The 144,179-nt window shown below is 46.3% G+C and overlaps 2 protein-coding genes, 1 long non-coding RNA gene, 6 other non-coding genes and 3 pseudogenes across 9 annotated transcripts in view; 8 read left to right on the top strand and 4 right to left on the bottom strand.

Moving 5' to 3' along the window:
• Positions 1-56,463, bottom strand: part of ppm1e (protein phosphatase, Mg2+/Mn2+ dependent, 1E) — a 261,513-nt gene extending 205,050 nt beyond the window's left edge. The window contains exon 1 of the mRNA XM_041196705.1: positions 56,282-56,463. Within this exon, the coding sequence (XP_041052639.1) occupies positions 56,282-56,463 (182 nt within the window). The remainder of the gene's footprint in view (positions 1-56,281) is intronic.
• Positions 56,464-63,110: 6,647 nt separating this feature from the next.
• On the bottom strand, positions 63,111-85,200 carry rad51c (RAD51 paralog C). The gene is made up of 9 exons (XM_041197747.1): positions 85,027-85,200; positions 80,611-80,869; positions 78,118-78,284; positions 76,262-76,395; positions 70,677-70,808; positions 70,099-70,165; positions 67,455-67,515; positions 65,173-65,233; positions 63,111-63,839 (listed from the first exon to the last, which is right to left on the bottom strand). The coding sequence occupies exons 1-9, from the start codon at positions 85,142-85,144 to the stop codon at positions 63,732-63,734; spliced, it is 1,107 nt and encodes a 368-aa protein (XP_041053681.1). The 5' UTR covers positions 85,145-85,200; the 3' UTR covers positions 63,111-63,731.
• A 7,594-nt stretch (positions 85,201-92,794) lies between these two features.
• LOC121283549 lies at positions 92,795-102,350 on the top strand. The gene is made up of 3 exons (XR_005944283.1): positions 92,795-92,964; positions 99,756-99,892; positions 100,719-102,350. It is a non-coding gene; the product is annotated as an uncharacterized LOC121283549 (long non-coding RNA).
• A 3,323-nt stretch (positions 102,351-105,673) lies between these two features.
• On the top strand, positions 105,674-105,745 carry trnah-gug. The gene has a single exon. It is a non-coding gene; the product is annotated as a tRNA-His (tRNA).
• Positions 105,746-111,753: 6,008 nt separating this feature from the next.
• Positions 111,754-111,825, top strand: trnah-gug. The gene has a single exon. It is a non-coding gene; the product is annotated as a tRNA-His (tRNA).
• A 1,162-nt stretch (positions 111,826-112,987) lies between these two features.
• On the top strand, positions 112,988-113,204 carry LOC121283746. Its single transcript, XR_005944374.1, has one exon. It is a non-coding gene; the product is annotated as a small nucleolar RNA U3 (small nucleolar RNA).
• Positions 113,205-118,570: 5,366 nt separating this feature from the next.
• Positions 118,571-118,787, top strand: LOC121283747. The gene has a single exon (XR_005944375.1). It is a non-coding gene; the product is annotated as a small nucleolar RNA U3 (small nucleolar RNA).
• A 1,059-nt stretch (positions 118,788-119,846) lies between these two features.
• Positions 119,847-120,030, bottom strand: LOC121283752 (annotated as a pseudogene).
• Positions 120,031-127,116: 7,086 nt separating this feature from the next.
• On the top strand, positions 127,117-127,328 carry LOC121283749. The gene has a single exon (XR_005944377.1). It is a non-coding gene; the product is annotated as a small nucleolar RNA U3 (small nucleolar RNA).
• Positions 127,329-133,288: 5,960 nt separating this feature from the next.
• Positions 133,289-133,503, top strand: LOC121283745. Its single transcript, XR_005944373.1, has one exon. It is a non-coding gene; the product is annotated as a small nucleolar RNA U3 (small nucleolar RNA).
• A 4,470-nt stretch (positions 133,504-137,973) lies between these two features.
• On the bottom strand, positions 137,974-138,159 carry LOC121283753 (annotated as a pseudogene).
• Positions 138,160-143,816: 5,657 nt separating this feature from the next.
• On the top strand, positions 143,817-144,012 carry LOC121283751 (annotated as a pseudogene).
• Positions 144,013-144,179: the final 167 nt, after the last annotated feature.

The raw sequence follows: 144,179 nt of genomic DNA, 5'->3' as shown, positions 1-144,179 counted from the left end.
ACCTGCTTTCACCACACTCTCAGGCAACACATTCCACCGAGTGCGTCTTTCCTCACGTCTCCATTGCATTTTGTGCTCAAGCCTCCAGTATAGAACTTGGAGCTCACAACCTTCTGACTTAGAGGTGAGAGTCTACCCACTGAGCCACAGCCGATACAGTCAGGTTTATAGCCCTAAATATTTGTTTAACAAAAACCTAGCAATCTCAGTTTTCAAATTTTTAATTGACCCACCAGCCTCATCAGAGTTTGGGGAAGAGAGAATTCCAGATTTCTACTACCCTCTGTGTGAAAAAGTGTTTCCTGACATCACCCCTGAACAGCCTAGCGCTAATTTTAAGAGTTTGCCCCCTTACTCCCCTACTAGAGGGAAATAGTTTTTATCCATCTGCCCTACCAACTCCTGTAATCATCTTAAACACCTTTCAGTTCACATCTCAGATCACCCCTTATTCTTTGATACTCAAGGGAATACAAGCCTTGTCTACAAAACCCATCCTCATAATTTAACCCTTTTAGCCCTGGTAATATTCTGATGAATCTTTGCTAAACGCCCGCCAAGGTCAATATATCATTCCTAAAGTGCAGTACCCAGAACTGAATAGCTATTCCAGATAGGGTCTATGCACAAGAGCATAAGAATTTGGATCAGGAGCACACCATTCAGCCCCTCCAGCCTGCTTCGCCAGTCAATAAGATCATCTGACTGTGGCCTTATCCCCACTTTCTTGCCTGTTCCCCATAACCTTTGACTCCCTTGTTGATCAAAAGCATATCTAACTCAGCCTTGAGTCTATTAACTGATCCAGCCTCCACTGCTCACTGGAGAAGAGAATTCCAAACACTAACGAACCTTTGAGAGAAGAAATTCCTCCTCATCTTAAATGGGCCCCTCATTTTGAATCTGTTCCCCCTAGTCCTAGATTCCCCCGTGAGGCAAAACATCCTTTCAGCATCTACCTTATTTAGTCCCCTCAGAATCTTAGATGCTTCAATCAGATCACCCCCATTCTTCTCAACTCCAATGGGTATAGGCCCAACCTGCTCAACCTTTCGTCATAAAACAACCAGTAAGCAGAGTGACTTACAACTGTAGCGGAACTTCCAAAGCTTTTATGCCTAACACAACAACTTGCAATTTTATGTTTGTTTCCCTGTTGTTTCCTGAACCCCTCCCCCATCCTCTGCTTTCCTGAATATATTGATTCACACTGGTATAGTAGCAGCTATTCTCCACACCCCACCCACGTGTCTGACTCTCCGATGTGAACCGGTTAAGTTAACCGAAAATTTCAAAACTGAAAATGACAGATATTTGACAGCTAGAGTACTGAGGGTTACAGAACGAAGGTGGGTAAATGGAGCTGTGATACAACCAGGTCATGCATCGTCTAACTGAATGGTGGAACAGGCTCCAGGGCTGAAGGGCCAACTTTGTTGTGTCAGCCAAGCCTCAGTGGATAGCACGCTCACCTCTGAGTCAGAAGGTCATGGGTTAACATCCCAATCCAGGCACTTGAGCACAACAATCCAGGCTGACACTCCAATGCAGTACTGATGGAGTGCTGCACTTCCAGAGTTGCCATTGATGAGATGCTAAACCCAGGCCCCATCTGCCCTCTCAAACAGACATAAAACATTCCAAGCCACTATCGCAAAGAAGAGCAGGGGAGTTGTCCATGATCTTGGTCAATTTTAACCTCTAACCAGTATCACTAAAGACATGGTCATTATCACATAGCAGTTTGTGGGAGCTTGCTGTGTGCAAATTGGCTGCTGCATTTTCTACATCAGAACAGTGGCTCCACTTCAAAATGTACTTCACTGGCTGTGAAGCGCTTTAGGACATCCTGATACGCGCTAAAGAAATACAAGACTTTCTTCTGCACTTACCACGTTTCCCGATTCCATTTTGTGGGGCTTGATTCTCAGGATGTGGGTCAGGTCACAGGATGCAGATTCTCTTGGTTAATGTTAAATGCAAAAAACGTGCACGTTTTGGTTTAATTTATTCGCTGTCAAAGAGGCTGCCAATCCAGTCCCCCGTTCTCCAAGGACATCCTTATTCATAGGCTGCGTTGCCCTGGAGACATCCAGTGTAGCATCAAGACTGGTGATTGGCTAACAACAAGCTGATAGAAAGGGAGCAGCCAACACTGGCATATTGCATATTTGCATAAAATATGAATGCTAATGAGGTATTTGATTATATGCGCATGTGACATACATATATTAACACATCTGGAAGTGCTGATCTATCTATGGAGAGTGTCTCCAAGGGTATCCCTTTAAAGGTGCCTGATCACAGGAGACTACAAGGCAATTATTACTCTACGAGTGACACTTCCCAAGCTGTGAGATTTATTTCATTTATTTGACTTTGTTCTATGAAAATGCTCGTTTTCTAGGCTTGTGTGATCACAACAAGATGTCCTTTTGTGCTGGAATGATGCAGGATTACCATAACTGACTCGATGGTGGGGAGGGGAGGGTGAAGAGAAGAGGCAAAGGGTTGCCAACCTTCCAGGGCTGCCCTGGAGTCTTCGAGAATTGATGATTTGAAATCTCCTGGGCAAAATTCATGCGCACATTCAAAGATAATTCTGTTCATTAATCATAAAACATTGGTGATTGGTAGGGGGTGAAAAAGGCTGTTTTATCCGATGTTTAGAGGAGAAGACATGTGATAAAATCTCCAAGAAAATACCCAAGCAGAGTTGGCAAGCTAAGCCCAGTAGCAGCTGCGGGGAGAGAGAGAGACCATTTCAGATTCAATGTCATCAAGACAAGGAGAAAAAACGCACTCTCTCTGATATCTTCCCATTCTGACAAACAATCACTGACCTGAGACAATAACTCAGTTTCCCTCTCCACAGATGCTGCCAGACCTGCTGAATTTTTCCATCATTTCGTTTTTTCACTCCAGCATCCACAGTATTTTGCTTTTTTTAAATTCATGACTATTACCATCTAGAAGGACAAGGGCAGTAAATAGATGGGAACACCGTCACCTGGAAGTTCCCCTCAAAGTCACTCACCATCCTGACTTAGAAATATATCGCCATCCCTTCACTGTCGCTGGATCGAAATCCTGGAACTCCCTTCCTAACAGCACTGTGGATGTACCTACACCACATGGACTGCACCGGTTCAAGAAGGCAGCTCACCACCACCTTCTCAAGGGCAATTAGGGATGGGCAATAAATGCTGGATTTGGAAAGTGTCTAAGGAGCCTTGGTGAGTTGCTGCAGTGCATCTTGTAGATGATACACACTGCTGCTACTGTGCATCGACAGCGGAGGGAGTGAATGTTTGTGGATGTGGTGCCAATCAAGCGGACTGCTTTGTCCTGGACGATGTCCAGCTTCTTCAGTGTTGTCGGAGCCACACTCATCCAGGCAAGTGGGGAGTATTCTGTCACAGTCCTGACTTGTGCCTTGTACATGGTGGACAGGCTTTCGGGAGTCAGGTGGTTGAGTTACTCGTCACACGATTCCTAGCCTCTGAGCTGCTCTTGTAGCTACAGTATTCATATGGCTGGTCCAGTTCAGTTTCTGGTCACCCCCAGGATGTTGATACTGGGGGATTTAGTGATGGTAATGCCAATGAACATCAAGGGGCGATGGTTGGATTCTCCCTTGTTGGAGATGGTCATTGCCTGACAATTGTGTGGCGCGTATGTTACTTGCCATTTGTCAGCCCAAGCCTGGATACTGTCCAGGTCTTGCTGCATTTGGACATGGACTGCTTCAGTATCTGAGTAGCCACGAATGGTGCTGAACATTGTTCAGCAAACATCCCCATTTCTGACCTTATGATGGAAGGAAGGTCATTGATAAAGCAGCTGAAGATGGTTGGGCCTAGGGCACTACCCTGAGGAACTCCTGCAGTGATGTCCTGAAGCTGAGATGACTGACCTCCAACAACCACAACCATCTTCCTTTGTGCTAGGTATGACTCCAACCAGCGGAGAGTTTTCCCCCTGATTTCCATTGACTCCAGTTTTGCTAGGGCTCCTTGATGCCACACTCGGTCAAATGCTGCCTTGATATCAAGGGCAGTCAATCTCACCTCACCTCTTATGTTCAGCTCTTTTGTTCATGTTTGACCAAAGGCTGTGATGAGGTCAGGAGCTGAGTGGCGCTGGCGGAACCCAAACTGAGCATCAGTGGGCAGGTTATTGCTAAGCAAGTGCCGCTTGATAGCACTGTTGATGACCTCTTCCATTACTTTATTAATGACCGAGAGTCGACTGATGGGGCGGTAATTGACCAGGTTGGATTTGTTCTGCTTTTTGTGTACAGGACATACCTGGGCAATTTTCCACATAGCCGGGTAGATGCCAGTGTTGTAGCTGTACTGGAACAGCTTGGCTAGGGGTGCAGCAAGTTCTGGAGCACAAGTCTTTTGCTGGAATATTGTCAGGGCCTATAGCCTTTGCAGTATCCAGTGCATTTAGCCGTTTATTGATGTCACGTGGAATTAATCGAATTGGCTGAAGACTGGCATCTGTGAGGCTGGGGACCCCTGGAGGGGACCAAGATGGATCATCCACTCGGCACTTCTGGCTGAAGATTGTAGCAAATGCTTCAGCCTTATCTTTTGCTTTGATGTGCTGGGCTCCTCCATTATTGAGGATGGGGATATTTATGGCTCCTCCTCCTCCAGTGAGTTGTTTAATTGTCCACCACTGTTCATGACTGGATGTGGCAGGGCTGCAGAGCTTAGATCTGATCCGTTGGTTGTGGGATCACTTAACTCTGTCTACCACTTGCTGCTTATGCTGTTTGGCACACAAGTAGTCCTGTTTTATAGCTTCACCAGTTGACACCTCATTTTTTTTTTTAGGTATGTCTGGTTCTGCTCCTGGCATGCCCTCCTGCACTCTTCATTGAACCAAGGTTGATCCCCTGCTTGATGGTAATGGTAGAGTGGGGAAATGCCAGGCCATGAGGTTACAGATTGTGTTTGAGTACAATTCTGCTGTTGACATAGTCACCATCTGTGTGATGGCCCACAACGCCTCATGGATGCCCAGTCTTGAGTTGCTAGATCTGTTCGAAATTTATTCCATTTAGCACGGTGATAGTGCCACACAACATGATGGAGGGTATCCTCAATGTGAAGACGGGATTTCGTCTCCACAATGACTGTGCGTTGGTCACTTCTACCGATATTGTCATGGACAGACGCATCTGCGGCAGGCAGGTTGGTGAAGATGAGGTCAAGTATGTTTTTCCCTCTTGTAGGTTCCCTCACCACCTGCCACAGACCCAGTCTAGCAGCTATGTCATTTAGGACTCGGCCAGCTTGGTCAGTAGTGGTGCTACCGAGCCACTCTTGGTGATGGACATTGAAGTCTCCCACCCAGAGTACATTCTGCATCCTTTCCACCCTCAGTACTTCCTCCAAGTGATGTTCAACATGGAGGAGCACTGGTTCAACAGCTGAGGGAGGGTGGTATGTGTTAATCAGCAGGAGGTTTCCTTGCTCATGTTTGACCTGATGCCTTGAGATTTCACGGGGTCCGGAGTTAAGTACTCTCAGGGCAACTGCCTCCCGACTGTATACCACTGTGTCGCTGGGAGGACATACCCAGGGATGGCAGTGGTGGTGTCTGGGACATTATCTGTAAGGTATGATTCCGTGAGGATGACTATGTCTGGCTGCTGCTTGACTAGTCTGTGAGACAGCTGTCCCAATTTTGGCACTAGCCCCCAGATGTTAGTAAGGAGGACTTTGTTGTTGTTTCAGGTACCTAGGTCAATGCTGGGTGGTCCGTCCAGTTTCATTCCTTTTTTGTGTCTTTGTCGCCCTTTGTTACGACTGAGTGATTTGTTAGGGCATTTCAGAGGGCATTTAAGAGTCAATCACATTGTTGTGGGTCTGGAGTCACATGTAGGCCAGACCAGGTAAGGATAGTATATTTCCTTCCCTAAAGGGCATTAATGAACCAGATGGATTTTTACAACAATGGTTTCATGGTCATCATCAGACTTTGAACTCCAGATTTTTATTGAATTCAAATTCCACCATCTGCCGTGGTGGGATTCGAACCAGAGTCCCCAGAGCATTACCCTGGGTTTCTGGATTACTAGTCCAGTGACAATAACATTGCCTCCCCTTTGTTTTGGTAACTGACTCTTGTGGGCAGATGGGGAGGTCACCCCAACCCAACTTCGACGGTTATGCCCGGAAGGTTCCGGGGATCTTCCCAGACGAAGGTTGCAGCAGATGTGGTTGGGGGAACAGCACTCCAACTCGCCCGATGGATTGTGGGGGGGGGGCTTGGGGGGGCAAGGGCCTGAGAGAGGCAAGGGGTCACACTGTTGAGGTTAACGGATGAGATGTTAAGGCCTGCTTGGGTGGATGTACAAGATCCCATGGCACTATTTCAAAAGAATAGCAGCTGAATTATCCCTGTGTTTACTGGCCTAATATTTATCCCTCTATCAAGGTCACAAAAGCCAATTATCTGGCCACGATCACATTGCTGTTAGCGGGAGCTTACTGTGCACAAATCGGCTGCAACATTCCCTACATTACAACAGTGATTACACTTCAATAAGTACTTCGTTGGTGTAAAGCACTCATGCGGCAGGATTTTCCACACCCACCGTGATTTTCCAGTCCCGCCGCAAGTCCACGGAATTCAGGCTGGGGCACCGCCTTATCCACGCTGGGTCCCACCCACAACAGGGCCCGAAAATCCCGGCCATGATATTCGTGAAACATGCAATATAAATGCAAGTCTTCCTTTCTTTATTGCTAATTGGTTAGGGAAATAAACTGTCAACAGCAACAGAAAGGGTTAATTTTATAGGACTGAAGTCGTGAGCAATATAGCTCTCTCGGGATGGCTCACTGTCTTCCAGTTAATAGATGTCTCAGTGTGACTGCAACACAGGGGCTCCCTAATGTTGCTGAGTAGCATTTAAAGTAAAAATCAATAACCTCCCCCTTTTGTTTGCTTCACAACAATTTTCTAAATTGTGTTGCAAGCAGTGAAGAATTCACTTTGATTGTGGCAGTTTAGGCAAAGCAAATTTCTGTAGGACGTGGGCAGCCTGGTGCTTGATTTAGGCCTCCCCCCTAGGACCTGACATCGACCACGAGCAGCTGGCTCACTGACGTCACTCAGCACTCAGTCCAGGATAAAATTAGCCTGAGCCGTGGGTCTGTTCAGCCAGGACCCAATGCGGCATTAACAGGGGAGGAGGAATATTAAATGCACACAGACAGACACAAAGACAGATATGCACACACATATGCACACACAAAGGCACATAAACAGGAACACAGGCTGACAGACGTACATGGAGGCACACTCAGAGATAGAGCCATGCACAGAGAGGAGCACAAAGACATAGGCAGAGCGAGCGAGAGAGAGACATACACAGGCAGAGCGAGAGAGAGAGAGAGACACACACACAAACACAGGCAGAGAGAGAGACACACACAGGCAGAGAGAGAGACAGACAGACAGACACACAGGCAGAGAGAGAGACACACAGGCAGAGAGAGAGGGGGAGGGACAAACAGAGACAGGCAGACTGAAAGAGAGAGACAGAGAAGGAGAGGGAGGGTGAGAGGGTGGTGGTGGGGGTGGGGAGGGAGGTGGAGAGGGAGTAGGCAGAGGGGGAGACAAAGAGGGAGACAGACAGAGGGGGAAACAGGGAGACAGACAGGGTGACAGACAGGGAGACACATGCACACAGACAAGCACAGGTGCACAGAGACAATGGTGCATGGAAACACACACACACGCAGACACAGGAACAGGCTGACACATGCACACAGAGGCACGCACACAGTGACAGACAGAAACAGTGACAGGTACAAGCCCTTAGAAACACACAGAAGCAGACATACACAAGCACAGGCACACAGACATGCACAAAGTTACAGGCACGCACACACAGACATTCAGACACAGGGCAGTGAAGGCCAATCCACAACTCATATTCTGTCTCACGCAGAGAAATCAAAAGGTGCAGCGGGTGAGGGTGGGGGAGGCGTGGGGAGGTAGGAGGGGGAGGGATAAAATATCTCCATTCGGCAAGGACACTTCAAGTGTCTAAAAATAGAAAGTAAGCCTTGGGTAGTTAATGCATTACTGTCAAAGCTTTCAAAACACACACACATTTTCCACCATATCAAAATGATTTCCTGCCATTGCTATTTGATGGAGAGTTCTGGGAATGTAGAATTATGTTTCTTTGAAGAACTCTTGAGTAAACTACAAAAAAGTGACTATGTTGCAATTAACTGTGGAGATGCTCCATGGCCCTCACAGGATCCAGAGAGACCCAAAGCAACCCTCAGGATTTAAATATTTCAATAATTCCCTCGCCACACCCAGAGTTGCCAACTCTTGTTAGTTATATTCCTGGAGGTTTAATCACACAGGCTGTCACCCCACCTGGTCAAACAACCTTTCTTCTCACCACCAATTATTTTTCTAACTAATAAGAGTTCAATGAAAAGAAATACACTTTATTTTAACCATCCAATGGTTTCTTTTCTCCTGGGTGTTGTTCACAGCCAGTGTCCTGGAGATTAATCTTCAATCTCTGGAGACTCCAGGGCAATCCTGGAGGGTTGGCAATTCTGTCTCAAGCTCTGAGATCTTGACTGAGGCCTGAATTTGATATCGTGGACGCACGGAACTTCAGCATTTGCAAAGCAATTGCCACAACCCGTCTCATCAGCCCAGGCCCTTCAAACTCCCACCGTCCCGGGGTGGAGGGAAGGAGAGTGCAGGCTTCACTCAGCAGCCGGTGGTATTAAAGTAGCTCGAAGAAGAGCACTCTCCCCGGCCCCTGGCTCCTCATTAAGGAGACGTGGCTCAGTGGGTAACACTCTCGCCTCTGCGTCAGCAGGTTGTGGGTTCAAATCCCTATCCCAGAGATTTGAGCACAAAACCAGTGCTGACAATCCCCAGTGCAGCAGTGAGGGAGTGCTGCACTGTTGGAGGCGCTGTCTTTCAAGTGAGATGCAAGAACCCCACCTGCCTTCTTGGGCTGGTGGATGTGAAACCTCCCATGGCTCCATGTGAAGAGGAGAAGGGAAGTTCTCCCTGTTGTCCTCATCCATGTTTAATTCCTCAGCTGACATCACTAAATTACAGATTCTAATCGAAAAACAGATCGCTGCAGATACCAGAAATCTGAAATTAAAATGTTGTTAATACTCAGGTCAAGCAACAGCGCTGGAGAGAGAAAACATAGTTAACGTCTCAGGTCTGCAGCCTTTCATCAGATCGGAAATGTCAGCTCTGTTTCTCAGATGCCACCTGACCTGCTGAGTATTTCCAACACTTTCTGTTTTTATTTCACTAAATTACAGATTATCAGATGGCCTCATTATCACATCACTGTTTGTGTGAGTTTGCTGTGTGCAAATTGGTTTCTGTGTTTGCTACATTGCAACAGTGACTAGACTTCAAAATGTACCTCACTGGTTGTGAAGTGCTATGGGTTATCCTGAAAGGCGCTATATAAATGCAAGCCTTTGTTTTTCTTTTCCCCTCAGTGGCCTCTGCCTGTCCTTTTAAGGACTCTGGGATAAGCTGCTATACAGACTGAAAACAAGCAAAGCTGGAGCAGCACAAGCCTTGTCCAACCTTAGCGAAGATGGGCGGAGGGTGCAATATTGCTGTCTTAGAGAGAAGGCCTCAATATATGCAGGAAATATCTCTGAGTCCCTGGCAGAGGCAATTAAGCATAAAGCATAGGATATTGCTGTTATGATCTGGAATACGCTGCCTGGAAATAGATTCAATAGTAACATTCAAAAAGGAATTGGATAAATACTTGAAAAGAAAAAAAAAATGACTTGGCCATGGGGACGAAGCTGGATAATTGGGTAGCTCTTTCAAAGAGAAGGCGCAGATATGATGGACCGAATGGCCTCCCTCCTGCACTGTATCATCCTGTGATAATACAACCTTAAAATTACAGCTAAGCCATTCAGGCGTGAAATCTAGCAACTCCTTTTCACTCAAAGGCTGTGGATGCTGGGGAACAAGTGGAGTTTTCAGGGGTTTTTATTGGGTAGGGATATTGAAGGTGGGTAAATGGAGACAAGACAGAAATCAGCCATGGCCAAACTGAATGGCAGAACAGACCCGAGGGGCTGAATGGCCTACTCTTGTCCCTGTGCTCCCCGGGTGGAAAGTGCACATGTGTCAGGTCGGGTCAGCTGAGAACGTGATCGAGTTTAGCCTGCGATGCCCACCACAGTTGGACTGCCTGGTGACAATCACCACCTGGGCACCAGTGAAACAATATCACAGAACAGGCCACTGCATTTGGGGTATCAAGTCGGAGAAAACTGAAAGGTCTATTTCAGAAGGGATTTATTAACGGATAAAGCACAGGAAACGAGTCCTCAAGAACAGAATGACTGCAGAGCGATGAATGCTGTCCTCATGCCATCCACTCTCAAGTTACCCTAGACTAGCTGAGACCTGCTTTCTTTCTTTGCTGTCCTATATAGATCGGACTTTACAATGTCTGGAAAACGAAAAAAATCAAATCAACCTACAGGGAAAAAAATAACCTTCAATTACTGGAGGCTCCAGAAGCATTAACACAATCCAATATTTTCCCCAGTCAAGAACTGATCCACTTCTCACTTGAGATACAGAGGGTCAGCACACACACGCTGACTTGTCACACACGCTGACGCACTGCGCACACGCTGGCGCACTGCACTCACGCTGGCACATTGCACACACGCTGGCACATTGCGCACACGCTGGCACACTGCGCACACGCTGACACACTGCGCACACGCTGACACACTGCACACACGCTGGCACGTCGCACACACGCTGGTGCACCACACTTACACTGGTGCGCTCACTCACGCTGGTGCACCGCACACACGCTGGTGCACCGCACACATGCTGGTGCGCTCACTCACGCTGGTGCACCACACTCACGCTGGTGCACCACACTCACGCTGGTGCACCACACTCACGCTGGTGCACCACACTCACACTGGTGCACCGCACACACGCTGGTGCGCTCACTCACGCTGGCACACCGCACACACGCTGGCGCACCGCACACACGCTGGCGCACCGCACACACGCTGGCGCACCACACACACGCTGGCGCACCACACACACGCTGGCGCACCACACACACGCTGGCGCACCACACACACGCTGGCGCACCACACACACGCTGGTGTGCTCACTCACGCTGGCGCACCACACACACGCTGGTGCGCGCACACACGCTGCCGCACCGCACTCACGCTGGTGCGCTCACACACGCTGGTGCGCTCACACACGCTGGCACGCCAGTTCAGCAACCCTGAGGCCTAGACCAATGATCTGAGAAACATGAGTCCAAATCCCATCACAATGTCTGGGGAACTTAAAATCAGATAATTCAATAAATCTGGAAGAAAAAGCTAGTGATAATAAATATAAAACTAGCAAAGCCTCACCTGGTTCATATCACTCCCCTCCCCACCCCTCCATCCACCCCTGCCCAGAACCCAACCTTAGGGAAGGTAAACAGCCACTCTGGTCGATATGAGTCTCCAGACACAGAGCAATGTGGTTGGCTCTAAGCTGCCCTCCGAAATGGCCCTCATTTCTCACTACCACCTTGTCAAGGGTGATTAAGGATGGGCATTAAGTGCTGGACTTCCACACACAGCCATGAATAAATAAAGCACCCAGTGCAGCAAAGAAATCTTTGCATTCATTTAGCACCTTTCAAGGCCACTGGATGTCCCAGGATGCTGTACAGCCAATTAAGTACTTATAGCGTAGTCAATTTTGTAATGTTGGAAAAAGGCAGCCAATTTAAGCATAGCAAGATCCCACAAACTGTAATGCAATAATGACCAGATTGTATGTTTCTATGATGATGATTGAGGGATGAATATTGACCAGGCCACTGGGGAGAACACCCCTATTTTTGAAAATAGTGCCAAGGGAACTTATGTCCACCTTAGAGGGCAGACAGGGCCTTGGTTTAACGCCTCATCCGAAAGTCAGCAACTCCAACAGTGCAGCACTCCCTCAGTACCGTCCCGCTAATTGTGCAGCGTTCTCTCAGTACTGCTCCCCCTGCAGTGTGACGCTCCCTCAGCACCGCCCCTCTGACAGGGCGATGCTCCCTCAGCACCGCTCCTCCAACAGGGTGATGCTCCCTCAGCACTGCCCCTCCAACAGTGCAGCACTCCCACAGCACCACCCCTCCAACAGTGCAGCACTCCCTCTCCGGCAGTGCAGCATGTCTCAGCATTGCCCCTCCAACAGTGCAGCGCTCCCTTCCTACTAACCCTCTGACAGTGCAGCACTCCCTCAGTACTGACCTTCAGACAGTGCAGCACTCCCTCAGTACTGACCTTCAGACAGTGCAGCACTCCCTCAGTACTGACCTTCAGACAGTGCAGCACTCCCTCAGTACTGACCTTCAGACAGTGCAGCACTCCCTCAGTACTGACCTTCAGACAGTGCAGCACTCCCTCAGTACTGACCTTCAGACAGTGCAGCACTCCCTCAGTACTGACCTTCAGACAGTGCAGCACTCCCTCAGTACTGACCTTCAGACAGTGCAGCACTCCCTCAGTACTGACCTTCAGACAGTGCAGCACTCCCTCAGTACTGACCTTCAGACAGTACAGCACTCCCTCAGTACTGACCCTCAGACAGTGCAGCACTTCCTCTGTACTGCCCATCCAACATGCAGCACTCCCTCTGTACTAACCCTCCAACAGTGCAGCACTCGCTCAGCGCTGCAATGAGAGTGTCAGACTGGATTGTGAGCTCTAAGTCTCTAGAGTGGGACTTGAACCCATAACCTTCTAACTGAGAGGTGAAAGTGCTACCCACTGATCCGTGGCTGGCAATGTATTCCAGAGCAGACCCCATATCCTCTGGAATAGAGAGCATCCTGTCTAATCCTTGCATGGTCCAAACTCGTTGTCCTCAGTCTGTGAAACTTGAATAGTTTATCAAGTGTGACAATTAGTAATGAAGATCTCACTTGAAAGACTGGAGCCTCCAGTGACTTCAGTCACTCCTGAATTGAACAGGTAATCCAGACCGACAGTACTATCCAGTAATTCACAAATGAGCAGGTTTATTGAACTTAGCTCCCTTCTACAACCTGGTACGGTATTTAAACTGAAGACCCCTAGATTGCCAGCCCAGTACCACCAGCAGCACTCAGCTACTGACAGGACAATCCCCTGTCCCTCTGCCATTACAACACACAATTAACTGAAGATTTACCTCATTAAAAGCTTTCACCAGCTATCCTTATCACAGTCAAATAAAGTATTGTTAATTAATGTCACGGTGACACAGACTGAAATTACATTTGAAAAGCCTTTCATAGCCGTCGAGCTGAGGGTTAGTTTATCAGGGCAGTTACCGAGGCCGAGTCGGAATTAGCCTGGCACTGTGATAGGCGGGTTTTATTTTCCACCCTAATGGTTTCGCCGAGACTGGGATTTTTCCATCTGTCTCTAGGGCGATGTCAAAAGTCCCTACAGCCCGAGCTCAGTCAGATCGCAGTTGGTGATGATTATTTGTCATGTGGGATGGGGGAGTGAAAAAGACAGAGAGTGAGAGAGAAAGAGCGAGAAAGAGAGAGAGGGGAAGGCGGCAAGGAATGGAGGATGGCAAAAGGACAGAGAAAAGTAGCCAGAGAGAGGGATCAGAGGGAGGGCAGAGGGGTCAGAGGGAGGGCAGAGAGAGGGGTCAGAGACTGAACATGTTCTATTCCAGAAAACAGGTTGAAGGAGGAAAGAACTGGAGCCAATCTTTATACACTCTTATATTTATTTACGAAGTTACACATTACACGCATATGTGTGGTTATGAATGTGAGGTTTTATAAGGCTGTTATGTTTTAGACTGTTTAATTTAAGGTAAAATGTAATGAAGGAGGTCATGTGACCTGCTCCAAAATCTGCCCGACAACAAGCCTGGGTGGTTGCTGAGCAAGGTGCAAGGTTCTCAAAACCTGGAAACAAAGGCAAGGGCAGGTGTGCTGACAGTGAATAGACTTTCATCTCCAGGCTTTTGGGCAGAAGAGAAAAGAGAGAGAGAGAGAGAGAGAGAGAGAGAGAGAGAGGGGAAAAGGGCTGAGGAAAAGGACTGCAGTTAGTGTGGTCAGCAGGGAGAAGCAGCTGCAAGTTCTCTGCAAGTTACCGAAGCAGCATTAGCAATAAGAGAAGTCGGTCTCTGATCAAAAATATGCATCCCACAGCCTTCTAAGGAAACCGGGGATTAGTCCTGGCTTGGCCAGATAGGGTGGAGGGAGAATAACCACTGAGGCAGGATTTACACTGGGAGTGGATTTGAAATTCTGAGGGAAAACTGAGGGAAACACCTTTAAGCGGTCACTCAAAGCTACAACCCAGTGAAACATCAACCCATTGGAAGCAGAGAGTATCTGTTAATTCCATGGAGAGTAGGGGGGTGGTGGGGGGGAGCCAAGGTTGGGGGGTGCGGAGGGAGGAGGAGCCGGGGGAAGAGGGGGAGACACAGGGGGGGTGGCAGAGAGATGGGTAGCTGAACAGGGGTGCAGAGAGAGGGGAACAGAGGGAAGGGGAGGCGAGGGCGGACGGACGGGGAGGCAAGGGGGGTGGAGTGAGGGGGAGGTGAGGGGGAGGCGAGGGGGGGCCGGAGACAGGGGGAGGCGAGGGGGGAGCGGTGGGGGGGGAGCCGAGTTAGGAGGGAGAGAGGGGTTACCCAGGGGAGTAGAGGCAGAGGGGGAGCTGAGGAAAAAGAGAAAAGGAGGTACCCAGGGGAGGACGGAGGAAGTACCCGGTGGGGGGGGGGAGGACAGAGAGAGGGGGTGCAGAGGGAGGACAGACAGTTCGCTAGCCAAGGGAGGATAGGGAGAATCGCAGAGGTTGGGAGCACAGCAAGAGATGTTGGAAGAAAAAGAAGTAGCTTTAAGGAGAGAGGGACAAAGGTAGAGTTGTCAGAACAGACAGAATGGAAGGAGAGCAGTAGAGAAAGACAAAAAAGTGGAGGACGAGCTGTAATTAACAAAGTGGTTGTGCTGTGTTACAAATTGCTCAGAGTCTGAGTTGCTATGGTAACAAACACTTTAAACTTGCATGTTGTGATCTGGAGCTATGGACAGTGATGGTTGAGGCTTGGCTGACGAGGACTCTCTCCCACTCCCACGGTCTGCCAGTGGTGGGTGTTGGAAGGCTTTACAGGTTAATACTCAACCTGCTTGGCCACATTCTGAACGCACCTTCTTTGGCATCAAGTCCCGCAGTGGGACTCGAATGTGGAGCTTCTGACTCAGAGGCGACCCCACTGCACCACAAGACTGCCCCAGCTCAATAACAAAGTAGAGCTTTGTAAAAAGCTACCAAAAGCAGCAGCATTCTTCAAACACGAATTTGTTCTAAACAATAATCGTCCACTGTGCATTACACTCTCAGTGAAGGCCAGCATCTGTACAAACTGGGGCAGGCAGGTGAGTAATAGCCTTTCTGCTCCTCGTATGAAATTCCTCCATGGACTGGGGGGTTGGAAGAAACAATCCCAAACTTCAGTTGGGAATGAGGAAACAAGGAGAATCGAAACCTGTTCCACTCAACTGATGCTGACGATTAACACAGCTGATGAACGTGTCTCCTCCACAGGCCCCTCCCTTCCTTCACCCTAAGGTGCTGAGAAGAAGCCAGTCTAACCAACAACATGGTAGCCAGGTTAATAATAGGTGACTTATAAGGGAGGCAGTCACACTAAATGACCAACATCATATTGGCAAGATGAATTTCAACAGGCTGTTGGCAAATGCAAGGTGGATAATTTTGGCAGGAAGAATGACAAGGTCGTACAGAATCTCAGAATGGTTGGAACACAGAAGATGGCTATTCAGCCTGTCGAGTCTGTGCTGGCAAACTGCATACTCCTTATACAATCAGTCTAAATGTGATAGAGGAACAAAGAGGTCTAGAGGTGCAGATTCACATTAAAAGTAGCAATGCAAGTTAACAAGGCCATAAAAAGAGCAAGCCAAACAGCTGGGTTCATTTTGAAAGGAACAAAAATCGAAAGGCAGAGAAGTTACATAAAACCTCTTTAGAACCTCGGTTAGACCACACCTGGCACACAGTGAATACGTAGATGCCCATATTACATAAAGGACATAGAAGCACTGGAGAGGATGCAAACAGGTTACAAGGACCACAACCTAGCAGGAAAGATTTAACAGGCTGTGGCTCTTTTCTCTAACAGAGCTCATTAAAATTATGAAGTGACATGATAGATTGGGCATAAAACAAATGTTTCCATTTGTGAGAAAGACCAAAACAGTAAATAATACCCCCTCTAATTTTTTTCTTTGTGAGCTGCCCATTTATTTGAATGCATGGTCCTCTTCAACTGAATACCTTCCAATTATTTGCCAGGGTCTCTCGCATGGTACCTTAAAGGGGACAACTTGTGAGTGGCCTGCATGGTCCAATTCTAGTTGCTATGCAGCCACATGCACACAGCTTAAAAAAATATTGGAAGAAAGCCAGTTTAACTTTGGTGGTGGAGAAACTTCTGGAAACAATAATTAGGGACAAAATTATGAGTCACATGGACAAATGCAGGTTAATTAAGGATTGCCAGCATGGATTTCTTAAGGGAAAATCGTATTTAACTAACTTGCTAGAGTTTTTTGAAGAGGTAACAGAGAGGGTTGATGAGGGCAATGCTGTTGATGTGGTGTACATGGACTTCCAAAAGGCATTTGATATAGTGCCACAACAGACTTGTGAGCAAAGTTATAGCTCATGGAATAAAAGTGACATTAGCAGCATGGATACAAAATCAGCTGAGTGGTAGGAAAGAGAGAGTAATGGTTAATGGATGTTTTCCAGGCTGGAGGAGGGCTTGTAGCAGAGTTCCCCAGGTGTCAGTATTGAGATCCTTGCTCTTCCTGATATAGGTTAATGGCCTAGACCTTGGTGCACAGGGCACAATTTCAAAATTTGTGAATGATTCAAAACTTGGAAGCATTGTGAACTGTGAGTGTAGAGCTTCAGAAGGACATAGACAAGTTGGTGGAATGGGCAGACCGGTGACAGATGAAGTTTAATGCTGAGAAATGTGAAGTGATTCATTTTGGTTGGAAGAGCATGGAGAGACAATATAAAATAAAGGGTACAATTCTAAAGGGGGTGCAGGCGCAGAAGGACCTGGGTATATATGTGCATAAGTCATTAAAGGTGGTAGGACAGATTGACAGCACAGTTAATAAAGCATACGGTATCCTCAGCTTTATTAATAGGGGCATAGATACAAGTGCAAGGAGGTTATGTTGAGCTAATATAAGACACTAGTTCAGCTTCAGCTGCAGTTTTGAGTCCAGTTCTGGGCATCACACTTTAGGAAAGATGAGTAGGCATCAGAGAGAGTGCAGAAAAGATTCATGAGAATGATTCCTCGGATGAGAAACTTCAGTTACAAAAATAGATTGGAGAAGTTGGGACTGTTTTCCTTGGAGAAGAGAAGGCTGAGAGGAGATTTGATAGAAGCGTTCAAAATCATGAGGGGTCTGGACAGAGCAAATAGGGAGAAACTGTTCCCACTCATGAAAGGATCAAAAACAAGAGAGCACAGATTTCAAGTGATTAGCAAATTAGGAAAAAATTATGAGAAAAAAACATTTTCACACAGCAAGCAGTTAAGGTTTGGAATGCTCTACAGGTCCAACTGAGTCATTCCAAAGGAGATTAGATCATTATCTGAAAAGAACCAGTGTGCAGGGTTACAGGGGAGAAGGTGGGAGAACGGCAGTAGGGGCATTGCTCATTCAGAGAGCCGGTGCAGATACAATGAGCCAAATGGCCCCCTACTGAATCATCAATTCTGTGACTCAGTTGAAACTGAATTGGACTAGCCATATAAATACTGTGGCTACAAGGGCAGGTCAGAGGCTAGGAACCGTGCAACAAGTAACTCACCTCCTTACTCCCCAAGCCTGTCCACCATCTACAAGGCACAAGTCAGGAGCGTAATGGAATACTCTCCACTTACCTGGATGAGTCCAGTTCCTACAACACTCAAGAAGCTTGACACCATCCAGCGCACTAGATTGGCACCTCATCCATAAACATTCACTCCCTTCACCACCGACACACAGTAGCATGTGTATCATCTAAAATATGCACTGCAGAAATTCACCAAGGCTCCTTAGACAATAACTTCCAAACCCACAACCACTGCCATCTAGAAGGACGAGGGCAGCAGATATATGGGAACACTACCACCTGGAAGTTCCCCTCCAAGTCACTCACCATCCTGACTTTGAAATATATCGCCGTTCCTTCACTGTCACTGGGTCAAAATCCTGGAACTCCCTTCCTAACAGTAGTGTGGGTGTACCTACACCACATGGAAAGCAGCAATTCAAGAAAGCAGCTCACCACCGCCTTCTCAAGGGCAACTAGGGATGGGCAATAAAAGCTAGCCTAGCCAGCGAAGCCTACATCCCGTGAATTAAAAAAATAGCCTTGATACACAAGTGTCACTGCGTGCTGAGTTTCTACCTGTCCCGGTGTTGCAAAGGATGGGTCTGACCACATTGCTATGGGACGCTCCTTTCAGTAGGGCCTTGCCATATCACCTGTCCCTCATGGAAAAGTTCATGCAGAAAAACACCTTTGACCACAAGTCCATCAGGCAGTGGTCGGCATGTAACATCCTGAAGCCCTGTGAGAAAAGCAGATACTGGATCCTGTCAGATGGTTCCCCGAGCAGATTGTCAAAGTCATTTGGCAGAATGCCTCATCACCAGAACTTCTAAATAAATACCAAGATGTAGCTTGGCTGGTGGTGAGAAAGGCCCTCCCCGTCAGATCCTGCCTACACGCCCATAATCTCAGCCCCTCCGCATGTTGCCCTCGAGGTGGCTGTGGTGAGGAAGAGACCGTTGCTCACCTTCTGAAATGTGCCATTGCACAGAGGGAATGGAGGGAGATGCAGTGGTTTTTGTCGAGGTTCATTCCGAGCAGTTCTGTGACACAGGGCTCTGTGCTCTACGGGCTGTGCCCAGGGACACACACCGAGACAAACATCAACTGCAGCTGGAGGATCATCAACTCAGTGAACGACGCTCCTTGGCCTGCCCGGAACTTGCTGGTCTTCCAGTGCAAAGAGTTGTCCTTGATCGAGTATTGCAGACTGGCACATTCCAAGGTCCAGGACTACGCATTGAGGGACGCACTAAAGCTTGGGGCAACCACTGCAAAGACCGTAAGACATAGGACCAGAAGTAGGCCATTCAGCCCATCGAGTCTGCTCTGCCATTCAATGAGATCATGGCTGATCTGATAATCCTCAGTTCCACTTCCCTGCCTTTTCCCCATAACCCTCGATTCCCTTATTAATTAAAAATCTGTCTATCTCAGCCTTGAATATACTTAACAATCCAGCCTCTACAGCCCTCTGCAGTAAAGAATTCCACAGGTTCACGACCCTCAAAGAAGAAATTCCTCCTCATCTCTGTTTTAAATGGGTGACCCCTTACTCTCAGATTATGCCTCTGGTCCTGGATTCTCTCAGAAGGGGAAACAACCTCTCAGCTATCAAGTCCCCTAAGAATCTTATATGTTTCAAAAACAATCAATGATAGTTGTCTTGGTAACCATTACTGAGACTAGTTTTATATTCCAGATTTATTATTTGAATTTAAATTCCATCAGCTGCTGTGGTGGGATTTGAACAAAGATGCAGTGGGGAAAGGCTAGTGTCTAAGGCCTTTCAGGCAAAGTTCACCAAGGGGCTGGAAACTGTAGGACCCCTCAAGCTGGACATGTACTGAACATTATATTTTTTAAAAAGTTTATTCATTCACAGGATGTAGGTGTCTTCTCTGGCTCAGTCAGCATTTATTGCCCATCCCAAATTGTCCTTGTTCAGAGGTCACATGTAGGGCAGATAAGGACAGCAGATTTTCTTCCTTAAAGGACATTAGTGAACCAGGTGGGTTTTTATGACAATCAGCAATGGCTTCATGGTCACCATTAGACTTTTTAATTCCAAATTTTTAGTGGATGCAAATTCCACCATCTTCCTTGGTGGGATTTGAACACAGGCCGCCAGAACATTACCCTGGGTCTCTGGATTACCAGCCCAGTGACAATACCACTATACCACCACTACCACTAAGCTTAACTTTAATTGAATAATATACAGTATTGGAAGAGACTAATTTGGTTTGCATCTTATATACTGTCAATTTTGAACAATCTTGTCATGTACTTTTATAAATTTTATGAGTAAAGCATATTTTTGAAAAGGGACAGTCACCAACATAGGCAACAAGGAAATCAGGGGAAACACCTTTACTCAGAGTGGTGAGAACGTGCAACTTGCTACCTGAAGTTATGAGGCAAATAATGTAGGCATTTTTAAGGGGGAGTTTAATAAACACAGGAGGGAGAAAGGAATTGAAGGCGATGCTGATAGGGTTAGAGAGTTTAGGAAGGAGGAGACTCATGTGGAGTATAGGAACCATTATAGCCAGTTGGGCCGAATGGTCTGTTTTTAAGCAATAATTTCAACGTAATGTGTAAAAAGCCACACAGAATGGAATCAGAATGCTGCTCTTGAAGGAGAATTTATTGTGGAGATTCTTGGATCTGAGGTATTTCTCAAAAGGATCCCAAGTCTGTATCATTTTACATCAATGATTTGCAGGACAGTCACTGCACTCAAACTTTCCCCCAAGAGGAGTGAGTCACAGGGAGTTGGGGGGGGCGGGGGTTCAGAAAATGGCCAATGTGCAACCTCCTGACCTGTGACCCCTCCATACCCTTCCAAGGGGACTGCCAATCATCCAATCAGTTCTCTTAGATCCCCATGGGGTGAAGCTTTTGGTTGCTTGCAAAGGCAACAGTGCACCAAGATGTCCTTTGCTTGCTACTTTTAGTGAAATTATGAGCACATTCCACATATCTGGTTTTGACGGAAGTTACAATTAGAGGAAACCTTACCACTGATTTTTACAGTGTTGCTGACATCTAAGAAATCCTCCCCCAATATGATTCAACACCACTCCACATCACAAATACTAATTAAACAGTAACAGCACAGTGCTATGACAGTGCTGCACTGTCAGGGCTGCCATCTTTCCAATGAGGCCTTAGACTGAAGGGTCCTGTCTGCCCCCTCAGGTGGTGTCAATGACCCTACGGCCACTATTTTAAAGAAGAACATGGGGGAGTTCTCCCTGATGTCCATTTATCCCTCATCTAGAAATCAATGAAAACAGGAGCATCTGATCATTTATCAGGTTGCTGATTGTGGGATTTTGTTGTATGCAAATTGGCTGCCACGTTCTCAGTGTTACAACAGTGACTGTGCTCCAAAAATAGGTATGTGATTGGCTGTGAAGCATTTTGGGATGTGAAAGGCACTATATAAATGCAAGTTCTTTTTAACCTCCAAATGGCACCAGCATTTCCTCTGTCTAACCTCACCCACATGCATCCCTATCCCATCTCTCCCCAACTCTAGCAACTGACATTCGATGAGAGGTTTCACTGGAATCCCAGCCCCTTCAAACTGCCACTCTCTGCACCCCCACCGATGCAGTCTGGCCAGGGCTGGGGTACCCAGTCCACTCCCAACATTTATCGAATGATTGGGGCCTGCAGGCTCCCCAGTGTTTCCCAATCTGCACTCCCCATACAGCTGAGGCCTTGAAAGACTTTGCCCAGCGAGTGCCAACGGCTATTCGGCCATGGTGTGGGTGACCTTGTTCTCAATTGGGGCCCATATGCATCTGCACTTCCAGCAGCAGTCACTGAACAGTGATCATGAGCTGAGGACCCAGGCGGATTTCTGCATCCCTCATTTAGGGTCATAGTGGCTAGTACCCAGAACCAGGGACCTTCTTATCTATATGGCCAGTGGCTTCCAATGGTCTAGGATACCACTGAAGGGAATTGCTGCCATCAGTTCAGTAGACCGGTTCCTGGATTGAGAAAAATACAAGAAATAAGAGCAGGAGTAGACCATATGGCCTGTCAAGCTTGCTCTGCCAAACAGGGAGGGATCGAGTAGAACAGGCTTATATTCCCTGCAGCTTAACTGATCTCATTGAAATGTATAAAATTCTGAAGGAGCCTGACCACACAGATGCTGAGAAATTGGTTCCCCCAGCTGGGGAATCTAGAACGTGGTGGCACAGTCTCAGGGTAAGAGGTCGGCCATTTATGACAGAGATGAAGAGAAATTTATTCACTCAAAGGGTTGTAAACCTTTGGAATTCTCTGAAGAGCAGTGAATGCTCAGTCTTTGTTTGTGTTCAAGACAGAGCTCAATAGATTCTTTGCATACTAAGGGATATGGGGGTGGGACAGGAAAGTGGAGTTGAGGTGGAAGATCTGCCATGATCTTGTTGAATGGTGAACAAGCTTGAGGGGCTGAATGGCCTCCTGCTATTTCTTATGTTCTTTTGTTCTAATTAACCAAACGTTCTTGCCCTTCAAGAAACCAAGTCTGGGTTGAGGCACACCTGCTAAAATGAAGACCCTGCTTCAATATCTTTGTGGTTCTGGTATCCGTTAAAACTTTACAGGGTTCTCATGACTAGTCTGCCAGATAATTTTTTTGTCTTAAACTTTATTTCCAAAAGCCACAGGATATTAAACTTGTGGTGAGTTGACAGTGTCTGGTTATCTCCCAGTTACAATCATGTTTGAAACAATCTGTTTATCTGCACGATGTTTTCACCAATGCTCGAGATAGAAAGCACCTTAATTCCATCACACAGTCTGTAGCCTGTTTCTCATGTTTGACATTAAGAAACTGTTGTGCACCATTATCTCCATTGACACATCTTTCCAAAGCTTGGTGCCGGAAGTCTGCTGCATAATTCACATTCATCGAAGATTTTCAATCAAGACAGGCACCAGACCCACCCTGCTGAAGACACTTTTCACCTCCACCCCACCCACCAAAAAGCCTTGCTGAAGATTGCATTTCCAGTCCACTTCAAAGAGCTCTGCTGGCATTATCCAATGTGCTTTAAAGATACTATGTGATGACTATGGATCTGGGCTTCACCCTACCACCTTGGCCAACATTTATCCCCTAACAAACATCATGGAAATGGATTATTTGGGCGTTCAACTCATTGTTGTTTGTGGAAGCTTGCTGTGCACAAATGTGGCTGCTGTGTTTCCTACATTACAACTCTGACTAAAATTTGAAAAGTACTTCATTGCCTGTAAAGCACTTTGGGATGTCCTTGAGGTCATGAAAGGCACTATATGTGAACATCAACTTACGTTTACATTACAGTAAGAACAAAAAGTGCTGGAAAAACGCAGCAGGTCTGACAGCATCTGTGGAGAGACAGAATTAACATTTCAAGTCCAATATGACTCTTCTCAGATGAAGGGTCATACTAGACTGGCAAGATGCTGCCAGACCTGCTGAGGTGTTCCAGCGCTTTTGCTTTTTATTTCAGATCTCCAACATCTGCAGTATTTTGCTTTTAAATTTATCATGCATCTTTACAAGGTGCAAGGCGCTTCATAGGGGTGTTATCGTGCAAAATTTGCCACTGAGTCACACAAGGAAAAGCAAAAAAAAATTAGTCAAAGAGGTAGATTTGAAGGAGCATCTTGAAGGAGGAAAGAATGGTAGAGATGCAGAAAGGTTCAGAGAAGAAATTTCAAAGGTTGGGGCGTGGGCTGCTGAAGGCATGCCTTTCAATGATGGAGTGATCAAAATCGAGGGTGCGCAAGAAGTGAGAATTTGAGGAGTGCAGAGATCTGAGTGGGATGGAAGAGGTTACAGTGCTGGAGGAACACAAGCTCTGTCTTCCTTGCTGATATCAATTAATAAATAATGATGTAAAACTATTAAATTCACACAACTCTTTCACCATTCCTGAGCAAAACCATTTAAAATGACACAGATTACCTTGCATTCAGGAGCAACCTGCTGTGAGCTGAGTGCTTTAAACCACTACCATTTCAGGAAAGGGTCATTCAAAGCTGGGTCAATCCACTCCAAGTTTCCCAGGCAACTGACTAATGAATTCCTTCACCTCAAGGACACTGTTTTGATAACCGCCCCCTCCCTCACTTCCACCAAAACCCCCTCAGGTTGTCTCCCTCGTCCTACCATTTCTAGGTCTGTTGCTTTTTCTTATTCATTGGCCAATTCCAAAGTTATATTCCTCATCCAAATGCTTCCCTTTTAACTGACTGATTGAACAATGGTCCTTACAACACTGTAAAGACCCAGAAGGCTCTCAGGAGAAGGTCACTAAGCATGAATACCTCAGCAAGGCACTAACACTTCAAAATTGTATCAAGTAAAGAGGAAAAAAACAGAAAAGACCTGCATTTACATAGCACCTTTCACTACCACATATCCCAAAGCGCTTTACAGCCAATGAAGTACTTTTGAATTGTTGTCACTATTGTTACATAGGAAATGTGGCAGCCAATTTGCAAACATCAAGCTCCCACAAACATTAATGACCACTTACCCTGTGTTTTTTTTGTGTGATGTTGTACGAAGGATAAATATTGGCCGGCACATCAGTCATAACCTCCCTGCTCTTCTTTTACATAGTACCACAGAATCTTTTACATCCATCCAAGAAATCAAACAGAGCCTCTGTTTAACCTCTCATCTGAAAGACAGCACCTCCAACAATGCAGCACCAACTCAGTACAGCACCGGAGTGTCATCCTTCATTTTTGCACTCAAGACCCTGGAGTGGGACTTGAACCCACAGCCGTCTGACACAGAGGCAAGGGTGCTATGCACTGAGCCAGGGCTGACACATCAGACAGGTCATCAATAAGCACCATCCTGTGCCAGCACCTTGGCATGCTGACAGTGACTAACATCACTTGGTCTTTTTAACCTTTGAATGCTGAGCATATGATGAAAAGGATTTTAATAAAAGATGCGTACACAAAGATAGAGAGAGGCTCAATGACGAAACACATTACAAATCTCCCACCAATCTCTCCCAATTGAGGAAGAGAACAACATTCCATTTAGAAATTATTAGCTCCTCAGGATTCCTAAAGCACTTGTCTTTTTATTCTTTCATAGAATGTGGGTGTCGCTGGCTGGGCCAGCATTTATTGCCCATCCCTAATTGCCCTTGAGAAGGTGGTGGTGAGCTGCCTTCTTGAACTGCTGCAGTCCATGTGGTATAGGTACTCCTACAGTGCTGTTAGGGAGAGAGTTCCAGGATTTTGATTCAGTGATAGTGAAGGAATGCCGATATAGTTCCAAGTCAGGATGGTATGGGGCTTGGAGGGGAACTTGCAGGAGGTGGTATTCCCATGCATCTGCTGCCCTTGTTCTTCTAGGTGGTAGCAGTCATGGGTTTGGAAGGTGCTGTCAAAGGAGCCTTGGTGAATTCCTGCAGTGCATCTTGTAGATGGTACACACTGTTGCTACTGTGTATCAGTGGTGGAGGGAGTGTATGTTTGTAGGTGTGGTGCCAATCAAGGGGTTACTTTGTCCTGGATGATGTCAAGCATCTCAAGTGTTGTTGGAGCTGCACTCACCCAGGCAAGTGGGGAGTATTCCATGACACTCCTGACTTGTGCCTTGTAGATGGTGGCCCACAACCAATCTGGGTTGAAGGGCTGATAAAACGGACTCTGGATTCAGAAGCAAAGGTGCAGGGGGTTGGGATTGTCATGTCTACTGATGGTCTTGTTAATACGGATCCCTCTGATTCCCCATCCTCTCCGTCCTCTTCCCTTTGGAAGTAATTTGAGTGTTTGGGAGGAAATTGTGATGTTCTGCATTTCCCCACGCACGCCCGCACCCCCAGCAAGTGATGAGTGCCTATTCGGATCAGGATATTTTTAGATGTATTTTACACCTTCATTTCCCATTGAAAAAACAGGAGTTTCATTATACACAGAATGAGGCCATTCAGCCCCTCATGCCTATTATGCCTTTCAATTAGATCATGGCTTAACTAACAAAAATCTATCAACTCATTCAAGGAAATTTCAATTGCCACAACCTTTCGTGAAGTGAGTCCCCCCTTTGTGTAGAGAAGTGCTTTCTAGTTTCACTACTGAATGTCCTGGCTCTAAATTAAAGGTTACGCATCCCCCACCCATCCCCCACAACTTGTTCTGGATTCCCACAGCACAAGAAATAGTTTCACAGTATGCCCTCTTCCATCATTTTAACCATCTTTATTAGATCACATCCTGATGGCTCTGGAAGGGTCCCTGCATGGGCAATAATTGAAGACAGAATGATCATTCCCTTCTCATATCTTCCCATTTAGTATGAGTGAATAACCTGCTCAGGTTCACATGCAAATCGTGTATGTAAAGGACTTTCTGCTAGTATACCTATTCAAGGGAGAGCAGGGTAGCAACCTTGGTGTCCTGCCCAACATTTATCTCTTAATAAACATCACAAAAAGAAAATGGTCTGGTCATAATGACATTGCTGTTTGTGGGAGCTTGCTGTGCACAAATTGGCCGTTGTCTTTCCTATATTGCGACAGTGACTACGCTTCAAACATACTTCATTGGGTGATATCACCTGGATTTAGGAGCCAGTGTCTCTTCAGTGTCAGGTATTCCCATTGTGTAACACTTTGAAATGTTCCTTACTTGGAGGACGCAGCAAAGGTTCATTCACGCCTCCTTGGAACTTGTAACTTCAAGAGTTGATATCTTCGGTGGAAGGGGAGTTGGGGGCGGAGTGCAGGGAGGAACTGAGGGGATAGAAAATTGACAGAAAGAGGAGGGGGGCATTTTTTTTTTAAAAAGAAGCCATGTGATGAACGCTTGTGACACAGAAAAGATCCTTTGTCACACAGCTGCCCAGGAAGAGAGATGGGCAGGAAGATGTGCCCTCTAACCTACTCATACCCTTTGCTTATTTATAAAGGAAAACACTCCTGCCCAAATGCCCCCTTCTGACAATGCAGAAACAAAAAGGGGGAAGGAAGATTCAACCTTTCAAGGGAACACAATTGGAACATCTGACACTGAAGAGACACTGGCTCCTAGATCCAGATGATGTCTCCTGTCCTAGACCAGGCAATATATAAAGCCCTAATTATGTTAAATGCACCTTCCACCCCCTTGCTTTCAGAAGGATGTCATTCGATGCAGCCGCTTGCTTTATTCCTCTCCCTGAATCACTAGGTTAGTAATTACTAGCATCCCACACAGACGAGTAATTACCTAACACTTTCAGTGCTGGATCTCTCACAGGCAAGTCACCCGCCCACCACCTATGACAATGACGACTGAGCAACAAGGGAACACAATACCTCAATCAGATTCATGGCCATCCCCTCCCCAACCCCTCTGGACAAATTATTAAAAGGTGCTTCTTGGAAGTGTTTTTTTTTGGAACAGTTAGAGTGGTTGGGGAAGTGGCACAGGCAAAGCTGCTTTGCGAGATCAAGATACGCAGGTAAGCTCGGCAAACCTGACCCCACCTGCAGCATCGGAGTGCCAATTCTCTGACCCACGCTCTCAACGAGGAGCCCAGGGTCACAGAGAGTATCCTGTCAACTCTTGAATTGAGGGAATAAAAAGAATGTGCATTTATTTAGCACCTTTCATAACCTCAGGGCTTTACAGCTAAATGAGTACTTCTGAGATGCAGTCACTGTTGTAAATGTCAGAATGCCAGAAATGTCAAAATCAGATCTTGCTGATTTACGCACAGCAAGATCCCACAAACAACAACGAGAGAATGAACAGTTAGTGATGTTGGTGGAGGTATGAACATTGATCAGGACACCGAGGATAACTCCCCTGCTCTTGTTTGAGTAGGGGGATCTTTTATGTCCACTTGAGCAGGCAGACAGGGCCTCAGTTTAGTGTCTCCTCTGAAAAACATCAGTGTGTGTGAGTATATATGAGCTGCCCATGCAGTTCTGCTGATGTGCTGACACTGGGGTTGACTGGGGGAGGGCGGGAATTGATCTGCGTGGGCTCCACATGAGAAGGCCCAACCACAAAACTCATCACGAAGTTGCTTCATTCCTGTAGAATCTTTAAAATCTGGAATCTGAAGGTTAACCTCTGGCTGCAATTTAACCTACTGGGCATTTCACATCCACCTGTTTTATTACATAGGGAATGAAATAGATTCTTGGTCTTATGACTGCCACTCTCCAGCTGGCCTTCATCACACAGCACTGTGCCCTGTCCATTGAGAGAAAAATAATAGAGAATAACACATTTATATAGCACCTTCCACGACTCCAGGACATCCCAGAGTGCTTTACAGACAAGTAAGACCTTTTGAATTGTAGTCGCTGTTCCAAAGCAGGAAAGGAGACAGCCAATTTGGACACAGCAAGCTCCCACAAAAAGATAATCTGTGCTTTTTTTTTAAAAATGATGTTGATTGAGGGATAAACATTGACCAGGACACTGGGGAGAACTTCCCTGTTCAACTTTGAAGTGGTGAGATCCTATACATGAGGAAGAGCAACCTGCTCCCTAACTGGCAGGAAAATACATTAGACCCAACTAACTGCCATCGCCCCTCCCTCCACTTTGGTCATAAAGTAAATACCCTTCCCTCTGCAGACCCTCCGAGCAACCAGGCTGAGATAGGGCACTGGACAGAATCTCAGGAGCACCATCTTACAACCTTTCTAATCCAAAGTGAAGCAAGTTATCAGGTTAAACTGTTTTCCAATTCTTCAGTTTCAAAATTTCTTTTCAAACCCCTCCATGGCATCGCCCCTCTTTATCTCTGTTACCCCCTTCAGCCCTACAACCCTCTGAGATATCTGGGCTCCTCCAATTTTCTTGAACAGCCCTGATTTTAATCACTCCGCCATTGGCTGCCATGCCTTCAGTTGCAGAGGGCCTAAGATCTGGAATGTCCTCTCTATCATAATGATTTATGGGTGGTGTAGTGGTAACTTCACAGAACTAGTAATCCAGAGGCCCAGGCTAATGGTCTAGGGACATAGGTTCAAATAGCAGCTGGTGCAATATAAACTCAGTTAATTTTTTTTAAATTTGGAATTGAAAGCTAATCTCAGTAATAGTGACCATGAAATTATTATTGGTTATCATAAAAACCTATTTGATTCACTAATGCCCAATAGAGAAGGAAATCTGCCACCCTTACCTGGTCTGGCCTACATATGACTCCAGATCCACAGCAATGTGGTTGACTCTTAACTGCCCTCTGAAATGGCCTAACAAGCCACTCAGTTCAAGGGCAAAGAGGGATAGGCAACAAATGCTGGACTCAGTGCCCATCCAATTTCTTTTTGAAATCACTGATTGCCTCCGCTGCTTCCACCACCCTCATGGACAACAAGTCCCAGGTCATCACTACTCACTGTGTAAAAACGTTCTCCATCACATTCCCCCTGTATCACTTGGCCAAAACCATGAATTTATGTCCCCCAGTCCTTGTACCATCAGCTACTGGGAACAGCTTTTCTTTGTCCACCTTATTCAAACCTGTCATAACTTTGTACACCTCCCTGGTGTCTTGGCCAATACTCACCCCTCAACCAATATCACCAAAACAGACGATTTCAACATTGATCTCACTGATGTTTGTGAGATTGTGCTGTGCGTAAACTAGCTGCCACATTTCCTGAGTTACAACAGTGACTACACTTCAAAAAGTACTTCACTGGCTGGAGTGTGCTTTGGGATGTCCTGCAGTTGTGGAAGGCACTATGCAAATGTAAGTCTTTCTTTCTCTCCATTGTTTCAATTGGGCAAGTCAAAACAAGGAAGTCTGTTCCTCCATCAGCTCAGCAGTGAAGAAACGGATCAGAAACACATTAAACACAGGTTCTCTAACCCCTAAGGAAAGGTGGCCGTACATTTATATAGCGCCTTTCACAACCTCAGCATGTCCCAAAGGTTTTATAGCCAGTGAAGTTGCTTTGTGAAGTGTAGCCGCTGTTGTAATGTAGGAAACGCAACAATCTCCATTTGCACTGATGAGGTAACATTAAATACTGGAAATATGAAACAGGGAGGCTCAATCCACTCCCATCTGCATTCATTTTCTTCTGCAACGTTGAATCAGTTTGCAAAAGAATCACTAATTAATTAACTTCAACAGGTAATTAAAATTGCACTCATTTCTTTATCAAACATATATCTGTAATCACTGCTCTATCCAGTCTTAGCCTCAAGCAGCTGATAGAATAGTTTTCTGGTAAGAGAGCTCAGAGGGATTTTCAGGAATACAATGGAACACCTCAGCACAGCTAGTCTAGCCTCAGCACACAGCACTCGAGCTCAGGAACTGCCAGCTTCTCAATAAGCCCCATTCCTTACTGTGTCAATCTGGTATCTTCCACTTCCCACATCAACTGTTCCTCAGTCTCTCAGAGCGTGACTACCAAATTCCTGCTGAAACATAGGCATCCTCATATGTTCCTGACACGTTCCACTAGGAAGCAGATTGAAGCTGCCAAGAATCACTTCTGTTAGGACTATTACAGATGTCAGAGATAGAGACAGAGAAAAGAAAACAAGGGGAGAGAAACAGAGATAAAGAGACAAAGACAAAGAGAGAGAAACAGCTATAGAGCAATAGAGAGTCAGAGAGTGAGTAAGACAGAGCCAACTAGAGACAGAATAAGTGATGGAGCCAGAAAGACAGCATGAGAGAAAAACGAGGGAATGAGAGAAACAGACAAAGAGACAGAAAGAGAAAGCACACACACAAGAGACAGAGAAAGCATGCACAAAAGGCAGAGAGCATGAGATAGAGAGTGTGCAAGTGTAACAGAGAGAGCATCCGACAGAGTGTGACAAAGAGACAACAACAGAGTGAGATAAAGGGAGAGGTTTCCATCGAATCCATCTGTATGGAAATCCAATCCCAGTTCCTGGGACAGGGAAGGTTCCACCCAGTCTCCCATTGGTTTCATCAACTCCAGATTCCGTCAGATCCCATCCAGAAAGTAAACTCTCACACAACCAGTTCCTAATCTTCGGCCATTTTGCTTGCTTCTCAGTTTTTATCAACATCACGCCAGGCAACGGCCATCTCCAACAAGAGAGAATCTAACCATCACCCCTTGATGTTCAGTGGCATCACCATCACTGAATCCCCCACTATCAACATCCTGGGGGTTATCATTGACCAGAAACTGAACTGGATTAGCCATATAAATGTTGTGGCTACAAGAGCAGGTCAGAGGCTAGGAATCGAGTCACCTTCCGACTCCCCAAAGCCTGTCCACCATCTACAAGGCACAAATCAGGAGTGTGATGTAATACGTTCCGCATTCCTGGATGAGTGCAGCTCCCATAACGTATGAAGCTCAACACCACCCAGGATAAAGGAACCTATTTGATTTGCACCCCATCCACCACCTTCAATATTCACTCCCTCCACCCCTGATGTACAACAGCAGCAGTGTGTACCATCTACAAGATGCAAGGCAACAACTCACCAAGGCTCCCTTGACAGCACCTTCTAAACCTGTGACCTCTACCATCTAGTAGGACAAAGGCAGCAGATGCATGGGAACACCACCACCTGTAAGTTGCCTTCCAAGCCACTCACTATCCTGACCTGGAACTATATCGCTGTTCCTTCAGTCAAACATACAAACATACTAACAAGGAGAAGTAGGCCATTCAGCCCCTCGAGACTGTCCTGCCATTTAATAAGATCATGGCTGATCTGATAGTAACCCGAGATCTGCATCCCACCTACCCCCAATAACCTATCACCCCCTTGCTTACCAAGAATCTATCCACCTCTGGTGGTGGGTCAAAATCCTGGGACTCCGTCCCTAACAGCATGGTGGGTGTACATACACCACATTGACTGTAGCGGTTGAAGGAGGCAGCTCAGCACCACCTTCTCAAGGGCAACTAGGGATGGGCAATAAATATTGGCCTCGCCAGCAACGCCCACGTCCTGTGAACAAAGAAAAAAATGTTTGTCAGGAAACAGCTGACACGCCACTTTGTGCGACCTGTACCAGTGACTAACCCCTGCGGAATGAGGAAGCAGGGATTCCCGGGGGGGTTGGGAGGAATGCAGATGAGGTTTATTAGAATGGGACCAGGATGAAATACTGAAGTTATATAGAGAGACTGGACAAGCTGGGGTGGTTCTCCTCAGGGCAGAAAAGGTAAATAGGAGATTATTTTGGAGGCATTAAAAATCATGAAGGATTTTTATAGACTAAATATGAGGAAACTGTTTCAGGGCAGAAGTGTCAGTAATTGGAAGACAGGGATTTTGAGGTAATTGGCAAAAGGACCAGAGGCGACATGAGGAAACATGGTTTACAAAGAAAGCTGTGATCAGCAATGCATTGGCTGAAAGGACGATGTAGACAAATTTAATATAACTTCAAAAGAGAACTGGATAAAGACTTGGAGGCTAAAATTTTTCCAGCCATGTAGAACAAATGGATTCAATTGGATCGGTCTTTCAAAGAGAAGGCGGTGAACGGCTTTATCATCTTACGATTCTGTGAATGACCAAAAGATCTGTTGAAGTGGAGGAGATCGAGGAATAAATATTGTCATGGACACTGGGAAAAACTCCCCTTGCTATTCTTTCAATAGGAGCTCTGCACTCAACTGAGAGCGCAGCCAGGTTTAACATGTTTTCCAAATGGTAGGAGCAGAGAGAGGGGGCAGGGAGAGAGAGAGGAGGGTGCAGGGAGAGAGAGAGAGAGACAGAGGGGAGGGGGCAGAGAGAGAGAGACAGACAGGGGAAGGGGCAGAGAGAGAGAGACAGGGGAGGGGACAGAGAGAGAGAGAGACAGGGGAGGGGACAGAGAGAGAGAGAGACAGGGGAGGGGACAGAGAGACAGAGAGACAGGGGAGGGGACAGAGAGACAGAGAGACAGGGGAGGGGACAGAGAGACAGAGAGACAGGGGAGGGGACAGAGAGAAAGAGAGAGAGAGAGACAGGGAGGAGGCAGAGAGAGAGAGGAGAGAGAGAGAGACGGGGAGGGGGCAGAGAGAGAGAGAGAGAGGGAGACAGGGGAGGGGGCAGAGAGAGAGAGAGAGGGAGACAGGGGAGGGGGCAGAGAGAGAGAGAGGGAGACAGGGGAGGGGACAGAGAGAGAGAGAGAGAGAGACAGGGGAGGGGACAGAGAGAGAGAGAGAGAGAGGGGGGGGGCGGGAGAGAGAGAGAGGGCGGGAGAGGGGGCGGGCGGGAGAGAGAGAGAGAGGGCGGGAGAGGGGGGGGCGGGAGAGAGAGAGAGGGGGGGGGGAGAGAGAGAGAGGAGGGGGCGGGAGAGAGAGAGGGGGGGCGGGATAGAGGGGGGGGCGGGAGAGAGAGGGGGGGCGGGAGAGAGAGAGGGGGGGAGGGCGAGAGAGAGGGGGGGGGGGGGGAGAGGGAGAGGGGGGGGGGGGAGAGAGGGGGGGGCGGGAGAGAGAGAGGGGGGGGCGGGAGAGAGAGAGGGGGGGGGGGGGAGAGAGAGGGGAGGGGGGGGGGGGGGGAGAGAGAGGGGGGGGGGGGGGAGAGAGAGGGGGGGGGCGGGGGAGAGGGGGGGCGGGAGAGAGGAGAGGGGGGGGGGCGGGAGAGAGAGAGGGGGGGGGGGGGGAGAGAGAGAGGGGGGGGGGGGGAGAGAGAGAGGGGGGGGGCGGGGGAGGAGAGAGAGAGGGGGGGGGCGGGAGAGAGAGGGGGGGGGGTGGGGGGGGGGGGAGAGAGAGGGGGGGGCGGGTGACAGAGAGAGGGGGGGGGCGGGAGAGAGAGGGGGGCAGGAGAGAGTGAGGGGAGCAGGAGAGAGGGGGGGGACGCGAGAGAGAGAGGTGGGCGGGAGAGGGGGGGGGCGGAAGAGAGAGAGGGGGGGCGGGTGACAGAGAGGGGGGGGGGCGAGAGAGAGAGAGAGAGGAAGGGAGAGGGGGTGGGAGTGAGGGGGCGTGGGAGTGAGAGAGGGGCGAGGGTGGGGCAAGAGGGACGGGGGGGTGAGGGGAGGGGGTGGGGTGAGGAGGGGGAGGGGGTGAGGAGGGGAAGGGGGTGGGGGGGAGGGTGGGGCTTAACGGGGGCAGGTGGGGGTTAACAGGGGGCAGGGGGGAGAGGGATAAAAGGGGCAAGGGAGAGCTCTCTCACAGGTTCCTAAATCACCTTTCAATGATAACTCCTCTCTCTCATTCCCCCATTCCCAAGATCAGGCCTCTGGAGGAGCCAGCAGAGCTGGCCCAGTTAATTTAATATCTCACTTGCTGCGAGGCAGTGATATCCTGTGGTTTTCATCGCTGGCTGCCTGATCCCTGAGCAGTATCACTAACCACTCAAACCATATTGCCCGAAACCCAATCCAAACACAGGACAGCAGCATGAACTCCTGCCCAGAGAACGAGCCCCCTCCATCTGCCTCTTTGTACGTGGATGGTGGGGGTGGTGTGACGAGGCAGGATGGGGACGGTTAATGTATCTGTAGAACGACTGTGTGGGAGAGTGGGGCACATTTATTCACTTGGCACTTTTGTGCATGAGACACCTGGTCAGGAAATCTGGTTCAGGCTGCTCGACAAATTGGGGTCAGACCAAACAGTCAGTCGCTCTCAGTATCCACACTGCATCTAAACTGTGTAAACGCACCATCTGTGCAACGCCTTGAGTCTGTCGGCCGGGTGCTTGTCCCACATCCAGCACTGGTGAGTCAAACATTTCCTCCATTAAACATTGGCAAGGCCAAAGCCACTGACTTCAGCCTTCGCTGTTGCCTCTCTACCAATTCCAGCCTGCGCCGCCCCCACCACACCCCCCCGTCCCCCAGCCACCACCTTAAAGCTGAACCAAACTGTCCTCCACACCAACACGTTATCTGACCCCCAGCTGAGCTTCCGACGCCCGATAATCACCTCCACCACCAGGGCTGTGCAGGGTGAAGCCTCCGCCACGTTTATTCTGGCCGATCGTAATCCCGCAGCCGACGCCGCTTAGAAAACAAATCACAATATCTGGCCCTTTAACGGGTTGCTGTTTGTGGGATCTTGCTGTGCGACAAGTAAGTTCCCTGCATGATGACAGTGACTACGCCTCCGTTGACGGTGGGAAGCTTTGGGAAGCCCTGAGGTCAGGAAAGCCGCGATACGAATGGCAAGTCTTTCAATTGGCCAGCTTGGCTGTTGGCAGAGCTTCTGTTCAAACAATAACATAATGCACCACAGCTGCATTAACCTGGCAAGGCTAGCAGCTAATTCTGTGAAAATAAAAAAACACCCTTCTCATGGCTGTAATTAATCTTTAATCAGCCTGACACGTTCATTTAATTCTTTAGCTGAGAGTTTTATTCTTTTGCTGCAGGAGCGCAATGTGACAGAGGAGCTAAGGGGCACAGGCTGAATTTTCTTGAGGCTCTTCCCACGAAGACATCAGACCCCCCCCAAGCCCTTTCTGAGCAGGTCAGGAACATTCGGGACAAGTGTAGACCATTCAGCCCCTCGAGCCTGCACTGCCATTCAATTCCAACCCGGCTGATCTGCACCTCAACTCCATTTATCAGCCCCGCTTTTCATACCGTTAAGTACTCACACCCAAAAAAAATCTACCCATCCAAGATTTGAAAGCACCAGCTGATCCATTGCCTTTTGGGGGAAGGGGGGGTTGGGGGTTAGAGTTCCAGATTTCCACTACCTTTTGTGTGACAAGTGCATCCCGATATTGTTCCTGAATGGCCGCGTTCTAATTTTAGGATTAATACACAACACAGAAACTGGCCTGATATAAAGAGCAGAAAATGCTGGAAAAACTCAGCAGGTCTGGCAGTATCTGTGAAGACAGAAACAGAGTTAACATTTCGAGTCTATATGACTCTTCTTCAGAGCTGAAGGTGGTGGCTTTATTTCGGATTTCCAGCATCCACAGTATTTTGTTTTTTATCTTACAGGAACTGGACTTTCAGCCCAACAAGTCCACACAAGCCTTCACCAACCCTGCTTCATCTCATCCTGTCCCATTATTACAGATATGGGTAGACAAAGAGGAGTTCCTCACATTAGCTGATGGTACAGAGGTTAGGAGACACAGATTTAAGGTTTTGGGGTGAGAGATTCAGAGGGGATTGTGAGGAAGACCTATTTTTACATCGTGCGTGGGGTAATGACCTGGAGCTTGCTGTCCACAGGCTGGTGGAAGCGGAGACTTTCAATTCGATGGACGCTTGAGGGAAATAAACTTGCAAGGCTATGGGGATTTTTTTATTATTATTCATTTATGGGATTTGGGCATCGCTGGCTGGGCCAGCCTTTATTGCTCATCCCCAGTTGCCCTTGAGAAGGGTAATGGTGAGCTGCCTTCTTAAACCGCTGCAGTCCATGTGCTGTAGGTACACCCACAGTGCTGTTAGGAAGGGAGTTCCAGGATTTTGACCCAGCGACAGTGAAGGAACGGCGATATATTTCCAAATCAGAATGGTGAGTGACTTGGAGCTGAACTTCCAGGTGGTGGTGTTCCCATGTGTCTGCTGCCCTTGTCCTTCTAGATGGTAGTGGTCATGGGTTTGGAAGGTGCTGCCTAAGGATCCTTGATGAGTTTCTTCAGTGCATCTTGTAGATGGTACACACTACTGCTACTGTGCGTCAGTGGTGGAGGGAGTGAATGTTTGTGGACGTGGTGCCAATCAAGTGGCTGCTTTGTCCTGGATAGTGTCACGCTTCTTGAGTAATAGAGAAGGAGAATGGGACTGACTGGATTGCTCTACAGAGAGCCAGCATGGATTTGATGGACAGAATAGCCTCCTTCTGGGCTATATGGATTCTATCATTTGATATCCTTTGAATCATGCTCCCTTGCTCCCCCCCACCCCACCAGAGCTAACATCAGCAGAATTCACTGGTCTGGAGACTGAATTCGAGTTTTAAAAGTTGAGAATTCAAATCTTGCTCCAGGACCTGAGTATAAAATCCAGGCTGGCATTTAGGATTGCCAACCCTCCAGGATTGGCCTGGGGTCTCCAGGAATTGAAGATCAATCTCCAGGACACTGCTGTGTGCAACCCTGGAGAAAAATCATCAAGACATTAAAAAAGATTGTTTTTTTTTAAATTTTCTCTGAACATTTCTCTTTACCAGATATAAAAATATTTGATAATGGGGGGAAAAGGCTGTTTGGCTGACTGTGGAGCATCATCCAATCGGCTAATGAATCTTTTGCTTTCCAGTTGGTGTAGGAAGGCAGTACATCACTAGGATGGATGTGCTGGCCGACTAATGGCTGGAGGGGTGGGTGGTGGTGGTGGTGGTGGTTGTTTGATTGGGGGGGCGGGGGTGGTGGTGGTGGTGGTGGTGGTGGTGGTGGTGGTGCGGGGGGGGGGTGCAAGTCATATGTTGAAACCTCCAGGAATACAATTCATCACAGTTGCCAACTCTACACTCTCAGTGCTGTACTCCAGAAATAGGAGCAGGAGTAGACCATTTGACCCCTCGAGCAAGCTCTGCTGTTCAATAAGCTCCACTTTTCTGCCTGCTCCCATAACCCTCGACTCCCTCGGCAATCAAAAATCTTATGTAACTCAGCCTTGAATATATTCAATGACCCAGCCTCCACTCATCTCGGGAGGAGAGAATTCTACAGTCTAACGACCTCTGAGCGGAAAAATTTCTCATCTCCGTCTGAAATTGGAGACACCTAAATTTTAAACTGTGTCCCCCAGTTCCAAACTCCCCCACAAAGGGAAACATCCTCTCTGCATCCATCCCATCAAGTCCCCTCAGGATCTTGTATGTTTTTATAAGATCACCTCTCATTCTTCCGAACTATAGGCCCAACCTGCTCTACTGAGTGAGTGCTACACTGTTGGAGGTGTGTCTTTCATAAGAACCATTAAATCAAAGCCTCCCAGGTGAGTTAAAAATCAAATCCCGCAGTAATTTTTCGAAGAAGAGCAGGGCAGTTATCTTGTGTCCCTCGACAGCAGCCTCTGAACAATCTGGTCAGTCACTGCTCTCGTTGCTGTTTGTGAGGTCTTGCTGTGGACACATTGGCTACTGTGTTTCCTACATTACAACAGTGGCTGTACTGCAGAAGTACTTCATTTGTTGTGCTATGCTCTGGGAAATCCTGAGAGTGTGAAAGGCACAGCATAAAAGCAGCTTCATTTGTACCAAATGCTCTGTCCAAATGAGAAACCAAGAATGTATTTAACAGCCCAGTAGAACCCCAAATGGTTTTGCTGAAAGACTTTTGTTGTGAAAGATCCTGGAACAAAAGAATCCAAACAAATTTTGGTGCATTTAATCACTGGAGGTCCCACAGATTCTGATTAATTGTCCACGTTTGACAAGCAGCCTTGGCACACCAAGAGTTATGGCCTTGAAACAGGCGATATGGCCAACTCAAGCCCAGAACAAAGCGGGTTCTCCTGCAAAGCAGGGGTCAGCTGTGGTTATTTACAGCACAACCCCTACAGCTGGAGCCATGGGCATCACAGTTAATGTGCTGCGATTACCCAGTGAAGGGGCAGAGTTTGGCATCATTTCTATAGCCTGTTTGTCTCTTCACCTGTTGCCAAGGTATCCAGGCAACTGTCTGCCTTTCAAAAAATATCAGTGGTTCACACTGACATTCTTCACATTGATCAACTCCTGGGGAAGTTGGCAGAAGGAACCAGATTTAACAGCAAAAAAAAAACACCAACCCACTGAACCCCCAACCCCAAACACACACACACACACACACACAGACAGAGACACAGACAGAAAGGCACACAGACACAGGCAGACAGACAGGCAGACAGACAGGCAGGCACGCACAGACAAAGACACATGGATTATGATTATTCGGGCTGTGCCTTTACAGCCTCGCTGGCAGAGTCCTGGGCATAGCTAATGTACCTGCGCAGTCCCTCAAGAACACAGCTACTCAAACAGAAGGAATAGACTGGGTGTTGAGTGGTTCCTCTTTGTCCAGAGACTAGTGAGCCTCTGGAATATTCTGACCATGGCTGCAGTGGGCACTGACTCTCCGTCGACTTTCAAAAGGAGCCTGGACAGCTTCTCGGGTGGGGCACAGGTAGAAGGTAGGTGACTTTCTAGAGAACACTTGGTCTCCAGGACCGGTTTTAGTTCTCTGAGGGGGGTCGGAAAGAAATTTTTCAGCGTTTTCTTTTCCCTCACTGGTCTTGAATTTTTCCTTTTTTTCATCTCTTCCCCCAGAGAATAACAGGGCTGTGAGGGAGGGGGTGAGAATGAAGGGGTGCGAGACAAAGGGTGTGGGCAAGGGATGAGGGGGCAAGTGGAGTGTTCAGTCATGATATTCTGGGCATTGGGGGTGGGGCAGGAGGTGGATGCTGGCTAAATGGGCGTTTCCTGCACAGAGCTTTCCCCAGGTTAAATAAACTAAAGAGGCAAAGAAATGTGGGGAGGTGATGGTGAGGGGATCAACATGAAGTCATGAGATACAAAATGGGAGATGATGCCAGACTGTAAGCAACCAGGGAGTGGGGTCTAACCCCAGGTTTGTGAAGGCACTTGGTCAACCCTAGGCACTTTTAATCAGTCTATCAGCTGCTTAAAGGGCTGGAGTCATTGGGGACTGTGCTCCAAAAGAACCAGGTTTCCCAGTACATGGGGGAGGCAGAGTGTAACAATCTGACTGGCTTCATCAGGAGCCCATAGTACATGGGCCAAGAGAATAGATCCTCAAATCGTTAAACCATTCGCAAAGTGGTCTACCACAGTGCGCTCCTGCAGCGTGTGTGTGCACGTCTGTAAAATGAGACCAGGTGTTTATGCAAAAAAATGCACTGGGGTCATTTCAATCTAACTCGCCAAAGGGAAGTCTTCGGGATAAACTGGTAGTCTGGTTTTACATCCTGCACAATATTACTCCCCACGGAAGTTAGTGAGGAGGAGATGGGGCAATGCAGTGTGACATTCAATCGTAGCAGTCCCCACGAAGGGCAATTAAAGTCAAAATTATCCTTTTTTTTAAATGACTCTCAGACTTAGCAAGTCCCCCAGTGGAGCCTTTCCCACTTTCAAACATCAGGTGGCAGCATCGAGCTGTAATTCAAACAAAGATTAGGAGAGAGAGACTTGCATTTAAGTAGTACCTTTTACATCCCAAGGTTCTTCATTGGCTGTAAAGCACATTAGAACAGTGATTAGATCTTCTAAAAGTAAAAAAATGTGGCAACTAATTTATGCACAGCAAGCTCCCACAAACAGCAATGAGATAAAGACAAAATAATCTCTTCTTAGTGGTGTTGTTTGAGGGATAAATATTGGCCCAGGACACAAGGGGGAGAATTCTCCTGCTCCTCTTCAAATAGTGCCGTGGGATCTTTTACATCTACCTGAGGGGGTTGACAGGGGCTCAGGTTGTCATATCCAAAAGATAGTACCCCCCCCAACCCCCACGGAAAGAGCAGCACACCCTCATACTGCACTGTTAGTGTCAGCCTGGGCTCTTGAGCTCAGATCTCCGGAGTGGGACTCAAACCTACAGCCTCCTGACTCAGGGGTAAGAACGCTGTCCACTGAGCTACAGTTGACAGAGAGATGGTGACAACCAGTTCTGGAGTCCTGAGCTTGGGCACCGCACACTATGGTCGATGGTCTTGGTCAACGTTCCGGGACAGAGGATGCAAAGATGCCAAAACTGTGCAACGGCAAAGTATTTATTGTGCTGCTGTGAAAGGTGGTCTTCATCTATAGTGCCAATGTGGGCTGACAGCCCCTGTACCAGCTGTAAGAGGGACAGCCAGTGTGTATGAATGGGAGGTGGGAGGGCTCTGACCAACTGAACCAGCGAGTGACATCACCCCAATCCCTCTCCTGTAATGGAGAGTCTGCTCAGGGATTTCTCTTATGATGGGATAGAGCAGAGGAGGTAGAAACGGGCTCTCTCCAGTGGTTAAGGATTCTAATATTAAACGTTGCTTTAGGATTAAATGTTAGACATTTAGGACAGAGAGCAGGAGAAACTCTGTTTTTTTACAAGCAGGGTTATGATGCTGAGGAATTACATAGTATTTACAGCACAGAAACAGGCCTTTCGGCCCAACAGGTGGTGCTGGTGTTTATGCTCCACACGAGCCTCCTCTCCCTCCATTTTCATCTACCTTTATCACCACATCCTTCTATTCCTTTCTCCATCGTGCATTTATCTAGTTTCCCTGTAAATACATCAATGCTTTTTGCAACTACTCCCTGTGGTAGCAAGTTCTACATTCTCAACACAATCTGGGTAAAGAGGTTTCTTCTGAATTCCCTATTGGATTTATTAGTAACTTTCTTGTATTTATTGCCCATACAAGTGGTAACAGCTTCTCTACGTCTACCCTATCAAACCACTTCATCATTTTAAAGGCCTCTGTTGGATCATCCCATCAGCCTTCTCTATCTCTCGTCCCTTCTCGCTCACGTACATGTGAACACACTCATTATACGAAGCAGATATCATGGCTCATCCACAGCCTGAATGAGCTTGTATCTCACTTCAGGTGCACCCAGGTTCCTTTAAGCAAATTACAGTCTGTTGCTTAGGAACAGGTACTAATGCAAAACGTGCTGGATGAAAGTAACCGAAAAATGCAAAATCTGCTCAGAGGCCAGACATGCAATGACGAAGGGGCTCAGGAAATCATACACCCCTCCTGACCGCGGCAACGGCTCTCCCTCTGTAACCATGGCAAACACCGGGTGCCAGCTCCTCCTCCGTAAACAAGAATCTCCTGCAGATATTTCCACACACCCTAACAGACAGGGCCTCGGTTTAACATCTCGTCCAAGAGGCAGCATCTCACGTTCTCAGGACGTTGTGAACGTCCTACAGCCAAGGGAGCACTTTTCAAAGCGTAGTCACTGTTGCGATGTGGGGAACGCGGCAGCCGATGTGTGCACAGCAAGATCCCACAAACAGCAATGCGATAATGACCAGATCATCTGTTTCCAGTGGTTAAGGGATAAATACCAGCCCCAGGACACACGTGTGAACTCCGTTCATCTTCAAAATGGTGTCATTTAATTCTTATATCTATCTGAGGGGGCAGATGGAGTCAACATCTTACCTGAAAGTCAGCACCTCGAACAGCAGCTCTCCCTCAGTGCTGCACTGGGAGTATCAGATTGGATCTGCTGCCCAAGTCTCTGGAGTAGGATTTGAACCCACACAACCTTCTGACTCAGAGACAAGAGCTGAAACACAACACCTATTCCTGGTTGGAGCTAATCCAGCTAAAATTGAAAGCCATGTTCAGAGAACAATCCAATGCATCCCACACAAATGAAACACTCTCTCATGTCTGGGACTAAAGTGCTGGAGACAGACTAATCTGTTTGGGGTTACCTGTTCCATTGAACCCAGATTAACACTGCATGAGTGAACATTTGTCTGCAACCAGTTAAGTGTCAGATCACGTTGTGCGAGTTGCTGGGAGTGAGCAACTCTGAACTATATGCGTTACAAAGGAGGCGGATTCTGGTCTATCCACGACAGCCTTCACAGTCGAATAGCCTGTCTGTGAGGAATGGTTGCTTGGGTAAGGTAATGAAGGGGGAACCCTCGCTCCCACTCGACCTACCCATCAGGGCGCTTGTCTCAGCAAGAGACAGTCCCAACAGGAGAGGAGATGGGGAAGTAGGGTGGATGAAGAGGCAGTACTGGGGGAGCGGGGTTGGGTGGGTGAGAGGGTCACTTCCCACCAATCTGACATTACTCAGCGTCTGGGGTCCACCAGACTCGTGTCAAGCTGAGGAAGCCACAGCTAAGAATGTGAGGATAGTTTCAGTTCACCTCTCTCTTAGAAATATCTCTTGCGTGTGGTAAATATACTCGATTGTAGTGCTTACGTAAGAAATAGGAGCAGGAGGAAGCCATTCGGTCTCTTGAGCCTGTTCTGCCATTCGTGGCTGACCTTCTATCTCAATTCCACCTTCCTGCACTATCCCCATATCCCTTAACTCCCTTAGTACCAAAAAAATCCATCAATCGCAGTCTTGAATATACCCAACGACTGAGCACCCCCCGCCCTCGGGGCAGAGAATTTCAAAGATTCACGACCCTCTGAGTGAAGAAATTTCTCTTCATCTCAGTCCAAAATGGCTGACCCCTTATCTTGAGGCTGTGACCCCGTGCATTAGATTCCCCAGCCAGGGGAAAACATTTCCTCATCATCTACCCAGTCCAGCCCTTTAATTATTTTATGTTTCAATTAGATCTAAAGTCCAGGGACTGTAGATCTAGTCTACTCAATATCTCCTCACAGGACAATCCCACCATCCAGGAAGCAGTCTACTGACCCTCCACTGCGCTCCCTCTAGGGCAAGTGCATCCTTCCTTAGGTAAGTAGACCAAAACCCCACACACAGTTCTCCAGGTGAGGCCTCGCCAATGCCCTGTTTAAATTTAGTAAGAGTTTGTTACTCTTATAATCCAATCGCTTTGTAGGTAAAGCTAACATACCATTTTCCTCCATAATTGCTTGCTGTGATCTACACGTTAAGAGTGGAAAACTCAGCACCCAACTTGGACGTAGCATGCTCCCATCACAGCTACAATGAATGGCCAGTTAATCAGTTTTTGGGTGGTGTTGGGGGGAGTGGGGAGGCGGGAGGAATGTTGACCTTGTCTCTTCAAAGTGGTGCCGTGGGACTCCCTATCGGAGAAGCTGTTTCTCAGTGTCTCTCACTGCATCGTTTTTCCGGTTGCCCCTGATTCTCCTTTGTTCTTTTGTGACTGTAACACCATCTGTTCCTTTCACACTTCTTGATGCTAAAGCTGTCTCTCTGGCTCCTTTCCAGCCTCAGTGGACTCGGTCTTGGTTCTGTATCTGTCAGTCAGTCAGTCAGGCGGACAGTCAGGCGGACAGTCAGGCGGACAGTCAGGCGGACAGACAGGCGGACAGACAGGCGGACAGACAGGCGGACAGACAGGCGGACAGACAGGCGGACAGACAGGCGGACAGACAGGCGGACAGACAGGCGGACAGACAGGCGGACAGACAGGCGGACAGACAGGCGGACAGACAGGCGGACAGACAGGCGGACAGACAGGCGGACAGACAGGCGGACAGACAGGCGGACAGACAGGCGGACAGACAGGCGGACAGACAGGCGGACAGACAGGCGGACAGACAGGCGGACAGACACACTTACAAAATCACAGAAGGAGGCCATTCTGCCCATCTTGCCTGTGCTGACTCTTTGAAAGAGCTGTCCACTTGGTCCCATTCCCCCTGCTCTTTCCCCATGGCCCTGCAAATGTTTTCCTTTTCAAGCCTTGAAAGGATATAATGAATCCACTTCCCCCACCCTTTCAGCCAGCACATTCCAAGTCACAATAACTCACTGTGTAAAAAAACTCCCAAATCCCCTCTGCTTCTTTTGCCAGTCATCTTAAATGTGTGTTCTCTGGTTACTGACCCTCCTGCCAGTGGAAACAGTTTCTCCCTATCTACTCTCTCAAAACCCCTCATCATTTTGAACACCTCAGTTAAGTCTCCCCTTACCCTTCTCAGCTCTTAGGGGAACAATCCGAGATTCTCCCAGTCACACCACACAACATCATTCAAAGTAAATCCCCCTCTGCACCTTCCCCTGGGCCTTGACGTCTTTCTTAAAGAGTGGGGCCCAGAATTGGACACAATTGCCTATGGGTCTTCCATGACACAATGTGGCTTTAAGCCACGACCATATTTGGTAAAGTTGGCCTTAGCATCTTCTGAGCTTTGGAAGGGTTCCTGCTCCTGACCGCTACCCAGTGATGCCTGGGCGAAGGTGCGGAGGTTAATCTTGGATGGGACCGGGGTCAGTTGTGACACTCCGTGCCTGCCAATGCCCACCATCTTTAAGGCCAATGAAGAACAAGGCTCGACTCTACTTCTAGGCCTCAACATGAGGAAGAGAAAACCTTTTGCTCTTTCTCAAGCTGTCTTCAAATCCTCCCGACAGTGACTAAGAATTTGTGGCATCTGTCAGAGTTAGGAACTTGGGACAACAGCAGCGGAGCGGAGAGCCAAGGAGGACAGGCAGGTAGAACGAGTGCAGATCCTTGATCAAATTGGATGGTGGAGTAAGCGCGAGGGGCTGGGTGGCTTGTTCTTATCAGAGGCTATGAGAGTGACCTTGAGACATTGGACTTTCCAATGCTCCAAAGCAGGGGAACATGCTCCTACAGAAGATGGAGAAACGTGATTTGATTCCATCCAGAGTCTATAGTGAAGACTTTGGATAAGAAAAAATACCTAGGAATGGACCCAGGGATGAGAGATTTTAGCTACAAGGTTAAATGGGGAATCTGGGGTTGTTCTCCTTGGAGTGAGGAAATTGAAAGGAGATCTGATAAAATACAAGATAATGGCAGGATTAGAAAAGATAGACAAAGAAAAGCTGTTCTGTCCCCACCAGCTGATGGTACATAGACTTGGGGACACTGACTTAAGATTTTGGGCAAGAGATGCAGGAAGGATGTGAGGAAGAACATTTTTACACCGCAAGTGGTAATGAGCTGGAACTCGCTGCCTACGGAAGTGGAGGAAGTGGCGTCGATTAATGATTTTGAAAGGAATTTTGATGGACACTTGAGGGAAATAAATTTGCAGGGCCATGGAGGTTGAGCGGGAGAGATGGGACTGGCTGGATTGCTCTAAAAAGAGTCACCACGGACTCGATGGGCCAAATGGCAGCCTCCTGTGCCATAATGAATCCGACTGTTGAACAGGGGAATCAACTCCCCAAGCCTCAGACACACAGTAACTCTCCTGTGGTAAGCCACTATTCCAAATCAAGGTAGCTGTCCCTCATTTACAACAGAGCAAAGACTTCCTCCTCTTCCCTATACCCCTTCCTCTCCTGATCTTCTGCAGGTGCAGTGTTGACAACTCTGGTCAGGCATATTCCAGGAGGTTTCATCACATGACCTCCCACCATTGGTTAGTTGGCATACCCCTCCTTGTGACTCACCCTCACCCCCACCCCACACATACAAACCAATCGGAAGCCTGGCGGAGTCTTCATTACCCAATTGGATAAATTTTAACTGACAATCAAATTTATTTTGCCACCTCCAATAATTTTAGATCTTGTAAGCAAATGTGTTCAAGGGAAACGAAAATATACACACTTTTTTTTTTTAAAAAGCCCCTGTGATTTTCCTCCTGGATTTGGGCAATGTTCTGGAGATTAATCTCCAATTCATGAAGACTCCAGGACAATCCTGGCAAGTTGGCAACACTAGATGGATGCCTTGCACTTCCAACCTCCACCATAAACATTTATTTTTCTATTATGGGGTCTGTTTTACACAACGAGTGGTCAGGATTCGGAATGCATTGTCTGATAGGATGGTGGAAACAGATTCAACTGTTGCCTTCCACAGGGAATTGGAGAAACGCTTGAAGATGAAAATATTGCAGGTTTTTGAGGAACAAGCAGGGATGTGGGACTAACCGCATCCACTGCTCATTAGAAGAGGCAGTACAGACACGATGGGCCTTCCTATTCTCTGATTTTAGAAAGTTGTTTGATTGGCTGAGGCAGAAGGTCATTGTGATGAAACTCCCACAAGCACAACCCCCCCTCCCCCACCCAAGCAGAGTTGGAATCCCAGGCCCGAGGCCTTGCGGGAATTAGGAAGAACCCTTCTTGGCTCTGAGCCAACAGGTCATGGGTTCAAGTCCCACTCCAAACATTTGAGGGCATAATGCTCACACCCAGTTCAGCACTGAAGGAGTGCTGCGCAGCTGGCGGTGCTGTCTTTTGATGAAACTTTAAACCAAAAAGTCTGCCCTCACAGGTGAACGTAAAGATCCCACAGACACTATTTCAGAGGAGAGAGCAGGGAGTTCTCCCTGGTGTCCAGCCCAATACAGACCCAAAATAGATGACTTAGTAATTTATGTCAATGCTGATGTGGTATCTTGCTGTGCACAAATTGGCCACCATTGAATCTCTAATGCAGGAATTCCTACATTTCAACCATGACTATGCTTTAAAAATTCTTCATACTACTATTCCAAGCTTCCTGTCTTTCCCTCAGAGGGTGGGGACTGTGCAGATTATTGCCTATTATCTATCCCAGATAATCTTAAAAGCATGAGATAAGTCTAACAATAGATAGAACATCCCTCTGACATCACCCTAGCAATGGTTGCAGGTTTGTGAACCAACTCGCAATAATTTCATTGATTGCCAGAGTTAGAGTTGCACATTCTTTCATGGGATGTGGGCATCGTTGGCAAGACTGGCATTTGTTATCCATTCCTAATTGCCCTTGCTAGGTCACTTCAGGGTAGTTAAGAGTCAACCACATTGCTGTGTGGGTCTGGAGTCACATGTAGGCCAGACTGAGTAAAGATGACACATTTCCTTCTCTAAAGGAGCCTTAGTGAACCAGATGGGTTTTTGCAACTGGTCACTATTGCTGAGACTAGCTTTATATTCCAGGTTTATTTATTAATATAAGTCAAATTCCACCAGCTGCCAGAGTGGGATTTGAACCCATGCCCCCAGGAATGAGCCTAGGTCTCTGGATTACTAGCCTAGTGGCATTTGCCACTATCTGCCACCATTCTCTTTCTCTCTCTCTCTCTCTCTCTCTCTCTCTCTCTCTCTCTCTCTCTCTCTCTCTCTCTCTCTCTCTCTCTCTCTCTCTCTCTCTCTCTCTCTCTCTCTCTCTCTCTCTCTCTCTCTCTCTCTCTCTCTCTCTCTGAGATGTTAGGCAGGGTGGCTATAAACTTGGTAGAATTTAAGGAGGGTCTTAAAGGAGGAGAGAGAGGCTGAGAGGTTTAGGAAGGGAATTCCAGAGCTTAGGGTTTAGGCAGTTGAAGGTCCAGTGGCAAAAGAGGTGGGGGATGCACAAGAGACCAGAATTAACAGGGTGCAGAGATCTCGGTGAGTTGTTCGGATAGAAGTGGTTACAGAGTTCATGGAGAGATTGGGGGAAAAGGAGGATGAAAATTTAAAAACCCATGTGTTGCCGGAGTGGGAGCCAATGTAGGTCGGCGAGTGCAGGGGTTAAGGCCGAATGAGATTTGATGCGGGTTAGGGTCTGAGCAACCGTGTTTTGGATAAATTCAGATTTAACAGGAAGACGGGAGGGGGGGGAGGGGGGGAGGGGGGGTGCAGTTAGGAAAGCATCAGAATAATCAAGTCTGGAGGTGACAAAGGCACTGATAAGGGTTTCAGCAGCAGATGGACTGAGGCAGGAAGGGAGACGGGTGACATTATGGAGGTAGAAGCAGGTGGTCTTGGTGATGGGGGCGGGGATGTGGGAACAGAAGCTCGGGTTAGGGTCAAATAGAAACCAAGGTTGTGAACCGTCTGCACCCAGTCAGCACCAGGGATGGGGATTGAATCAGTGACTAGGGAAAGGAGTTTGTGGTGAGGACCAAAGGACCTAATAGTTAATTGCAGGAAATTTATTTTTATCCAGGATTGCATGACTTACACCACCACCTGGAAGTTCCCCTCCAAGCCCCACATCATCCTGGCTTGGAAATATATCGCCGTTCCTTCACTGTCGCAGGGTCAAATCCTGGAACTCCCTCCCAAACAGCACTGTGGGTGTACCTACACCACAGGGACAGCAGCGGTTCAAGAAGGCAGCTCACCACCGCCTTCTCAAGGAGCACTTAAGGATGGGCAATAAATGCTGGTCTACCCAGTGACACCCACATCCTGTAGATGAATAAACAAGCAACGTGACTAGTCAGGTGCCGTGGAGGAGTTGAGAGAGGTGGTGGCGAGGTGGGGCCCTCCTCTCAGCTTCCCCACCCACCCCTCCACCGCAAGCATCCCTTTAACTGTTTAAATGACTGAAAACAATTTTCTTTCCAAATTGCAGATTTACTTGGACAAGCCCTACACAAATATTCTCCTCACACTCCCATATCACTCTGTCCCGAGCCTCTGCATTGTAGTCAAGCAGCAGGGGTGGACAAACGACGCAGCCTCAGTGACCTCTACCCAGAAAGGTTGACCTCAGGTGGATTCAGCTCATTGGACTGCAGGTCACAAAACGTGAAGGCAAGGTCAAGAACCACACGGTGCCTACTAATTCCAGCAAGGGTTTCGCAATGGACGTTAATGCTACTGTCAGGAGCCCAGTTGGGGGAGAGGCTCACACATACCATTCTGGATAATTCCAGTCCCCTCAGTATCGATGGCTTGTCGCTAAGCCAGGAGATTTGTGGGTTCGACCTCCAGCCCAGGATCCCAGCTCAGTGCGATGCTGGGGCAGTGCTGAGGGAGCACTGCACTGTCAGAGGTGCAGCACCCACAGGGGAATGTCTGCCCTCTCAGGTGGACGTAAAAGATCCCACAACACTATTTTGAAGGAGAGTTGGGGGATTGTTCTCCCGGTGTCCCAATCAATATTCTTCCTTCAACCAGCAGTGCTAGCACCAATGGAACAGGTGAACACCAATCAGCTATTCAACCCTGCAGACACCACATCTGGGGCTAATTCCTTTACAAGTGTCAACAAGCACTCTCCATGGTTCTTAGCCAACAGGTTGTGGGTTCAAGCCCCACTTCGGACGCTTGAACACATAATCCTAGCTGACACACCCAGTGCAGTACTGAGGAAGAATTGCATTGTCAGAGGTGCAGGCTTTCAGATGAAACCTTAAACCAAGGCCCCATCTACCCTCTTAGGGGAATATATAGATCGCAAAGCCATTATTTTGGAGAAGAAAAGACCTCCCCAGTATCTGGGCCAATATTTATTCCTCCTGATCAAGCAATGTCCTGATTTTAAAATCCTCATCCGTGTTTCCAAATCCCTCCCCGGCCTCAGCCCTTCCCTATCTCTGTAATCTCAAGTTCCACAATCCTCAGATATCCACACACCTCAAATTCTGACCTCTTGTGCATCCCCAATTATAACTGCTGTAACATGGGTGGCTGTGCCTCCAGTTGCCTAGGCCCCAAGCTCTGGACTACCCTCCCTGACTCTGTACCTCGCTTTGCTCCTTTAAGACACTTCTTAAAACCTTCCTGTTTGACCAAGCTTTTGGTCACCTGACCGAATATCACCTTTGTGCCTCGGTATCATACTTTGTTTTGTAATGCTCCAGTGAAGGACCTTGGGACGTATTATTATGTTAAAGGCGCTATATAAATGTAAGTTGTTGTTGTTCAACAACAGATGATCTGGGAATTTATATTATTGCTGAGAGTTTGCTGTGTGGCTTCCTACATTACATGAGTGACTACACCTCACTGTAATACTTAATTGGCAATAAACCACTTTGGGATGTACTGAGGCTGTAAAGCTATAAACACACACACACACACACCATTTTTTTTATTCATTCATGTGATGTGGGTGCTGCTGGCTAGGCCAGCATTTATTGCCCATCCCTAATTGCCCTTGTTTAGAGGGCATTTAAGCATCAGCCACATTGCTGTAGGTCTGGAGTCACACATAGGCCAGGCCACTTAAGGAGAGCAGATTTCCTTCCCTAAAGGGCATTAGTGAACCAGATGGGTTTTTACAGCAATGATCACCATCAGACTTCCATAGAATTCAATTTTCACCATCTGCTGTGGTGGGATTTGAACCTGGAATCCCCAGAGCGTTATCCTGGTGTCCCTAGATTACTAGCCCAGCAGCAGTACTACTGCACCATCACCCTCCCTATGATCCAAGGCTGATTCCTTTACAGGTGTCAGCAAGGTTTGTTTGGATTATTTGTTTGGGTAATGACTAGAGTGGCTCATCTCACAACCAATGAAGGGTCATCATCTGCCAGTTTATGACAACAAGCTCTCACAAACAGCAATGAGAGAATGACCAGGTAATCTGTTTTGCTGATGTTGCCAGGACACTGGGGAGAACTCTCCTATCCTTCTTAGAAATAGTGCCACTGGATCTTTTACGCCCACCTAATGGGGCAGACAGAGCCTCAATTTTATGTCTCATGCGAAAGACAGCACCTCCAACAGCACTCCCCCGGTTTTGCACTGGGAGCATCTTCATGGATTATATGACTTGAAATCAGAGAGGAAAGTGCTACCACCAATCCACGGCTGATTCCTGTAACTAACTTTTAATACTCAGGGCTAAGATGCATCTTATGTACAATACACACACTGGTTACTCTGCGGGTGGAACGTTAAAATAATACGTTCAGCTTCTGACCCTGACAAAAAATTCAACCTACAAGCTGGAAAATCTCATCCACGTACTTAGTTGAGAGACAGCACAGTGGGGTTGGGGAAACATTGCAAATCAGCTACGATGGGACTTTTTGAAGACCAGCTGGGTCAGTCCCCTCATCACAGACGTTCACCTCCTGCTGGACAATCATGGAGCCACATTGCCAGTCAGTGCCCCTAGTCTGGCTCAGCCTCACACTGCCCTCTAGCACAAACAGCGGGAAGTGCAGCAGGATACTGGATGAGACGCTACGAGATATATGGGGAGGGTGGAATGTTCCAAAGGAGGATATACACCGAATTAAAATGAAATTTGTTATTTGAAAAAAGAACATGCTGACAGATAGCTGCAGTAACGTATCTGAAAGAATATCACAGTCCAAATTCACAGAATCCCATCCAACACCAACAAGTGAAGATTAGTCACAGCACTGATAAGAACTGATTACCTGACAGAGTGAACAAGGCAGTGTGTACATGAAGGGGACTTATATGATTAGATAGAATTTACAGCATAGAGACAGGCCGTTCAGTATATCTGGTGTGTACCAGTGTTTATGCTCCACATGAACGTCCTCATCGTCTCAAGCTATCAGCAACTCCTATTCTTTTCTCTGTCCTGAGTTTATCCAACTTCTCCTTAAATCCATCTGTACTATTGGCCTCAACTACTCCTTATACATTCTAACCTCTCCCTGGGCCAAGAGATTTCTCCTGAATACGCTACAGTGTTATATTTATTGATGACCATCTTATAATTATGATGCCTGGCTTTGGTCACCCCACAAGTAGAAAGATCATTTTAAAAATTCATTTACGGGATGTGGGTGTTGCTGGCTAGGCCAGCATTTATTGCCCATCCCTAATTGCCCTTGAGAAGGTGGTGATGAGCTGCCTTCTTGAATCGCTGCAGTCCATGTGGTGTAGGTACACCCACAGTGCTATTAGGGAGGGAGTTCCAGGATTTTGATCCAGTGACAGTGAAGGAACAGCGATATATTTCCAAGTCAGGATGGTGAGTGGCTTGGAGGGGAACTTCCAGGTGGTGGTGTTCCCAGCTATCTGCTGCCCTTGTCCTAAATGGTAGTGGTCATGGGTTTGGAAGGCACTGCCTAAGGAGGCTTGGTGAGTTCCTGCAGTGCATCTTGTAGATGGTACACATTGCTGCTACTGTGTGTCGGTGGCAGAGGGAGTGAATGTCTGTGGACGGGGTGCCAAACAAGGGCTGCTTGTCCTGTATAGTGTCAAGGTTCTTGAGTGTTGTGGGAGCTGCAGTCATCCAGGTACGTGGAGAATATTCCATCACACTCCTGACTTGTGACTTGTAGATGGTGGACAGGCTTTGGGGAGTCGGGAGGCGAGTTACTCATTGCAGGATTCCTCTGACCTGTTTTTGTAGCCACAGTATTTATATGGCTAGTCCAGTTCAGTTTCTGGTCAATGGTAACCCCCAGGACGTGGGGGGTTCAGCAATGGTAATGCCATTGAATGTCGAGGGGTCATGGTTAGTTTCTTGTGTGGTGTAAATGTTACTTGCCACTTGTCAGCCCAAGCCTAGATATTGTCTAGGTCTTGCTGCATTTGGACATGGACTGCTTCAGTATCTGAGGAGTCATGAATGGTGCTGAACATTGTGCAATCATCAGCGAACATCCCCACTTCTGAATTTATGATGGAAGGAAGGTCATTGATCAAGTAGCTGAGGGTGGCTAGACTGAGGACACTACCCTAAGGAACTCCTGCAATGGTGTCCTGAAACTGAGGTGAATGATCATAGAGTTACCACAACACAAAAGCAAAATACTGTGGATGTTGGAAATACTCAGCAGGTCTGGCAGCATCTATGGAGAGAGAAACAAGTGTTAATGTTTCCAGTCTGTGACCTTTGATGAAACATTACTTCTGTTTTTCTCTCCACAACTGCTGCCTGGCCTGCTGAGTATTTCCAGCATTTTGTTTCAATATCATTCTGTTAAGGGAGTCAAGGGTTATGAGGGACATGCAGGAAAGTGGAGTTAAGGGGGAGACAATGGCGTAGTGCTAAGGCCACTAGACTAGTAATCCAGAGGACACAGCAGCTGGTGGAATTTAAATTCAATTAACCAAAGAATCTGGAATTAGAAGCTGGTCTCAGTAATAGTGACTATGAAACCATTGTCAATTGTTGTAAAAAACCATCTAGTTCAGTAATATTCTTTAGGGAAGGAAATCTGCCATCCTTACTTGGCCTACATGTGACTCCAGACACACAGTAATGTGGTTGACTCTTAACTGCCCTCTGAAATGGCCTAGCAAGCCACCAGGACAATAAGGGATGGGCAACAAATGCTGGCCTTGCCAGTGATGCCCACATTCCATGAAAGAATAAATTAGTTAAAGCCATAATCAGACCAGCCATGATCTTACTAAATGGTGTAGCAGGCTTGATGGGCCAAATGGCCAACTTCTGTTTCTATTTCTTACATTCTTATGATTGTTATACTCCCAAAGTGATAAAACAGGACATCCCAGATCTCCACGGCTACTGCCAATGCAATATTCAGTTACAGGGGAGATGTTGGTGTAGTGGTAGTGTCACTAGACCAGTAATCCAGAGGCCTAGGTTAATACACAGGTTCAAATCCCACCATGCCAGCTGATGGAATTTAAATTCAATTAATAAAATCTGAATTGAAAGCTAATTCAGTAATGGTGACCGTGAAACTATCGCTGATTGTTGCAAAAACCCATCTTGGTTCACACTTCAGGAAAGGAAATCTGCTGTCCTTACCCAGTCTGGCCTACATGTGACTCCAGATCCACATTGGTGTGGTTGACTCTTAACTACCCTCTGAAATGGCCTAGCCACTCAGTTCAATGGCAATAGGGATAGGCAACAAATGCTGGCCTTGAAAAAAAAAGTCTCTCCAACTCAAGAGGCTACTCAACTCAGAATGACATTCCCAGGATTCGATTCACTGTTTTTGTTTTAAGTACAGAGTGATATATGATTCCCATATGGAAGAATTGACAGTACGCTCCATGTCACTCCGCAGGTAAAACAGGTGTTAGGAGCTATGTTTGGAACGGAGGCAGAATGGAGAGATGGAAACGGTGGGGGGAGGGCAGGAATAAATATCAGTCGAAACTGGGTCCCAACACGGTGTCCCAAATTCCGACGCTGTAACTATCCGTCCTGGTTCTGCTGTTTATATTAATCAGCACCGTTCTCACCAACACTGTTGTCAAGGTGAAACTAACATGGTCTTAAATCTCCCTCCCGTCACCTTCAGAATAATTTCTACTCCTCACACTTCAAACTTTTTGTGTGCCTTAAAAAAAATGATCCAACAATTTGAATTAAACAAAACAGGAACCCGCAAAGTAGGGGGGGGGGGGGAGAGTTGTGGGTTTGGGGCTGAAAATTCTAATGATCAGATCATTTGAGTGAAGCAATTTGAAGAGTCGAGGGCTGAAACTGTGTATTTTTTTTAATTAAATGCAAAAAAAAGTAACTGAATTTTCATTTTAAAAGCGGCCAGGAATAAAATATAATTCTCGGGGGGGGGGGGGGGGAGAGGGGGATTCTTTTTGTTAAAATATTAAATGAAATCCGCTATCCGGCGGCGTGTTCAGTCCCCCAGAGTGAGGGACAAGGTCTGAGATGAATGATTGGAGGTGGCGCGGGGGCGCGCAGGGAGCAAGTGGGTGGGTGGGTGGGGAGCGCGCCTGTCAGTTTCCCAGGACACAAGATCTACCCTTAACCCGGGAAGGGAAGGGGAGGGGGGCGAAATGGCATCCATCTGCACCCCTCCCTTTGGGAGACATGTCCCGGGAGAAGGCTTCTCTCCCGGACGGGAATAGCTACAATCCTCAGGTAACCAGATCCGGTGACCTGGGAACCAGCGCGTTCTGATTTTCGGGACTGCCCGGCGATCGGGGGGGCGGGGGGCAAGGGCAGGGGTGCAGACCGATTGGGCTGCAACGAAAACGCTTATTAATTCCGCTCCGTGCCTTGTCACAAAAGGAATTTTCCCACTAAATCGAATCGGGGGCAGACCTAAGACACTGCGTGTCAAGCGTGAGCCGGGCACACGGGAAACCTCCAATTCAGAGCGAAATGAACAGTTTAAACCTCTTACACAAGAGAGAAAACACTCCGGCATTAAGCAACAACAAAAAAAAGGCATAACCAAACCAAACCACTATCCACCCCCAGCCGCTGGTTTATTTTGGGTTTTTTTTTAAACAAAATAAACAAATGTCAGCAAAATCTTTTACAGAGCGACTCATTCACTCCAGCACAGACCAGGTGACACTTAACTGCACCCGGACACATTCAGTGCAAAACTCCGAAAAGACAATCGCTTTTTCAAACAGAGAGAAAAAAAAAGAAATCCTGCGATCCAACTTTAATAGTAACCTGTAACTTTTCCTGCATTCTCACATCGTTGCTTTGTAGACTGGGTATTAATAAATAGCCCGGGGTTCCTGTCAGCATACGAAGTCCCTGAGTTTAACAGCTAAAAGCAGATTAACCGGTCATTCCTCCCTCCAACCCCCCACCCCCACACCAAACAGCCTGGGTCAGCCCTGATCCCTTTTGATTTAACACTCAAGATAAGCTAGGGTAAATACAGACATTGTACGGTGCCTTTTTTCATCGCTTTGTTTTTTTCCCCCTTTGCATTTCGCACATGGGAGTTTCAGATTGTTTGTACATTTTACAACCGTCTCCATCTCCAATCCCTTTAATCTCTTATCTCCTTTTTACAGCGTTACTACGACGGGTTTCAATGTCAAACTCCCCATTTCCCCGCACGACATCTAATCCAAAGGAAGACTTCTTTCTCACACTGTACATTACAGTGAATGCTCTCTTTTTTAAAAGAAAAAAAACCTTTTAGGTTAATCTAACAAATGCTCTTTTCTCTCCCAACTGCATCTCACTCTAATACAATCGCCAGTTCGTTCTCTAGTATCAATTTAATGCTCACAGCCATTCTCTACCCCCCTCCCCCGGTTTCCAAAAGGAATAAAGGCTTCATATTGTCACCTTCAGCCCAATTTCACTTATAGTCGCGGATTGAAGTACTTTGAACATTGCAAACGGAGCTGCTCTCTTTCTCTCTCTCTATCCCCCAGTTTGTTTGCATGTTTTGGTATTTTGTGTCGCTCGCATTTGGATTTAATGCACCGGGGGAGGAGTATTGGTTGAATTAAGTCTAATAAGGTCGGTACTTAACTATCTGCAGAGATGCTGGAGGCAGAGGTCCAGGCACTCGCCCTCCACCTCTTCCTCGGTGATGTGGTTGGAGACGGGCCGGAGGGGCAGCGGGTCCTCCTCGCCGAAGGGACCCCGGAATTCCCGCAGCAGCAGCTCCAGGAACCTCCGGAAAGCTTTCTCCTCGCTGGCCGAAGCTGCCATCCCTTCGCATTCCCGGAGCCCGAGCGAATCCGCAGCACGGTCCAGGGTAGGAGGGAGAAGCGCAGCGCCGTCTGCTTCCACCAGGGGGAGGGAGGGAGGGAGGGAGGCGTGCGCGCCCCCCAGCCCGGGTGGCCGGCGCGCGCGCGCCACCCACCGGCCAAGGTGAGCGCGCGACCCATCCCTCCACAGACAATGGGCGCGCGTCACTCCTCCTGAACTCCCCGCGTGCACGCGCACCCCCTCAACAGGAGAGAGCGCGCCCACTACGCCATGCATGCGCGTGCACGATGCCCATTAGGGTGTGTGTGTTCACGTCATCCTTTGGAGGGAGGAGGAGGAGGAGGAGGAAGAGGAGGGGGGGGTTCTCCCCAAAGTAGGCCATTCAGCCCCCTCTGCCATTCTATAAGATCATGGCTGATCTGGTTGGAGTCTCAACTCCACTTTCCTGTCTGCCCCCCCCCCCCCCCCCATAACCCTTGAGTCCCTCATCTATCATAAATCTGTCTAACTCTGCCTTGAATAAATTCAATGACCCAACCTCCATTGCTTTCTAGGGAAGAGAACTGTACATTCTAATGACCCTTCCAGAGAAAAAAGTTTCTCTTGGTCTCCGTCTCAAACAGTGGACCTCTATGAAGACACTCCCACACCCACTCCACAGATGCTGCCTACACCGTGCCCCCCTCCACCCCCATAAAAGGGCAACCTTGACTTCTTATTAATTAAAAAATATCAACTCCTCAATGACCTGGAGTGACAAATTGCATTCACATCAAACCACACAAAGAATCCAGCGCGCTAGAGGGGCAGACTGGCCTATTCCTGCTCCTAATTTATATGTTTGTAATGGGGGGAGGGGGCAGGCGGGAATGTGGAGTTGAGGTTATAGTCAGATCAGCCATGGTCTTATTGAATGACAGAGCAGGCTCAAGGGGCCAAATAGCCTACTCTTGCTCCTAATTCGAATGTTTGTAACCCAGGCTGACATCCTACTGCCAGTACCAATTGAGGAGTGCCACACTGTCAGGGGTACCCTCTTTGGGATGAGATGTTAAAACTGAGCCCATCCCCCGCCTTCACAGATCCTCTGGCACTGTTTTCAAGAAGAATGAGAGAGTTCTCCCCGTGAGCTGTCCAATGTTTATCCCTCAATCAACATCACAAAAAAAATTATCTGGTCATTATTGCTTTGCTGTTTGTGGGAGCTTGCTGTGTGTAAATTGGCTGCCGTGTTTCCAACATTACAATAGTGACTGTACTTTAGAAGTACTTTGTGCACTATAAAGAGCTTTGGGACATCCAGTGGTTGTAAAAGACACTGAAGAAATGCAAGTTTTTCCCAAGGCGCTTCACAGGAGCGATTGTCAAACAAAGTTTGACACCGAGCCACATGAAGACGGATTAGGACAGTTGACCTAGAGGTTGGTCAAAGAAGTAACTTTTAAAGAACAATTTAAATCACATTGAATTTATGGCTTGGAGCCAGGCCATTCAGCCCAACTTATCTACACCGGTGTTTCTGCTCCATGAGTCTGTCCCATCCTACTTCAATTTAACCCTGTCAGTGTGCCCAATTCTTTTCTCCCTCATATACTTGTCTAGTTTCCCCTTAAGTACACCTAGGCTAATTGCCTCAAACTCTGAAAAGGGGGAAGAGAGAAATGGAGAGGTCTAGACAGGGAGTTCCAGAGATTAGCACCTAGGCGGCTGACAGATCAAAATGATGGTCTGTGCATACGTGGAGTACCTAGTGAGGGAAAAGCAGTGAACACACCTTTGTATAGCATTTGGTCACAGCTTTTGAACATCACAATCAATGGGTTACTCTTAATTATACTGAGGTGTCAGCCTTGACACAATTAGTAGCACTCTCATTTCGGACTCAGAAGGTTGTGGATTCACACCCCACTCTGCAGTCTCTAATCTAGGCTGAGACTCCCGTCCAGTACTGAGAGAATGCTGCATTGTTGGAGGTGCTGTCATTTAGCTGGTATATTAGAGAAAGACTTTTGTTCATAAAAGAGCAACCTTCACAACCTCAGGATGTGCAAAAATGCTTTACATCCAATTAATCCCTTTTGGGGAGTAGTCACTGTTGTAATGTAGAAAATGCAGTGACCAATTTGCACACAGCAAGCTCCCACAATTTGCAATAAGCTAATGAGCAAATTAACCCTTTTTCATGATGCGGGTTCAGGGTGCATCTTGGCTGGAACACCAAGGACATCTCTCCTGGTCTTCTTTGTATAGCAGCATGGGATCATTCACATCTAACTGAGGGGGAAGATATTCTAAGTCTCAATCTCAGATTTATAAACACAGATTAATAGAAGTGAGGTTGAAATGGACATTGAAACCTTATCAAAACATATGCAAATATATGTGTTTTATCAGGGCATCGTGAATCAGGTTACACTTTGGATCAGATACTAAACTGAAGATCCCTCTGCCTGTTCCAATGGTTCAGGTGATTGTTAAAGATCCCCTGGTGCTATTGGAACAAGAACACAGAGCTGCCCTGGTGAATTGGCCAACATTCTTCCTTCAAGCACCATCTAGAATAGATTCACTCGGTCTTTCTCACACAGGATATCGCCAACACAGAATAGCTGCCTCATTTGCCTGTGCAGCAACAGCCTCTGCACCTGCAAGGTAACGTGATGCTTTGAGGCCTTACCATGTTGTGGTGAGACGCTGTATAAAAATACTAATCGTTGAAATGTGATTCAGGGTTGCTGGTTTTGGACTCGATCCAGCTATAACCCGTTGAGGTCAAGAGGCAGGTGCCACCACATGGGAAAGTGAGAATTGAATGTAAACATTTTTTGTTCGAAGTGTTGTGACATGTTACAAAATGTTTTCACGCCATTGGCCACAGCTAAATGTAAATTCAAATAATGGTACTTTGATTGCTGTGAGACAGCTTGTGAAATACAAATGATAGCCTGGGGTTGGTGACTGTTAACCTTAAGTTATCAAGGAGCTGCTCACTCAACCATTACTCCCTCATTAGACTAGACAGGTATTTGAATGGCAGATAGCGCAGCCGTTGACACACAAAGTTTATTTATAACAGTAACTACACCACAAAAAGTACTCAATTGGCTGGAAAGTGCTTTGGGAGATCCTGAAAGATGCTGTATAAATGCAATATATTTTGCAATAATCACACAAGTTGCTGGGAATACTTAGCAGATCAGGCAGCATGTGTGGAGAGAGAAATGGAGTTAACGCTTCAGGCCAGGTGATCTCAAATTAGAAACTATTCTGTACCCTTGGCTACACACTTAAGCAACAATAACTATTTGTATCCTTTGCAATGTACAAAAAGAATTAAAGGCATCCCATCATCATCTGCTTCAAGCAAGTCTCAATTCTCCCTTCAGTCCTCCACACAATCTCCCATCCTGCGAGTAGTCCAGGAGTACCCTTCTCTTCCTGGATTTTAAAAAAATTTCCATACATCCCACTTCTCAGCGATTGCATTGAAACGCACAAGATTCTGAAGGGTCTTGAATGGGGTAGACACAGAGATTGTTTCCACTGGTCAGGGAATCTGAAACATGGAGTCACAGTCAGACGACAAGGAGCCAATCATTTAAGACTGAGATGAGGACAAATTTCTTTACTCGAGGGGTTGTGAATCTTTGGATGTCTCCACGCCAGAGGGTTGTGGATGCTCCATCGCTGAAACCATTTAAGGCTGGGATAGACAGATTTTTGCTCTCTCAGAGAATCAAGGGAAATGTGGAGTGGGCAGGAAAGTGGAGTCGAAGCCCAAGGTCACCCTGATTGATGAATGGCGGAGCAGGTTTGATGGGCTGTATTGTCTGCTCCTGGCTCTTATTTCTTGAGTTCTGACAGAGGAGGGGAAGAATCTTTTATAATAACAAAGCAGGCAGATTGGGCCTTCTTTAAAGTCTCATCTGAAAAATTGCACATCCATCAACACGGTACTCCCTCAGTTTCCACTGGAGTGTCAGCCTTGATTTTTGTGCTCACTTCCTAGAGTGGGACCTGAACTCACAACCTTCTAACTCAGAGGCAAGAGGGAAAAATAAATCAAAATGATGAGGCCTAGCTTAGCTGATGCCCTCCATGTTGAATAGTCTACTGCTGCTCTGTCACTGTGGCATTCGTGTAGCACCTTTAACAGAGAAAAATATCCCAGGGAAAATCAGCTGCTGAGCCACATTAAAGATTGTGGGGGAAGGCCAAAGTCTTGGTCAAAGTGGAGGGCTTAAAGCAGGAGAGGGAGGCAGAGAAGTCTAGGGAGGAAATGTCAAATGTGGGGTGAGGCTAGCTGAAAACACAGCCACCAACGGTGGGGCTGAGGGAGGGGGTGGAAGGCAGGAGTCAATGAGTTTGGGGAGGAAGCACTACAGGGCTGGAGGCAATTAGAGAGATGGGGCAGGGGTTGAGGCCATGGTGGGCATTAGGGTGAGAAACTGGTGGGTGTCTGGTGCACACAGAAACTCTAGGAGTCAAAGGGAGGGAAGAACATGGGGAACAGAACAAGTACATTTTTGCAAAATTCAGACGGTTCAAAGGTATTATGAAATGTAATCAATTAAATTAGATTAAAAACATTTCGCCTTTTAATCTTAGTTTAATTAAACGTGATTCAGTTGTTTGATGAAGTAGATGAGAGTAGGGCAATTGATATTCTATATATGGGCTTTCAAAAGACATTTGATAAAGTGTCACATAACTTGTTAGGCATCAGCTGGAGCATTATGTTTAATTTTGGAGGCTACACTTAAGGAAGGGTGTCAAGGCCTTTGTGAGGCTGTGGAGGAGATTCATTAGTTTGTTATCGAGGATGAGGGACTTTGCTGATGTGCAGAGATTAGGGAAGCGTGAGTTGTCCTCCTTATAAATGACATTAAAGGGAAATTTAACAGAGGTGTTACAAAACATTCTCAACGTTTTGAAGAGTAAATAAGGAGAAAGGGGTTCCATTGGCAGTGAGGTCAGGACACGGATTTAAGGAACTGACAAAAGGACCAGTGGGGAGAACTGGAGAATTTATGTTACGCAATGAGCTGCTATGCACTGTCCGAAAAAGCGGTGGAAGCAAAATCACAAGTAACTTTCCAAAGGGAATTGGATAAATACCTGAAAAAGAAAACTTAAGAGCGAGGAGCGTGGAACTAATTGAATAACTTTCTCAGAGAGCTAGCAGAGGCATGATGGACCAAATGGCTTCCATCTGTGCTATAAGATTCTACTACACAGCAGGCAGTACCACATCCCTCGAGTACATTCATTTCAAATAGGTTCAGGTTTATGACACAGCATTCATGACTAAGAAAGAGTGTTGTGTTAGCTATGATTTATTTTTCATGGATTCTTAAATCCAATTTGTTCAGGGCTGCACCACAGGCAAAGCTTCATCGGGTGGCAACAGACTGCTTTCCAGAGCTGCAGCATTTGTCTCTCTGCCTCGTGTCTAACACGAGTCTCATCTCCCTAAGCAAAGTTCATGCTTTTTTCCTTTAAGCCAGCCAGAAACAAAACAAACGTGGAGCGAGCTTCATCATCAGGTCTGCATTCAGCTCCACCAGGTTCGCATTTAATCACTTAACTCCTTGCAATCTCTCGCTGCCAATACAGAGGACGAGGTGGCTTCTGTGGTAGCAGTCTCACCTCTGAGTCATGAAGCTCGTGGGATCAAGCACCACTAGACAGACTGGAGGACATAATTCAATGTGATGTGGAGTGTTATCCTCTCAGAGGCATTAGCCACTTTTAGGTAGGTGTAAAAGATCCCATTGCACTGGTCAATAGAAGAGCGAGGGAGTTCTCCCTGGTGCCCTGAACACTATTGATTCCTCAAACAACAAAAAAAATAGACTATCTAATCATTTATCTCATTGTTGTTCCTGGATGTTCTTTATCAGTTCTCGTTGCAGCATTTCTTACTTTACAACAGAGACCACACTTAGTAAAGTACTTTATTGGCTTTGGGATCTCCTAAGGTTGTGACAGGTGCTTTCTAAATGCACGTTCTTTTTTTAAATACTTACCACATTTGAAGCAGTTGACTCCTTGCTAGTGTACAATTCTTCAAGGACTCTGCTATGGCCTTACATCATGTGCAATGTCCAGACGATGAGTGTTGTCATTTCTTAGGTGATATTTAGACATGGAATAAGGGAAGAGTACCTCAGTTGAAACTGTTCCTCTTCTAGCACAATATTCAATACAAAATACAGTGAGAGTCACTGACAGCACAAGAAAGAACTTGGATTTCACAACCTCACGACATCCCAGATTACTCTAAAGCCAATGAAATACTTTATTAAGTGTAGTCACTGTTGTAATGCAAGAAAAGCAACAACAAGCTCCGTGATAATGAGCCAGATCAGGGGATCTTTTACATCCAGTAACAAGGGCAGCAAGTGCCTTGGTTTAATGCCTCATCTGAAAGACAGCACCTCCTACAGTGCAGCACTCCCCTCAGTACTGCACCGCAGGTTCAGCCTGGATTTTGTCCCCAAATCTCTGGACAAGCAAACAGTGACTAAGATAAGTTTTGTATTGTGAACAATGATGGGGGTTTGTGCAGAAATGGTTCGCACAGACTGTGACAAGTGCTCAGGGGCAGTGGGAGACAAACACCAGGCCGGGTGGGGGGAGTGATGGTTACAAAGTACATTTACTTAATACAAGCCAAGGCAGGAGAGGAACAGGAACATTCATTGCACAGAACATTAACAGTTGGAATCCAGTGAGTAGGTGAAAAGGTTTCAACAAGTGTGAAAATCTCTTCAGATTCGGTGAGGTTCAGAAGTATTAAAGTATTATAGCCAATGATGTCATTGGCCAACTATATCATTGTAATGACAAGTTAGCCTCCTTTTGGTATATAACAAAGGCTGGAAATGGGGTTGGAGACTGAAGCGGTTCATAGTTTAAAGTCTCTGTCTCCGACACTCCGACTAGGAAAGTCTTGGTTTTCTTTGCCGGCCACCATTCTACAACGCTCCACAGTCACATGGCCGAGAAAGGGAACTCAGCGGTGATGGAATGGGGCCAATGACTTGGTGGCTCCCAACTCTTTGTAAAGTCACTTTCAATTTTCTGATCCAACAGGATTCACACGACCTGCTGGCAGATTATCATTAGAGTTCACAAGGCCAGACCCAGTGGGGGACCCAAGTCGAGCTACACAGTTGCACCCAAAATATCCAATCAGCTTGCCACATTTGGTTCAAACTGAGTCTCTTTAATACACTGGTTGAAATGAGACAACGTGGAAGGTGTCACTGTCCATCCTCGTCCTCTGTTCTCAGGCGCTTGCGTGGGTTGTCCCCATTGACGGGTGAGGCTGAAGGTGGGTCTGCTGGTTGGACATCCCGAAAACCAAACGACTGAAAACGAGACAATGGGGAGAAATGAACAGCAATTAAACAAACTCAGCTACAGGATTGGGAACCTTTGAACAACGAAAATTGATTATTTGATAGACAACACCTTCTCGATCACATCTCTATCTCTCTTCCCCTCCCCATTGTAATCTTTTACCCCTCCCTGTTGTGCCATCTCACTGCTTCCCCCATCACCTTTCATCCCCTACCCCCCACATCACAACCTCTCATCCCCTCCCCTCATCGCAAGCCATTTTATCCCCTCCCCCACATTGCAACCCATTTCATCCGTTTACCACTCCCCCAGCCATAAGACATTGGAGCAGAAATTAGGCCATTCGGCCCATCGAGTCTGCTCCACCATTCAATCATGGCTGATAAGTTTCTCAACCCCATTCTCCCGCCTTCTCCCCGTAAACTTTGATCCCCTTACCAATCAAGAACCTATCTATCTTGGTCTTAAATACACTCAATGACCTGGCCTCCACAGTCTTCTATGGCAATGAATTCCATAGATTCACCACTCTCTGGCTATAGAAGTTTCTCCTTATCTCTGTTCTAAAAGGTCTTCCCTTTACTCTGAGGCTGTGCCCTTGGGTCCTAGTCTCTCCTACTAATGGAAACATCTTCCCCATGTCCACTCTATCCAGGCCTTTCAGTATTCTGTAAGTTTCAATCAGATCCCCCCTCATCCTTCTAAACTCCATCGAGTATAGACCCAGAGTCCTCAAATGTTCCTCGTATGTTAAGCCTTTCATTCCTGGGATTATTCTTGTGAACCTCCTCTGGACCCTCTCCAGGGCCAGCACATCCCTTCCTGAGATACGGGGCCCAAAATTGCTCACAATATTCTAAATGTGGTCTGACCAGAGCCTTATAAAGCCTCAGCAGCACATCCCTGCTTTTATATTCTAGTCCTCTCAAAATAAATGCCAACAATGCATTTGCCTTCCTAACTACCGACTCAACCTGCAAGTTAGCCTTAAGAGAATCCTGGACTAGGACTCCCAAGTCCCTTTGCACTCCAGATTTCTGAATTCTCTCCCCATTTAGAATACTACAGCCACCAATATTACCCCAGGAACTGGGAGTACTCAATACTGATATTTGATGGACTGTGCTCCATCTTCCAGCACTGACACCCCTCAGCTAAATGTGCATGGGTGGAATTTTAGGGTCCGTTGCAGCGGGGGCAGAGCTGTAAAACGCAGCGAGCTCTTCAGAAGTCCATTGACTTCGGCGGGACCATAAAATCTGTCTGGCGTACAGTTCCGCCCCATGAAACAAAAATTAGAACCTAACATAGCAATTTTTGGAAATATATTGCAAGACTCACGGTTATCCGGTATGGTACAGTCGCTTCTTTCTGACTTGGGGATTTGTAGAGGGAGGCAAACCTAGAGGAGGGGGGCAAGAGAAAATCTAGGAGAAAGGGCTTTCAAAATGCGGTTTATCACATGTCGGACAGGTTCATGTTACTGGCGAATGAGCAATGCCCACAGTCTTGGCCTCAGTAAGGGGCACTGGATGGGAGAAGCAGAACACTGCAGAGGATTTCATTCCACTTTCCCCTCACTTGCTCAGTCAGCTGCTTTGGAGATCAAAGCCTTTTAAATTTTCAACTTTTATTTTCAGAGTGAGCACTGACACCACCATGTCAGCCAATGAGCTGAAGGCAGGGTGGGACTTACAGTAAACAGAGCCCATTTAAACAGGGTCACTGAGAACTGCAGCATTAAAAAAAAAAGCTCATCATCAGAACTACAGCAACATCTCCCGGTAAAAGCAGGGTGATTTCTCTCTCAAAATGAAGCAGGTGGAGGATAGTTACACGATACAAATTCTGTGCATGAAATCAAACAGTCACTGATAGCAGTGATTGATGAGGGGCTTACCAATCATCATTCTGACTCTAAATAGTGGTGTTCATATACGTAGCCCCTTTATTTTTGCCTGGAATGGATGGAGTTTTTAAGGCCGAGATCAATAGTTTTTTTTAAATTGGGTTAAGGGTATCAAGTGGTATTGGAGCGAAGGCAGGTAAATGGAGTTGAGCTGCAGATCAGCCATGCTCTAACTGAATGCTGAACAGGCTCGAGGGGCTAACCAATTAAATTTGGCCAAGTTGATCTGCTTGGATATAAAGTGGGACCATCAGCCTCTTTGAGTCAGTTCACAACTGTGTGCTCAAAATAATACTCAATGATGGTACCAGTAACATTTGGGAGCCACAGACAACAGCAGGGCACAGGAATTAAGAATGGACATGGTCTGGCTCTCCCAGCCAGGGGCTGAAAGGGATAAATTATGAGGACAGGTTGCATAGACTTGACTGTTAGTTCCTTGTGTACAAGAGACTAAGGTTGATCAATTGAGGTGTTTAAGATGATTACACATGTCGATAGTTTCTCTATCCACCCTATTTCCTCTGGTGTAAGGATAGAGGACAAGGGGAGTATAATCTTAAAATTAGAACTAGGTCATTCAGGGACGATGGCAGCAAACACTTCTTCACTCAGAGGCTAGTGGAAATCTCCATGCCACCCCTGCTTCCCCCCCCCCTCCCCTGCCAAAAAGCTGTTCACGCTGGCAGGGCGGTGAGGGTCAATTGAAAATTGAAAAATTGAGATCGATAGACTTTTGTTGGGTAAGGATATTAAGGGATACAGAATCAAGGTGGCTAGATGGAGTTAAGATGCAAATCGAATTGAATAGCAGTGCAGGCTGAAGGGGCTGAATGGCCACCTCTCGTTCCCACATTGTGACGATAAACTCATTGTTTCAAATGTAACACTTAACTGGGAGATTGGTTTCTGGTGAATAATATCAGATGTTCTTCATTCTTCCATGGGATGTGGACTTCACCGGCAAGGCCAGCATTTGTTGCCCTTGAACTGAGTGGCTTGCTAGGCCACTTCAGAGGGCAGTTAAGAGTCAACCACATTGCTAAGGGCCAGACCAACCAGGTAAGGATGGCAGATTTCCTTCTCTAAAGGACATTAGTGAACCAAATGGGTTTTTGCAACAACCGATGGTAGTTTCATTACTGAAACTAGCTCTACAATCCAGATTATAATCCAGTTGCCATGGTGGGATTTGAACCTGTGTCCCCAGAACATTAGCCTGGTCCTCTGGATTACTAACCCAATGACATTATCACTATGCCAAATTCTCCCCATTGATGTGCCCTGGTTCACTAATGTCCTTTATAGAAGGAAACCTGCCATCCTTACTCAGTCTGGCCTCTATGTGACTCCAGTCTCTGCACCACATGTGGACAATCTCCAAGGCAACCAGGGATGGGTAATAAATATTGGCCTTGAAGTCCATCCAGAGAATGAGTAAAATTAGATTGCCTTATTTTTAGCTAGATTTTACAGCACAGAAACAAGCCATATGGCCTGATTGGTCCATGCCATTATTGAAACCTTACTCTGAGATTTGACACTTAGTTACTGTATGGTGTCCTTGGAAGTTATTGTGTGATATACCAAGAATGATAATTCCTGTCTACGTTGTAGGAAGTGAGTATACTGGGTTGAATCACCTGAAGTTCTAACCAGCTGCCCCATGTATAACTCAAGACCTTTGACCTCTTACCTCCATTTGACTTCTTACCTCAGCTTGCCCTCCCAGCGGAGAATTAAGCGGATGGTGGCTGCATGACCCCAGCTTTCACCTGATCAAAATGACAAACCATTTTAAGCAGCATAAGATAGCCATAAGCATTAAAGAGTTCTGGAGGAAACAGAAGGAGAAGGTCTCCTCTACACCAGAGTCACCAAACTTAGATTGCGTCATCGCTTTATTGAACACCTCCGCAAGTGTGACAGAGCTTCAGGTCACATGTCACTTTAATTCTTTCCCCCACGCCAGCTCTGTCCTTAGCCTCTTACACTGTTCCATTGAAGCTCAACATAAACTCAAGAAACAGCACCTCACCTTTTGATTAGGCACTTTACAGCCTTCCAAACTCAATATTGTGTTTCAGATTATAACCAATGATCCCATCCTTTTTTCCAGACAGCAGTTGTTGGTGATGATGATTCTGCTGTTGCCATTTACACCTTCCCTAGCCCAATTTGTGTCTCTTTACTTGTCCTGTTATCTTTGCCTTGTACCATCATCCCTTTTGTCATTTAATCTCTTTCCAGCCTATCATAGAACTTCCCCTTTTGAACCTTGCTGGAAAGAGAGACATGTTGCCAACGTTTTTCATCTTGCACTCATCAGGACAAGCGCAAGAATGCCAAGTTTCAAATGATCACAACAATTTATACTGCAGGAGAAAAGGGGTGCTGATTGGTTGGCAAGTGGACTCCAATTGGCCAAGGCGTTACCATGGAGAAAGCAATGGGGAACTATAGGCTCCCCATGCTCCCGGCAATTCACAAAAGGTGCAAAGTTTGAACATATTCCTTTGTTTGCAGACAACGGGTCCCAGCGAATGAATGCATTGCGCTTCTAGCAAGCGCAAATGAGCCATAAAAGCTCGACTGATTATCTTAAGTTGGTTGTTACTATAGTTATTAGCACACTCAGGATTGTCCAGCAAGTGCTGTCCAATCATGGAATCACATCCAACAGTAGGCATTTTGTTTTGGGTTTTGCAAGTGCAGGCTGGTTAAGTACGGTCAGTACTCTGCCTATTACGAACAACTGGAGGAACATGCTGTTTGATTTGATAGACCCAAGAAGTCATTCTTGGTAATATAGACAACTAAATGTAACCAGGATTTGGACTGTCAGCTGTCAACAATTGGCTACATCATAGTTTAATAGCGTTAGAAAAAAAATTTGACAGCACGTGCATCAATTATTTTAAAAAGCAGCCATTTCCCACACAGTAAACACGAGTGATATTTATTTTATTTTTAATATGGTGTAGCCAGTTGTTGCTGCAATTTTAAATGGAGACTGACTACGGATGAGTAAAAAAGAAAAAGAGGACTTGCATTTATATAGCTCACAACCACTGAACGTTTCAAAGCGCTTTATAGCCAATTAAGTACTTCACAACAGTGACTATGCTCCAGAGATGTAGGAAGCACAGCAGCCAATTTGCACACAGAAAGCTCCCGCAAGCAGGAATGTTAAAATGACGAGTAGTAATCCGTTTTTGAATGGTTTCCTTGACAGAAGGCTCACTAGCCAGAAGAGACTGATTTAAAGTATTTGGCAAAAGGTTTAAAGACAACACGAGGAAACACTTTTTCACACGGTGATTTGTGGTCTGGAATGCTCTGCCTGAAAGGGAAGCACTTTCAGTAGTAACTGAACAGCAACTCAAAATATGTTGAAGACATGTGGGGGAAACATTTGAGGGGCTTGGGGGGAGTTGGGGGAGGGGGGGAGGAGGGGAGGGGGAGGCAGGGGAGTGAGATCAATTGGATGGCTCTTTCAAAAGAGTTGGCACAGACATGATGGCTGAATGGCCTCTTGTGTTGTATCGTTCTCTGATGAGCAAGGATTCCTCTCCTCATTGCTATCTGATGATTCCTGGTCTACGTGTGTTTGATAGAGGTATTCATGACGGGTCTGGACAAAGTAGGTGGGGAGAAACTGTCCCCACTTGTAAAAGGATTGAGAGTCTGTGGGGGGGTGACGGGGGGTGGATGGGGGCACAAATTTAAAACAATTGGCAAAAGAAGCAAAAGCGATACAAGAAAAAACTTTTTCACACAGCGAGTGGTTGGGGTCTGGAATGTGCTGCCTGAGGTGTGGTGGAGGCAGGTTCAATCGAAGCCTAATCCCCTTTTGAATGCTGTGATTAGAAAAGGAAGAATGTGCAGGGTTACGGGGAGAGAGTGGGAGAATGGCACTAAGTGAATTGCTCATTTGGAGAGCCGGTACTGACGTGATGGGCTGAATGGCCTCTTACTGCACTGTAACAATTCTGTAACTGAAGGATCAATATTGGCCAGGGACCTGGGGAGAGCTCCCTTGCTCTTCTTTGAAATGGTGTCACAGGATCTTGTACATCGGTCCGAGAAGGCAGATTAGGCTTCAGTTTTACATCTCATTCAGTAAAACAGCACCTCTGACAGTGCAGCATTCCCACAATACTGCACTGGAATGTCATCCTGGATTTTTGTCCTCAAGCCCTGGAAACGGGACTTGAACTGAGAACTTTGTGATTTACAGGTGAGAGTGCTACCAACTGAGACAGGGAAGAAGGAAAGATTATTTTCTTAAAGAAAACTACCCCAAGATTCATCGCAACCAGCCCATGTGAAGGAAACAGTAGGTCTCATCCACTCACCTAGTGCAGGGACTAGTGCGGACTGGACTTGTCCAAACCGTGTGGTCATCTGGTTGATCAACACTACCTTAAAGAAGAGAGGCACACTATTAATGCTGAGCAGCGTAAAGGATCCAGAACATCCCAGAAAGTAACAGAGTTTGTATCAGGGAGAAAGAATCGATTTATCATCAGGGGAACTTTAAAGCAGCTAGTCATTGGGATTAACAGGTCAGCTGAACCCTATTATTAGATTATTGTTTATTCTGTCAGACTACTGCTTAAGTGAACACTTTAGTATCAAACAGTTCATTTGTTCTGGAAAAAGGGAAAAGCAGAGTCCAGTCTGGTCCCGAGGCGGGTGTGGTGCAGGGTCCAGCTCAGTTCCAAAAGCAAAGTGGAGTTGGCTGAAACAAGGTCAGGTGTGGAACGACCTAGTTTGCTCTGAAAGTGAAAGAGTTTGGACTCCAGTTGGGTCCAGTCGCTGGGGCAAGGCTGTGTCCAGTCTGTCGGGGGAGAAGGAGCTGGGTGGGGGGGGGGGGTCCTCATTTGTCCAGTCATTCCTACTTCATGACAAGGTGAAGCCAGGTTTCACTTACCGCCACACTGTGGTCATTGGCCATGCTGATGAGCTGCTGGGCCAATCCATTCAGCAGCCGTGTCCGCAGTGACAGATCCTCCAGGTTGTGGCGGAATGGGAAGGCGATGCTGTCAATCACCACAATCTTCACCTGGAAGAACAGGGAATGGACTACAGCCCAACAACATCCAGGAAAACACACATTGCAATTACCAACCCTCCTATCTAAGACACTGAATCATGTTGGGGAATAGCACCATTGTAGGCAGGCAGATGGGACCGCGGTTTAACTTCTCATCCGATAGATGGCACCTCCAACAGTGTAGCACTCCCTCAGCAGGGAAGGTCAGCGTAGATTTATTGTCGCTTTAACATAACTTCCTTGCTTTTTGTGCTGCATGCTTCGATTAAGGAAGCAAGCGATCCTGTGTGCGATTTCAAAAAACAGCCTTTTCTGTTTATAAAATTTTTTGAGGAAGTATAAAAGAGTCATGGTCAACAGAGTGTAACCCACACCTGGCAAAGACTTTCAATACAGAATAGCCAATACCAGGGCCTGGGATTGAAGTGTTGACCGCTGTGTTAGCTCCGGTCAGTGTCGCTCCACTTTTGTTGGGCAGAGGGTAGTGCAATTTTTGTGGGAGAAATTCCCTCAGCATCATCCATCCCCAGCTCTCCAACTCCAACCTGATCTCGGTTGCAGTGCACTGCTCCATCTAGTGGGCTTACTGAGAAATTCAACCCTAAGAGTATTGTGTACATTTTTGGGCTTCTTACTTAAGGAAGGGATACTTGCACTGGAGGCAGTTCAGCGAAGGTTCACTAAGCAGATTCCTGGGATAAAGGGGTTGTCTTATGAGGAAAGGTTGAGCAGGTTGGGCCTGCACTCATTAGAATTTAGAAGAATGAGAGGTGGTCTCTTTGAAACATATAAGATTCTGAGGAGGCTTGACAGGATGGATCCGGAGAGGATGTTTCCGGGAGGGGGGGGGGGATGTAGAACCAGGTGGTACAGTTTAAGAATATGGGATCTCCTGTTTAAGACGGAGATAAGGAGGAATATATTCCCTCAGAGGATTGTTAATCTTTGGAATTCTCTACCCCAGAGAGCAGTGGAGGCTGGGTCATTGAATATATTCAAGGCTGAATTGTGATCAACAAGGGAGATAGATGAGGTTAACAGGCAGGAAAGTGAAGCTAAAGCCACAATCAGATCAGCCATGAATTTACTGAACAGTGGAGCAGACTCAAGGGGTCAAATGGTCCACCTACTTTTTTTTATTTGTTCATGGGAATATGGGCGTCGCTGGCTAGGACAGCATTTTTATTGCCCATCCCTAATTGCCCTTGTTCAGAGGGCATTTAAGAGTCACCTTGCCGTGGGTCTGGAGTCACATGTCCCTAAAGGGCATTAGTGAACCAGATGAGTTTTTACAACAATCGGCAATGGTTTCCTGGTCATCATCAGACTTTTAATTCTAGGTTTTTATTATGTCCCCAGACGCGGGTCTCTGGAATACTAGTCAGTGACAATACCACTATGCCACAGCCTCCCCTCCTCTCCTATTTATTATGTCTTAATCCAGTGCTCCATCCAGGATCTGACTGAGGTCTGACATGTTAACCCAACTTTTCCCTGTTTAGACCCAGACAGAGCTGCTGAGTATTTCCAGCACTTTTTGTATTTATTTCATTTTGGGTTCTTGTTTTCAATTTATACCACTACATAGTGGGACATCTAAACAGTGAGAGTTTAGGGAGAGAAGAGATTTGGGACTCCAAATACACAAACCATTTAAAATCAGTAAACAGGCAGGAAAAGGCTACTGGAATCAAATGAGCTGTATTACAAAGGGGAGGAAGTGATGTTCCAGTTATACAGAGCCTTGGGCCAACCCCATCTGGGGTGTCGAAACATTGAAAGATTTACAACATAAGAGGCCACTCAGTCTCTCCTGTCCAAGCCGGTTGGAAAAGAGTGATCCAGCCTAATCCCACCTCCCAGCACCAGGTCCACAGCACCTCCACCTCTTCCTTTAGGTACCTAGCCCTAAGATGGTGTTGGTGACCGCGGACTTTCAGTGGATTGGTCCATGATTGTGCTTAGCAAAGTACTGCAGTGGTTTGCTATTGCCTTACGCAGTTATGACTGACCAGGAAATTCTCCTGCTCTTACCGCCTGATGGGAGGATTTACAGGCTGAGAATCAACCTGTTTGGCCACATTACAAAGTCCCCAGAGCAGGACTTGAACCGGGGACACTACCACAGCACCACAAGACCTCCTTATTACAGCACCACAAGTGCATGTCAAGATGTATCGAAAGACTCTATTCAGCTTTTGGAACTGCACCTCAGGAAGGCTATACTGGCATTGGAGAGGGTGGAGCACAGATGCACCAGAATGATAACAGATTTTACAAGTGTGGCTGGTATTCCCGCGCATCAATAGAATGATCGCAGCACAGGGGGAGGCCATTCGGCCTGTCATGTCTGTGTCAGCTCTCTGCAAGACAATCCAGCTAATCCCACTCCCCTGCCTTTTACCCCCCGTCTCCTTGCAAATGTTTTTCTCTTCAGATAATTATCCAATTCTCTTTTGAAAGTATCAGCTGAATCTGCCTCCACTGCACTCTCATACACAGCATTCTGGATCCTAGCCACTCACTGTGTAAACAGGGTTTTCCTCATGTCGCCATCGATTTTTGGTGATTGACAAAAGAAGCAATGTCCTATGGTTCTTAACCCTTCCAACAATGGGACAGTTTCTCTCTATCTATTCTGTCCAATTTCTCATGATTTTGAATACCTCCATCAAATCTCCACTTAATCTTCTCAAAGGAGCTCAGTCCCAACTTCTCCAATCCATTTACGTAACTGAATTTCCTCATCCCTGGAACCATTCTCGTGAATCTTTTCTGCACTCTCTCTAAAGCATTCGCATCCTTCTTAAAGCATGATGCCCAGAACTGGACAAAGTACTACAGTTGAAACCCGATCAGTGTTTTATACAGGTCTATCATAACTTGTGCTGGGAGAATGTAAAATACAAGTCCAACTTCTATTGAAGAGTTGTGCCACCCTAAAAAGGAATTTCATCTTTGTTCTCATTTTCCTGAAATGCACTATGAACATACAAACAGGGAATAAGGGTGGGCCTTTTGGCCCCTCAAGCCTGCTCCGCCATTTAATAAGATCATGGCTGATCTGATAGTAACCTCAAACCTGTATCCCACCTACCCCCAATAACCTGTCACCCCCTTGCTTACCAAGAATCTATCCACCTCTGCCTTAAAAATATCCAAAGACTCTGCTTCAACTGCCTTTTCAGGAAGGGAGTTCCATAGATTCACGACCCTCAGAAAAAATTTTTGCCTCATCTCTGTTTTAGGCGGATGGGCCCTTATTTTTAAACAGTGACCCCTAGTTCTAGATTCTCCCACAAGAAGAAACATCCTCTCCACATCCAGCTTGTCAAGTCACCTCTTACTCTTCTAAATTCCAGTGGATACAAGCTTAGCTTGTTCAACCTTTCTCCATAAGACAACCCGCCTATTCCAGATGTTAGTCTGGTAAACCTTCTCTGAGCTGCATCCAACGCATTTACATCCTTCTTTAAATAAAGTGGCCAATACTGTACACAGTACTCCAGATGTGGTGTCACTAGTGTTCTGTATAACTGAAGCATAACCTCCCTACTTTCATATTCAATTCCTCTTGCAATAAATGATAACATTCTATTAGTTTTCCTAATTACCTGCTGTACCTGCATACTAGCCTTTTGTGATTCATGCACAAAGACACCCAGATCCCTCTGCATCTCAGAGCTCTGTAAACTCTCACCATTTAGAGAATATACCTCTTTTATTCTTCCTACCAAAATGGAAAATTTCACATTTTCCCACGTTATATTCCATTTGCCAGATCTTTTCCCACTCACTTAACCTCTCTATATCTTTTAGTAGCCTCATGTACTCTTCACAAATTACTTTCCTATATTTATGTCATCAGCAAATTTGGCAACCATCCCTTCATCCAAGTCATTTATATAAATTATAATAAGTTGAGACCCCAATGCTGATCCCTGTGGCACCCCACTTGTTACATCTTGCAAACCTGAAAAAGACCCATTAATGCCTTTTCTCTGCTTCCTGTTAGCTAGCCAATCTTCTATTCACGCCAATATGTTATCCCTTATACCATGAACTTTTATTTTCCGCAATAACCTTTGATGTGACACTTTACCAAATGCCTTCTGGAAATCTAAGTACAGTACATCCACTGGTTCCCCTTTATCCAAAACACATGATACTTCCTCAAAGAACTCCAATAAGTTGGTTAAACATGATTTCCCTTTCACAAAACCATGTTGACTCTGCCTGATGACCTTGAGCTTATCCAAGTGCCCTGCTATAGCTTCTTTAATAATAGCTTCTAACATTTTCCCTATGACAGATGTTAAGTTAACTGGCCTGTAGTTTCCCACTTTCTGTCTCCCCGCTTTTTGAATAACGGAGTTACATTTGCTATCTTCCAATCTAATGGGACCTTCCCTGAATCTAAGGAGTTTCAGAAAATTAAAACCAATGCATCAACTATCTCACTAGCCACTGCTTTTAAGACACAAGGATGGAGTCCATCAGGACCCGGACACTTGTCAGCCCGCAGCTCCGACAATTTACTCAGTACCACTTCTCTGGTGATTGTAATTTTCTTGAGTTCCTCCTTCCCTTTCATTTCCTGATTTATAGCTGCTTCTGGAATGTTACTTGAATCCTCTATAGTGAAGACTAATGCAAAATACCTGTTCAATTCATCTGCCATTTCCTTGTTTTCCATTATCAGTTCCCCAGACTCACTTTCCTATCAGACCAACGCTCACTTTGTTAACTCGTTTCTTTTTTAAATATTCATAGAAACTCTATCTGTTTTTATATTTCTGGCTAGCTTTCTCTTGTACTCTAATTATTCCCTCCTTATTAATTTTTTAGTCATCCTTTGCTGTTCCTTATATTCTTAAATCGGCCATTGATAGGCTTGCTCAGGAGGTCCAAGGAGGCTGTTCTATGGTTTCCTCTCTTCTTAAGGGCTAACTAGCCTACAACTTTCTGCGTCTTCCCTTCAAAAGATGTCCCTTCCTTGTAGATCCATCCGAAAGTAAAGGTTCATCAAACCTCCGACCTCTACCACCTAGAAGGGCAGCCGACATGTGAGAAGACCACCACCTGCAAGTTCCCTTTCAAACCACCCACCGTCCTGATTTGGAACTATAATCGCCATTCCTTCGCTGTGTCAAAGTCCTAGAATTCCCTTCCTAACAGCACTGTGGGTGTACCTACACCACTGGACTACAGCGATTCAAGATGGTAGCTCACCACCACCTCCTCAAAGGCATTTAGGGATGGGCAATAAATGCTGACATTGCCAGTGATGCTTGAATGCTGGGAATGATTGTAACATGTGGTAATGTCAGGGCCTTAAACTTTCACCCCTCTCCCACCAGCTGAGTCTGCTGTCAGTCTGAGTTGAAAGGTCGGGGAATGGAGGGGAGGGAAAAGTTAAACCACCAGTTCCCCTGATAGCTAAAGCCCAAGCCTGAGCATACCTTACGATGTTCCGCCAGGAAGTCAGGCAGCAGGTGAACCTGGGCCAGCAGCTCCACGTAGTCATGGCAACGGAAGTAGTAGATGTGAGAGAGGATGCTGGAGACAGAGAAGGCCTGTGCTGCTTCGCGCTGAACTGCAAGACAAACGGACACTATCAGCTACAGAGAGAGGCAGCCTCCCAGCTTCATCATGATTTTCACCATGAGAATTGGAAAACTACACATAGGAACAGGGGGAGGCCATTCAGTTCCTCAAGCCTGTTCCGCTGCCCTTTGTGTGAAGAAGTGCTTCCTGTTATCACCCTTGAATGACCTGGCTCCAATTGTTCTGGACTCCTCGCCCCCACCAGAGCAAATAGTTTCTCCGATCGACCCTATCAACACCTACAATCATCTTAAACATCTCGATTAGATCACCCCTTAATATTCTATATGCAGGGGAATACAAATCTGATCTATTCAAATTGACAACTAAATAGCTGAGAAATTGGTCTTTGCGGCACCTGCTTTTCATTAAGGCCCCAAGTTAGTGAGCAGGAAGTGCAGAGGTTGTCCCCAGAAGTTAATCCTTTTAGACCCAGTATGATTCTTGTGACTGCACTGCGCCCACTCCAGGGAGCTAGATGCATGGGATGCTGATTTGAATAAAGCTGCGTCCCTGATGTGAGGCTGTGTCCACCAGGGGAGGAGGGCGCTGGTCAGGAGCTCCGACCCTGCGGATATCCCGCTTATAACACGGACGCACAAGGAAAGGCTCCCCACCTGCGGTGTCACATCGTGAATGTCCCTCCATTGTATTCCAGTTTACGGCCTTAAATGAAGCACAGTGGGCTAGAGGTTCGAGAGTTCTCAGCTTTGTGTGCTCTGGGAAGTGTGTGTGTGCATGCACTCACCCGCTGTCCACCATTTTAGGGCCTTGATAGGCCACATGGTGCTCGAGAAACAGCTGGCATCAGACCCAATTTCTCCGCGATTCAGCTGTTAATTTAAATATGATTTTGAACTTCATTGGCTTCTTATTTTGCTCACGTTTTCCAATAATAGTTTCTTTGTTTGGGTGGGTTACATCACAGCAGTTCGATGCAAGAGTTTTAAAAAAAATAATTAAAACTTGTTTTGTTTTTGTGAATCTTTACGAACAAGCACAAGTCAGTCAGTTTGTTCATAAAAATTAATTTCCTCAATTATTTTCACATTCATTGTGGTAGTTGCTAATTCTTGCTGGATAAGTCCCTCAAATATCAGTCCCCTTCTGGATTCCCTCACTACAACATTGACTATACTTCATGAAGTACTTCACTGACAATGGAGCCCTTTGGGAGTCCTGACATAGCTGTGACTTTCTCTCGCTTTTCATTACAAAAATAGAAGAACTTGCATTTATGAAGCATCTTTCACACCTCCAGAGCATCCCAATAAAGTACTTCATAACCAATGAAGCACATTTTTAAACAGTGTATTCACTTTATGCATAGCAAGATCCCATTGAGATAAATAATCAGAGAGTCTGTTTTTGATGATGTTGCTTGAAAATAGATATTTGCCCAGAACTTCACCGCTCTTCACCATATAGTCCTTTAGGATCTTTGACAGAGGACAGCGGGGTCTCAGTTGGATGCCTCAACCGAAAGGCAGTGCAGTACTCCCCCAATGCTGCAAAGAGAGAGTCGACCTAAATTTCACGTTCAGGCCTCTGATGGGACACTTGAACTCATGACCTCTTGACTCAAGAGGAGAGCCACAATGGACAGTCCCTGAGGACAGTTCAACTCAGGCCTCACCAAGGTTAATGATGACATCCCACAGAATGAAGAGCAAGCACCCCTGGCCCCCACCTCTCAGTTTGACCGGCTTACCTTCATCCTGGCTGGCCTCAGCAATCAGGTGACAATGGTGCACAGCAGCATGAGCGACATCCGTCACTCGGTCCACGATAAAACTGCCCTCAGTGTCGATGTACACAGACTCACCGTCAAGGCCGCCAAAGCATTCGGGGATTTGTGCGTCCACAACCAGCTGGATACTGTGCAACATGGAAAAATAAAACAGGGATCTTGATTGAGCGATTGTAAATACACAGTGTTATGGTCTCCGTAGAGACTGATGATATTTGAAATGAAATTCAAACTCCAGATAATAGGTGAAAGGATGATACATCAAGATATCATATTTTAAAACTTTTACTGCAACATTTGACTAAAATAGCCTATTGATTAAACACTCATTTCTTCTTGTAGGCAATTTATACTTTAATCTACAGAAATAAATATTTATTTTATACTGATCCCACATCACACTCCCCATGGAACTACAGTACTTGTAGCAAACAGTTCACAGTTGCTCCCAGCTTCCAAGGGGTTGCTTATTTTTCACTTTCCCAGCTAGATAGCTTCTAATCGCAGAACTGGCTTTCACTCTGTGTTACACTGTAAATTTCTTCCTCTAGCTCCAAGCTAGGCAAATCTTCCAGCCTCCCTTAACTCCTCACAACCCTGGTCTTTAATCTGAGTGTAAGCTTTCACCTGCATTCTGTGTGTTGAACAATAGAGTCAGCATTTTCTCTGCTTCAGGTGGAGGATTGGCTGTTTTCATCTCTTGCTTTCTACCTCCCAGATGGGTGTAGACCACAAAACACAAAAAACTGCAAGTTGCTGTACACCTGTAATATTCATGGATTTATACGGAAGCCTGTAACCTGATCTCAGAAATGACTTCCATTTCCCCCTCCCCATGTCAACAAGAAACACCATTAGCTTTGCATCCAAGTAGAAATGCTAATTATTTATCCTTGATCCCAATGCTCTTTTATCTTAGAAGTAAATGAATTGCTTACAGCACAACTGTTTACAACCCGAAACCTATAACACCTTTCTGGGGTTTTGGAAGACTCAGGGTCTACTCGTGATATACTCAATCTGCTGCCATTGTCTCCAAGCATAACTATCTTGCACCTTCCTTTCAGTAAAACAATTTGAGCCCTCTGATTTCTAACAATCAAACCACCCCAGGCTTACCATCAGGCCGACTACAAAAGGGTCACATGACCCCTTTCATCTACCTTAAATTTAAAGCTACAGACCCAAAATATAATAATTTTATGAACCAAGAGACACAATCCTAAAACATAATAATCCTATAACCCTTATATTTGTAACAACAGGTTGCCTATGCCTGTGCTACCTTCCTTCATCTCCAATGCTATTTCACTCCCCCCACTCTCAAACCACTCAACATCTCTGCTGCTCCTTAGATAGAATGATTTCACTCTTGCTGTGCACTCTGGGTAAGCCCAACCACCATTATGTTGGGACTGGATGCGGCTTAGTACTAAAGGAAATTTTTGTGCGGCTTGGCAGATTCTGTGGGGCTTACACTGTTCATTACGGCTTTGGAAGACAGTCGCTCAACCCACCTTTGGACTGCAGTAGTCTCACAGGTGCTTTCACTGCTGGATATCTCTCCAGAACTCCAAATAACATTCTTCGTGCTCCAGTCAGGACATTGAAATGGTGGCAGACAATTTGAATGTGAGTGTGGGGTGTGCAGTGATGTAGGGGGTGGTTGATTAGGAATAGAATTTTGGTTAGGCAAGGATATTAAGGATTACAGAACTGAGGTGAGTCAATGGAGTTACAATACAAATCAGCCATGATTGAATTGAATGGCGGAACGGACTTAAATGGCTGAATGGCCTCCTCCTGTTCTTACGGCTTCAAGACCAAGGCTGATCTAGTCACATGCAGATTCAGAGTCTTACAGCAGAGATGGAAGCCATTCAGCCCATCATGCCTGTGCTGGCTCTTTGTAAAATCTATTCTATTAGACCGACCTTCGTTAGTCCTATTCCGACAGCCCTGCAAATGTTTTTGTTTTCAAGTATTTATCTAATTCCCTTTTGGAAGTTACTTTTGAGACAGCCTATCAGGCTGTGCATTCCAGGTCACAGAAACTCACTACATAAAAACAAAGTCTCCTCTTATTCCCCCATCCTGGGTTTATTTGCCACTATCTTAAATGTGAGTTTTTTGGTGTCTGAATTTCCTGCCACTGCAGACACTTTCCAACAGGAGGTACTCAACAATGATCCAGAGCAGGAACACTGACTCCCCCAGCCCAGAGACACTGCAGCTCCTCCAGCCTTCACCCTGACTGGGACTGAGTAACACGGCAAGGACCTGAGGTCAAACCTCAGCTCTTCCAACACAGCTCACAAGATCACTGAGGCAGTCATCACCCACAGCCTGCAAAGAAATGATTATTGATAAACCTAGCAAGCTTTTCAAATTTGTAACGTGCACCTTTTTTAGTTCCAAGTTTGAAACACAGCCACTGTGCAGAGTGGGTCCTACCTTAGCTGAGTTTTCCCAACGCCAGGAGCACCGCAGATCTCCATGATTTTGCCGATGGGCACCCCGCCCCCAAGGATTTCATCCAGAGCGGAGCAGAAGGTGACAATGGAGCCTTGAGAGTGCTCTTGCTCCAGGAGTTCTAGGGCTGTGTACTTCCGAACAGACGGCAACCCCACGCTCTGTTGAGATTCCTCTCCGGAGGCCTCCCGCCTCACGATTTGTAGGATTTCCAACGCCTCCTCCTTGGAGATGCCCAACTCTAAACAGTGATGTAAAGGGATACACGTTCAAACCATTAAAACAGGACCATGTGAGGAAATGCTTCTTCACACAAGGGGTGTTTTGCATTGTGGAACAGCTGCTGCATTGGGAGATGTTAAAACATTTCTGGATGGATGAAGCAGATAGACAGATATCTCCTGATCTCAGAGTTGGTGCAGATTATTGCACACTTACAGGTATTGTTTATTTATGGATGGTACCGGCATTTACTGCCCTAGAGGCAACAATATAATGCGGGACTAGAGCTACATGGAAGCCAGACCAGGTTAGAGACGCAACTCCCCCCTCTCTACATAAATGTAAGCTTCCCTTTTCCTTTTAAAGGAAATCTTCTTAAATTTGATCAGAGCATGGAAGATAATTCCCCTCCTCTCCTTCCCCCTTCTCCTCCTGAGCGTGTAGCTCCTCAGGCACTGGACACCCTCCTGGGCCTGACTCAGTTCCTTACTGCGAATCCATCAGGCTCTGTAACCTGGGAAGGCATCACAGCCAAGCACAATTCCATCTTCACCCAACTTGCCTAAAATCTCCAGTTGGGGGGTGCTGGATTTTCCTTAGTCCAAAGGCCTCAGCTGTGCCTGCACTGTAGGAAGATAATAGCCAACTGTACCCGCTAAATCAACAACTTGTGTGTCTATAGCACTTTGAACAAAGGCACTTTGCAAGAGTGTTATCAAACAAATATGGCACCAAGCCACATAAGGAGATATTGGCCCGGGGGGGGGGGGGGGGGGGGGGGGGGGGGGTCACCAAGAGCATGGTCAGTCCCTTTAAGGAGGAAAGCGAGGTGGAGAGGTATGGGGAGGATATTCCAGAGCTTGGGGCCTGGGCAACTGAAGGTACAGCCACTAATGATGTGGTGTGATTAAAATCAGGAAGCTCAAGAGGTCAGAATTGGAGGAGTACAGATATCACAGAAGATTGTGGGGCTGGAGGAGATTACAGAGATAGGGAGGGGCAAGGCCATTGAGGAATTTGTAAACAAGGATGAGAATTTCAAAAGTGAAGCCAAACTTATAATCAGGTTCAGTAGTTGCGTGCCCAACTTTGGAACAGTGCACCCCTTGTTGCATGCATTACAGTGTGCATCCCCAATGGTATGATATCTTTGGTGAAGGTGCCCCTGTTTTAACCAGGTACATTAGAAATGACCCTGCTTTAAGCATTTCCCAATATAATTTAATTACTGTAGTGCTGGCACCACTCCCCTTGCTTTAGGTGTGATATGGTAGGAGGGTGTCCTCAGTTTATGTACATTACAGTAGGAATGCCCTTACTCTTCCTTTAGGTATATTACAGTAAGAAAATGCACTTGCTTTAGGTATATTACCATAGAAATATGCCTTTGCTTTCGGTATATTACAGTAGGATGATGCCTTTTTTTAATCATGGCATGTGGGCTTCGGTGGCTGGACCAGCATTTATTGCCCATCCCTTGAGAAGATGGTGGTGGTGAGCTGCCTTCTTGAACCTCTGCGGTCGATGTGGTGTAGGTACACCCACAGTGCTGCTAGGGAGGGAGTTCCAGAATTTTGACCCAGCGATAGTGAAGGAACGGCGATATATTTCCAAGTCAGGATCGTGAGTGGCTTGGAGGGGAACTTCCAGGCAGTGGTGTTCCCATGTGTCTGCTGCCCTTGCCCTTCTAGATGGTAGTGGTTGTGGGTTTGGAAGGTGTCGCTGAAGGAGCCTTGGTGAATTCCTGCAGTGCATCTTGTAGATGGGACACACTGATGCTACAGTGCATCAGTGGTTGAGGGAGTGAATATTTGTGGATGTGGTTTGTCCTGGATGGTGTCAAGTTTCTTGAGGGTTGTGGGAGCTGCACTCATCCAGGCAAGTGGGGAGTATTCCATCACACTCCTGACTTGTGCCTTGTAGATGGTGGACAGGCTTTGGGGAATCAGGTGAGTTTCTCATCGCACGATTCCTAGCCTCTGACCTGCCCTTGTAACCACAGTATTTATATGGCTAGTCCAGTTCAGTTTCTGGTCAATGGTAACCCCCAGTTTGCTGATGGTGGGGGATTCAGTGATGGTAATGCCATTGAACATCAAGGGGCGATGATTGGATTCTCTTGTTGGAGATGATCATTGCGTGACACTTGTGTGGCGCGAATGTTACTTGCCACTTGTCAGCCCAATCTTGGATTGCACAATGTTCAGCACCATTTGCAACTCCTCAGATACTGAAGCAGTCCATGTCCAAATGCAGCAAGACCTGGACAAAATCAAACTTGGAACTAAAAAAGGTGCACGTTACAAATTTGAAAAGCTTGCTAGGTTTATCAATAATCATTTCTTTGCAGGCTGTGGGTGATGACTGCCTCAGTGATCTTGTGAGCTGTGTTGGAAGAGCTGAGGTTTGACCTCAGGTCCTTGCCGTGTTACTCAGTCCCAGTCAGGGTGAAGGCTGGAGGAGCTGCAGTGTCTCTGGGCTGGGGGAGTCAGTGTTCCTGCTCTGGATCATTGTTGAGTACCTCCTGTTGGAAAGTGTCTGCAGTGGCAGGAAATTCAGACACCAAAAAACTCACATTTAAGATAGTGGCAAATAAACCCAGGATGGGGGAATAAGAGGAGACTTTGTTTTTATGTAGTGAGTTTCTGTGACCTGGAATGCACAGCCTGATAGGCTGTCTCAAAAGTAACTTCCAAAAGGGAATTAGATAAATACTTGAAAACAAAAACATTTGCAGGGCTGTCGGAATAGGACTAACGAAGGTCGGTCTAATAGAATAGATTTTACAAAGAGCCAGCACAGGCATGATGGGCTGAATGGCTTCCATCTCTGCTGTAAGACTCTGAATCTGCATGTGACTAGATCAGCCTTGGTCTTGAAGCCGTAAGAACAGGAGGAGGCCATTCAGCCATTTAAGTCCGTTCCGCCATTCAATTCAATCATGGCTGATTTGTATTGTAACTCCATTGACTCACCTCAGTTCTGTAATCCTTAATATCCTTGCCTAACCAAAATTCTATTCCTAATCAACCACCCCCTACATCACTGCACACCCCACGCTCACATTCAAATTGTCTGCCACCATTTCAATGTCCTGACTGGAGCACGAAGAATGTTATTTGGAGTTCTGGAGAGATATCCAGCAGTGAAAGCACCTGTGAGACTACTGCAGTCCAAAGGTGGGTTGAGCGACTGTCTTCCAAAGCAGTAATGAACAGTGTAAGCCCCACAGAATCTGCCAAGCCGCACAAAAATTTCCTTTAGTACTAAGCCGCATCCAGTCCCAACATAATGGTGGTTGGGCTTACCCAGAGTGCACAGCAAGAGTGAAATCATTCTACAGGACTACAGAACTTAGATTTGATCTGTTGGTTGTGGGATTGCTTAGCTCTGTCTATAACTTGCTGCTAATGCTGTTTGCCATACAATTAGTCCTTAGTTATAGCTTCACCAGGTTGACACCTCATTTTTAGGTATGCCTGGTTTTGCTCCTGGCATGCCCTGCTGCCCTCTTCACTGAACCAGGGTTGAATCCCTGGCTTGATGGTAATGGTAGAGTGGGGGATATGCCAGGCTATGAGGTTACAGGTTGTGTTCGAGTACAATTCTGCTGCTGCTAATGGCCCACAGCACCTCATGGATACCCAGACTTGAGTTGCTAGATCTGTTCGAAATCTATCCTGTTTAGCAAGGCTGTAGTACCACACAACCTGATGGAGGGTATCCTCCATGTGAAGCTGGGACTTAATCTTCATAACAATTGTGTGGTGGTCACTCCTACCGATACTGCCATGGACAGATGCATCTGTGGCCTTTGCTTTAGGTCAGTTACAGTGGCACTGTGCCCCTGCTTTAGGTCAGTTACGGTGGCACTGTGCCCCTGCTTTAGGTCAGTTACGGTGGCACTGTGCCCCTGCTTAAGGTCAGTTACGGTGGCACTGTGCCCCTGCTTTAGGTCAGTTACGGTGGCACTGTGCCCCTGCTTTAGCTCAGTTACGGTGGCACTGTACCCCTGCTTTAGCTCAGTTACGGTGGCACTGTGCCCCTGCTTTAGGTCAGTTACGGTGGCACTGTGTCCCTGCTTTAGGTCAGTTACGGTGGCACTGTGTCCCTGCTTTAGGTCAGTTACGGTGGCTCTTGCTTTCAGTATATTACGGCCATTCACTATCTTTTTACCTTTGCTCAGTTCGCTGGCTCTCACCCCGCTCAGATCCTCGGCGCTTTGGAAGCCGGAGCCGATCAGTTTGATCCTGATCCCGGGTGGAAGCGGAAAGCTGCCCAGGTCCCTCTGCATCTTCCCCTCCCTCAGCAGCCGGAATGCTGGGGCCTCACTTCAATCCATCTGCCCGCATCCCTCAAACAAGCTGCCGGAGCCCCCTCCTCACCCCTGCGCCTCGCTTCCTGTAAACCCCCCTCCCCCTTGGAAAACAACCCCACAATAACCCTTCAGAGACAGAAATAAACAGCAATCCGCGCTTCACAGCTCGCACCCAAACTCCAGCTTCATTCCCCGCCAACAAGGTTGTTACCAGCTCTTGGAGCCGCCTGCCGGCTTCTTAAAGGCACACCAGTCACTTAAAGGGGCAGCACAGTCCAGGAGTGAAAATACTGCAGATCCCCTGCTGCTCAATTAACATCTGCAAAGCCGGAGTCCTAACTGAAGGACGAGGTGCTGTTCCTCGACACACCATATCACCAGAGTGATGGCCATGCTGACCAACATGGAACAGGCCAGACGTCATTTTGGAGTTAACACTATGTACGGTAGTTTGAATGGGAAAGGAAATATTTCAGAGATAGTGTGAATACAAATCGGCAAGACACAAGCGAAATAATCTTTCCTTGCTGTAAACCCTCAGTGCGCAAACACCATGTGACTACATGTTGAGATCCTATATGTCCCCAGGTGTTGCGAAGGATGGGTCTGACCACATTGCTGCAGAACCGTCCAAATAGTTGGATCATGCCGTACCACCTATCCCTCGTGTAACAGTTTATGCAGAAAAACACCTTTGACCACAAGTCCATCTGGCAGTGTTCTGCATGTAATGTCTTCGAGGTCCTGCAGGAAAAGGAGATGGTAGATCCTGTCGGATGGTTCCCTGAGCAGACTGTCAAAGTCATTTGGCAGAATTCCTTATCGCTAGAACTTTCAAACAAGCACTAAGATGTAGCCTGGCAGGTGGTGAGAAAGGCCCTCCTCATCAGATCCTTCCTACATGCCCAGAGTCTCACCCCCTCCACACGTTACCCTCAAAGTGGCTGTGGTGAGGAAGAGACTGTTGTCCACCTCCTTCTGGAATGTACCTTTACAAAGAAGGAATGGAGAGAGATGCAGTCGTTTTTGTCAAGGTTCACCCTGAGCAGCTCCGTGACAAGGACTTTGTTCTCTACGAGCTGTGCCCAGGGACACATGCTGAGATAAACATCGACTGCGGCTGGAGGATCATCAACTCACTGAAAGTTGCTCTTTGGTCTGCCCGAAACTTGTTGGTTTTCCAGTGCAAAGAGTTGTCCCCAACCGAGTGTTCCAGACTGGCACATTCCAAGGTCCAGGTCTACATGCTGAGGGACGCACTAAAACTTGGGGCAGCCACTGCAGGGGCGCAATGGAGAAAGGTCACTGTCTAAGACCTTTCAGCCATAGTACATCAAGAGGCTGGAAACTGTGTAGGACCCCTCGGGCTGTATGCCTGACATTGCATATACTTTGCAAAAATCAAGAGTATTGAAATTGTATAGAGGCACCTCAGAGTGGAACATGCTTTATGAAGGAAAGTTGAATTCTATTGCACTTTCTGTAATTTTTCAATTTGAAGTGTTTGCCCTCAGGCTGTTTGCTGACATGGAATGTATGTTGTAAAGATCAAGAAAATTACAATTGTATAGAGGCCTCTGGTAGTGGAACATACTATATGGAGACAAGTTGAATTTTATTGCACTTTCTGTCATTTTCAAGTTGAAATGTTTTGTAATGTGGTTTTACAAATTTTTTGGAAAAAAAATTAAATAGCATCTTGCACATTCTCTGAACCTCGCAAAGTATTTCACCAACAAGAAGTTACTTTTTAAGTGAAGTCAATGTTATTTATCAGCTGTAACTTCATGGCCCGGAACACCCCCACTCTACCATTACCATTAAGCCAGGGGGTCAACCCTGGCTCAGTGAAGAGTGCAGGAGGGCATGCCAGGAGCAGCACCAGGCATTTCTAAAAATGAGGTGTCAACCTGGTGAAGATATAACTAAGGACTAATTGTGTGCCAAACAGCATAAGCAGCAAGTGATAGACAGAGCTAAGCGATCCCACAACCAACGGATCAGATCTAAGCTCTGCAGTCCTGCCACAACCAGTCATGGATGGTGGTGGATAATTAAACAACATCCCCAGCATCACAGATACCAGTCTTCAGCCAATTCGATTCACTCCACATGATATCAAGAAACGGCTGAAGACACTGGATACTACAAAGGCTATGGGCCCTGACAATATTCCGGCAATAGTACTGAAGACATGTGCTCCAGGACTTGCTGTGCCCTTAGCCAAGCTGTTCCAGTACAGCTACAACACTGGCATCTACCTGGCTGTGTGGAAAATTGCCCAGATATGTCCTGTATGCAAAAAGCAGGACAAATCCAATGTGGCCAATTACTGCCCCATCAGTCTACTCTCAATCATCTGTAAATTAATGGAAGGGGTCATCAACAGTGCTATTATGTGGCAAATGCTTAGCAATAACCTGCTCACTGATGCCCAGTTTGGGTTCCGCCAGGGTCACTCAGCACCTGACCTCATTACAGCCTTGGCTCAAACATGAACAAAAGAGCTGAACTGCCGAGGTGAGTTAAGAATGACTGCCCTTAACATCAAGGCCACATTTGACTGAGTGTCAAGGAGCCCTAGCAAAACTGAAGTCAATGGGAATCAGGGGGAATGCTCTCCGCTGGTTGGAGTCATACCTAGCACAGAGTAAGATGGTTGTGGTTGTTGGAGGTCAGTCATCTCAGCTCCAGGACATCACTACAGGAGTTCCTCGGGATAGTGTCCTAGGCCCAACCATCTTCAGCTCTTTCATCAATGACCTTCCTTCCAATGTAAGGTCAGAAAAGGGGATGTTCGCTGATGATTGCACAATGTTCAGCACCATTTGCAACTCCTCAGATACTGAAGCAGTCCATGCCCAAATGCAGCAAGACTTGGAGAATATCCAGGCTTGGGCTGACAAGTGGCAAATAACATTCGCACCACACAAGTGTCAGGCAATGACCATCTCCAACAAGAGAGAATCCAACAATCGCCCCTTGATGTTCAATGGCATTACCATCACTATCAACATCAAGGGGGTTACCATTGACCAGAAACTGAACTGGACTAGCCATATAAATACTGTGGCTACAAGAGCAGGTCAGAGGCTAGGAATCGAGTAACTCACCTCTTGATTCCCCAAAGCCTGTCCACCATCCACAAGGCACATGTCAGGATTTGATGGAATACTCCCCACTTGCCTGGATGAGTGCAACTCCTACAACACTGAAGAAGCTAGACACCATCCAGGACAAAGCAGCCCGCTTGATTGGCACCACATCCACAAACATTCACTCCCTCCACCACTGATGTACAGTAGCAGCAGTGTGTACCATCTACAAGATGCACTGCAGGAATTCACCAAGGCTCCTCAGACAGCACCTTCCAAACCCACGACCACTACCACCTAGAAGGAGAAGGACAGCAGATAGATGGGAACATCACCACCTGGAGGTTCCGCTCCAAGCCACTCACCATTCTGCCTTGGAAAGGTATCGCCGTTCCTTCACTGTCGCAGGGTCAAAATCCTGGAACTCCCTCCCTAACAGCACTGTGGGTGTACCTCCTCCACATGGACAGCAGCAGTTCAGGAAGACAGCTCACCACCACCATCACAAGGGCAACTAGGGATGGGCAATAAATGCTGGCCCAGCCAGCGAAGCCCTCATCCCGTGAATGAATTTTTAAAAAATTCAGACAAACCTGGGAGCCTGTTTGCACACAGGAAGGTTGTGTGACGTTAATCATGGGCAGAATTTTACGGCCTCCTTTCGGCGGGGACGGGGCTGTAAAATGCGGCGAGATATTCTAAACCTCATTGGCGTTGGCGGGAACATAAAATCCCACTGCTGTAAAATTTTGCCCCATGAGTTGAATACTGAATACCAAATAGAAATCAATGAAAGATCACATACATTGTAATGGCTAAAGTTAAGTTTGTGTTAACATTTTATTAGTGTTAACATTTACAACTACACTGTGTCTCCAGCCAACGCAAGATGACCATCAACACCCCTCTGCGCCTGTGCACTTGTCCATGCATGTGTAGTAAACCTAAAGCTGAATCTTGTCAACACGTGAAAATAGATGTACAAATTTAAATTGACACAGAATTTGAGGCTAGATAAAATATGATCCATATATTTAGTATTCTCATTGGATTTTTATAAAGATGGAATAGATTTCTTGTGTTCCTAACTTGGGCATGTTGAATCATCCAGGTACAGAGCATCAAGAAAAATCCGGTGAGGAGGATCACATTCCCATAAAGGAGCCAGCTACATTTCCCAACCCACTTTTAATATTTGTGGTTGCGTCCAGGTGATTCAGTAGCTTCAGAATCAGGAGTATGAAAATCTCTATTGCATTGTAAAGGGAATTTGAAATCCCCAGACTCTATGTACATGCCAACTTGCTTGAAGTGGTGCACGCCATAGAAAAAGATAAAGCTAAAGGAAATTACCTAGGGGAAAATGCATATTGTATTTTGTGCTGAATAAAATAGCCCTTTCTGGTTCCAAAATCTGAAAAGAAACAAGAAACTAAATGGAGAGGACAAGTATCACACTGGGGCTGGGGGAATGAATAGAGTTCTGATCTCTATTGCTCGCAGTGACATCATGGAGTGAAATGATACAACTGTGCATGCATCATGTTGGCAGCAAACACAGCCTTACAACTAACAGAATGAATCCAATTTTCACTTATTTTATTAAATTAAGATTATTTTGATTTGTAAGCAGATTAGTTACATAGGAAAATGGAGAGTGAAGCAACCTCTTGAGCCTGCTCTGTCATTCAGTTAGATCATGACTGATCTGTAGATCTTAAAGAGCAATTAATTTTTAAAAGCAATTCAACAGTCACAAAAGAATTACTCCTCTTGGTATTTTAGTGATTTATACAGATGAGAACTTTCTTGGTGAAATTGTCGACAGGTAGAATCTCACTCTCCTCCTCCAGACTTATGACAGGAAATTTTTGGTGTCAGCAAAGCAATGGATTCCTAGACCATGCACAAAGTAAACTGTTCACTGGTATAATTTTCATCAATTATTTGCATGAAGATCACATTTGTGAGATTTCTATCCTGGTTATCGTAGCCTGTGCTCTACACCTATTTGAGAGCTATCTAATCTAACTATGTACAATACTGTCTATTTTCTGTGTATTTAAAATAATGGATCTAATAACCAATGTTCATGGTGTCAGCTTGGCTCAATATTAGCATTCCTGAGCTCAACTCAGAATATCAAGGATTCAATCTCTATTCCATGACTTGGGCACAAATCCTACATTGACACTTCAATGCAATAATGAGGCATTGATGCATTGTCAGAGTGAACATAAGAAATAAGAGTAGGAGTTGACCATTCAGCCCTTCCAATCTGCTCCACCACTCAACACAATCATAGCTGATCTTCTGCTTCAACTCCACTTTTCTGCCTGACCCTCGTATCCTTTGATTCCCTGAGAGACCAAAAATCTGCCTATCCTGGCCTTAAATATACTCAGCAATGGAGCATACAAATTCCAAAGCTTCACAACACTCTAAGTAAAGAAATTTCTCCTCATCTCAGTCCTAAATGTTCAACCCCTTATCCTGAGACGATGCCTCCATGATCTAGATTCCCCAGCCATGGAAAAACAACAAGGTTCAGGGTACCTTGTTACCCAATGTACTCAGCCTCTCATCATAGAACACCCCTCTTATCCCAGGAACCAATCTAGTATGTGGAAGAAATGATAAACTGAGTCCCTTTCTGCATTTCCACGTATATTGCAGATGCTATGACATTGTATGAAGAAGAACAATCAATTTTTTGAATACATCTTTTCCTCAACCACCATGAGATAAACTGATTAATTGGTCATTGTCTAATTGCTGTTTGTGGGACCTTGTTGTGCACAAATTGTCTGCTACGTTTTCCTCTATAGCAACAGTTGAAGCACCCCACATACTGAGAACATGATAGAATTTCACATTCAGTTTGAGGGTGAGAAATTTCGGTCTGAAACTAGTGTCTTAAACTTTAATAAAAGCAATTACAAGGTTATGAAGATAGAGTTGGCTATACTTTAATGGGAAAATAGCTTAAAAGGTAAGATAATAGAGAACGGTGGCAGACATTTAAGGTGACATTTCATAACTTTCAATCGAGATATACTCAAGCCTCCTCTCATATTAATATATCATTGTAACCATATTTCATTGTAACCCTCTATTCCCTTCTCCCTCATATGCTTGCCTAGCTTCCCCTTAAATGCATCTATACAATTCACTTCAACCACTCCCTGTGGTAGCCAGTCCTACAACCTCACAACTCTTTGGCTGAAGAAAGTTTCTTCTGAATTCCATGTTGGATTTCTTGGTGACTACCTTCTATTGATGGTTCCTAGTTGTGCTCTACCCCACAAGAGGAAACATTGTCTCCCTATCCACTCTATCAAAATCTTTCATAGCTTTTGAAGGTCTCTATTAGGTCACCCCTCATCTTTCGTTTTTCAAGAGAAAAGAGACCCAGCAGGTCCATCCTTTCCTGATAATACATACCTACACTTATCTAAAAGCAAGGTAGAAAAGGGATAATTTTCAAACTGGCGTTGTTTCAGTTGAGGTCTGGCTAGAGTTGGCTTCTGAACTATTACAATTCATGAATAACAGCAACAACAAAAGGGAGAGTAAACATGGTTTGCCCCCCGCCCCCCCCCCCCGGCCAGATAACTGAGCAGCTCTCTCCTCACCATCCAAGGGCCCAAACACTCCTTTCAAGTGAAGCAGCATTTCACTTGCATTTCCCCCAACTTAGTCTACTGCATTCGCTGCTCCCAATGTGGTCTCCTCTACATTGGAGAGACCAAACGTAAACTGGGCGACCGCTTTGCAGAACACCTGCGGTCTGTCCGCAAGAATGACCCAAACCTCCCTGTCGCTTGCCATTTTAACACTCCACCCTGCTCTCTTGCCCACATGTCTGCCCTTGGCTTGCTGCATTGTTCCAGTGAAGCCCAACACAAACTGGAGGAACAACACCTCATCTTCCGACTAGGCACTTTACAGCCTTCCGGACTGAATATTGAATTCAACAACTTTAGGTCTTGAGCTCCCTCCTCCATCCCCACCCCCTTTCTGTTTCCCCCTTCCTTTTTATTCCAATAAATGATATAGATTTTTCTTTTCCCACCTATTTCCATTATTTTTAAATATTTTAAAATCTTTTATGCTCTCCCCACCCCCACTAGAGCTATACCTTGAGTGCCCTACCATCCATTCTTAATTAGCACATTCGTTTAGATAATATCACCAATTTTAACACCTATGTGTTCTTTTGTTCTATTGTTGTTGACATCTTTTGATGATCTGCTTCTATCACTGCTTGTTTGTCCCTACAACCACACCCCCCCACCTCTCTCTCTCTCCGCCGCCCCCCCACCCCAAAGCAGCTTATATTTCAACTCTTTCTTGGACACGAACTCAAGTTCTGTCGAAGGGTCATGAGGACTCGAAACGGCAACTCTTTTCTTCTCCGCCGATGCTGCCAGACCTGCTGAGTTTTTCCAGGTAATTTTTTTTTTAAGGAGCAATGCTGGGAGGTACCTACAGGGGGAGCTGAAGCAGGAGGGAGGGTCGCGTTTGGAGCTGGCGCTGGGGGAGGTGCGCGATCTCCGCTCTCCCGACGCCGCCGTCCCGGGACCGCGTGTCCTTTCATGGCCGCGACGCCAAATTTTACACGCGCAACAAAACAAAAAAAATCGTGTTATTGAAATAGAAATTCTGAAACGGTGGCCGGGCGGAAAAGCTAGGAAAGAGGTAAATTCAAACAATCCATCAACATCTAACCGGGACTCTCTAAAAAAACAAACACTTACAAAAAGCCGCGGATCCCCAACCGACGGTTGGAGAGGATCCAAAATGGCGGCGGGACCATGGGTAATGATAGAGAGAGAGAGAGAGACCAGGGGTTAGGGTAGAGAGAGAGAGAGAGACTAGGGGTTAGGGTAGAGAGAGAGAGAGAGACACTGGGGGTTAGGGTGGAGAGAGAGAGAGAGACCAGGGGTTAGGGTAGAGAGAGAGAGAGAGACACTGGGGGTTAGGGTGGAGAGAGAGAGAGAGACCGGGGTTAGGGTAGAGAGAGAGAGAGAGAGAGACACTGGGGGTTAGGGTAGAGAGAGAGAGAGAGACCAGGGGTTAGGGTAGAGAGAGAGAGAGAGACACTGGGGGTTAGGGTAGAGAGAGAGAGAGAGACCAGGGGTTAGGGTAGAGAGAGAGACACTGGGGGTTAGGGTGGAGAGAGAGAGAGAGACCGGGGTTAGGGTAGAGAGAGAGAGAGAGACCACGGCTTAGGGTGGAGAGAGAGAGAGACACGGGGGGTTAGGCTGGAGAGAGAGAGGGACCAGGGGTTAGGGTGGAGAGAGAGAGACCAGGGGTTAGGGTGGAGAGAGAGAGAGACAGACACCAGGCGTTAGGGTAGAGAGAGATAGACACCAGGGGTTATGGTGGAGAGAGAGAGACACCGGGGTTTAGGGTGGAGAGAGAGAGAGAGACCAGGGGTTAGGGTAGAGAGAGAGAGAGAGACACCGAGGGTTAGGGTAGAGAGAGAGAGAGACACCGGGGGTTAGGGTAGAGAAAGCGAGACACCGGGGGTTAGGGTAGAGAGAGAGAGAGACACCAGGGTTTAGGGTAGAGAGAGCAAGACACCGCGGGTTAGGGTAGAGAGAGAGAGAGAGAGACACCAGGGTTTAGGGTAGAGAGAGAGAAAGAGACCCAGGGGTTAGGGTAGAGAGAGAGAGAGAGAGAGACACCGGGGGTTAGGGTAGAGAGAGACACTCGGGGTTAGGGTAGAGAGAGGGACACTGGGGATTAGGGTAGAGAGAGAGAGAGACACCGGGGGTTAGGGTAGAGAGAGAGACACCACGGGTTAGGGTAGAGAGAGAAAGAGACCCAGGGGTTAGGGTAGTGAGAGAGACACTGGGTGTTAGGGTAGAGAGAGAGAGAGAGAGATACTGGGGGTTAGGGTAGAGAGAGAGGGAGAGACACCAGGGGTTAGGGTAGAGAGAGAGACACTGGGGATTAGGGTAGAGAGACATCGAGGGTTAGGTTAGAGAGAGAGAGACACCGGGGGTTAGGGTAGAGAGAGAGAGAGAGACACCAGGTGTTAGGGTAGAGAGAGAGACACCGGGGCTTAGGGTAGAGAGAGAGGGACACTGGGGTTTAGGATAGAGAGAGAGAGAGAGACACCGGGAGTTAGGGTAGAGAGAGAGAGACACTGGGGGGTTAGGGTAGAGAGAAAGAAATTGGGGGTTATGATAGAGAGAGAGAGAGAGACTGGGGTTTAGGGTAGAGAGAGAGAAAGAGACCCAGGGATTAGGGTAGAGAGAGAGAGAGAGAGACACCGGGGGTTAGGGTAGAGAGAGACACTCGGGGTTAGGGTAGAGAGAGGGACACTGGGGGTTAGGGTAGAGAGAGAGAGAGAGACACCGGGGGTTAGGGTAGAGAGAGAGACACCACGGGTTAGGGTAGAGAGAGAAAGAGACCCAGGGGTTAGGGTAGTGAGAGAGACACTGGGTGTTAGGGTAGAGAGAGAGAGAGAGATACTGGGGGTTAGGGTAGAGAGAGAGAGAGAGACACCGGGGGTTAGGGTAGAGAGAGAGACACTGGGGATTAGGGTAGAGAGACACCGAGGGTTAGGGTAGAGAGAGAGAGACACCGCGGGTTAGGGTAGAGAGAGAGAGAGACACACCAGGTGTTAGGGTAGAGAGAGAGACACCGGGGCTTAGGGTAGAGAGAGAGGGACACTGGGGTTTAGGATAGAGAGAGAGAGAGAGAGAGACACCGGGGGTTAGGGTAGAGAGAGAGAGACACTGGGGGGTTAGGGTAGAGAGAAAGACATTGGGGGTTATGATAGAGAGAGAGAGAGAGACTGGGGTTTAGGGTAGAGATAGAGACACTGGGGGTTAGGGTAGAGAGAGACACCGGGGGTTAGGATAGAGTGAGACACACCGGAAGTCAGGGTAGCGAGAGTGAGACACTGGGGGGTTAGGGTAGAGAGAGAGACATTGGGGGTTATGATAGAGAGAGAGACACACACCAGGGGTTAGGGTAGAGAGAGAGAGAGACACCGGGCCTTAGGTAGAGAGAGAGGAACACCGGGATTTAGGATAGAGAGAGAGAGAGACACTGGGGGTTGGGGTAGAGAGAGAGAGAGGCACTGGGGGTTAGGGTAGAGAGAGAGACACCGGGGCTTAGGGTAGAGAGAGAGGGATACTGGGGTTTAGGATAGAGAGAGAGAGAGAGAGAGAGACACCGGGGGTTAGGGTAGCGAGAGTGAGACACTGCGGGGTTAGGGTAGAGAGAGAGACATTGGGGGTTATGATAGAGAGAGACTGGGGGTTAGGGTAGAGATAGAGAGAGACACTGGGGGTTAGGGTAGAGATAGAGAGAGACACCGGGGGTTAGGGTAGAGAGAGAGAGAGAGACACACCAGGGGTTAGGGTAGAGAGAGAGAGAGACACCGGGCCTTAGGTAGAGAGAGAGGAACACCGGGGTTTAGGATAGAGAGAAAGAGAGACACCGGGGGTTAGGGTAGAGAGAGAGAGAGAGAGAGACACGGGGGGTTAGGGTAGAGAGGGAGACACCGGGGCTTAGGGTAGAGAGAGAGGGATACTGGGGTTTAGGATAGAGAGAGAGAGACACCAGGGGTTAGGGTAGAGAGAGAGAGACACTGGGGGGTTAGGGTAGAGAGAGAGACATTGGGGGTTATGATAGAGAGAGAGAGACTGGGGGTTAGGGTAGAGAGAGACACTGGGGGTTAGGATAGAGTGAGAGACACTGGAAGTCAGGGTAGAGAGAGAGAGACACCGGGGGTTAGGGTAGAGAGAGAGAGAGACACTGGGGGTTAGGGTAGAGAGAGAGAGGCACTGGGGGTTAGGGTGGAGAGAGACACCGGAGGTTGGGGTAGAGAGAGGTACACCGGGGGTTAGGGTAGAGAGAGAGAGAGAGACATCGGGGGTTAGGTTAGAGAGAGAGAGACACCGGTGGTTAGGGTAGAGAGAGAGAGAGACACACTGGGGGTTGGGGTAGAGAGAGAGAGACACTGTGGGTTGGGTAGAGAGAGAGAGAGACACCGGAGGTTGCGGTAGAGAGAGGTACACCGGGGGTTAGGGTAGAGAGAGAGAGAGACATCGGGGGTTAGGTTAGAGAGAGAGACACCGTTGGTTAGGGTAGAGAGAGAAAGACACCGGGGTTTAGGGTAGAGAGAGAGAGACACCGGGCGTTAGGGTAGAGAGAGAGAGAGAGAGACACCCGGAGTTAGGGTAGAGAGAGAGAGAGAGACCCCGGGGGGTTAGGGTAGAGAGAGAGACACCGGGGTATTAGGGTAGAGAGAGACACCAGGGGGTTAGGGAGAGAGGGAGACACGGTTGGGGGGGGTTAGGGTAGAGAGGGATAGACACACCGGTGGGGGTTAGGGTAGAGAGAGAGAGAGAGACATCGGGGGTTATGGTAGAGAGAGAGCGACACGGGGGTTAGGGTAAAGAGAGAGAGACACGGGGTTTAGGGTAGAGAGAGCGAGAGACAGCGGGGTTTAGGGTAGAGAGAGAGAGACACCGGGGGTTAGGGTAGCGAGAGATATACCGGAGGATTAGGGTAGAGAGAGAGAGAATCCGGGGGTTAGGGTCAGGGTGACGAAGTAGGAGCGATGCAGTAGATTTTGGAGGGGAGAGGAGATCTCAAAGGTGGCAGAAGGTCCCAGGCAGGGGTGGGGGTAGCATTAAAAATCATTCTCAGTTACCCATTTGCAGGGTTTCAGTACTTTTAGGGTTACAATCAATTTGCACCTGTCTCAGCCTGTTGACATTAAACTAGGTCTGGGTTCTCTGATGATTTGGGATTTCCCCCACATTGAGGTGGTGGTGCCAAGAACAGTAAAAATGCTCGCAGTATTCAAACTAGTAGTATTAACACAGAGCATTGAGTTATCTGGGCTGTGAGCTAGAACTGTGGTTTTTCTAGTCTGCACTGTGCTATTTAAAAAACCCTCAATTTTTAAAATTCATTCACGGGGTGTGGGTGTCGCTGGCTAGGCCAGCATTTATTGTCCATCGCTAATTGCCCTTGAGAAGGTGGTGGTGAGCTGCCATTTTGAACTGCTGCAGTCCATGTGGTGCAGGTGCACCCACAGTGCTATTAGGTAAGGAGTTCCAGGATTTTGAGCCAGCGACAGTGAAGGAACGGCAATATATTTCCAAGTCAGGATTGTGTGTGGCTTGGCGGGGAACTTCCTGGTGATGGTGTTCCCATGCATCTACTGTTCTTGTCCTTATAGATTTCAAGTTCTTCAATTTATCCATGTAACTGTAATCCCTCATCCCTGGAATAATTCTCATGAATCCTTGCTGCACACTTCCCTGAGCCTTCACACCCTTTCCAAAGTGGGGGCCCAGAATTGAACACAATACTCCAGTTGTGATGAAGCAGTGTTTTATACAGGTTCATCATAACTTTCTTGCTTTTGTACACTATGCCTCTATTTATAAAGCCGAGGATCCTGTAAACCTTATTAACCACCTTCTCAACCTGCCTTGCCATTTTCAACCATTTGAGCACATATATCCCCAGGTCCCTCTGCTTCTGCACACCGTTTAGAATTGTATCCTTTATTTTATATTGCCTCTACTTGTTCTTCCAACCAAAATACATCACTTTGCAATTTGCTGCGTTAAATTTGAATTGCCACCAGTCACCCCATTCCTTCAGCCAGTCTATGTCCTCTTGAAGTCAGTCAGTCTCCTCCGCACAGTTCACCACTTGTGCTTGCACACCCAGGTCAAGGTCATTAATATAAATCAAGAAAAGCAGTGGTCCTAATACCTACCTCTGGGGAACACCACTGTTTACCTTCCTCCAAAAAATAACAGTTCGCCTCTCTCTGTTACCTGTCACTCGGTGAATTTTGTATCCATGTTGCTCCTGTCCCTTTTATTCTTTGGGTCGTAGCTCTGCTGACAATCCTGATAACATGGCACTGTATCAAAAGCCTTTTGGAAGTCCATGTACACCACATCAACCACGTTACTCTCATCAACTCTCTCTGTTACCTCAGCAAAAACTCAATTTAGTTAGCTAATTATGATTTGCCCTTAAGAAATCCTTCCTAGCTTTCCTTAATGTATCCACATTTGGCCAAGTGCCTGTTAATTTTGTCCCAGATTATCATTTTTAAATGCTTCCCCACCGCCGAGGTCAAACTGACTCGACTGTAGTTGCTAGGCCTATCCTTACACCCTTATCCTTAACATGGAATGGAAGGAAAGGAAATGAAGAACAAAAAGAAAGCACAAGCTTTTGTTTCTATAGGGTCTCTCACAGCTGCAGGATGTCCCAAAGTGCTTTACAAACAATTAATTACTTTTGAAGTGTAGTCACTGTTGTAAATATAGAGAATATGACAGTCAATTTGTGGACAAGTTCTCACAAACAACAATGTGACAATGACTAGATAATCTTTTTGTGACATTGATTGGGAGATAAGTGTAGGCCAGGGATCTCTCTAAAAGGGCAATCCATTTGAGAGGGCAGATGGAGCCTCAGCTTAATGTATCATTTGAAAGATGGCACCTCCATTTAGAAGCTCCATCAATGTAATGCTTAAATAGAAGGGATTAGAATTCTAATCAGACTGGATTAAATGCCCAAACCTTTAGAGTGGGATTTAACCCATAATTTCCTCACTCAAGCCAATCATGACTAAATGAATATTCATGAGATTCAGTCTCTTTCCAGGATTTTTCCCGCTGAATTGTATGTGGCAGTCTTTGTTCAGTGGTGACACCTCCGAGCCCAACCAAAACCCCCACGTTTCCACCTCTGCCCCAGCTGCTGCTCCATTCTTCCTACTTTTTCTTGCCTTGCTAATGCCTCATTGCCAACCTGTTCCATTTCTCCATCTCTGCAGTCCAAAGCTCCCAAACTGTCGTAGTTCAAACCTCCTTCTTCCTGCTCCTTTGCTCCTGTCAATTACTTTTTCACTGTTTTGGTCTTCTTCCACTCACTTGCCTTCACTTTGATCCCTTGACACCTAATGGTCCTGATTCCATCTTTCTCCTTTGATTTCAACCTCTTCTCACTGCTTTATCGTTTTTCTGGTTCCTGTGTCTGTTTCACTTCCAGGCCCCAGACCTGTTGTTGAGCCTTGGTTCCTTTCTACTTCCTGCTGCTGTGTTAAAATTCTGCTATACATGAAACACGTAGGAACAGGAGTAAGCCACTTAGCCCCTCGAGTCTGTTCCTCCATTCAGTGAGATCATGGCCCATCTGTGACCGAAATCCTCATACCTGCCCCATAACCTTCAATACCTTTGGTTAACAAAAGCTTGTCAGTCAATCTCAGATTTAAATTGACCTAGCATTAACTACTATTTGCGGGTGAGATTCAAATGTCTACATCGCATGAAGATGTGTCGCTGATCTACTTTCAATATCAAAGACATTTATGAAGCAAAATGCAGTGTTTTCTTTACATCTTCATATAAAAATTCAAGATGTCAGGCATTAACTGAATTAATTTTATACTGAGTTCCTACTTTTTATTTGACTTTTCTTAGGATGTCTCACCTGGTACCGCTCCCTGTACCCTGCCCCGTACAACTTGGTACAGTGAAAGCTGATACATCAGAGTCGCAGTTGCATCAATTTGTTAGAGAGGGCAACCACACCAAAGTGAAAAAAGTCCTAAAGAAAGGTGGGAATCTTGTATTTGAGGATTCTGTATTAAGATTAGGCTTGGACTTCAGATTTACTGTATAACTTTAGTGAGTTTATTATTTTTATTAAGAAAGGCATGGACTTAGTATTATGCTGTCTCTGTAAATATCTTTGTAGATCCCCACACCTGACTGCTCAATAATAAGCATATGAAACAATGATCATAGAATCATAAAATATTACATTGCAAAAAAAGGCTGTTTACCCATCAAGTTTGCGCCATTGTTATTCTCCCATTGGGCAACCGGGCCAAAAGTCACATGCCTACTCCCTTGCCATAAACTTTAATTTTTCTCTTGTTTAATCATGAAAACTAGTTCTCTTTTAAAATAAATTATGGACTATGCTTCACCGCAAGTATAGATAATGCAAAATAGAAGTTGATTAATTTTGTCAATTATTAGTCATTTGCAACTGCCATGACCACGGATCCTATCCCCAAATTACTTATGGACATATTAAAATTTTAAGTAAGACATGTGCTTTTTAATAAAAGGACATGCAAGCAAAAGCTGGCTGAAACTAAAGTAACCACTTGCTGGAAAATTCCTATGTGGATTACATGACCAACTAGATCAGAGAAAACAGAATGTCACACCTAAAAGATATGACACAGCCTATTTCAGACAGAGGCTCTTCAAAGGAAAATATACAAACAAACTGAACTGTAATCTTCTGTGGTTGCGGAGATAATGGAAAATTATTACCATCTCAGTGGAAACCACCTCCTGTCGAGTTATATCCCAGACTGAGTTGAAAATAAAACTGATCTGGGTGAAAGACATGTTTGTTTTTCCCTTCAGGAATACACAAGGAAGGGGGTTTAAAAAAGCCAACTGCAATCCTAATTCTGTGTGCTGGCCTTGTGTTCTGTTCTGATGTGTGTGTGCTGTGAAGGTCACAGCTGAAGAACACCGACTTGGCATCCCTGCTCTTGCAGGTAAAAAAACTTTCTCTTGATTGCTGGAAGCAAGCCGCCAGATAGCAAAGCCACAGTCAAAAAGGAAACAGGAGAACTCCTTTCAGCTAACCTGCAGAACCAAGAACCTCCAAACCAACTGCTCAACTGCCAAAGTCAGCACTACCGGAATCACCCCAACTTAATGGCTGCAACATTTCACCGTTTGTTCCCCACAGACAAGCCAAAGGACTGATTCATACATCTTTTGAATTTTTATTTTGGACTCAATTCCTCATTTCTAATCTGTGTGTATGTGTGTTGTGATTTTATTATTTTCTGTCACGTTTAGTAACTAATAGCTCACTCTTTCTTTGACTCAGGACAGCCTGGTTAAATTGGCACCTTTTAAAACATAAATACGTTTGGACCGGGAAAAGGTATCCGTGAGGGAAGGGATCCTTTTCAAATTAACCTTGTTGTGACCAACCGAGGGGGTTGAATAAAGAAAGGGAGGCAGTTCATCCCTCCTCACCCGGGAGCATAACAATTTTGGGTACCTCGTCTGGGATCATAACAAATTGGGGGATTCTCATCTGCGGACCGGTCATAACACAACATTTTAAACAATATAACTTCCCCAATAGTTTTATTGGTAAAGTCAGTGTAACTAAACTATACAGACCCAGAAAATTGTTGATTTAATCCTGGTTGATTCTGAATTAACTCGGCGCAATAGGGATAATGCAATTTTTTGCGGAAAATTAGCCAGGATCCTTGCTGTTGATTCTTATCTTGCTGGGAAGCAACAACTTGTATATATACAGTTCCTTTAAGCTGTTTCTGTTGGCATTATGGACGAACATCCATATTCCACCAACATTTTTTAATGAAAATGGTTAACAATGTAATATTGACCAAGCGATACATTTTTGGGATGTTGAATGAAGGCTAGATATTGGCCAGGCACCTCCCCTCCACTTCTTCGAAATTGTGCCATGGACCTTTTACCTCCACTTGAGCAGGCAGCTGGAACTCAGTTTAATGTCTCATCAAAAGACAGCACTTCCAACATTGCAGTGCTTCCTCAAGTACTGTACTGGATTGGCAGCCTTGATTTTATGTGCTCAATCCCTGGAGTGGGACTTTAACCCAGAACCTTGTGGTTCATATGAACGTACAAACAAGGAGCAGTTAAAGGCCATTCAGCCCCTCGAGCCTGCTCCGCCATTTAATGAGATCATGGCTGATCTGATAGTAGCCTTAAATCTGCATCCTACCTACCTCTGATAGCCTATCACCCCCTTGCATACAAAGAATCTTTCTACCTCTGCCTTAAAAATATTCAAAGACTCTGCTTCCACCACCTTTTCAGGCAGAGAGTTCCAAAGACTTAAGACCCCCTGAGTGAAAAGATTTCGCCTCATCTTTGTTTTAAATGGGTGACCCCTTATTTTTAAACAGTGACTCCTAGTTCTATATTCTCCCACAAGAGGAGACATCCTCTTCACATCCATCCTGTCAAGACCTCTCAAGATCTTATGTGTTTCAATCAAGTCGTCTCCTACTCTTCTAAACTCCAGCGGATAGAAGTCAAATCTCTCCAACCTTTCCTCAAAAGACAATCCACCCATTCCAGATATTAGTCTGGTAAACCTTCCCTGAACTGCTTCCAATGCATTTACACCCTTCCTTAAGCAAGGTGACCAATACTGAACAACAGTAATCCAAATGTGGTCTCACCAATGCCCTGTACATCTGAAGCACCACCTCCCTATTTTTGTATTCAATTCCCCTTGCAATAAATGATAACATTCTATTAGCTTTCCTAATTACTTGCTGTACCTGCATACTAGCCTTTTGTGATTCATGCATTAGGACACTCAGATCCCTCTGCACCTCTGAGCTCTGCAATATCTCACCATTTAGATATCTTTTATTCTTCCTGCCAAAATGGACAATTTCACATTTTCCCACATTATACTCCATTTGCCAGATCTTTGCCCACTCACCTAACCTATCTATATATTTTGTAGCTTCCATATGTCCTACTCACAACTTACTTTCCTACCTTTTTTTGTGTCATCAGCAAATTTGGCAACTATCCCAATCATCCCTTCATTTAAGTCATTTATACAAATTGTAAACAGTCGAGATCCCAGCACTGATCCCTGTGGCACACCACTCATTACATCATGTCAACCTGAAAAAGACCCCTTTGTGCCTACTCTCTGCGTCCTGTTAGCCAGCCAATCTTCTATCCATATCAATATGTTATCCCCATATCATGAACTTTTATTTTGCATAATAACCTTTGACGTGGCAATTTACCAAATACCTTCTGGAAATATAAGTACAGTACATTCACCGTCTTCCCTTTATCCACAGCACATTACTTCCTCAAAGAACTCCAATAAGTTGGTTAAACACGATTTCCCCTTCACAAAACCATGCTGACTCTGCTTGATGACCTTGAGCTTATCCAAGTGCCTTGCTATAACTTCTTTAATAATAGCTTCTAACATTTGCCCTATGACAGATGTTAAACTCACTGGCCTGTAGTTTTCCGCTTTCTGTCTCCCTCCCTTCTTGAATAATAGAGTTCAGAGGCAAGAGTGCTACCAACTGAGCCGCACCTGACAAGGCAGAGGGATTTTGGGAAGCAGTGTGGGGTTTAGGTGGCTGAAGATACAGCTGTAAAAGATTGGAACAAGGGCATGGATGCTTAAAAGGCTGGAGTGAGAGGAACAGAGAGTTCAGGAATGCTGTGGGTGGGGAGTGGGAGGATGTTGATTGTAGTGCAAGAGGAGGAAAGGGAAAGGTGAGGGCACAGAGAATTTAAACATAAAGGTGAGAATTTTAAACTGGTAGCCCTGGAGCCAGTGTTGGAATATGTGACATTGTAGAGGTTGGGAGGTGACAGAATAATTTACGGCTGTAATGACGCCATTTGACTTGATAGTGAGGGTTTATAGGCTATGACTGTGGAGTTATTACAGCCACAAATGATCCTGCCACCTCCCTGCCTCAACAATTGGCGATTGGAGGGTGTGCATTGGCTTTAGTACCTTACCTTAACCGCAGTCAAAAATAAGATCGAACTGTATTCATAAGAAATGGGCTGTGTCCCTTTTGAGTCAGTTTCATGGTCAGTAAAAACACATGGCTTTTGGAATCTGGGTCTAGATTGTGGCTAGTTCAGTTTGTTAATCAGCATCACGTTGCCATGTTACAGGTAATTAACTGACTTTAGTTAATTGCTGGCCTTTCTTGGAATGAAATGTCTGTGTAGATAACCATTTTATTATTACCATTCTTGTAATATATATAACATATATAAATATATATCTAATTAAGCAGTTGTACCATTCTAACAGTTCTAAGCCAAACAGCAGTGAAACAAATTCTTCCAGTAAGAAATACAGCAACATCGTCACTGATGTTAACACAGTACTTGCTTGTATTTGGAGAACTAGAAGCATGGAGCAATTTATTTAGCCCTTCTCACTCTGACTGGTCCAGGATACTCACTTGATTGTTGCAATGTCATGAATTAAGCAATATTGTTAAGTTTGGTACGAATTTTTAAACATACTTAATAACATGCAGCAATACAAGTGCACAGAAATTGTTCATTAAAGTGACAAAGAGGGTGCAGACAACAAGGCCCCTGGTTGGATTCCACATCAGTTCTCTAAAACAAGACTTCCGATTCAACTGCAGCTCGCTATGAGCTCGATGAATTGTACTGACCATGCTGTGTCGTAGGTTGTTATTATGGCGGCTTACAGAGCTGTCAACATATAACAGAGTAGGTGGGTACTTTTGTATAAGTGGATCCTTTCCTTATCCAACTTAACAGCATCGCAAGCATCACATTTTTTCCAAAGCTTGGCTGCCTTATTCCAACGGGCATGGTAAACCCATGATAAATATGCGTCCTTTGGTGCTATATTGTGGCTATGCAAAAGCCCACCCTGTGCCTTTTTCTGGCTGGGGGTCTCTATATGAAGTGCACCCAGTGCACCAGCAGCGACGGGCTTTCTGCTACTGAATGCAAAACTGCGACAACACCACTGGAAAGTCGCGATCTCACCATCCGGATCACAAAAGCACAAATAAATTCTTTCGTGTCTGAGCCAAAAAGAAGGCAAATATATTGATCGGGACACAATGTGTGGAACTGAAAAGAGCAAAGAGAAAATTAGTTACCAAATAGAGATTTTAATAAACGAAGTTTTTAAAGTTTGGTGGTAATTTAAGGATTAAGTAACTTTCGGTGGGTCTAAGATGTTGAAACATCTCAAGACATATTTTAGTTTTATTAAGCTGAACCATTCAAGCTCCTAAAGCTCTGATTGTGTATTTAAATGTTTGCAATAAACTCATAAATGGAATGCTTACATTTATTTTACTGAGGTGCTGTTCCTTCATTATTAATGACGGGAAATAATTGCTTGTTTTTATAAATCTTGCAAGCTAAGCCTATTTTGAGTGTGCAATGTTCTTCTGAACAGCGAGATCAGCGACATCAAATCTAAAATATTTTGTGATGACTGCATTACCCTGGTGAAACTGTATATTAGCCTTTCAAATGTATCTGGCTGCTTCGTTTACCTCCGCGTTCTTCTATTTTGGAGCAGCTCTCTGCAAAATAAATAACTTAATTATTCGGAAAGTGGCCATCTCAAACTAAATGCGAAATCAGGAGATTTCAGATAAGATATTCAGTGAACCCATTCAATTTTACTGATCGTTTGGTCGTGTTTAATCACATCAGCACAATTACTGTTATGAAACTTGCTGTTTGTTGTATTTGAGGCTGATTTTCAGCGATTTGCTCAACCGCCCATGTAGCTCGCCGTGATCGTATAGTGGTTAGTACTCTGCGTTGTGGCCGCAGCAACCTCGGTTCGAATCCGAGTCACGGCATTGCGGATTAGCAATGACACGGCAATGGGCTTTCGTTTTATTCATTAAGCAAGTATGAGAAAAGGTGTTCAATTCGAAAATTTATTTCAAACGTGGCTAATTTATTACAGACATAGCAGTATCCCCAGAGGTGTTCCAGATTGCAGGTTATTCATTCTGCCTTTTCATTTCTGCTCTCCTGCAAGCTGGCGCTGAGGCCTAGTACTGTCCTAGTCATTATTTGTCGGCATCGAACATATGAATTAGTGGGAGTAGGCCATTCGGCCCCTCGAGCCTGCTCTGCAACTTGATAAGATCATGGCTGATCTGATTGTGACCTCAGTTCGACATTCCCACCTACCCCTCTTGTGTTAAAAATATTCAATTACCCTGTCGTCATCACTTTCCCAGGAAGAGTGTTCCAAAGACTCACGACCCTCTGAGAGAAAAATATTTCTCCTCATCTCTGTCTTAAATGGGAGACCTGTTATTTTTAAACTGTGTCCCCTAGTTCTAGTCTTTCCCACAAGGGGCAACATCCTTCCAGCACGCACCCTGAATTCCCCTCAGGATCTTATGTTTTGATAAGATCACCTCTCATTCTTCTAAACCCCAATGGATACAGGCCCAACTGTTCAACCTCTCCTCATAAGATAAACCCTCACCAATTCCAGGCATCAGCATAATGAGACTTCTCTGAACTTAAATCAGCGGACTAAAACTGTACATAGTACTCCAGATGTGGTCTCACCTACGCCCTGTACAACCATAGCAAAACATCCCAACTTTTATATTCCATTCCCCTTGCAATAAATAACAACATTCCATTTACTCCATTTGCCTTCCTGCAACTAGAGAAGCCTTAATAGCCAAGCTTGATGACTTCCTTGCTCAAAATAGACATGTATATTTCCAACAAGGTCAATGTGTATGTTAAAAACAAATGAAAAATTCATTTTATGTGTGTTTTAAAACATAGCAAATGTGGAGATGTTTAAGTCGCTGCAGGCTGAAACTACTGAGACAAAGGAGTTAATTTTCTGATGAGCCAGCCTTGAAGCTGTGTTAACAATTTGGGCAGGTCAATGTGTGGAATATTGCCGATCGCATTCTGTTTCAAGCTGGGATGTTTAGGATCAATGTTCTAACTGCAGGCCCTTTAAATAAGGGATAGCCCACTTTCATAGAATCATAGACTGGTTACAGTCCAGAAGAAGCTCATTTGGCTTACCAGGTCTGTGCTGGCTCTCTGAAGGAACAGTTCACTTAGTGCCACTCTCCCGCCTTCTTCCCATAGCCCTGCACCTTCTTCCTTTTCAGATAATAATCCAATTTCCTCTTGAATCCTGCCTGCCTCCACCACATTTTCAGGCAGTACATTCCAGACTCTAATCATTTGCTGTATGAAAAAGGTTTTCCTCATGTCGCCATTGCTTCTTTTGCCAATTACCTTAAATCTGTGCTTTCTGGTTCTCGATCCTTCCACCATTGGGAAGAAGTTTCTCTCTATCTACTCGATTCAGACCCCTCATGATATTGAATGCCTCCATCAAACCTGCTCTCAACCTTCTCCAAGGAGAACAGTCCCAACTTCTCCATTTTATCTATGTAACTGAATTTCCTCATCCCGGAATCATTCTCGTGAATCACTTCTGCACCTGTCCTAATGTCTTCACACCCTTCTTAAAGTGTGATGCCCAGAACTGAACACAGTACTCCAGTTGATGCTGAATCAGGTTTACCATGATTCCCTTGCTTTAGTATTCAGTGCCTCTATTGATAAAGCCCAGGATATCATATGCTTTACTAACTGCTCCTTCAACCTGTCCTGCCACCTTCAGTAATTCCCCACCTGACATCTGTTACAAACTCCTTTTTTGCTTAATTTAATTTAATTTCTATCTTTCTTACCATCCACAGAGCTCTAGATTTGTTTGCCCTACCTTTCCCTTTCATGGGAATATACCTTGATCACGCCCGAACTATCTCTTCTTTAAAGATAGCCCATTATTCTGTTACAGCCTTGCCTCCCAACTTTTGATTCTAATACATCTGGCTGAGAACCATTCTTACTCCATTGAATTTGTCTTTCCCTCAGTTAATTATTCTTACTCTGGATTGTTCCTTGTGCTTTTGAGAATAACTGGAAATATTTTCTTTAAACCCACACCCCATGGAGAATGAGGGGTTTTTGGTTTTATTGATAGGTCTATGGCAAGTCTCTGAATGGAGAAGTCAAATACTATGTTGGCCTTTATTGCAACAGGATTCAAGTACAGGAGTAAAGATGTCTTGCTGCAATTGTATAGAGTCTTGGTGAGAATGCACCTGTAGCATTGTGCGCAGCTTACCTAAGGAAGGATGCACGTGCCATAGAGGGAGTGCATCAAAGATTTACCAGACTGTTTCCTGGAAAGAATGAGAGATGATCTCATTGATACATACAAAATTCTTATGCTGCTTGATAAGAGAGATGCAAGGTAGAACCAGGAGACAGACTCAGAATAGTTGTTTAGTAGTACAAAACTTGAGTATTGCTGAAAAAAGGGACATGTCAAAGCTTTTTGTCTTGCACTCATCAAGACACCACAAAAATACCAATATAAGGGGAAAACAACAATTTATACTGTATGAGAAGAAAGTGCCCATCATACAAATGGATAATGTGAAATATGAATTTCAGTGCCATTGTGATGCTGGGCTGTACGTCGCAAAGACTGGCGGATCCTATCAAACAGCATGTCCCAGCCACTGTTCGCAACAGGCAAGATACAAACCGTATCCAACTAGCCCGTGCCTGCAAAACTGAAAACATAGTGTATTTAAACAGTGTCCAACATTAGATGTGATTCTGCGATTGGACAACATTTACTAAATAATTCTCAGTGTACTAAAAATTATACTGACAACCAATTTAAGATTGTCTGTTGGGTTCACAGTGTGGCGCATTTGTGTGTACTGGAAGCTACAGGTCTCTGAAGAAGAGTCATACAGATTTGAAACATTAACTCTGCTTCCCTCTCCACAGATGCTGCCAAACCTTCTGAGTTTTTCCAGCATTTATGTTTTTTTTTTCCAGATTTCCACATCTGCATTATATTGCTTTTATTTTAGAGATATGAGATGTATTTTTCGTTACTTTTCTTATTTGCGAGGGGCGTTCTGTAGTTGGTTGAATCAAGGTGAGCTTTGATTACATCAGAAATTCTTTAAAATCATTTGCTGTCCATAAAACAAAGCAGAAATATCAAATTCTATTTAGTCATATCTCACCAAAGGGCTTTAGTCCACCTTCAGAAACGATACTGGAAAGTACTGAAGATCAGAGGGACCTTGGTGTGCACATCCACAGATCCTTGAGGGTAGCAGCACAGGTAGATAAGAAGACAGCCTTTATTAGTTGAGGCACAGAATACAAGAGCAGGGAGGTAATGCTGGTACTGTATAATACGCTCGTTGGGCCACAACTGGAGTACTGTGTGCAGTTCTGGTCAACACATTATAGGAAGGATGTGATTACACAGGAGAGGGTGCAGAGGAGATTTACCAGGATGCTGCCTGGGCTGGAGGGCCTGAGCTATGAGGAAAGATTGGATAGGCTGGGGTTGTTTTTCTTGAAGCAGTGAAGGTTGAGAAGGGACCTGATAGAGGTGTATAAGATTATGAGGGGCATGGATAGGAAGGCCCTTTTTCCATTAGTAGAGGGGTCAATAACCAGGGGACATAGATTTAAGGTAAGAGGTAGAAGGCTAAGAGGGGAGTTGAGGAAAATTTTTTTCACCCAGAGGATGGTGGGAGTTTGGAACTCACTGCCTGAAAATGTGGTTGAGTTAGAAACTCTCATAACATTTAAGTATTTAGATATTCACCTGCATTGTCATAGCTTCCAGGGCTATGGGCCAAGCGCTAGAAAATGGGATTACTGTAATCAGATCTTTGTTGACAAGCACAGACATGATGGGCCAAATAGCCTCCTTCTGTGCTGTAAACATTTATGAGCCTATAAGTCTAATAGAGATGATATCATATCCAACCCAAATCACAAAGGATGTCATAATTTTAACCCTTGACATCTGTGGAGAGAGTGAGGGAGAGAGAGACAGCGTTAACAAGTCAGTGACTCTTATCCAGTTCTGACGAAGGGTCATCGACCTGAAATGTTAACTCTTTCTCTCTCCAAAGATTATCTTATGTGGAGAGACTGGAGATATTGTGATTGTTCTACTGATGGCAGAGAAGGTTATGGGGAGATTTAATAGTGTTCTTCAAAATTAGAAAGAATTTTGAGACATTAAATAAGGCCAAACTATTTGCATTGGCAAGTGGCATGGTAACTAGAGAACATGGATTTAAGAGACTTGGCAAACCTGAGGGGAGATGAGGAGAATTTGTTTCAAGCAGTGAGTTATAATGAGCTGGTATGTAGTCCCTGAAGGGTTGGTGGAAGTAGATTTAATAGTAACTTTCAAAAGGGAATTAGATATCTAAATTAACTTAAGTATTGCTTCAATCAAATGTTTTATTCACAAAATTCAACCATTTCAAGGGTATTACATAAAAGGGTATTCTGAGAGTTAATCAACCTCTAATTAAATCGAACACATTTCTCTGTTTAATGTTGGTTTATTTTATTGAATTAGGTTGCTTTGGTTGTGCGTGACAGCAAATTCAATAATCAAACATAATCTTAATTATATAAAAACAAAATGCTGGAAATCCAAAACAAAAACAGAATTACCTGGAAAAACTCAGCATGTCTGGCAGCATCGACGGAGAAGAAAAGAGTTGACGTTTCGAGTCCTCATGACCCTTCAACAGAACTGAGTGAATCTAAGGAAAGGGGTGAAATATAAACTGGTTTAAGGTGGGGGGGGGTGGTTGGTGTGGTTGTAGGGACAAGCAAGCAGTGATAGGAGCAGATAATCAACAGATATCACAGACAAAAGAACACAGAGGCATTGAAGGTTGTGATATTATCTAAATGAATGTGCTAATTAAGAATGGATGGTAGGGCACTCAAGGTACAGCTCTAGTGGGGGTGGGGTGGAAAGGCTAGCAGGGCATAAAAGATTTAAAGATAATGGAAATAGGTAGGAAAAGAAAAATCCATATAAATTATTGGAAAAAACAAAAGGAAGGGGGAAGAAACAGAAAGGGGGTGGGGATGGAGGAGGGAGTTCAAGATCTAAAGTTGTTGAATTCACTATTCAGTCCGGAAGGCTGTAAAGTGCCTAGTCGGAAGATGAGGTGTTGTTCCTCCAGTTTGCGTTGGGCTTCACTGGAACAATGCAGCAAGCCAAGGACAGATATGTGGGCAAGAGAGCAGGGTGGAGTGTTAAAATGGCAAGCGACAGGGAGGTTTGGGTCATTCTTGCGGACAGACCGCAGGTGTGTCTTAATCTTAATTATACACATTTGTAAATATGGTGTCTAGTAAGTGGGATGTAATATGCCTGGAATATTGAATTTACTTTAGCCAACTACTGTAATGATTTGAAGGAGCTTCAATATTCACCTATATTTCAATGCTTTTCCCAACATCAATTTCTTTCTGTTCTTCTCTCTTCTGTGATAGTGATTGAAATTGATCTGGATGGTTTTGTGATGATCAGCAACCTCCAGTATTGGTCATTATTTATTCATCTGTGATTGCTGAGTGTCTGGAGAGTTTTTTTTTGAAAAGTATACTTTATTCATAAAATATCTGCAAGTGTCTGGAGAGTTCCTGTGATGTAGCCACAGGACAGAGTATTAAGATCGTTAGGATAACTGTGCTGCCTGGAGTTAAGGTTTTGGCTTCCTCTGCACAGAAATGCATGTAGTAATTGGTAATTGAAGGCAAGCAGAGGGAGAACAGATACATGGTAAATTGGATAACATGTTAAGGAAATGGCTATAGTTCAGTAGCGCAAGACATTATATCAATGGCATAGCAATAATGAATGCATATTTCATTAATAATCCAGCTGGACATATCGTTTCACTTGAGACTAATTTTCAGCCCTGGGTATTCATAGCCTATGTAGCACGCCGTGATCGTATAGTGGTTAGTACTCTGCGTTGTGGCCGCAGCAACCTCGGTTCGAATCCGAGTCACGGCATTGCGGATTAGCAATGACACGGCAATGGGCTTCAAACTTTTTCATTAGTATAAATTATTAACGATATGATGTTCGTTTATGCACAATTTTTTGGTAGTTTTTTTTAACTAATTCACTCCCTTTACTTTGTGGATATATTAAATGGGAGATAAATAATCTTTAAAAGCAACAAATGCGAAGTAACCTGAAATGAAAACAAGAAATGCTGGAAACATTCAGCAAGCCAGGCAGCATCTGTGACCTGACATATTTTAACTGCTTTTCTCTTCACAGATGATGCCTGACGTGCTGAGGGTTTCCTGCATCGTATGCTTTTAACCATTCTTAAAATCCAAGTTTCATTTTTCGTGTTTTAGATTTAAAGCAACGATAGTAGAATATGTTTGTGTGTATTTGTGATACACGCTTACCCTACACTGAGCTAAATTCTGTGTTGCCAGAGTAACATGCCAAGACTGACATTCTGCTGTAGATGTTGGATATGTTTGACTCAGCTCTTAAATGTCTCCAGGCAATTTAGTGAAGTAACAATTTACTCATAATAGTTCGTTAAATCTTCTTAATTAATGGAGATATTTGTCATAATTGGAATAAGATTTTTACTGAGATTTTGCCAGGGTAGTCTGTCCTAATTCCTGAATAATAATGCGTGGAAGCAGCTAGCCCCTTGTTGATCTGGCCTCTTAAGAGGTTAGAAAAGGTTGATTAATTTCCTAAATTGTCGTGTTGTTAAAAGCGTTCCAACATAGGAATTTTACATTAGATTCACGTCCTTTAGATGACCGTGTGACCTTTGTGAGCGAGTGGGTACGCGGTGGAGAGAGAGCAGCACCATAATCGGTACCGGGGTTGTATTTAGGCCGCCAACTCTGCCGGTTTCCAACAGGGAAGACTTCAACTATTCGGCTATTGGGCCGTGAATAGTGCAGCTCCGCCCCATTCATATCCTCAATTTTGATTGCACTACCTGAGTGTTATTCAGATTAGGAATTGAATTTGAATATTTTAAGTGTTCGTTTCTTCTCTGTTTTACCTCTTGTTGAAAAATATAAATTTCCAGAACAGATTTCTTGACAATTACTTATAGTATGGAAGTGAATTACATGCGCACTATGATGTGTATCTCTGGCACTGCCAAGCCAGATTGTGGGATTTATAAGCTAAGACTATACTCTTAGGGATCATTTCTATAGTTTTTATCTTGAGAAGTGTGTTTCTAGAGTGTTCGGTCTCACAAACCATGAGGAGGATTTATAGTGTTCTTTTCTGAGCAGGAAGCAGACATTGGGTGTTGCTTTTAGCAGCTGCTCTTTGTCATTGATGAGTGTTCTTTCTCTCTCTTGTAGAGAGCTGGAGTAAGAGAACACAGTCTGAGTGGTTTGTCTATCAATTAATTAAAGAATAGTATTGCTTGTTCTGTGGAGTATTGTGATTCCAGCTAGGAATCAGGCAGCAACAAAAATAGCTGGGAAAAACTTAGCAGGTCTGACAGCATCTGTGGAGAGGAACACAGTTAACATTTTGAGTCTGTTTGACTCTTCATCAGAACTAGAGAATGAGACTATATTGGATCTGGTAATGAGGCAGGTTTCATAAGTTATCTCAGAGGAATGGTAGAATTAAGCATTCAGTTTGAGATTGAGAAATTTGGGTTGGAAACAACGGTGCTGAATTTAAATAAGGATAATTACAAAAGAATGAGGATAGGATTGGCTGGAATGGACTGGGAAAGGAGTTTAGCAGAAAATAGTTGGTGAACAATGCAGACATTTAAGAAAATATTTCATGACTTATGGCAAAAATATTCCCAGTGAGAAAGAAGGATTCTAGGAAGGGCATAAACCAACCATGGTTAACCAAGGAAGTTAAGGATAGTGTCAAATTGAAAGAAAAAACATACAATGTGTGAAAGATTAGTGGTAAACCAGAGGATTGGGAAAGTTTTAAAAACCAACAAAAGATGACCAAAAAATAAAGAGGGAGAAAATAAACTTTGAAGGTAAACTGGCAAGTAATATAAAAATTGACAGTAAAAGATGCTTTAAATATATAAAAAAAGAAGAGAGAGGCCAAAGTGAACATAGGCCCCTTAGCGAAATGTGTTTCTAGAGTCAAAAACAGAAAATGCTGGAAAACCTCAGTAGCTCTGACAGCAACTGTGGAGAGAGAAAAAAACAAAGTTAACGTTTTGAGTCTGAATGACCCTTCTTCAGAGCTGAAGAGGAGTGGAAATGTGATGAAATATGTACTGTTTAAGTGGGGGTGGGGCAGGTGGAGCTGGGTAGAAGGCCAATGACCAATGAAGGTGAACAGGGCAAAAGAGACAAACGGAAATCCTGTCAGATAGAAGAACAGTACTTCTTCAGGGTAGGCATTCCTGGAAGAAGGGTCATACGGAATCGAAACGTTAACTTTGATTTTTTTTTCTCCCCACAGACACTGTCAGACCTGCTGAGTTTTTCCAGCATTTTCTGTTTTTGTTTCACATTTCCAGCACCTGCAGTATTTTGCTTTTATCTTAGTATTTAATTCACTGCTACTTCTCTTCCAGGAATGCTTAACTTGAATAAAAATGAAATAAGTGGGTAAAAAATAAAAATGAATGTACAAGAAAAGGGATTAAAGAAGGGGTGAAGATGGAGGAGAGAGTTCATGGTCCGATGTTGTTGAACTCAGTGTTAAGTCGAAAAGGCTGTAAGGTGCCTAATCGGAAGATGAGTTGCTGTTCCTCCAGTTTGCGTTGGGCTTCACTGGAACATTGCAGCAGGCCACATGTGGGTAGGAGAGCAGGATGGTATGTTGAAATGGCAAGCGACCGGAAGTTCTGGGTTATACTTGCGGACAGACCGGAGGTGTTCCGCAAAGCGGTCACCCAGTCTGCATTTGGTCTCCCTGACGTAGAGGAGATCGCATTGGGAGCAGTGGATGCAGTAGACCAAATTGAAGGAGGTGCAAGTGAAGCGCTGCTTCACCTGAAAGGAGTGTTTGGGCCCTTGGACGGGGAAGAGGTAAAGGGACAAGTGTTCCACCTTCTGCAATTGCTTGGGGAGGTGCCATGGGAAGGGGATGAAATGCTGGGGGTGAATGAGGAGTGGCAACCAGGGTGTTCTGTAGGGAACGGTCCCTGCGGACTGCTGATTGGGGGGGGGGATGGGGGAGAAGATGTGTTTGGTGGTGGCATCATGCTGGAGTTGGTGGAAATGGCGGAGGATGATCCTTTGAATATGGAGGCTGGTGGGGTTAAAAGTGAGGACAAGGGGGACCCTATGTTGGTTATGGGAGGGAGGGAAAGGTGTGAGGGCAGAGCCGGGAGATGGGTTGGACATGACTGAGGGCCCTGTCCACCACATTTTGGGGGAAACCTCGATTAAGGAAAAAGGAAGACATGTCAGAAACGCCGTTTTGGAAAGTGGCGTCATCAGAACAGATGTGTCATAGACAAAGGAACTGAGAGAGCGGGATGGAGCCCTTATAGGAAGCAGGGTGTGCGAAGCTATAGTCAAGGTTGCTGTGGGACTCAGTGAGCTTATAATGAATATTGATGGTCAGTGTGTCACCCAAAATGGAGACAGAGAGGTCAAGAAGGGAAGGGAAGTGTTGGAGATGGACCGTGTGAAGGTGATAGAGGGATGGAAATTGGAAGCAAATTTGGTCAATTTTTCGAGGTCCAGACGAGAGCATGATGTGGCACTGAAACAGTCATCGATGTACCGATAAAATGTTGTGGGAGAGGGCCTGAGTAGGAATGGAACAAGGAATGTTCCACATACCCCATAAAGAGACAGGCATAACTGGGACCCATGCGGGTACCCGTAGCCACAGCTTTTATTTGGAGGAAGTGAGACAAATTTAAGGAAAATTATTCAGTGAGAGAACAAGTTCAGCCAGGCAGAGGAGAGTGGTGGTGAATGGTGATTTTTCGGGCCTTTGTTCAAGGAAGAAGTGGAAAACCCTCAGACTATCCTGGTGAGAGATGGAGGTGTAGAGGGATTAGACGTCCATGGTGAAGAGGAGGTGGTTAGGGCCAGGGAACTGTAAATTCTTGATATGACGTAGGACATCAGAGGAATCATGGATGTAGGTGGAAAGAGACTGGACAAGGGGAGAGACAACAGAGCCAAGATAGGAAGAAGTGAGTTCCATGGGGCAGGAACAGGCTGACACGTTAGGTCTGCTGGGACAGTCCTGTTTGTGGATTTTGGGAAGGAGGTAGAAGCAGGCTGTCCGGGGTTGGGAGACTATGAGGTTGGAAGCTGTGGGTGGAAGATCTCCAGAGAGATGAGGTCAGTGACAGCCCTGGAAACAATGGCTTGATATTTGGTGATGGGGTCATGGTCTAGGGGGAGGTTGGAAGAAGTGCCTGAGAGTTGGCACTCAGCCTCTGTGAGGTAGAGGTCAGTACGCCAGACAACAGACTTTGAATGTTGCTTTTAGCAGCTGCTTTCTGTAATTGATGAGTGTTCCTTACTCTCTCTTGTAGAGAGCTGGAAGAACACTGTCTGAGAGGCCCCTTAGAGAAAGGACCTGTGCAGAGAGGGGTCTGTACAATTCCCAGTCCATTAGTGCACTATGGCTGAAAGGTCTTAGACAGCGACCTTTCCCCATTATGCCTTTGCGGCGGCTGCCCCAAGCTTTAAATTGTCCCTCAACACGTAGTCCTGGACCTTGGAATGTGCCAGTCTGCAACACTCGGTCAGGGACGACACTTTGTACTGGAAGACCAATAGGTTTCGGGCAGATCAAAGAGCACCTTTGACTGAGTTGATGATCCTCCAGCTGCAGCTGATACTTGTCTCAGTGTGTGTCCCAGGGAACAGCCTGTAGAGCACAGAATCCTGTATCACAAAACTGCTTGGGATGAACCGCGACCAAAACCATTGCATCTCTCTCCAGACCTTGTTTGCAAAGACACATTCCACAAGGAGGTGAACAATGGTCTCTTTCCCACCGCAGCTAACTTGAGGGCAACGTGCTGAGGGGGTGAGACAACTGGCTTGTTGGAAGGATCTGACTGGGAGGGCCTTTCTCACCACCAGCCAAGCTACATCTTGGTGCTTGTTGGAAAGATCTGGCTTTGACAAAATAACTTTGACAGTCTGCTAAGCGAACCATTTGACAGGATCCACCATGCCCTTTTCCCTCAGGACCTCCAGAATGTTACCGGCTGCCCACTGCCTGATGGACTTGTGGTCAAAGGTGTTTCTCCGCATAAGTTTTTCCACGAGGGACAGGTAGTGTGGCATGGTCCAACTACTTGGAGTATTCCGTGGCAATGTGGCTAGACCCACCCTTTGCAACACCAGGGACAGGTAGAACCTCAGCATGTAGTGACACTTGATGTTTTTTTTATCAAGGGTCAACAGACAGCTTGATGTATGCAGTGAATACTATATGTATCACAACAGTATTGAAGCACCTCAGAAAGGGTAAAATAAAAGCAAGGGTCCATATTTTATTTCGTTAAGATCTGTCTGGGGACAAAAACAGAATTACCTGGAAAAACTCAGCAGGTCTGGCAGCATCGGCGGAGAAGAAAAGAGTTGACATTTCGAGTCCTCATGACCCTTCGACAGAACTTGAGTTCGAGTCCAGGAAAGAACTGAAATATAAGCTGGTTTAAGGTGTGTGTGTGGGGGGCGGAGAGATAGAGAGACAGAGAGGTGGAGGGGGTTGGTGTGGTTGTAGGGACAAACAAGCAGTGATAGAAGCAGATCATCAAAAGATGTCAACGACAATAGTACAATAGAACACATAGGTGTTAAAGTTAAAGTTGGTGATATTATCTAAACGAATGTGCTAATTAAGAATGGATGGTAGGGCACTCAAGGTATAGCTCTAGTGGGTTTTTTTTTTAAATAATGGAAATAGGTGGGAAAAGGAAAATCTTTATAATTTATTGGAAAAAAAAAGGGGGAAACAGAAAGGGGGTGGGGATGGGGGAGGGAGCTCACGACCTAAAGTTGTTGAATTCAATATTCAGTCCGGAAGGCTGTAAAGTCCCTAGTCGGAAGATGAGGTGTTGTTCCTCCAGTTTGCGTTGGGCTTCACTGGAACAATGCAGCAAGCCAAGGACAGACATGTGGGCAAGAGAGCAGGGTGGAGTGTTAAAATGGCAAGCGACAGGGAGGTTTGGGTCATTCTTGCGGACAGACCGCAGGTGTTCTGCAAAGCAGTCGCCCAGCTTACGTTTGGTCTCTCCAATGTAGAGGAGACCACATTGGGAGCAACGAATGCAGTAGACTAAGTTGGGGGAAATGCAAGTGAAATGCTGCTTCACTTGAAAGGAGTGTTTGGGTCCTTGGACGGTGAGGAGAGAGGAAGTGAAGGGGCAGGTGTTGCATCTTTTGTGTGGGCTTTTTGTTTTTTTTTTGTTTTTAGCAGTTTTTTTGTTTTTATCTCTGTCTGGGGAGCTCAGTGCTGTGATTTGCACATGCTCACTATGTGGAAAATCCTAGACACATCACAACCAATAGGAGTGGCAGGCTGCAGAAATGCAGGTCCGCCTCACTCATATCCTTAGTTCTGATTGGGCTAACGGATGAGAATGTATTCATTAATTTGAATATTGTTAGATTGTTTCCCTTCTGAGTTTCTTGCTTCAAAATGTTAATTCTTTGGTATATTCATTGTTACTGTAACTTTACCCATTGAAAACATTCTAGATAAAGTGTGGCCATGCTTGCCACACATGCACTGTGATGTGTATCTCTTGCATTGTGAAGCCATCTCATGGAATTTAATAGTTAAGACTATCCTCTTAGGGATCATTTCTATAGTTTTTTTCTTGAGAAGTGTGTTTCTAAAGTGTTTGGTCTCACAAACCATGAGGAGGATTTATAGTGTTCTCTTCTGAGCAGGAAGCAGACATTGGGTGTTGCTTTTAGTAGCTGCTCTTTGTCATTGATGAGTGTTCCTTCTCTCTCTTGTGGAGAGCTGGAGGAAGAGAACACAGTCTGAGTGGTTTGTCTATCAGTTAATTAAAGAATAGTGTTGTTTATGCTCTAGAGCAATGTTGTGGATCCAATGAGGAATCAGGCTGTTTTGGATCTGGTAATGAGGCAGGTTTAATAAATTATCTCAGAGGAACAGATGCCCAGCTGTGACAAGCCAGGGACAACTCTTTGTACTGGAAGACCAGAAGATTTAGGCAGACCAAAGAGCGTCTTTCAATGGGTTGATGATCCTCCAGCTGCCGTTGATGTTTGTCTCGGTCTGTGTCCCTGGGAACACCGTAAGAGCACAGAGTCCTTGAGGGTGACCTCCCAGTCAGATTCCTCCTACATGCCAGGAGCCTCATGCCATCCGCATGCTGCCTTCGAGGTGGCTGTGGTGGGGAAGAGACCATTGTTCACCTCCTTGTGTAATGTGCCTCTCCAAAGAAGGGCTGCAGTGAGATGCAGTGGTTTTTGTTGAGGCTCATCCCAAGCAGTGCTGTGTCACAAGACTCTGTGCTCTACGGGCGTTCCCGGGGACACCGACCCAGCGAAACGTGGCTCGGGTGATCGTCACCGCGCAGGAGTGAGGAATGGGCCAGACCTGCGACAAGTACAGCAACACCGAGAGTGCCTCACGCCTGATGAGCAGGTTCTTACCCACAATGGAGAGGGAGTGTCGCTCCCACATGACCAGTTTTCTTTTCACCATAGCCACTCGCTCCTTCCAATTTCTAACGCATGCCCTGGTCTCTCGCAACCATATCCCCAGCACCTTCAGGCAGTCTGACCTTACAGTGAAGGAGATAAAGGATTGGTCAGCCCAGGCACTCTCGCTGTTGCTGTATGTGGCGCAGGTCTGGCCCATTCCTCACTTCTGCGCGATGGCGATCACCTGAGCCATCTTTTGCTTTATCTGGAGGTCGAAAATGGATCGTGTTCGCAGGGACACGATGTACAAGCCTCTAGATAAAGGGGGAAAAATCGTGCCCAACATCGCCCTCATCCTGATGGCCACCGTTGTGTGCAGCTGCATCAAGCTCTGCGTAGTCCCTTGGTACACAAATGCCAAATGTCACTACATGCTGAACTCAGACTGCGTTCTCTTTCCCCAGCTCTCTATAGGAGAGAGAGCAGGAACCTTCATCAATGACAGAGCAGCTGCTAAATGTCCTCTTTCTGCTCAGAAGAGAACACTATAAATCCTCCTCATGGTTTAAGAGGCCAAACATGCTAGAAACAAATTTTTTTTGGAAAAATATACTTTATTCATAAATTACCTGAAAGAACATTACAAAACGTTTCTAAATTGCCATCACAAAAAGTGCAATCAGATTCAACTTTTACACATGGTTCACAAGGTGCATCAATACAATCAATGAACATTACAGTCATTTCAATATGGTCATTGCAGACAGTCAGGCAGTGCAGTGGGATTGGAGTTATTGACATACATCATGTTGCACTCTGAGGTGCTTCAATACAATTTAATATATTTAGTATTCACTAAATACATTTATTGTGAGTCATACACATTCCTGTAAGTGACAATTGGCCAGAAGGAGGCAGTGGTCAGAGAAGAACACCAATGAATGGGTGGGAATCAGAAAGCCTTCCAATTAAATCTGGAGTTAGGCAGGGCTGCCCTCACTCCCCTGTCCTGTTTGTGCATTGCATAGAACCCTTTGCTTAGTCCATCAAGAAGGATTAAAGAGGTGATGGCTGCAACCAGTTGAGCTCCAAACCAGCGGGTGCTTAACACCGTTAGGGTGGCAGTAAAAGACAGCGAAGGAGGTACACCCATTGACCGTGCCTTCTTCATTAAGAGAATCCTTTTGGAGCCCTGTGGATTTGAAGCAGCAGAGATCTACTGCCTGCAAGACTTCCCCAGTGCTGGTGTGACTTTCAAGAATGTTGCTGCCTGCGTCAAGTTCCTGAAGGTGTTCAAGGAGAAGAGAGACCAGCCACAGATGAGAATCCTCATGGTGGAGCCACTCTGCTCTGCTGTTGCAACAGGACTGTGTGGTGACTGTGCAACTCTACATCCCGCATGTCCCTGTCGCCGATGTGCTCACCTTCCTCGCCAGATACGTTTACCAGGTTGGGAACTGCACCGAAGTCAAAGACGTCTTTGGGATTTGGACTAGGAAACGTCAGATCAAGGCCACACTCAACATGGATGGTAAGGGAGCAATCCTCCACCCGCCTTCCAGCTCTGCTATCAGGGGAAGCCGTGGCTACCTTATCTACACTGGACAGGCTATAGTTTGTCGATCATGCAGCAAATCTGGTCATGTGGCGGCCAACTACAGCGCTGTCCTCTGCAATAATTGCAAGCAGGAAGGGTACCGGACAAAGGACTGCAGACAGACTAAGTGCTGCAAACTGTGTGGCAAGGCAGGCCACCTCTAAAAGACCTCCCTGAAAATGCTGCCGCACTTATGCAAAGGCGGCCAAAACCAGCGGGAGGCAAGCTGATGAAATGGTAAGTGTCTCTACCACCAAGGACTCTTGCAAACCTCCACCCACGAAGGCTTCCAATGAGCACAATGGGACAATGGAGGAGGCAGAGAGAGACAAGACGAAGCGAAATATTGAAGCAGCAGACAGCCAAACAACTGCCCTGCCCCCTGAGTCTCCCACTCTTCAGCAGAGTGAATCAATGGAGGAGGAACCAGCGGAGAACTGTGAAACCTCTCTTTGAGTCCCTGACACACTGGTGGGAAGCGAACAAGGAAAACGTCAAGAAGCACTCTATCCTCAAAGACATCCAGAAAGCTAGAAAGGAACAGAGGGAAATGTTCCGACTCCAGAAAAATGGCTCAGTAAAGTCATTGCAGTGCTACATTTTGAGGATCAGCAAACCCTTTCATGCCGGATTGTATGACGTGAAGCCCACAGATGGCACTGCCCCCAGTCCTTCCTGTCTCCTATTGTGGAGGTCATAGACGACTGTACTCGGGAGACCCTGGGCAAATTGCTAACTCCTGATGAACTGACTAAGGCTCTTGAGTCCTTCAAGAAGAGTAAAACTCCCGAAATGATGTGTTCCTTCTCTCTCTTGTAGAGAGCTGGAGGGAGAGAACATAGTCTGAATGGTTTGTCTATCAGTTAATTAAAGAATAGTGAATTAAACACAGAGATTAAAGAATAGTGTTGTTTGTGCTCTAGAGATACTTATCTGGCAGGGAAGAGACCTTGATCACGGTTCTGCCAGGGAAAGGTCGTGAAGCAATGGCTATAATCAATTGAACCCCATACCATGGGGTACCTAACACCATCCGAGTCATGGTGAAAGACAGTGAAGGAGGAGCACCTATGGATCAGGCCCCTTCACCAAGTGGATCCTGTTAAAGGCGTGTGGATTCGAAGCTGCGGAGATCTACTGCTTGCAAGACTTTCCCAGCACTGGATATTTCGACGTGACATTCAAGCAAGTGGCAGCTTGCGTCAAGTTCCTGAAGGTGTTTGAGGGGAAGAGAGACCTGCTGGAGATGAGGATCCTGATGGTGGAGCCGCTCTTTGCTTTGCCGTTGCAACGGGACCAGGTGGTGACAGTGCATCTTTACAACTCCTATGTCCCTTTCGCTGACACACTCACCTTCCTCACCCGATAGTTCGACAAGGTTGGGAGCTGCACCGAGGTTAGAGATGCTTTGGGGATCTGGACATGCAAACACCAGGTTAAGGTCACGCTCAAGACTGATGGTAAGGGAGCCATCTTCCACCCTCCTTCCAGATTCGCTATCGGGGGAAGCCATGGCTACCTTGTCTATGCTGGGCAACCCAAGCTTTGTCGCTCATGCAGCAAGGCTGGTCATGTGGCAGCCAACTGCAACGCCATCCTCTGCAAGAACTGCAAACAGGAAGGGCACCAGACAAAAGACTGCAAACAGGCTAAGTGCTGCAACCTGTGTGGTGAGGCAGGTCACCTCTACAGGACCTGCCCCAGACGCTGCCGTACTTATGCACAGGCAGCCAAAGCCAACGAGGGGGAAGCAGAAGAAATGCTTCGTGTCACTCCAACCACCACGGCCCCCAGGGAGAACAACGGGACAATGGAGGACACAGGGAGAGACAAGTGGAGGAAAAGATTGAGGCAACAGACAGCCAATCAACAGCATTGCCCCCTGAACCTCCCATTCCTCAGGAGAGCGAATCAATGGAGGAGGAGGAGGCAGCAGTAGAAAATCAGCAGGGGGAGTGGCAGCTGGTGAAGAGAGCCAAAAGGAAGAAGGGGCCAAGAAGGGACCAAGCCATTTCCCAGACAAGTGGCAAGAAGCGTCTCCCATCCAACACGGATGACAAGGGCAGCAGTTCTTCGGACAAAGAAGTGCCAGGGCGGCACCGACAGAAGAAGCGGCAAAGCTCTAGGGAGTTGGAGGATGAGACACCTGAGCTCCAGTACATTGGAGACAATGAGGAGACCAGCGCACCCCAACTTTGCCTACAACCCGAAGAGGCCCACACACCACAGCCCCAGGAATCTGGGAGCAGTGAGACGCTCAGCGCATCCCAGCTCCGGGAAGCTGGGAGTAGCAAAGCCCAGAGGGGGAGAGGAGTGGAGAAGCTTCTCCAACAAAGGTCATTTCAAATCCCACTCTCTGCACGAAACCCCAGATGCCACTTGAGCAGAACATTGCCAATGGGAAGTTTCAGGACAGTTTCCTCAGCCTATCCAAAGTGAGGCAATTTGAGCACACCATGGGTATGAAGTAGCAGACTAAAGGTCTGGGACTCTCAGACACAACAGCTTTGGTAAGAGAATAAATGCTTTAAAATAGGTTTAAAGATTGTATCCATAAATGTACGTAGCATTAAATCTACTATGCGATGTGTTGCAACCTTGCCAAGGTTAAAGCTGACTTGTTGTTTCTGCAGGAGTGTGTGATACCGCACCTCAGCTCCTACAGGCAACGGTCACGATGGTGGTCCCATGGGCCATTGATCTGGTCGGGGGGAAACGACACTCGTTCATGCAGCCTGGGGATTCTGCTGCGGGGAGGCAACTTCACCGTCTCCAAGGTTAAGGAAGTGGTGGGCGGGCGCCTCCTTGTAGCAGACGTAATGTACAAGAATGCTCCATTCCGGTTAATTGACGTGTACACCCCTTCACAAAGGGGCCAAGCGGCTGGAGGTTTTTCAGCAGCTCCCAGTGCTGCTGGCGACCTCCAGGCCAGTCGTTCTGGGCGGTGACTTCAACTGCATCATCGATGCGGTTGGACGATCCAGCAGGGCCGACAGCAGATTGGACGCTACGTCCAGATCCCTGATGGAAACAGTTAAGGATGCCAAGCTGCACAATGTCTTCAGCAACCCTGCAGACGGAGCACAGCGTAGATACACCTGGTCGCGGCCAGACGGGTCCATCCGTTCCAGGATAGACTTCCTGTTTGTGTCCCGTGCATTCGCAGTCAGATCCACCGACGTCAAGCCGGTGTTCCTCTCTGACCACTGCCTCCTACTGGCTGATTGCCACTTAGAGAAGGACCAGAGGGTGGGCAGGGGGGCATGGAAGCTAAACGTGCAAATACTGACCCCAGAGAACATTGAGGAGCTCAAGAGGGATTACCAAAGTTGGAGAACCGTGAAACCCCTCTTTGAGTCCCTGACACACCGGTGGGTAGCGATCAAGGGAAACATCAAGAGGTTTTTCATCCTCAAAGGCACCCAGAAAGCTAGAAAGGAACAGAGGGAAATGTCCCGACTCCAGAAAAACATGCAGAATCTGCTCCGGCTGTGGTCGATGGGGGTCGACGTCAAGGAGGAACTCCAAGAAGTGAAGAGCCAGCAATCTTCGCTCTTTGCCTCGGAGGCCTCCAAGATCATCTTCCGTTCCAGAGTCCGCTCCGTGGAGCAGGATGAGACCTGCTCAGGTTTCTTCTTCCAAAAGGTACACAGGAAGAGCTTTGTGATCAGCAGCCTGAAGAAAGAAGACGGCTCAGTAAAGTCATTGCAGTCTGACATTTTGAGGATCAGCAAATTCTTTTATGTCGGATTGTATGACTTGAAGCCCACAGACAGCATGGCCTCCCAGTCCTTCCTGTCCTCTATCACGGAGGTCTTAGACGACAGTACACGGGAGAGCCTGGACAAACCGCTAACTCCTGACGAACTGACTAAGGCCCTTGAGTCCTTCAAGAAGATTAAAACTCCTGAAAGTGACAGCTTCCGGCGGAGTTGTATTCGGCTCTGTGGGACTGGATCAGCCCAGACCTGCTAGAAGTGTACGAGAGTATGCTCCTGGCCGGCAGTATGTCAGAATCCATGAGGAAAGGCACTACCACCCTCATTTACAAGCACAAGGGGGAAAGGGAGGAAATTAGAAATTGGTGACCCATTTCACTGTTGAATGTGGACTATAAGATTCTGTCCAAGATCATCGCCAATCGGGTCAAATACGCACTGGAATTGGTGATCCACCCCGACCAGACCTGCACCGTGCCGGGCAGGAAGATCTCTGACAGCCTCGCGTTGCTTAGGGAAACGATTGCCTATGTACAGGATAGGGGTGTGGATACCTACCTCATCAGCCTGGATCAGGAGAAGGCCTTTGACAGAATATTGCATACCTACATGGTGGATGTGCTCTCCAAAATGGGGTTTGGGGAGGGAATTCACAATTGGATCCAACTGCTCTACACTAACATCAGTAGCGCAGTCTCAATCAATGGGTGGGAATCAGATAGCTTTCCAATTAAATCTGGAGTCAGGCAGGACTGTCCTCTCTCGCTGTTCTTTTCATGTGTTGCATAGAACCCTTTCCTGAGTCCATCAGGAAGGATCCAGGCATAAGAGGAGAGACGATCCCAGTCAGTGGAGGCACTCAGATCAAAGCCTCCCTGTACATGGACGATGTCGCCGTCTTCTGCTCGGATCCGCTGTCGGTGCGTAGACTGATCCACATCTGCGACCAGTTCAAACTAGCCTCGGGAGCCAAGGTAAATCGTGGGAAGAGCGAGGCCATGTTCTTCGGGAACTGGGCTGACCGATCCTTTGTCCCCTTCACCATCAGGGCTGACGGCCTGAAGGTGCTGGGGATATGGTTCGGAGGGACCATGGCATGCATTAGAAACTGGAAGGAGCGAGTGCCTATGGTGAAAAGGAAACTGGGCATGTGGGAGCGACGCTCCCTCTCCATTGCGGGTAAGAACCTGGTCATCAGGTGTGAGGCACTCTCGCTATTGCTGTATGTGGCGCAGGTCTGGCCCATTCCACACTCTTGAGTGGTGGCGATCACCTGAGCCATCTTCTGCTTTATCTGGAGGTCGAAAATGGATCGTGTCCGCAGGGATGTGATGTACAAGCCTCTAGATAAAGGGGGAAAAAACGTGCCCAACATCGCCCTCATACTGATGGCCACCTTTGTGTGTGGGTGCATCAAGCGGTGCGTAGACCCTCAGTATGCAAATACCAAGTGTCACTACGTGCTGAGGTTCTACCTGTCCCCGGTGTTGCAAATGATGGGTCTGGCCATGCTGCTGCAGAACGCTCCAAGTAGTTGGACCGTGCCATACCAGCTGTCCCTTGTGGAAAAATTTATGCAGAGAAACACCTTTGACCACAAGTCCATCAGGCAGTGGTCGGCATGTAACGTCTTAGAGACCCTGAGGGAAAAGGAGAAAGTGGATCCTGTGGGATCGTTCCCCGAGCAGACTGTCAAAGTCATTTGGCAGAGTGCCTCATCGCCAGAACTTTCCAACAAGCACCAAGACGTAGCTTGGCTGGTGGTGAGAAAGGCCCTCCCCGTCAGATCTTTCCTACACACCAGGAGTCTCATCCCCTCGGCACGTTGCCCTCAAGGTGGCTGTGGTGGGGAAGAGACCGTTGTTCACCTCCTTGTAGATTGTGCCTTTGCAAAGAAGGTCTGGAGAGAGGTGCAGTGGTTTCTGTCGAGGTTCATCCCGAGCAGTTCTGTGACACAGGACTCTGTGCTCTAAGGGCTGTTCCCAGGGACACACACCAAGACAAACATCAACTGCAGCTGGAGGATCATCAACTCGGTGAAAGACGCTCTTTGGTCAGCTCGAAATTTGTTGGTTTTCCAGCGCAAAGCGTTGACCCCGACCGAGTGTTGCAGACTGGCACATTCCAAAGTCCAGGACTACGTCCTGAGGTATGCACTAAAGCTTGGGGCAGCTGCCGCAAAAGCGCAATGGGGAAGGGTCGCTGCCTAAGACCTTTCTGCCACACTGCACCAAAGGACTGGGAACTGTGTAGAGCTCTACAGCTCAAAATGAATGTCTGCAACTGATTGTAATATTCATTGTTTGTACTGATACACCTTGTGATACATTTTGTGAAGGTTGAACCTGATTGTACTTTTGTGATGGTGATTTTGAAATGGTTTGGAATGTTGTTGAAGATATTTTATGAATAAAGTATATTTTTGCAAAAAAAAAGTGTTTTTAGAGTGTTTGGTTTCACAAACCACGAGGAGGATTTATAGTGTTCTCTTCTGAGCAGGAAGCAGACATTGGGTGTTGCTTTTAGCAGCTGCTCTCTGTCATTGATGAGTGTTCCTTCTCAGTCTTGTAGAGAGCTGGAGGAAGAGAACACAGTCTGAGTGGTTTGTCTATCAGTTAATAAAGAATAGTATTGCTTATTTTCTGGAGCAATGTTGTGGATCCAGCTAGGAATCAGGCTCTTTTGGATCTAGTAATGAGGTATGCTCAATAAGTGATCTCAGGGAAACAGTGACTATAACATGGTAGAAATAAGCGTTCAGATTGAGAAACTGGCTGGAAACAATTATGCTGAATTCAAATAATGGTGATTACAAAGGAACGAGGACAGAGTTGGCTGGAGTGGACTGAGAAAGGAGTTTAGCAGAAAACACAGTTGATGAACAATGCCAGACATTTAAGAAACTAGTTCATGACTCACAGCAAAGATATATCCCAGTGAGAAAGAAGGATTCTAGAAAGGGGGTAAACCAACCACGATCAACCAAGGAAGTTAAGGATAGTATCAAATTGAAAGAAAAAGCATACAATATGGGAAAGATTAGTGGTAAGCCAGAGGATTGGGAAAGTTTTAAAAACCATCAAAAGATGACCAAAAAATAATAAACTTTGGGAATAAGCTTTGAGGGTAAGCTAGCTTGTTTGAAAGTTCTGGCAATGAGGCATTCTGCAAAATGACTGGCAGCCTGCTTGGGGAACCATCTAACAGAATCCACCATCTCCTTTTTCCCCAGGGCCTCTAGTGCGTTACGTGCAGAGCACTGCCTGATGGACTTGTGGTCAAAGGTGTTTCTCTGCATACATTTTTCCACGAAGGACAGGTGGTACGGCACGATGCGACTACTTGTAGCATTCCACAGGAGTGGAATCCTTCGTAACACCTGAGACCGGTAGAACCACAAACACTTGGTGTTTGTGTACCGACGGTCTATGCACAGCTTGAAGCAGCCACACGCAAAGGTGGCCATCAAGATGAGGGTGATATTGGGCATGTTTTTTCCCCCTTTAATTAGAGCTTTGTACACCATGTCCCTGAGATCACAATCTATTTTCAATCTCCAGATAAAATGGAAGATGGCTCAGGTGATCGCCACAGCGCAGGAGTGAGAAATGGGCCAGACCATCTGCCGAGAGTGCCTCACACCTGATGACCAGGTTCTTGCCCACAATGGAGAGGGATTGTAGCTCCCACATGGCCAGTTTTTTTTTCACCATGGCTACTCGCTCCTTCCAGTTTCTAACGCATGCCCTGCTCCCTCTGAACAATATATCCAGCACCTTCAGGATGTCTGACAGTGAAGGGTGGAAAGGATTGGTCAGCCCAGTTCCCAAAGAACGTGGCCTCGCTCTTGCCAAGATTTATCTTGGCACCCAAGGCCAGATCGAACTGGTCGCAGATGTGGATCAGACTGCGTACTGACCGCAGATCCATGCAGAAGACGGTGACGTCATCCATGTACAGGTTAGGCTTTGACCTGAGTGCCTCCATTGCCTGGTATCATAACTCCTCTTATGCCCAAATCCTTCCTGATGGATTCAGCAAAGGATTCTCTGCAACACATGAACAGGACAGAGGAGAGGGGGCAGCCCTGCCTGACTCCTGTTATGGCACGGCTATGGTAAATGCCGAGCTGCCCGAATCCCAAAGGGAAACTTGAAACTGCTGCCGAAGTGGTTTTTGCAATTTTGTGTAGTATGAGGAGAGGTTCCGAAATCAGAAAAGGATGTCCCCAACTACTCGTGATGATTTTATAGTAGAGTAAAGGTTTATTTTTAAAAAAGCAAAAAGAAAACACAGTTAAACTTAAACACAAGAATGGCTTCAAACAGTAAACAGAACTTTAAAACAATTCCACAAGATCTTAACTACCCTCAGAGATAACCTTCCCCTTTTCTGGTCAGCAACTATCATTATAGATTAATAAATCTAAAGAATTCGAGTAATTTTTACCACACAGTACCATTTTCCTTGGGGTGTCCCCTGCGACTGACAGCAACTGGTTCTCCAGGTCTGGCCTTGTTCACACTGTCCTGGGAGGTCTGACCAGCTACCCTGCTGACTTCTGGGAGACCTAAGCAGCTACCTCCTTACCTAGGCCTCAGCATTTCTTTAAATGTATTCCCTCCCTTTGACCTCTCTGTTGTTTCAACCAGTCTCTTCAGAAATGCTTTCTTCCCAGAATTGATTAAACTTGTTTCTTTACTCTAGCTCTTAGACTTAACAAAAACAAGCTCACCCTATCTTTACCTTACTTACACCTTTTACAACCTGCATATATCCCCCTTTGAACTAAAACAACTCAATTCAAAACAACTCCTATTATTGCTTTATGTAAAATTCTGATTGAAGTCCCTCTTGGTTTATTAACATATTAAAACCACTTCTTACAGTTGGTTTTAAGGTCTTGCAGTCACTCTGGCTCTTACTCCAATTACCACACCAACAGCCTGTCTTCCAGTACATAAGAAATATGACAGTGTTATTACCAGATGAAAAATATTACAATTTCTTGGCACTACAGATTTTATTGGAAAGCTTTCTGATTTCCACCCATTGACTGAAACTGCGCTTTTAATGTTTATGTAGAGCAGTTGGATCCAATTGCGGCTTTCCTCCCCAAGCCCCATTTTGGAGAGCGCATCCACCATATAGGTGTGCAAACGTCTGTCAAAGGCCTTCTCCAAGTCCAGGCTGATGAAGCAGGTGCCCACACCCCCCCGTCCCGTAAATTAGCAATTGTATCCCTGAGTAGCACGAGACAGTCAGAGATCTTCCTACCAGGTGCAGCACGGGTCTGGTCAGGGGAGATCACCAACTCCAGAGCAGACTTGGCCTGATTGGCGATGACCTTGGATAGAATCTTATAGTCCACATTCATCAGTGAAATGGGTTGCCAATTTCTAATTTCCTCCCTTTCACCCTTCTGCTTGCAGATGAGGGTGATAATGCCTTTCCTCATGGATTCTGACATGCTGCTTGCCAGAAGCATACTCTTATACACTTCCAGACTGGTTGATCCAGTCTCACAGAGCCAAATACAACTCAGCTGGTAAGCTGTTGCCTCTGGGGGTTTACCCTTCTCATTGGACTCAAGGGCCTTAGTCAGTTCATCCAGAGTTAGCTATTTGTCCCCCAGACTCTCCTGTGTACTGCGGTCTAAGACCTCTGTGATAGAGGACAGGAAGGGCTGGGAGTCTGTGCTGTCTGTGGGCTTCACGTCATACAATCTGGCATAAAAGGATTTGATAATCCTCAAAATGTCAGACTAACGATAACTTTACTGAGCCATCTTCTTCCTTCGGCTACTGATCACAGAACTCTATGCACCTTTTGGAAGAAGAAACATGAACACGTCTCATCCTGCTCCACAGAGCGGACTCTGGACCGGTAGATGATCTTGGAGGCCTCTGAGGCAAAGAACGAGGCTTTCTGGCTCTTTACCTCTTGGAGGTCCTCCTTGACATTGACCCCCAACGACTGCAGCCGGAGTAAATTCTGCATGTTTTTCTGAAGTTGGGACATTTCTACCTGTTCCTTTCTAGCCTTCTGGACACCTTTGAGGATGAAAAACTTCTTGACGTTTTCCTTGATTGCTTCCCACCAATGCATCAGGGACTCAAAGAAGGGTTTCACAGTTCTCCAACCTTGGTAATCCCGCTTGAGTTCCTCAATGTTCTCTGGGGTCAGTAGTTTCACGTTCAGCTCCCATGCCCTCCTGCTGACCCTCTGGTGTTCCTGTAAGTGACATAGGCCAGTAGGAGGCAGTGGTCAGAGTAGGACACTGGTTTGATGTCAGTGGATCTGACCGTGAATGCTCGGGACACAAACAGGAAACCTATCCTGGAATGGATGAACCCGTCTGGCTGTGACTAGGTTTACCTACGCTGTGTTCTATCTTCAGGATTGCTGAAGACGTTGTGCAGCTTGGTATCCTTTACTGTTTCCATCAGGAGTCTGAATGCGGCGTCCAGTCTGTTGTTGGTCTTGCCGTATTGTCCAGCCGTATCAATGATGCAGTTGAAGTCACCGCCCTGAATGACCAGCCTGGAAGTCACCAGCAGCTGTGGGAACTGCTGAGGGACCACCAGGTGCTAGCTGTTTTGAGCCAGGGCATACACGTTAAATAGCCGGAGTGGAGCATTCTTGTATAATACATCTGCTATGAGGAGGCACCTGCCCACCACCTCTTTAACTTCAGAGATGGTGAAGTTGCCTCCCCACAGCAGAATACCCAAGCCAGAGGAATGTGAATCATTTCCTCTTGACCAGATCGCTGGCCCATGGGGCCACCATCGCGACCATTGCCTGTAGGAGCTGAGGTGCGGTATAGCACACTACTGCAGAAGCAGCAGGTCAGCTTTGACCTTGGTGAGGTAAGTAGTAGCAGATTTGACGCTATGCATGTTAATGGACACAATCCTTATCTCCATTTTAAAGCATTTTGTCATTTAACAGACCTGTTAACTTTCACAGTCCCAGTCCTTTGATCTGTTCCTGCATACCCATAGTTTTTGCAAATTGTGTCACTTTTGATGGGCTGAGGAAACCGTCCTGTCTGCCCCATTGGAAACGTTCCGCACAGGTAACATCAGGGGGTTCGTGCAAGGAGTAAGTTATTGGAAACATAAGAACATGTTGTTGGAGAACATAAAAACATAAGAACCAGGAACAGGAGTAGACCATTCAGCTCCTCGAACCTGCATTGCCATTCAGTAAGATCATGGCTGATCTGCTTGTGTTTCGAATTCCACCATCTACCCCCGATAAACTTTGATTCCCTTTCCTAACAAGAATCTATCTACCTCTGCCTTAAAAATATTCAATGACCCCGCCTCCACTGCCTTCTGAGGCAGGGAGTTCCAACGTCACAAAACCCTCAGAGAAAACAGTTCTCCTCTTCTCTGTCCTAAAAGCGCAGCCTTGTCAAGGCCCTTCAGGATCTTGTACATTTCAATCAAATCATCTCTCGCTCTTTTAAACTCTAGTGGAAACAATCCCAGACTGTCCAACTTTTCCTCATAAGGCAACCCACTCATTTCAGGTATCAATCTAGTAAACCTCTTCTGAACCGCCTCCAATGCATTTACAAATTTCCTTAAATAAGGAGACCAAAACTGCACATAGTTCCCAACCTTGTTGATATACCTGGTGAGGAAGGTGAGCACGACAGGAACATGGGGGTTGTAGAAGTGCACAGTCACCACACAATCCCATTGTGACAGCAGAGTAAAGAGTGGCTCCGCTGTGAGGATTCTCATCCGAGGCAGGTCTCTCTTCTCCTTGAACACCTTCAGGAACTTGACACGGACAGCAACTTTCTTGAAGGTCACATCGAAGTATCCAGCGCTGGGGAAGTCGTGCAGGCAGTAGATCTCCGCAGCTTTGAATCCACAGGATTCCAAAAGGATTCTCTTAATGAAGAAGGCACGGTCAATGGGTGTACCTCCTTCGCTGTCTTTCACTGCCACCCTAACGGTGTTATGTACCCCCTCGTTTGCGGCTCGACTGGTTGCAGCCATCACCTCTTTAAGTTCCCAATGTTAAGCACTGAAGCCCCTTCAAAGGGGAACAAACAACCGCAGAAGAGCTTCCAGTACAAAAGGGCAAAAAGGCCAAAGCCTTTGCTTGAAAATCCCCAGTGAAAGAAATGACACCCACACAAATATCACTGTTCTTTCAGATATTTTATGAATAAAGTATATCTTTGCAAAAAAAAGTAACACTTCCCGATAGTTATTTGACTGACTTGTTCAGCAGCTGTACAACATCACACTATGAGTGGTGAAAATGAAAGAGATATGTCAGGTGACACAGACTGCGTGGTGTGAGTGACAACATTTGATTGGTGAATTGAACATATTATGGAAATCAGAGTTTGCGAATCTGATGGTTTCAATGTTACATTTGGGAAAATAATTTGTTTTTGTATATTTATTTTGGCATACAATTGTAGGTTAAACAATCAATGAAAATATAAATTGAAGAAGCAATAAATTAGATTGCCAGCCCCTGACCGTGGTATGTATCTGTGGTATTGCCACTTGAGCTCCTGGGTTTTGCTTGTTAAGACTATACTCTTAGGGATCATTTCTATAGTTTTTTTCTTGAGAAGTGTGTTTCTAGAGTGTTTGGTCTCACAAACCATGAGGAGGATTTACAGTGTTCTCTTCTGAACAGGAAGCAGACATTGGGTGTTGCTTTTAGCAGCTGCTCTTTGTCATTGATGAGTGTTCCATCTCTCTTGTAGAGGGTTGGAGGAAGAGAACACAGTCTGAGTGGTTTGTCTATCAGTTAATTAAAGAATAGTTATAAAAACAAAAAAAACTGTGGATGCTGGAAATCCAAAACAGAATTACCTGGAAAAACTCAGCAGGTCTGGCAGCATCGGCGGAGAAGAAAAGAGTTGACGTTTCGAGTCCTCATGACCGTTCGACAGAACTTGAGTTCGAGTCCAAGAAAGAGTTGAAATATAAGCTGGTTTAAGGTGTGTGGGGGGGGGCGGAGAGAGAGAGAGAAATGGAGGGAAAAAAACAAAAAAACTGCGGATGCTGGAAATCCAAAACAAAAACAAAAACAGAATTACCTGGAAAAACTCAGCAGGTCTGACAGCATCGGCGGAGAAGAAAAGAGTTGACGTTTCGAGTCCTCATGACCCTTCGACAGGGTCAACTCTTTTCTTCTCTGCCGATGCTGCCAGACCTGCTGAGTTTTTCCAGGTAATTCTGTTTTTGTTTTTGTTTTAGAGAAATGGAGGGGGTTGGTGTGGTTGTAGGGACAAACAAGCAGTGATAGAAGCAGATCATCAAAAGATGTCACCAACAATAGAACAAAAGAAACACATAGGTGTTAAAGTTGGTGATATTATCTAAATGAATGTGCTAATTAAGAATGGATGGTAGGGCACTCAAGGTATAGCTCTAGTGGGGATAGGGAGAGCATAAAAGATTTAAAAATATATTTAAAAATAATGGAAATAGGTGGGAAAAGAAAAATCTATATAATTTATTGGAAAAAAACAAAAGGAAGGGGGAAACAGAAAGGGGGTGGGGATGGAGGAGGGAGCTCAAGACCTAAAGTTGTTGAATACAATATTCAGTCCGGAAGGCTGTAAAGTGCCTAGTCGGAAGATGAGGTGTTGTTCCTCCAGTTTGCGTTGGGCTTCACTGGAACAATGCAGCAAGCCAAGGACAGACATGTGGGCAAGTGAGCAGGGTGGAGTGTTAAAATGGCAAGCGACAGGGAGGTTTGGGTCATTCTTGCGGACAGACCGCAGGTGTTCTGCAAAGCGGTCGCCCAGTTTACATTTGGTCTCTCCAATGTAGAGGAGACCACATTGGGAGCAACGAATGCAGTAGACTAAGTTGGGGGAAATGCAAGTGAAATGCTGCTTCACTTGAAAGGCGTGTTGGGGCCCTTGGACGGTGAGGAGAGAGGAAGTGAAGGGGCAGGTGTTGCATCTTTTGCGTGGGCATGGGTGGTGCAATAGGAGGGGGTTGAGGAGTAGGGGTTGATGGAGGAGTGGACCAGGGTGTCCCGGAGGGAGCAATCCCTACGGAGTGCCGATAAGGGGGGGGTGAAGGGAAGATGTGTTTGGTGGTGGCATCATGCTGGAGTTGGCGGAAATGGCGGAGGATGATCCTTTGAGTGCGGAGGCTGGTGGGGTGATTAGTGAGGACAAGGGGGACCCTATCATGTTTCTGGGAGGGAGGAGAAGGCGTGAGGGCGGATGTGCGGGAGATGGGCCGGACATGATTGAGGGCCCTGTCAACGACTGTGGGGGAAAACCTTGGTTAAGGAAGAAGGAGGACATGTCAGAGGAACTGTTTTTGAAGGTAGCATCATCGGAACAGATGCGATGGAGGCGAAGGAACTGAGAGAATGGGATGGAGTCCTTACAGGAAGCGGGGTGTGAGGAGCTGTAGTCGAGGTAGCTGTGGGAGTCAGTGGGTTTGTAATGGATATTGGTGGACAGTCTATCACCAGAGATTGAGACAGAGAGGCCAAGGAAGGGGAGGGAAGTGTCAGAGATGGACCACGTGAAAATGATGGAGGGGTGAAGATTGGAAGCAAAATTAATAAATTTTTCCAAGTCCCGACGAGAGCATGAAGCAGCACCGAAGTAATCATCGATGTACTGGAGAAAGAGTTGTGGAAGGGGGCCGGAGTAGGACTGGAACAAGGAATGTTCCACATACCCCATAAAGAGACAGGCATAGCTGGGGCCCATGCGGGTACCCATAGCCACACCTTTTATTTGGAGGAAGTGAGAGGAGTTGAAGGAGAAATTGTTCAGTGTGAGAACAAGTTCAGCCAGACGGAGGAGAGTAGTGGTGGATGGGATTGTTCGGGCCTCTGTTCAAGGAAGAAGCTAAGGGCCCTCAGACCATCCTGGTGGAGGATGGAGGTGTAGAGGGATTGGACGTCCATGGTGAAGAGGAAGCGGTTGGGGCCAGGGAACTGGAAATTGTTGATGTGACATAAAGTGTCAGAGGAATCACGGATGTAGGTGGGAAGGGACTGGACAAGGGGAGAGAGAAGGGAGTCAAGATAACGAGAAATGAGTTCTGTGGGGCAGGAGCAAGCTGAGACGATGGGTCTACCGGGGCAGTTCTGTTTGTGGATTTTGGGTAGGAGATAGAATTAGGCCGTCCGAGGTTGGGCGACTATCAGGTTGGAAGCTGTGGGAGGAAGATCCCCAGAGGAGATGAGGTCAGTGACAGTCCTGGAAACAATGGCTTGATGTTCAGTGGTGGGGTCATGGTCCAGGGAGAGATAGGAGGAAGTGTCTGCGAGTTGACGCTCAGCCTCCGCAAGGTAGAGTTCAGTGTGCCAGACAACAACAGCACCACCCTTGTCAGCGGGTTTGATGACAATGTCAGGGTTGGACCTGAGAGAATGGAGTGCAGTAAGTTCAGAGAGAGACAGGTTAGAATGGGTGAGAGGAGCAGAGAAATTGAGACGACTAATGTCGCGCCGACAGTTCTCAATGAAAAGATCAAGAGAAGGTAAGAATCCAGAGGGAGGGGTCCAGGTGGAGGGAGAATATTGGAGGTGGGTGAAAGGATCCGTTGAATGGGGAGAGGACTCCTGCCCAAAGAAGTGAGCCCGGAGACGAAGACGGCGGAAGAAGAGTTCAGCATCATGCCGAGTCCGAAATTTATTGAGGTGAGGGCGTAAGGGTATGAAACTAAGTCCTTTGCTGAGCACTGAACGTTCAGCATCGGAGAGGGGAAGGTCAGGGGGTATAGTGAATACACGGCTGGGGCTGGGATTGGAAGATGGGGTGGGGACGGAGGGACAGGCAGGGGTGGAGGGTCCTAGATGGGTGTTGGTGTCGATGAGTTGTTGGAGCTTGCGTTCCTTAGCACTTGAGAGAAAGAGAAAAAGTTTCTTGTTGAGGCGTCGGATGAGCCGAAGAATAAAATGAAACTGGGGGCACGCGCAGCTTTGAAAAAGGGTACGGTGGTGCTGCTGGAGGGATAGGTCGAGTGTGTTCATATGGCGGCGAATGGCACTGAGTGTGGATTTCAGAATGTGACGGGAACAGCAGTCCGAGAAACGTTTTATGTCCCGGAGATACCTGTAATCCTGGGTGGGTTCGAAACATGAGGGGTGGAATTTCAGTTGAAATTCACGTGGGGTAAGTCGGAGACGGAGACAGTCACTGAGAAAGGAGATATGGCTGTGAAAGCGGGTTTTAGTAAACACTAAAAGAATAGTGTTGTTTGTGCTCTAGAGCAATGTTGTGGATCCAATGAGGAATCAGGCTGTTTTGGATCTGGTAATGAGGCAGGTTTAATAAATTATCTCAGAGGAACAGATGCCCAACTGTGACAAGCCAGGGACAACTCTTTGTACTGGAAGACCAGAAGATTTAGGCAGACCAAAGAGCGTCTTTCAATGGGTTGATGATCCTCCAGCTGCCGTTGATGTTTGTCTCGGTCTGTGTCCCTGGGAACACCGTAAGAGCACAGAGTCCTTGAGGGTGACCTCCCAGTCAGATCCCTCCTACATGCCAGGAGCCTCATGCCATCCGCATGCTGCCTTCGAGGTGGCTGTGGTGGGGAAGAGACCATTGTTCACCTCCTTGTTAATGTGCCTCTCCAAAGAAGGGCTGCAGTGAGATGCAGTGGTTTTTGTTGAGGCTCATCCCGAGCAGTGCTGTGACACAAGACTCTGTGCTCTACGGGCGTTCCCGGGGACACCGACCCAGCGAAAGGGGGCTCAGGTGATCGTCACCGCGCAGGAGTGAGGAATGGGCCAGACCTGCGACAAGTACAGCAACACCGAGAGTGCCTCACGCCTGATGAGCAGGTTCTTACCCACAATGGAGAGGGAGTGTCGCTCCCACATGCCCAGTTTTCTTTTCACCATAGCCACTCGCTCCTTCCAATTTCTAACGCATGCCCTGGTCTCTCGCAACCATATTCCCAGCACCTTCAGGCAGTCTGACCTTACAGTGAAGGAGATAAAGGATCAGTCAGCCCAGGCACTCTCGCTGTTGCTGTATGTGGCGCAGGTCTGGCCCATTCCTCACTCCTGCGCGATGGCGATCACCTGAGCCATCTTTTGCTTTATCTGGAGGTCGAAAATGGATCGTGTTCGCAGGGACACGATGTACAAGCCTCTAGATAAAGGGGGAAAAATCGTGCCCACATCGCCTTCATCCTGATGGCCACCGTTGTGTGCAGCTGCATCAAGCTCTACGTAGACCATCAGTACACAAATGCCAAGTGTCACTACATGCTGAACTCAGACTGCGTTCTCTTCCCCCAGCTCTCTATAAGAAAGAGAGAGCAGGAACTTTCATCAATGGCAGAGCAGCTGCTAAATGTCCTCTTTCTGCTCAGAAGAGAACACTATAAAACCTCCTCATGGTTTAAGAGGCCAAACATGCTAGAAACAAATTTTTTTTGGAAAAATATACTTTATTCATAAATTACCTGAAAGAACATTACAAAACGTTTCTAAATTGCCATCACAAAAAGTGCAATCAGATTCAACTTTTACACATGGTTCACAAGGTGCATCAATACAATCAATGAACATTACAGTCATTTCAATATGGTGATTACAGACAGTCAGACAGTGCAATGGGACTGGAGTTATTGACATACATCATGTTGCACTCTGAGGTGCTTCAATACAATTTAATATATTTAGTATTCACTAAATACATTTATTGTGAGTCATACACATTCCTGTAAGTGACAATTGGCCAGAAGGAGGCAGTGGTCAGAGAAGAACACCAATGAATGGGTGGGAATCAGAAAGCCTTCTAATTAAATCTGGAGTTAGGCAGGGCTGCCCTCACTCCCCTGTCCTGTTTGTGCTTTGCATAGAACCCTTTGCTTAGTCCATCAAGAAGGATTAAAGAGGCAATGGCTGCAACCAAACCAGCGGGTGCTTAACACCGTTAGGGTGGCAGTAAAAGACAGCGAAGAAAGTACACCCATTTACCGTGCCTTCTTCATTAAGAGAATCTTTTTGGAGCCCTGTGGATTTGAAGCAGCAGAGATCTACTGCCTGCAAGACTTCCCCAGTGCTGGGTGTGACTTTCAAGAATGTTGCTGCCTGCGTCAAGTTCCTGAAGGTGTTCAAGGAGAAGAGAGACCAGCCACAGATGAGAATCCTCACGGTGGAGCCACTCTGCTCTGCTGTCGCAACAGGACTGTGTGGTTACTGTGCAACTCTACATCCCGCACGTCCCTGTCGCCGATGTGCTCACCTTCATCGCCAGGTACGTTTACCAGGTTGGGAACTGCATCGATGTCAAAGACGTCTTCGGGATTTGGACTAGGTCCAGATCAAGGCCACACTCAACATGGATGGTAAAGGAGCAATCCTCCACCCGCCTTCCAGCTTCGCTATCGGGGAAAGCCGTGGCTACCTTATCTACACTGGACAGCCTAAAGTTTGTCGATCATGCGGCAAATCTGGTCATGTGGCGGCCAACAGCAGCGCCATCCTCTGCAATAATTGCAAGCAGGAAGGGCACCGGACAAAGGACTGCTGACAGACTAAGTGCTGCAAACTGTGTGGCAAGGCAGGCCACCTCTACAAGACCTCCCTGGAAATTCTGCTGCGCTTATGCAAAGGCGGCCAAAACCAGCGAGAGGTAAGCTGATGAAATGGTAAGTGTCTCTACCACCAAGGACTCTTGCAAACCTCCACCCACGAAGGCTTCCAATGAGCACAATGGGACAATGGAGGAGGCAGAGAGAGACAAGACGAAGCGAAATATTGAGGCAGCAGACAGCCAAACAACTGCACTGCCCCCTGAGCCTCCCACTCTTCAGCAGAGTGAATCAATGGAGGAGGAACCAGCGGAGAACTGTGAAACCTCTCTTTGAGTCCCTGACACATTGGTGGGAAGCGAACAAGGAAAACGTCAAGAAGCTCTCTATCCTCAAAGACGTCCAGAAAGCTAGAAAGGAACAGAGGGAAATGTTCAGACCAGTAAAAAGGCTCAGTAAAGTCATTGCAGTGCTACATTTTGAGGATCAGCAAACCCTTTCATGCCGGATTGTATGACATGAAGTCCACGTCACAGTGGCACAGCCCCCGGTCCTTCTGTCTCCTATTATGGAGGTCATAGATGATTGTACTCGGGAGAGCCTGGACAAATTGCTAACTCCTGATGAACTGACTACGGCCCTTGAGTCCTTCAAGAAGAGTAAAACTCCCGAAAGCGACAGCTTACCAGATGAGTTGTATTTGGATCTGTGGGACTGGATCGGCCCAGACTTGCTAGAAGTATACGAGAGTATGCTGCTGGCTGGTAGCATGTCAGAATCCATGAGGAAAGGCATCATCACCCTCATCTACAAGCGGAAGGGGGAAACGGAGGAAATTAGAAATTGGAGACCCATCTAACTATTGAATGTGAACTATAAGATTCTGTCCAAGGTCATCACCAATCAGGTCAAGTCTGCCCTGGAGTTGGTGATCCACCCTGACCAGACCTGGCCTGTAGCTGGCAGGAAGATCTTTGACAGACTCACACTACTCAGGGAACGATTGCCAATGTACAGGACAGGGGTGTGGAAACCTGCCTCATCAGCCTGGACCAGGAGAAGGCCTCTTACAGAGTCTCGCACAGCTACTTGATGGATGTGATCTCCAAAATGGGACTTGGGGAGAGATTCCGCAACTGAATCCAATTGCTCTACACTAACATCAGTATCAAAGTTTCAATCGATGGGTGGGAATCAGAAAGTTTTCCAATTAAATCTGGAGTCAGGCAGGGCTGCCCTCTCTCCCCTGTCCTGTTTGTGTGTTGCATAGAACCCTTTGCTGAGTCCATCAGGAAGGATCCGTGCATAGGAGGAGTGGTGAACCCAGGCAGTGGAGGCAGTCAGGTCAAAGCCTCTTTGTACATGGACATTGTCGCCGTCTTCTGCTCAGATCCGCTGTCAGTGCGCAGACTGATCCACATCTGCGACCAGTTCAAACTGGCTTTGGAAGCCAAGGTAAATCGTGGGAAGAGCAAGGCCATGTTCTTTGGGAACTGGGCTGACTGATCCTTTGTCCCCTTCACTGTCAGATCAGACAGCCTGAAGGTACTGGGAATATGGTTCAGAGGGACTGGGGCATGCGTTAGAAACTGGAAGGAGCGAGTGGCTATGATGGAAAGAAAACTGGGCATGTGGGAGCGACGCTTCCTCTCCACTGCGGGTGAGAACCTGGTCATCAGGTGTGAGGCACTCTCGGTATTGCTGTATATGGCTCAGGTCCAGCCCATTCCTCACCCCTGAGCGGTGGCGATCACCCGAGCCATCTTTCTTTTTATCTGGAGGTTGAAAATAGATCGTGTCCGCAGGGACGCGATGTACAAGCCTCTAGATAAAGGGGGGAGAAAACATGCCCAACATCGCCCTTATCCTAATGGCCACCTTTGTGTGCGTCTGCACCAAGCTGTGCGTAGATCCTCAGTATGCAAACACCAAGTGTCGCTATGTGCTGAGGTTCTACCTGTCCCCTGTGTTGTGAATGATGGATCTGGCCACTCTGCCATGGAACGCTTCAAGTAGTTGGACCGTGCCGTACCACCTGTCCCTCACGGAAAAATTTATGCAGAGAAACACCTTTGACCACAAGTGCATTAGGCAGTGGTCTGCACGTTAAACCCTAGAGGCCCTGAGGGAAAAGGAGATGATGGATCCTGTCGGATGCTTCCCCAAGCAGACTGTCAAAGCCAGAACTTTCCAACACATACCAAGATGTAGCTTGGCTGGTGGTGAGAAAGGACCTCCCCCTTCAGATCCTCCCTGCATGCCAGGAGTCTCACCTCCTCTGCACATTGCCCTCGAGGTGGCTGTGGTGGGGATGAGGCCATTGTTCACCTCCTTGTGGAAAGTGCCTTTGCAAAGAAGGTCTGGAGAGAGATGCAATGGGTTTTGTCGAGGTTTATCTCGAACAGTTCTGCGACGCAGGACTCTGTGCTCTACGGGCTGTTCCCTGGAACACGCACCGAGACAAATGTCAACTGCAGCTGGAGGATCATCAACTCCGTGAAAGACGCTCTTTGGTCTGCCCGAAATTTGTTGGTATTCCAGTGCAAAGAGTTGTCCCCGACTGAGTGTTGCAGACTACATGCTGAGGGACGCACTAAAGCTTGGGGCAACTGCCGCAAAGGCACGATGGGGAAAGGTTGCTGTCTAAGACCTTTTTGCCATAGTGCACCGAAGGGCTGGGAATTGTATAGACCCCTCGGCCATACAACTCGCAATGAATGTACGTAGTGAATACTAAATGTATTATAATTGTATTGAAGCACCTCAGAGTGCAACATGATGTATGTCGATAACTCCAATACTATTGCACTGTCTGACTGTAATGACCATATTGAAATGACTGTAATATTGATTGTATTGAAGCACCTCATGATCCATGTATTAAAGTTGAATATGATTGCACTTTTTGTGATGGTCATTTAGAAATGTTTTGTAATGTTTTTCAAATATTTCTTGAATAAAGTATATTTTTCCAAAAAAAAAAGAATAGGACCAATTAGGGACCATAGAGAAAACCTGTATGTGGACCGGGAAGACATGGGTACAGTCCTCAATGAATACTTTGCGTTGGTCCTCACAATGCAAAAGGACATGCAGGTATAGTCATCAGTGTGGAGGACTGTGAAATATTCAAGCAAACATAGAGAGAGGAGGTACAAGTGGGTTTAGCGGCCTTAAAAGTGGATAAATCCACATGCCCGGGTGAGACGTATCCCAGGCTGTTGAGGAAGGCAAGGGAAGATGTATCAGGGGCCCTGTCAGTAATGTTCAATTCCTCTCTGGCCACAGGTGAGGCGCCTGTTGTCCAATGCTAATGTTGTCCAATTATTAAAAAAGTGAGGAAGGGATAGACCAGGAAATTACAGGCCAGTCAGTCTAAACTCGATGGTGGGGAAGTTACTAGAAAGAATTCTGAGGGACAGAATATATCTGCACTTGGAGAGACATGGATTAATCAGGGATAGTCCGCATGGATTTGTTAAGGGAATGTTTGACAAATTTGATCAAATTTTCTGAGGAAGTAGGAGTGTTGATGAGGGTAATGCATTTGATGTGGTCTACATGGACTTTAGCAAGGCTTTTGACAAGGTCCCTCATGGCAGACTGGTCAAGAAAGTAAGAGCCAATAGGATCCAAGGCAAAGTGGCATGTTGGATCCAAAATTGGCTGAGAGGCAGGAAGCAGAGGGTGATGGTAGAGGGATGTTTCTGTGACTGGAAGTCTGTTTCCAGTGGGATTCCGCAGGGCTCACTGCTGGGGCGTACATAAATGATTTGGACTTAAATGACAAACCAGGGACAACTCTTTACACTGGAAGACCAGAAGGTTCGGTTAGTTCGAATTGTTCGCAGATGTCAGTCAGTCTGCATACCAACATTGGATCCGAGCAAAAGGTGGCGACATCATCCAATGGTGGCTGTGGTGGGGACTAAACCATTGTTCACCTCCTTGTGGATTGTGCCTTTGCAAAGAAGGTCTGGAGAGAGATGCAGTGGTTTCTGTCAAGGTTCATCCCGAGCAGCTTTGTGACACAGGACTCTGCTGTCTGGGCTGTTCCCAAGACAAACATCAACTGCAGCTGGAGGATCATCAACTTGGTGAAAGACGCAATTGGTCTGCCCGAACCTTGTTGGTCTTCGCAAAGAGTTGACCCCGACCGAGTGTTGCAATCTGGCACATTCTCAGGTCCAGGACTACGTGCTGAGGGACGCACTAAAGCTTGGGGCAGCCGCCGCAAAGGCGCAATGGGGAAAGGTCGCTGTCTATGACCTTACTGCCATAGTGCACCGAGGGGCTGGGAATTGTTTAGAGCCCCTCGGGTTGCACAGCTCAAAATGAATGTATGCATTGAATACTAGTTGTATTATAATTGTATTGAAGCACCTCAGAGTGCAATATGATGTATGTTGATAACTCCAATATCATTGTCTGATTGTCTGCATTGACCATATTGAGATGATTGTAATATTCATTGATTATATTGATGCACCTTGTGATACATGTGTAAAAGTTGAATCTGATTGTACTTTTGTGATGGTGATTTTGAAATGTTTTGTAATGTTCTTCCAGATATTTTATGAATAAAGCATATTTTTAAAAATAGTGTTTCTAGAGTGTTTGGTCTCTCAAACCACAAGGAGGATTTATAGTGTTCTCTTCTGAGCAGGAAGCAGACATTGGGTGTTGCTTTTAGCAGCTGCTGTTTGTCATTGATGAGTGTTCCTTCTCTCTCTTTGTAGAGAGCTGGAGGAAGAGAACACAGTCTGAGTGGTTTGTCATTAACCTTTGTAAAAATAGATGGATGTGGTTTACTGTGATACTAGGGGCAGTGAGGATCAGCTCCAATTGTATGCAATTGGAGCATAGGCTAAATGGTTAACACCTGCTCTGGTTTGTTGTGACCTTGCATTCAGTTGATTGCTGGAATTGTCCTAGATTT

This window comes from Carcharodon carcharias, chromosome 10 (genome assembly GCF_017639515.1).
Source record: "Carcharodon carcharias isolate sCarCar2 chromosome 10, sCarCar2.pri, whole genome shotgun sequence".
Lineage (NCBI taxonomy): Eukaryota > Metazoa > Chordata > Chondrichthyes > Lamniformes > Lamnidae > Carcharodon > Carcharodon carcharias.
Note: the sequence above shows the minus strand (reverse complement) of the source record. Positions and strands in the feature narration are given on the sequence as shown.

What these genes read in the sequence shown, in the direction of transcription:
- rad51c (XM_041197747.1), bottom strand. Translation starts at nt 85,144, where the DNA reads ATGCAGAGGGACCTGGGCAGCTTTCCGCTTCCACCCGGGATCAGGATC. An exon ending in TCCTGGCGGAACATCGTAAG is followed by an intron (nt 70,809 to 76,261) that starts GTATGCTCAGGC and finishes CTGTTCTTCCAG; the next exon opens with GTGAAGATTGTGGTGATTGA. An exon ending in CGCTGGGAGGGCAAGCTGAG is followed by an intron (nt 65,234 to 67,454) that starts GTAAGAAGTCAA and finishes CCCCTCCTCTAG; the next exon opens with GTTTGCCTCCCTCTACAAAT.